Here is a 143,836-nt window from a genome sequence, read left to right as displayed (position 1 = left end):
CAACAGTTTGCAGAAATCACAAAACTATCTAAGGTCAGAGCTGGCTGTAAAAGGAAAGATATAATACATTCATTAAAAATGATTGCTCACTATTAAATAGTTTAGCTTGAATCTCTTCCCTTCATAGCAACCTTTTCAGGGGATGCACAGGCAGAATATTCCCTGAAAAGGCTGCTAGGAAGGAAAAGGCCATAGTCTGTTGTTTCAAAGTTGGTTACCCATTCCCTTCTCTGGGTCTGTTTATTTCCCTTTGTCTGAAGGTTCAGGTGCCACTCACTCCTGCAAGGTGAGTAGGCCCAGTGTGAGCTCGAGTGCTTGCTGTTCAAATCTGTCCTGGATCCCAGCCCAGCACAAATCCAAAGCCTTGGCAGTCACCCAGCGTGTGCCTCGCAGGCTGCTGACTGCACAGGGGACAGAGGATCCATGATTCTGGGCTCGGTGTCACACCAGGTCGCCATTCGCGATGTCTTCGTTTCAGCCATGAGATTTCAGGCTCATCCTGACTTCCTTTCTGGCTGGATTTCTGTTCCGGGGGTGGGAAGCCTAAGGCCCCTTTTCGCTTTGACTACAGCCTGTGGAAACAGCTGGGAACCGTGACTGAAGTTGGGTTGTAACTTTCTTTTCAGTTCAGTGTGCCAAATTGCTTGGAAGCAATGGAATAAGTGGGCGTCTCTATAATAAAACAATGCTTTCCTTATGACAAACTTTTGTGGTTCTTCGCCAAGGCGGGCTCAGCTGTCGTTTGCACATGCTGCTTTAGCCCCCTTTGCCCGCAGTTTTTCTTTCTTTCCCAAATGAACTTAAACAATAGTGCCTGAGGCCTTTGATTCAATCATTCTTAGGACTCCATGTGGTTGTCATAAGCATAGGAGAGATGCCAATAGACTCAGAGGCTACATTCCTTTAATGGAAAATAATATAGAAATCGAAGGAAAAAATTCTATGAAGTAGAAACTGACAGAGATGACTCCAAATATGGTTCTCATGTCCTTCCCGGAGGAGGTGTTCAGCTGTGGGTAACGTGAGGGTTCCTCCAGACATGAGAAGCGCTTTGCCATTCAAAAAAGGGTTTATGTCTTCTGTGATCTCCCCAGGAAGATTTCCTACGCGCTTGCCCGCTCACCAAGCACAAATTTCTGGTGCAAAACCACCCGCACGTTCTTGGTTATCCCCTTCAGTTCTCACCAGTGCCCCAAGGAGGCCCGATGCCAGAGGCTCCTTCCCGCCTAGGGCAGTGATGGCGAACCTATGACACACAAACTCATTTTTTTGGTTGATTTTTCTTTGTTAAATGGCATTTAAATATATAAAATAAATACCAAAAATATAAGCCTTTGTTTTACTCTGGTTGCAAATATCAAAAAATTTCTATATGTGACACGGCACCAGAGTTAAGTTAGGGTTTTTCAAAATGCTGACACGCCGAGCTCAAAAGGTTCGCCATCACTGTCCTAGGGTATGTAGAGGGAATCTTGATAGATAAGAATGGAAAGACAGGCCACAGACTTCAGATTTTATTGGGGGAGACTATCGGGAGCTGTATAGCTTTCAACCAGAAAAAGCGTGGCACAGTCGGCTTTAGGATGGGCAATCTACTGGCACTATGGGCAGTGTGTGACAGAGGTTCCCACTATGTCAACCATGATCAGCATCGCGAAGGGATTTATTGTGATGTCATAAACCTAATAAAGGCCAGCGTCATGTGCAGTACAGGAACCTTCATCACTCTCCACCCAGCCTCTGTGCTGTATGTCATGCAATACGTTGTTATTTTGGCTTCAAACAATTATCTTTTAAAGATATTTAAATAATAAAAAATCTTATGGAATTGCTATTTCTGTTGCTTTTTATTCTTCTATGTAGGTTCAGATTTTTGTTTGCTATAATTTTCTCTTTGCCTGGAGGACTTCCTTTAACATTTTATATACTGTAGGTTGGCTGGTAAAGAATTCTTTCGGCCTTTGTATATCTGAAAGCAACTTCATTTCCCCTTCATTTTCAAAGATTTTTTTTATGAATAAAGAATTGTAGATTGACAGTGTTTATTTCTTTTAGTGCTTTAAAGATATTGACCCAAAGTTTCCTACCTTGCATCATTTTTCGTAAGAAATTTGCTGTCATTCTTATCTTAGTTCCTCTGTTCTCTGGCAGCCTTTAAAGTTTTCTTTTTATCACAGATTCTAAAGCAGTTGATTATGAAGTGCCTTGGTGAAGTTTTCTTCATGCTTCTTGTGCTGGGAATTTGTTGCATTTCTTGGATCTGTGGGTTTATAATTTGCCTCATATTTGGGAAATTTTTGGCCTTATTTCTTCAAATATTTCTTTTGGCACCTCCCACTGCCTCGCTTCCCCTCCACACACTTGGGAAACTATAATTACAGGTATATTTGGGTGCTTTAAGTTGTCACAATTCATCAATGCTCTGTTTATTTAATCCATTTTTTTCCTTGTTTCATTCTTGGATAGTTTCTCTTGCTAAGTCTTGATGTTTACTAATCTTTTCTTTTGCAATGTTGAATGCACCATTAATAATATCCAGTGTGTGTGTGTGTGTGTGTGTGTGTGTGTGAGAGAGAGAGAGAGAGAGAGAGAGAGAGAGAGAGACAGAGAGAGAGTTTTTAAATCTCAGACAAAATAGTTTTCAGCTCTTAAGTGTGATTTGGATCTTAAATCCCTTTCATGTCTCTACTAAACATGTCTGATCTTTAGCATTTGAACACATGAAATGTAATCATAATAACTATTTTAAGATCCTTGTTTAATAATTTCATGATCTGTGCTATTTCTGGGTCAGTTTTGATTGATTTTCTTCTCATTATAGGTTATGTTATCTTGCTTCTTTCCCTCTTGGTAGTTTTTGATTAGATGGCAGACAATGTGAATTTTACGTTGGTGGCTTAGACCTACTAGACATATTCAAAACACTCTTCCCAGCCACAGCAAAATGCACATTCTTCTCAACTGCACGTGCAACATTATCCAGAATAGACCATAACAAGGCCATAAAACAATCCTCAGTACATTTAAAAGGATTGAAATCATACAAAGTTTGTTCTCTAATCACAAGGTCATGAAATTAAAAATCAATAAGAGAAAGAAATTTAGGAAGTTCAGGAATATGTGGAAATTAAGCAATACATTCCTAAATAACAAATGGATCAAAGAAGAAATTTAAAAAGAGGTCAGAAAGCACTTTAAGATGAAAGAAAATAAAAACACAACATGCCAAACCTATGAAATGCAACTAACACAGAACATAGAAGAAAACTGAGAGATGCAAATGACTGTATTTTAAAAGATCCCAAACAAATATCTTGGTTTTTCCACTTTCAGAAACTAGGAAAAGAAGAGAAAATAACCCAAATAAACAATGGGAACAGGATTTGAACAAACATTTCTCCAAAGAACGTTAAAAAAATGACCAATAAACCCATGAAAAAGATGTTCAACATCAGTCAGTAGGGAATGTAAATCATAACACAATGAGAAACCCCCTCACAGCCACCAGAATAACTAAGATAAAAAACACATTCTCTAGAGCCCTCAGGTCTGGAATGAGGAACCTGGGTTAAACTTAGGCATGTTATCTAAATTACAGTTTTTGTTTTGGGTCTCCAGAACACTGAGTCAACAGGGACACGTTAACTGGAGCCCTCTGACCTTGGGATAGTTGTGCTGTCCTTCCCAGGTAAACAATAGTGCTTTCTAAGACTAGTATGACCACTACAAATGGGATTTCACAGTACAATCAATAGGGTATTTAATCGAATGGGATGATTTATATAATTCAGAAAATCAAAATAACTTTTCAATTGTTAAAGAAAGCAAATAAGTACAGAAGCCAAACAGCAGGGTTAGAGTTAAACTACAGTTTCTACCTGAGATGACTGCTACCACACTTCAGAACTACGCTGAATAACCGAGGCCAGTGTGGTCGGGATAGTTAGACCTACACCCAGTGGCCTGTCTGGCATTCTCCCAAGAACCAAAGATGGACTCTCTCACCTGCAGCGTCTCAGAGCATCTCCCAGTCGGCTCTATGACTGACTGAATTTCCATAACAGAATAAGAACGAAGACAGTTAGACTCACTGTCCCCAGGGATAGGAAATGGCAGCTCCCTCCCATTCTCAGCTCAGGGAAGTAATCCAGGTTCCTGTCAAGGAACCGAGGCCCGTGGTTAATGAGAGCCTGGCAGAGCATAGGCTGGAGGACTTGTGTGGCAGGGCATGGGCCCTGGAAGCTGTGAGGGCCTTGCTGCCAGTGGATGCAGGCTCTGCCCAGGGCAGTTCCGGCCCCTCTCGGTGACCTCAGGTCCCGTCAGGCCCTTGCTGCTACTGATGACCACGTGTCAGTGACATGGGTGTGTACAGAACAGGTCAGTGGAGCCCCCTTCAAAGAAGCTAAAGTCGGAGTCATGGAGAGCTCTGGCTCAGTGGTCCCACCTCTGCCACCTCAGTGTCGCCGGACACAGACTGCCGGCTTCTGAGTAGGGAGATGTAGGTCAGGCACCCGCCACCTGGCCATTCACTCACATATTTTCTTCTTTTCCTTCTCTTTCTGTTCCTTCTTCAAATTTTCTTTCATTCCTTCTTGGATCTATAATTATCTTTGCCTTTGTTTCCCTATGTCGGACATTGCCTGCATACCATTTTAAGCTAATCCTTTAATTTAAGTGTTATTCCAGGAATTCCCCCTCCTCCACTTTGCTAGAAAAGACAACAGAAGAAAGTACTGATGGCATCTTCTTAAAAATGATTGTCGCCATAACCGGTTTGGCTCAGTGGATAGAGCATCGGCCTGCGGACTGAAAGGTCCCAGGTTCGATTCCAGTCAAGGGCATGTACCTTGGTTGCGGGCACATCTCCAGTGGGGAGTGTGCAGGAGGCAGCTGATCAATGTTTCTCTCTCATCGATGTTTCTAACTATCTCTCTCCCTTCCTCTCTGTAAAAAATCAATAAAATATATTTTTTAAAAAATGATTGTCTTGAAGCCAAGAATGTGTTTTGGAATCAGAATCAAAGTACATTCTTTCCGTTTCAGGTTCACTGCCTGACTGACGAGCTAGAAACACTTTGGAAGCAGAGCAGCTACCAGCTGCTCCTTGGAAACGGAGCCGCGGTATTCCCGGCACCCAGCCCGGCGCAGTGGCAGCCGTGGTGCCTGCCGGGGGTGATCCTGCTTTCCCTGTCCCACCTGTTCTGACAAAAGGACAGTCCTCCCCCTCCTCGTGAAGTCGCAGGGTCCAGTTCTCTCCAGAGATGCTTTCAGTGGGGACACCCCAGTGATGTCTCCCCACCAGGGGATGTCTCCCCACCAGGGGGTGTCTCCCCACCAGGGGTGTCTCCCCACCAGGGAGTATCTCCCCACCAGGGGTGTCTCCCCACCAGGGGTGTCTCCCCACCAGGGGATGTCTCCCCACCAGGGGTGTCTCCCCACCAGGGGATGTCTCCCCACCAGGGGTGTCTCCCCACCAGGGGATGTCTCCCCACCAGGGGGTGTCTCCCCACCAGGGGGTGTCTCCCCACCAGGGGATGTCTCCCCACCAGGGGTGTCTCCCCACCAGGGGTGTCTCCCCACCAGGGGGTGTCTCCCCACCAGGGGATGTCTCCCCACCAGGGGGTGTCTCCCCACCAGGGGATGTCTCCCCACCAGGGGTGTCTCCCCACCAGGGGATGTCTCCCCACCAGGGGGTGTCTCCCCACCAGGGGATGTCTCCCCACCAGGGGGTGTCTCCCCACCAGGGGATGTCTCCCCACCAGGGGTGTCTCCCCACCAGGGATGTCTCCCCACCAGGGGTGTCTCCCCACCAGGGGATGTCTCCCCACCAGGGGGTGTCTCCCCACCAGGGGATGTCTCCCCACCAGGGGTGTCTCCCCACCAGGGGATGTCTCCCCACCAGGGGGTGTCTCCCCACCAGGGGATGTCTCCCCACCAGGGGGTGTCTCCCCACCAGGGGATGTCTCCCCACCAGGGGGTGTCTCCCCACCAGGGGATGTCTCCCCACCAGGGGGTGTCTCCCCACCAGGGGGTGTCTCCCCACCAGGGAGTGTCTCCCCACCAGGGGTGTCTCCCCACCAGGGGATGTCTCCCCACCAGGGGTATCTCCCCACCAGGGGTGTCTCCCCACCAGGGGATGTCTCCCCACCAGGGAGTGTCTCCCCACCAGGGGTGTCTCCCCACCAGGGGATGTCTCCCCACCAGGGGTGTCTCCCCACCAGGGGTGTCTCCCCACCAGGGGTGTCTCCCCACCAGGGGGTGTCTCCCCACCAGGGGTGTCTCCCCACCAGGGGGGATGTCTCCCGAGAGACTCGGTGCTGGTGGGAAAGATAGCGGTTTGATCAATGAAAGTGAGAGCTCATGGTCCACGCCATTAGGTTGTCTGGCTGGGACCCTGAGAGATGGTGAATTGTTCAGTGTTTTCTAATAACTACCCACGTGATGAAAGTGAAGCTTTGCAATCGAACAGCTTCTCCCAGGATCTGTGGTCCAGATTGCAGCTTGGACCTGTGTCCGGTGTTTGAGGGAACAGGGGCAATGCCGGGGCTCTGCAGGGTGGTGGCCGGCCCACTGCCCCGCGGGAGCAGCAGGCACAGGGCAGCACATGCCCACTGGCTTCTGGGGACATCATGTCCTCCCCCGCGGAGTGTGCTGACTCAGTCCACACTGTGGGGACACTTTCATCCAGGGCGTGTTTGGAAAGAAAATGCAAAGTATGAGCAAAGCCACTGCGAGGCACTTCCCAGGTGGCAGCTGCTGTGCTGGCTGACGGTGCCCATATGGATCCTTTTCTATTTGGGGGTAGCCACCTTCTTCCCAGGTGGGTGCTGTTCCTTCAAGTGCTGGGGTCTCCCTGGGTGAGGTGATAGCATCTCCTTGCGTATCATCCTCCTCGTTCCTCGGTTTTGAAATAAAATTGCTAGATGTGGGAGTGGTCAGGATGCCCCTGAGCTAGTCCTGCACAGGCCCAGGCACGCCCTTTCATCTCCAGCGGCTGGGAGGTAACAAGCAGTCCACAGATCTGAGCATTGCTCCCCAAGCACAAAACCCAGTGATCAGCCCCTCAAAACAACTGCAGTGTGGGGCAGTGGTTTGTGAAAACGGGAGAAGCAGCATTTGTTTGGGCCTCTCAGCTCTGTGGCCTTGGCTGAGGCCTCCTGAGGCTGAGTCAGCAGCGGCACCAGCTCAGGTGAGGGGCCGCCAGCGCCTGGCCTGGAGCCCATTTCCAGAAAGTCTGGTCAGACTAGGCACAGCCCCTGGGTGTCCCAGAGCACAGGGGATGAAAGGGATTGGCATGGACAACTCAGTGAATTCTTACAAAATCAAGTTTTGTGACTATGCTACGATGTGTCTATCCAGTACACGGCTGATGGACGCTGAGGCAGTTTCCAGTTTGGGGCCATGATGTACGGGCTGATATGAATATTCTGTGTTTTGGTGAACATCTCTATACTTTCCTTGGGCCATACCCCAGGAGTGAAGGCCTGGCCTGCAGACTATGCATACGCTCTGGGCTGGGGCGGTGAAGTGGGGGGCTGCAGACGGTTCCCCCGAAGGTTTGTTTAAGCGCACTCCCAGCAAGGAGGTTGGAGAGAGAGAGTTCCAGTTGCTTGAAATCTTTATCAACATTTGGTATTTTCTTTCTTTTCACCATTCTGGCTTTAATTGTATTTTGCTGGTGGCTAATGAAGTTGAACACTTTAAAAAATATTTACTGGCCATTAAACATTCTTTTTTAACTACCTGGTCAACCTTTTGTTCGTATAGTCTTCTTCGAGTTTGTCTTGACTTGCAGGAGCTTTGAGTACATTCTAGGTAAGAACACCTTTTCTGATAGATCTATTGCAAATCACTTTCTTGCTCTGTGGATGGCCTCTCCTGTCTTAGTGGTGTCTTTGGAAGAAAGATCTTGACTTATCAATATTGTTTATTTATAGTTAGAATATTTCTGTTCTGTTTAATAAGCCTTTGCCTACTCTAACGTCATGAAGATTCCTTCTATGTGTTTTTAAAGTCTCTCTTGTTTTACCTCTCACATGTAGATCAGCAGTCCACCTGCTATTGACTTATGTGTATGGTGTAAGGTGGTAGTTCAAGGTCCATATTAATTTTTCTATTTGACTGTCAAAATGATTCATTTACAGAAACAAATACCCTTCTCTGACCTCACTTTAGTATCGTGCTTGGCATAATTCAGGTGTCTGTGCAGTAGGAGTCTCTGGACTATTCGTTCTCTTGTATTGGTCAGTTCATCTACCCAGACTAATACTGTACTGTCCTAAGTACTATAGCATTAAAATAAGACTTGATATCAGTGGGTAAGTCCTCCTGCTTTATTTTCGTCCAGATTGCCATCGATATCCTTTGTATTTTATATTTCCATGTGAATTTTAGAATCACCTGTCAATTCCTATAAAAATACCTAAAGTGATTCCCACTGCCTTTGGCCCTGAACCTTGTCATGAGGTCTCTGATCTGGTTTGTAATCAGGTCTCTGATCTCCCATGTGATGTGTCATATTTCCCTGGGTCATTTCCAGATCTTCTCTGTGTCAGTGACTCTGATGTGCCTAGGTGTGGCTTTCCTTGTGTTTATTCTGTCTTGAGTTGTTGAACTTGTTGAATCAGTAAATTAATATTTTTCACTCTATTTGAGAAGCTGTTCAACATTATTTCTCCGAATAGTTTTCTACTCCTTTCCTCCTCCTCCCTGAGGTTTTAATTACATGTATGTTGGCAACTTGAAATTATCTGAAGTCTCTGAGGCTTTGTTCATTTTCCTATAATTTTTTTCCTCTATGTTCTTCCAATTGTGTAATTTCTGTTAACCTATTTTAAAATCCACCGATTCATTCTTATCCCACCACTAATCTGCTCTAGAGGCCACCTGAAAAGATTGAAAATTTTAGCTATTGTTCTTTTCATCCATGTTTAAACTTGTCATAACTTCTGCTTCCCATATCTTTATTCATCAATAACTTAAAAATCATTTGAAGATATTTTTCTTTATTTCTTTGAACTTATTTACATAGTTGCTTAGATTTCTTGTTATATTGCACCTCTAGAACTACTCTTGAAGAATATATTTGCAGAGTGTAAGATTTTAGTTTTGCAATTATTATCTTTTAACACTTTAAATATATGACTCTGTTGCCTTGTATTTTTCACACTTCCTAAGACAGCTGTAAGTTTTCTTTTGAAGGTTATATGTCCTTTTTGCTCTGGCTGCTTTTATGTTTTTGTTTTTCTTTTTGTTTCTTGGTGGGTCTAATTGTAGTTGTCTTTGGTTTATTCTTTCAAAAATTTTTTATCATCTCCTCTTTCCTCCCCTCCTTCACCACTGCCTACCAGGAGGGCTTCTGGCCAGAGGAACCCAAATTCCTGCAAAGGTTCTACTTTGAAGTATTTTAGTAACAAACTAGTCCATTAGAGCAAATATTATTTTCCCATTAACTTGGGGCTTACTAAGTTCCATGAATGCTGCTTCTCACTTGCTTTCTTTCTTCTAAGATTAGTTACTCATATGTTAGACTTTTAGAGTATGTCTCGCATGTCTCCATGCTCTCCAGTATTCTTTTTTTTTTTTTTAAATCTAGGCATTAATTTAGATATTTTTTTGTTAAATTATCTCCCAATTCGCCAATACTATGCTCTGTGGTGCTTAATCAGTTGTTAGCTCACCAACTGAATTTTTATTTCAATTATCATTGTTTTTAGTTTTACCATCTATTGATTACTTTTCATAGAGTCTCCTTCTTTGTAGGTATTCTTCATCCTTTCAGCTACGTATTAGCTCACCCTTTCACAGTCCTCATCTGCTCGTCAATTTCTCATAACAACGTTTGGCTTGTTGCAATGGCTGCGCTTTTCCTCTTGGTTATCAGCCATGTTTTCCCGCCTCTTCAGTATGTTTTCAGTTTTGTCAGACGCTGTGCACAGAGCTCCAGACGTGCCCAGATGTGTCACTGCTTATCAGCGAGCTCTTTCTCCCGTTCAGCAGGTGAAATGAGGTGCTGGTGGCATCACTTCAAACAGGATTCGCACTTTTGGAAAGACACATGGACGCGGGCCCACCGCTTTGTCATGGCTGAGGCTTTTCTGGGCTTTTCCTGGAGAGGTTTGGGGGTGGCTTCCTTAGTCCTGGAAACTGAGCGACCCAGACGTGCTCTCAGGAGCTCGCCCTGCTGTCCAGGGCTCCGTCCAGACAGGCGTGCGGCCGGCAAACGTCCTGGGGAGAGCGGGCCCGGGCGCCAGGCAGGCCCTCCTGCCGCAGGTTGGCTGTGTGGCTGCTTCAGGCTCCGGGAGACTCACTCCGTACAGGTGGGCAGGAGGCCTCCATGTGAGCATGTGCACAGAGCTCACTCTTGTGTTATTATCCCTGACTGTACCACCTTCCCCATGAACAACTGCCGTCCTGCCTCTGCCCCGCCCTGCATTCGCCAGGCCTCCCGCCCTGGAGGCTGCCTGCCCCCCGCCGGCCTCCCCTGCGCCCGCATCGCCCTGCGCCCGCATCGCGCTCACTGTCAGGGTGCTGCTCAGGGCTGCGGAGCTGGGCTGCTTTCTCTGCCCACGAGGGTCTCTGCCCGGCCAGGTCAGCCCTTAGCTTATAGCAGGATTGGAAAATGTCTTCAGAGAATAGCAGGCCGTGTTCTAATGGCTCTCTTCGCTGAAAAAGTCTTTCCTACTCCTCGCTGTCACAGCTCTGGCTGCATTTATAACTGTCGCATCAGATCCGATGCGGCTTTCATTTAGGTGTGGCCTCCTCAGAAGCAGAAGCTCCCGACAAGCTAATCTCCACTTTTATTTCCCAGCTGATTATATGAACCCATGTTTCTCGGTTTGCCTTATGCCAACTTTTTGTTGGTCTCCCTTATTCATTTCCTCATTAGCTAGTTAAATGGCTTCTGGCCTGTGCCGACAATCACATGGCGATTCTATTTTGCAGACACATGTGGACCGAAGTGCAGAGCAGCATTTGGCCGGCTGCGCCCCTCCAGGGCTTCTGCTCCGGGGGGCTGGCTTCGCTGCAGAGCAGGCTGGATGGAGAGCCGGCGGCCCTGAGGCAACGGAGGGGCTGGGCCCAGAGCCGGGGCTCTTGACTCTCATTTCCAAGATTACGACTTTTTGCAGGCACGGAGGAGAGTATCTTGTTGATAGGAGTTTCCTCAGGATCATGTGAAATGTTGCAATTGTGGGATTTTAGTTCCTGCGGCCAAACTTCCCGAGGTCGTTAAGGGTGGTGAAGGAGGGGAGAAGCAAGTTGATCAAGTGAGAAGAAGAAAAAGAGCAGTCATTTTAAGGGACAGAAAAGAAAATGCTACCGACCTTGCTCATTGAGAAAGCTCGCCAAGCCTTGTAACACCCTGTGAAAAAATAAACACAGCCGAATAAAACAAAGGAAGGCGCCTGTGGGGTCACGCTGGCTGTGTGCCCAGAGCATTGCTCAAGCCGCTCCGGTTTGCCCTGTTACCAAAACAAGCTGACTTCGTCCCGCCGGAGTCTGGAAAGCTCCTCGCTATTGGAGAGTGCATCTAGAAAATAACTGCATGCAGACCACAGTCAGAGGTAAGAATATGTGACCTGGGGAGATGAATGCAGGCCACATGTACGTATGTGAGGAGATGCTGCATTTGTACTGAAAATGATGAGCAGGACATGATATTTACACTTGTTGATCAAACACACACACACACACACACACACACACACACCAGCTATTAAGGCCCAGCAGAGCAGAAAGACATTTTCTAGGAGAATTATTTTACTTTTCAAAGTGACAGCGGTCAGTTCTCTCTCTCTCTCTCTCTCTCTCTCTCTCTCTCTCTCTCTCTCTCACACACACAGAAAAAGCAGACTTTCCCAAGAATTTAAGCTTTACCCTTTACCTCCTCTCCCTCCAGCAGAACCTTTTCTTATTGCTATATCATGAACTGCTCGGTGTTAAGATTTGTTATAAAGCTACAATAATCAATGCAGTGTGTCACAGGTATAAAGATGGACAAGTGGATCAATAAAACACATAGAGAGCCCCCAAACAGAGGTATACACATATGGACAGCGGGTTTCTGACAACTTCAAAAGGCAATTGCCCAGCCAGTGTGGCTCAGTGGTTGAGCATCGACCTATGAACCAAGAGGTCCCCGGTTCAATTCCGGGTCAGGGCTGGATCCCCAGTGGGGGGCATACAAGAGGAAGCAGATCGATGTCTCTCTCTCATCATTGATGTTCCTCTCGCTCTCTCCCTCTCTCCCTAAAATAAATCAATAAAAACTTCTTTTAAAAAAGGCAATGGAGATAGCATGGTATTTACAACAAATGGTCCTGAAATCTTTGGACATCCACATGCAAAATGAAAGCACACACAAAAAAACCCTTTGATCCATATTTCATACCAAAAATGGTCTCAAAATGGATTGTAGAACTAATGCAAAACCTAAAATGATAAAACTTCTGGAAGAAAACATAAGAGATCTTGGGTTAGGCAAAGATATATATGACAAAAGCAAAGTCCATAAAAGAAAATTTTAATAAATTGGGCTTTATCAGAAGACATTTGTAATTCTTATACCTAATAAAGTTATATCCAGAATATGTAAATAACTCTTAAGATGCAATAATAAGAAAACAAACAATCCAATTAAACATGGGCAAGTAACTTAAGTGTTTCATCAATGAAGACAAATGGATGGGAAATAAGCACATGAAAAGATGATCAATATCTTTAGTCCTTAGGGAAATGACCGTTAGAATGACTAAAATTTTAAAAAGTCTAACCAAACCAACTATGGGTAAGAAGTGGAGCAGTGGAGAATGGAACTCAACTACTGCTGGGACAGGAGGGACAATTTGTTTTTTTCTCCAAAAATTCAAAATATACCTACTGTATGATTCAGACATTTCACTCCAAGTATTTACCCGTGAGAAATGAAAGCCTACAAAGGTTTGTACACATGCTCATAGCAGTGTTACTTGTAATAGCCCACACTGGAAACCACCCAAATGTCCATCGCCAATGGAGTGGATGAACAGGGGAATATCCATACATGAATATTCACACTAAAAATGAACCAACTGCGGATCCATACTATAACACAGATGAATCTTAAAATAATTTGGAGTGAAAAAAGAGAGTATACTATATGGCTTCATTCACAGAAAATTCGAGAAATTACACACTTATCAGTAGTAACAGAAAGGCAGGTCAGCCGTGGCCTGGGGAGGGGCAGCAGGCTGGATTACAAAGGGACATGAGAACATGTTAGGGATGATGGATATATTCATTATCTTGATGGTGGTGATAGTCACAGATTTACACATATGTCAAAACCGTAACAAAATTTTCGCTTTGCAGCTGTTTCCCAAGAGCTTAACCGTTTAGCGTCCTCCCCGTGTTCCTTTTTCTTGCCACGTCATGACCCACGTGTTTCCTCTGAGAGTCACAGACATACAGCCCTTCCCTGGCAGAAGTGGTGGTGCCATGTTTTTGGTAGTAATCCTGGGGGAAACACCCGACCCTATTTGTGTTGTGGTAGAAAGAGATGTCTGGGGTGCTGATGAAGAATGCAGAAAGGGGAGCCAAACTATCTATTAGAAATAAAAATGGACTTTTCCGCTACTTCCGTGAGACTGCGGTGGAGTGGAGCGCTCCTTCTCTGACGGCCGTCGGCGGCGCGTCTTGAGGGGAGGCGAGCCTGCGGATCCGCAGATGCCCACCTCACCAAAAACTATTGGACCTTGTTCGGCAGTGACTGCAAGCAGCTTCGAGAAGGAGCCAATGAGGCCCCCAAAACCCTTCACAGAGGCACCTCTGAGCTCATGGTGATGGCTGCAGGCAGAGCCCTGGAGGTCACCCGCACCTCCCGCTGCTGTGTGAGCACAAGAGTGTGCCCTACGTGTTGGTGCGCTCCAAGCCGGCGCCGGGCGGCCTGCGGGTCTCCGGCCTGTCATCGCCCATTCGTCACCATCAAAGAAGGCTCCCAGCTGAAGCAGCAGGTCCAGTCCACTCAGCAGTCCATTGAAAGGCTCTTCGTCTAAACCGGTGGCCTCTGCCACGCTCTCTCTTGCCTCCTCCCCCTCGGCTGTGTGTCATATTGTCTGAGTTACCATGTAGGATTCCAGCTACCTTCTATTGTTACAAAATGTTGTGGTTGGTGTGTTGCTGTCCGAGGGCCGGAGGCAGTCCGCAGCGGCCACCGCTCCTCCAGCCGCCCGGCAATGCCGTCCCATTTAGTAGAGCAGCCCCCGCCCCTGCACAACAACAACGACAACGACTGCGAGGAAGGGGAGTCGCCTGTGCCCCCGCCAGCCGGCCTCAACAGTTCCTGGGGGGAGTTACCCATGAACAGCAGCAATGGTAATGATAATGGCAATGGGAAAAACGGGGGACTGGAGCACGCCCCTTCCTCATCCTCTATCCACAATGGAGACGTGGAGAAGATTCTTTCGGCTGCACAGCATGAATCAGGACAGAGCGGTTCAAGAGGCAGTTCTCACTGTGACAGCCCTTCCCCACAAGGAGATGGGCAAGTTATGTCTGATGTGGAAATGCACAGCAGCAGGGGCCATAGCTCAGTCAGAAGAAGAAGCTGTAGGAGGAGAGAGAGAAGCTGATGCTTTTAGAAAAGTGTAGACTGGGTGTCCGACTGGTCCAGCAGGCCTGGAAACATTCCCCGGAAGGAGTTCCACTTCAGGCACCCTGACGTCCTGTTTCTTTAAGCATGAGGAAAAGTGGAGCCATGAAGAAGGGGGCATTTCCCCTGCGGAATCTCTTCAGGTGCTCGTTCCATCTCTCTTCCTTTCTCATGTTTTGGCTTTGGGGCTCGGCATCTATAGTGGAAAGCGACTGAGCACATCTTCTGCCAGCACCTGCTGAAGGCCAGGAGCCCGGGAACGCGGGCGCCCTGTGAAGTGGTGTATTGTCACAGTACTTTATTTGAACTTGAGACCCTTGTAAGCATGACCCAACCTACAGTCCTATTTTTACATATCCAAGCTCCAGTAACTCTCAAATCCAGTATTTTATTCAAACTCTGTTGAGGCATTTTACTGACCTCATTCTCTTGGGGCCAGTAAGACTTTAGAATTTCCTAACAGTGTTTACTGTTGTTTAGAAATTTGAAAGGGCTTCTTTTCCGCAAATGCCACCAGCAGATAATAATTTTGTCAATAATGCTATCGTCTCCTTTTAGTGCCACCAGACTTAGACCAGAATCACTCATGGTATAAATTTTACTCTCTCAAGATGACTACCATCTCGCTCATAAAACGAGGTAAGACTAGCAAATGACGTCAAAGCTTTGTTGTTTTGTTTTTCAAGAAAAAGGCAAGCTTCCTTAATCTTGAATTTATAGTTATTAAAAAAGGAAACAAGAAAAAAAAACATGCAAGACACAAGAAAAAAATACCTTGGGCAATAAAAATTTATTTTAAACCAGCTTCGTCTAAACCTCCTAATGGCACCTTTTAATTTGTAGAATATGGTCTATGGGTGTGAAATAGAATAAGAACTAAAATACATCAGCAGATTTTAATACTAGTAGGTTGTAATGCTGTCTTTTCTATGGTGTAGAATCTTTATTTCTGATAAGGAACGTCTCAGGCCTAGAAATATGAAATTACTTTTGGGATTTGTGTGTGTTTGGGGTATTTTTGTGTTTATTAGCTGCATGTGAATTTTTCATGACTTTCTTTAAATTAAAAAAAAATTTTTTTTCTAAGAAGAGGCTTTGGAATGAGGTCCAGTTTGCGGTGTAAATATCGGCATATTGTTTCAGGAAGATCATGCTCACTCAGAAGCCTTTAAACTCCACAGGTCATTGTTTCCGAGTTATTCCAAGCACTTGTGCAGCCTTGAAAACAGACTTGGTTTGTGGGAACATTTGACACAGTTCTGAGAAGATGCCATTTGTTTTTCTCTGACCTCTCCTTTTTAATGTTTACTGTATAATCTTCCCACGGTGATTCCTGTGATCCTGCAGGCACTGGTCAGCCTCTCTTGTACCCATCTTTTCAGATACATTAAACTCCTCACGTTCCAGAACTCTCAACAACTTCCTTCAATGACATACTTTTTGTGTGTGTTTGTTTCTAAAATGTGAAGCTTTAGGACCAAATTGTTAGAAAGCATCAGGATTACCAATTATTTCAAGTAGATTTATTGGGTTTCAAAACACATAGCATGACTCTGAAGGATACTATTATATGTTTTATATATAAATAATTACTGTTTATGATATAGACATTACTATTGAATATTTAGAGACCATTGTTAATTTTAAAACTAGCAAAATACTCATTAAATAAAGTACATCAGGTTGACTTGAATAAAAACACTTTGACAACCAGGTTTGCCAGTTTGCAGAAACTAACTCTTCTCTCTCACATCAAGTTTTTAAAAATTTGTGTTATAGTGGAAAATAACGTACCGAGTAACAAAAAAAATAAATTCTATCTCCCCCCCCCCCCACCACCACCACCAGGAATATAGCTAGCTATCTTTAAGAAAGAGATGATATATACAAAATAGTTTTCTGAATTATTTTACTTTATGTTTCTTTCTAGCAATGTATGCTAAATAATTTTGGACATCTTTTTATTATACCTTGTTTCTATGTTATTCTTAAACCTGGTAACACTTGATTTGTCTTCTGTAACCTATTCATTTCAAGTATTCATATTTGAATTTCTTTGGGAAGAACAAAAATTTGATGATCCACTGACTTTGAAAAGCCTGAATAAAATCGGAAAAGCTGGTAAAGTTAAGAGAACTAAATAATTAAACTGCTATAATATACAATTTGGTATTATGGGAGGGAAAAGCAAAATTATTCTTAAAATAAGACCAACTTTGTACAGGCACTGCACCGCTCTCTTTTGAAATTCAGTAACAGTTCTATCAGTATGATTGAACTTGGGTATATTAATGATATTTTTTCAACATTGAAAAGAAATTTAGTTTTGCCCTTTTTCTTAAAAATACCAGTGAAATTTTGTCCTGTTTATTACATGGTCACAGTAGAACTTCTATTAGGTGGAATCATGCAGTGTTTATTGGTAGCACTAGCTTACGGGACAGATATTTTCTGCTCCTCCCCAGATTTGTGTTGAACAGAAACAGATTATGTGATTGGAAAGGAGAATCCAACAATTAACAGTTGACATTTTAAGAGTAATGTTTAAAAAGCTTTACACCTGTTTACAATTTGGAGATGAAAAGGCAGGCTTCGTTTTCCTACTATGTGATAAAAACTGGCTTAAAATATTTATAAATAGAGTCAAGAGTAAAACTGTACAAACTTGCACATTGAAAAGTACAAGTTACTTTGATTGCAGTACAAATATTTACTGTTCTAAAAATTGAAGACAGCCAGGCAGATGAAATTTTAAGTGAACCAGTTGTTGAAATTATTGGAATTAACTGAGCCAAAGTGATTCTGCATTCTTCATCTATTTAGTTAGCACTTTGTATCATTATATACCATAAAATAAATAAATAAATAAATAAATAAATAAATATAAAATATTGTAGTAGTAAAAAAAAAAGAAATAAAAATGCCACTTTTTTATAAATTCTGTTTTATCTGATAAAGTTTCACTACAAAAATGGTTTTAAATTTCTTTAAAAATAAAAGATGAGAGGTGGATTGATTATTTTTTTTAATATTTAGATTGCAAAGTACTTGAAGTTTACAAAGAAATAAATGTACTTTGTAAGATATAAGGTTTGAAGTTAGCAAACCTGTGCTGTGAGCCCACCAGGTCCTCTGGGAAGAAGAACATATCAACATCTTAAGGGTTGCTGAGGGCCCCTCTCGCCTTCTTGCTTCCTCCCCAGAGATACTTACTCTCTTGAGTTTAGAATGTGTGTAGTTTTACCATTTGTTTGCATATCAAAGCAATAGATATTGTATATTCTAGTTTCTGTTATTGCCACGAGTTAGATAGAAATATATGTTTACCCTTCCAAATATGTGTGTTTTTGTTATTCTTTCTAATTTAATTGCATTGTGGTAGAAAATGAACGTCTGTAACTAATACAGAACTTTGTTCTAAACTTATGGTCTGCGTTTTAAAAAAATCTGCTTGAGTATTTTTTATGTCTTTGGTGAGGTTTTTTTTTTTTTTGCCCCTTATTGTGTTTTGATTCGCTTTCAAATTTTGAAACATATTCATATCTGCTTTGTAGTCTATATTTGATCATTCAATACCTTAATTACTTTTCTACCAGTCCTGTTTTCTTAGATTTCTTTCCCAGTGCATGCTTAATAACTGATGTCCTTATGTGCTTTAGAGTGTTGATAGTGAAGTCGTGTTTGTTTAGAATCAATGGTGAACATGTTTGAGTGCTTCCCTCAAGCTCACGTCTCCCTCAGTCTGCGGCCTCAGTCTGCTCTGCCCAGGCTTGTGACTTCCCCAACACCCACGCCTGCGGAGGTGCCAGGAGCTGTGCGTGAGCACGGCAGACTGCTTCCTCAGTCTGAACCCAGACCCAAGGGGGCGATAACATTTCTCTCTGCTATTTGCCCCTGGGGAGTTCTTTTTCTCTTCACAATTCTAGAAGGTTTTAATCCTTCCTGAGTTCTACCATTATGTGTGCTGCTTTTAATCTCACACTTGGTCCTGTGTGGCTTAGCTCTATCCTCAGTCCATTAGCAGATGGGTTCCCAAGTCCATCTGTTGGAAAGACCTGGTTATTGGCTTTGAATATAAATCATGAAATACATCAATGTTTGCATATATATGTATATAATTTCAACCTTCCATCATATTAAATGTTAATGATGACTGGACAAATAGTCTTTTTCTTTCTATTCCTCAGATGCCCAGCCCAGGGCTCCAGAGCTGGAAAGAGAATCCCCCATAACTTCGGGCTGTAAAAACCAGCAGGGATTGTGGCTCAGTGACACGGAAGCTGCTGGAGTCCCAGGCAGTTACTGCTAAAGGCCAGCACATGAACTTACATGGTCCCGCTCCTGAGCTCCAGTGTTGGGTGGCAACTGGGTGGCAGCAGGGACATACAGGGAGGTACTGGAGTGTCTGGAATTGGGGCAGGAACTCAGGGGTGCTTTCTTCCAGACAGAGGTGCTCCCAGAGGTCATTGTTCCTGTGCTGGGACCTCCCCAGTCACAGAGCTCACTCGCAGCCATATCTAAATTTCCATTAGCCTGGCTGACACTGTTTGCTCTGCCCTGGTGATTCCCTGAGACCCCGTCCCATCCAATTTGCAGTCCCACCCAAGCTGTTTGCAGTGGCTTTCCCATATGAATGGCCTATCCTGGCTCAGGCTTCAGACGTTCGTAAAATCTCTCAAACAAGCTGCAGCTGGAGTCAGCATGCCCCAAACCTATCAATAAGAGGCCCAAGACCTGGCACTAGCTACCAGCCTGCCTTGCTTCACCGCTTGGCCTCACCTGGGCACTTCCAAGTCCAATTCAAGTAGCAGTCATCTGCAGATCTCTCCATAGCTCCTGCTAGGTGGCCCCAGGCAGTGGCTGACTTTGCACTTCCTGGGAGGCCCTAGAGCCAGTGCATCTGATGAACAGCTTCAGACCATAGCACATCCACAAGTAACACACTCAAGGGACAGACTCAGTGAGCTCCAAAGCCGCACTGAAGCAAGTCCTGCTCCATAAGGGTGTCTCCTGCACAGCAGCTCTTCCACTGTAGTCACAGCTGGTCCTCACAGCCAATTGGCCTGGAGGTCAATTCCTCCCAGTGACACCAATAGCAATCAAGGCTCAACTACAACAAGTCTGTGCACACAGCCCACACAGGGGCGCACCTAAAGCTCCCAGTTCAGGTGACTGGGGAGGCTGAGTCACTGGGCCCTACAGGACACCCACCACACAAGGCCACTCTACCAATTCCAGGAGACATAGCAGCTCTACCTAATACATAGAAACAACACAAGGAGGCAGCCAAAATGCGGAGACAAAAAAACATGTCACAAATGAAAGAACAGAAAAAATCTCCAGAAAAAAGAAGTAAATGAAACAAAAGCACACAAACTTCTAGATATAGAGGGCAAAACAATGGTTATAAGGTTATTCAGGGACATTCATGAGAGCTTCAAGGGACTTAGTGAGACTTTCAAGAATCTTAGTGAGAATTTCAGACATGAAACAGAACCAGTCATAAATTAAGCATACACTGACTAAAATAAAGAATAATTTACAGGGACTCAACAGTAGAGTAGAGGATTCTGAGCATCAAACCAACGATTTGGAATACGAGGAAGCAAAAAACACCCAATCAGAAGACCAAAAAGAATCCCAAAATATGAAGATAGTGTGTAAGGAACCTCTGGGAAAACTTCAATTGTACCAACATTCTCATCATGGGGTGCCAGAAGAAGAGAGAGAGCAAGATATTAAAAACCTATTTGAAGGAATAATGACAGAAAACTCCCTTTACCTGGTGGAAGAAATAGACTCGCAAGTCCAAGAACAAGAGGAATCCAAAGGGTCCCACACCAAGACACATAATAATTAACATGCCAAGGGTTAAAGACAAAGACAGAATCTTAAAAGCAGCAATAGAAAAGCAGTTAGTTACTTATAGGGGAGCACCCATACAACTGTGAGCTGATTTCTCAACAGAAACTTTGCAGGCCAGAAGGGAGTGGCAAGAAATATTCAAAGTGATGAGTAGTAAGGACCTACAACCAAGATTACTCTACTCAGCAAAGCTATCACTTAGAATTGAAGGTCAGATAAAGAGCTTCACAGACAAGAAAAAGCTAAAGGAGTTCACCACTACCAAACCAGTATTATATGAAATGTTAAAGGATATCTATATATATAAAAGTCCAGAGACCTTTACGGTGAACAATTAGAATGACCAAAATGACAGGTCATCCAGTTGCTAAGATGTGCACTGACCATCAGGGGGCTCAACGCAGGAGCTGCTCCCTGGTGGTCAGTGTGCTTCCACAAGGGGAGTGCTGCTCAGCCAGAAGCTGGGCTCATGGCTGGCGACCACAGCTGTGGCGGTGGGAGCCTCTCCCAACTCTGCAGAAGCACTACCAAACGACAGCAGTGATGAGCATGAGCAATGCGGCGCCCAGCCCCGGTTGGGGTTCCTCCCTGGCCACCTGCCACTTGACACACTGCTACATTCCCCGAGGGGTCCCGGATTGCTAGAGGGCACAGGCCAGGCTGAGGGATGCCACCCTCCCCATGCATGAATTTTGTGCACTGGGCCTCTAGTTCTTTAATAAGATAGAAGAAGAAGAAAAAGAAGAAGAAGAAGAAGAAGAAGAAGAAGAAGAAGAAGAAGAAGAAGAAGAAGAAGAAGGAGAAGAAGAAGGAGAAGTTGAAGAAGAAGAAGTTGAAGAAGAAGAAGAAAATGGCAATAAATACATATCTATTAACAATTAAATTTAAACAAAATAATGAACAAAATAAACCAATGAATAAAATAGAATCAGAGGCATGGAAACATAGAACAGACTGACGAATCTCAGAGGGACGGCAAGGGGGAGGGGGCAGAGATCAATCAAAGATCTTATATGCATATATGAATTACCTATGGACACAGACAATAGGGTGGTGAAGGCCTGGGGTTGGGTGGAAATGGACAAGTAATATATCTTCTTACCTTATTAAAATCAGTGACTTCCTTATTTATTGGAAGAACAGCAAAGTGCACCCAAAGTTCACAGAATGTACAGCCAGGTGCTGAAATGGCGTAAATGAGAAAGGTGTTGAAGTTTGTAGATCTTAATTCTAGTCTTAATCCAGCTCGTATGGCTCGGTGGTTGAGCGTTGACCTATGAACCAGGAGGTCACAGTTGGATTCCTGATGAGGGCACATGCCAGGATTGTGGGCTCCATCCCTAGTAGGGGGCGTGCAGGAGGCAGCCGATCAATGATTCTCTCTCACCATTGATGTTTCTCGCTCTCCCTCCCTCTCTTCCTCTCCGAAATCAATTTTTAAAATCTTAAAACAAATTCTACTCTTGGAATTGTCCAAACTGTCTATTTCAAAATGTTAATAATGAGAAAATGTGCTGCCTAGCACATTGACTTTTCATGAGAGTAAAACAAGACAAAAGAACCCACAAACTGAACACAAAATAAAGGGCCACTGCCCACCTGTCCCTGCACAGAGGGGCCGCTGGAGAGCCGCATGGCAGCCACCTGGCCAGCCGGCCTCTCCTGGGACAGACAGGCGGGCCTCCATGGACTCCTGGGCTGTGGCTGGGCCTGTGACACTGCCCTTGGAGCGCCTCCCCCGCGAGGTCACAGCCGAGGTCAGGCCCCCTCCCCCCCATGTCCAGGTTCTGAGTGCCACCCCCGTATCCAGGTTCTGGATGCCCCCCATGTCCAGGTTCTGAGTGCCCCACCCCGTGTCCAGGTTCTGGATGCCCCCAATGTCCAGGTTCCGAGTACGCCCCCCCGTGTCCAGGTTCTGGATGCCCCCCGTGTCCAGGTTCTGAGTGCCCCCCCCCCGTGTCCAGGTTCTGAGTGCCCCCCATGTCCAGGTTCTGAGTGCCCCCGTGTCCAGGTTCTGAGTGCCCCCCGTGTCCAGGTTCTGGATGTCCCCCATGTCCAGGCTCTGAGTGCCCCCTCTTGTGCCCAGCTCTGAGTGCCCCCTCCGTGCCCAGTTCTGAGCGGCACTGTGAGGCACTGGAGCCTGTGTCAGTGGGAACGGGACCCCAAGTGCGGACCCAGGTGGGCCATAGAGAGGAACAGCAGCAGTCATGTCAGCACCATCTCTCTGGGCAGGTCGGGCTGCTGGAGGGGCACAGGGACAGGTGCTGGGCACGTGAAGAGGCGGGGTCTGAGCTGGGAGAACAGAACCCAGGGTCCTGGGCTCAGGTCTGTGGGCGTTGCTGTAGGAAAGACTGCCAGGTCTGCAGGGGCAGGGAGGCCCTGAGGCCCACACTCCGGTGGGTGCGGGAGCAGGCTAGGCACGTGGCGAGCCTTGCCCAGTCCTCCGCAAGGTCCTCTGCAGAGCGGAGAGCGCGGCCTGCGCAGGGCGGGCAGGGAACGCGCTGTTCCTAAGGGCTGGCCGCTCCAAGGTCCTGGTGGCCTGCCTGCTGCGCGCTTCCTCTTGCAGTTCCCCAGGGTCACTGCTCAGGGCTAGAGCGCTCTTCGTCCTTTCAGCCTTTCAGCCTGCGGGCAGGTGGCACCTGACAAGCTGTGTGGCGTCACCCTCCTGCTGCACCTCCAGCGCTTTCTCTAGAAAGGAAAGCGATCAGCCGCTCAGTCCAGGGCTAACTTCAAAATGCACGTTTGCCAAGACCGGTTTGCTCAGTGGATAGAGCGTCGGCCTGCGGACTGAATGGTCCCAGGTTCGATTCCAGTCAAGGGCATGTACCTTGGTTGCGGGCACATCCCCAGTGGGAGGTGTGCAGGAGGCAGCTGGTTGATGTTTCTCTCTCATTGATGTTTCTGACTCTATCTCTCTCCCTTCCGCTCTGTAAAAAATCAATAAAAAAATATTTTTTAAAAAAATGCATGTTTGTGTTTCATAACCAGCGTCAGCTTGGGCTCCGCGGAGGAGCGTCCTGCAGGCCGCCCTTCCCAATGCCCGGGGTTGGGCCGCGGACGGTCATATGCCCTGCTCTAGGTTTGGTTGTCTTCCTCCTCCTCCCTGCTCACCTGTAATTGATGACTACTTAGGAGGCACAAATGGAATCTGATGGAACTGCTAATGTGCTGTTAGTTGAAACAACATTGGAAGATTTCTTGGAGTTATGTGCCTGGGAGTCATATTAAAAGACCACCTCTGATTATGGATGTTTTATTCTATGAAAGATTAGCCTACACCATGAAGGAATATATTTTATCACTATCTACTACCTATAAACCATAAATGGTTATGTGGCCTTTTGGTAAATTGGGAGGTTTAATGGAAGGGTGTTGTAATAAAGTCTTTATAATATGCTGCTTGTTGCTGATGTTAGAAATAAGATTTATTTTATTAATTTCCATCCAGCTTCTCCAACTTAGAGGGGCATGGTCTGGCCAGGGTTTGGCTGAAGACACTGCATTATTCTGAGCAAACAACTTTAAATGGGTGCATGTAAAGTAAGAAGGTATCGTCTTAGCAGGACTTGTCCTGCTCCCTTCAATGGGCTGCGAAATGGAACCTTAAAAGCAGGAGCCTGTTTTCTCAGAGACTTCGCAAATGCGACAGCTGTAGCTGTCAGGAAGGCCTGTCCTCTCCCAGGCAAGGGCGCTGCCCTGCGTTCTGATGCCTATCAATACTGTTGTTGTGGGAAAGAATAAGAAAATGGGACAGAATCTGGCAGATTCAAGAAAGGAAATAAGAAAACAAAATGAAGTTTATCATTAAGTAAACCGAAAACTCCTTGGTCTTACACAAAATGCTGGTTTGCGCTGTGGCTTTGAGGGTGGGAGGTTATAGTCAGAGAGGATGTTTGACAGATAGCTAGTGATAGGTGTTTGGGGATCTCAGATTCGCCCTCAGGTGACTGGGGCCAACGCGTGGGTCAGAGGCTGCATGTGTTCGCTGTGAATGGGGGATCGGCTGGGCACGGGAGGAGGGAGCTGCCAGGAGCAGAGCACACTTCTCGGGATGGGTGTGACCTCCTGAGGGTGTGACAGGACTCTAGGAGATGCTGAAGGGCTTTCTGGAAACAGCCCGCAATCGTTAGCTTTTTAACCACAAACCTCGGCACCTGTTTTTTAGCGCACTCAGGGGAAACAGTGGCAGGCGTGGCCAAGGGCTTGCTGAGACCCACTTCTAAAACACGCCCTTAACAATGCACACGAACAGCACATGCCCACTGTCCAAAGGAAAACTAAAGAGAATGCGTATGGATAAGCTGAAACGATGAAAACACCCCTATCCTTGTACAGCATGGTGGTCTGACATGTATACAATCGGCAAATGTTAACGTAAAACATTCAAACCCGTGAAGAATTTTTGTGAGTTTATTTGAGCCAAATTGTTGACAATTGCTGGGGATCAGACTCTCCATGGATTGGGATAATGCTCTGGAGCAGGGGTCCTCAAACTACGGCCCGCGGGCCACACGCAAATACAAATATTGTATTTGTTCCCGTTTTGTTTTTTTACTTCAAAATAAGATATGTGCAGTGTGCATAGGAATTTGTTCATAGTTTTTTTTTAAACTATAGTCCGGCCTCCAACGGTCTGAGGGACGGTGAACTGGCCCCCTGTTTAAAAAGTTTGAGGACCCCTGCTCTGGAGAATGGCGGTTTTCACCTATTTTTATACATTGCAATCCAAGGAGGGCCGTAGGTGGGTGACGTGAATTCCATTGGTGGTAGATTAGAGGGAAGGCAGAAAGCAAGGTGGGGGCGGGGAACCTCTGGGATTGGATAAGGAGTAAAATGATAGACACATGCTTCTTTCACTTAGGTGGGTGCAGGATAGTTAACAGTCAGCAATTAACATGATAAAAACAACAATGAAGGAATTTGTGGTTCTCAGGGCATTTGGTTGTGCCCTGAGGGGCCTGGAAAAAGGGAAGTTACAAGTTACCCTGACATTTCAAGGGTATGTTATCATAGAGGCAAAAAGACAATAGTCTCAGTTAAGGTAAAGGTTGATCTTGTCAGGGAAGATACTGGCCTAGGAGGTGACTACCCACCATAACTGCTTTTAGTTAAAGTTTAATTTCAGACCATCCTTTGTGGTGACTTTAGGTCTTAGAGTTTGCAAGACCGCCACACAGGCCTCCCCTGAGCTGGTCAGCTTAGTGTGTGGCCCTTTTGTCCAGACAAAGTAATCCGTGTGTAAGTCTAGTGGCATTGGGCACCTGAAACTATCCTATATCATAAAGAGGTGATATGCAAATTAACTCTCACGCCCTCACAAGATGGCTGCCTACGACCAGGTCAGCAGGGAGATTAGTGAGGGACGACCAAACGACTGAACAGCAGGCTGTGTGGGGCGACCAGGCTAGCAGGGGGGCCAAGAGGGGTGACCAGGAAGGCGGGGGGGGGGGGCAGTTGGGGTGGCCAAGCCGGGGGGGGGGCAGTAAGAGGTAACCAGGCCAGCAGGCAGGGGGCACTTAGGGACGACCAGACTGGCAGGGGGGGTGCAGTTAGGGGCAACCAGGTTGTCAGGGGGGGCAGTTGGAGGTGATTAGGCTGGCGGGGGGGGAGGCAGTGAGGGGCAACTAGCCCAGCAGGAGGGCAGTAAGGGGTGACCAGGCCAGCAGGGGGGATTGGGCCTAAACTGGCAGTTAGACATCCCCTGTGGGGTCCCAGATTGGAGAGGGTGCAGGCTGGGCTGAGAGGACCACCCCTCCCACCCCCCATGCACAAATTTCATGCACCGGGCCTCTAGTTATAAAATAACAGGGAATGTCATCTGTAAATGAAACATTTTTCAAAATGCAAAACCCTTCCTTTGAGACCGACTCTGCCTCCATTTTGGTGAGTCCTGTTTTCTCTCTGAGCCCTTTGGCATTTGAGAAAACCTGCTGGGCACCTGTTGGCTGTAGCCCACACTCCTGTCAGCAATGGTGCCAGCATCTTACCATGCCAGCAGGCTTCTTCCTACAAAAGCTTTTAACTCCCATTCCAGGGAGTCGCTCACTCTGGTCCGTGTTTCGTTGTTTTCTATTAGTGGCGTTGCCAAGACTGACCACGTGGTAGGGAGACTACATCGCTCAGATTATTTCCTTGGGACCAGTTCCCAGAGGTGGGACCGTGGGGTCAAAGAGCACCGGCATTTTGAAGCTCTTGATACTGGCTACTAAGTTAATTTAGGAAAATGCTATTCATTTATACCCCCCAGCCCTGTATGAATATCGTTTCCCTAGCTTCACCAACACTGGGTTGTAATATTAAAAGAGTCCTAACCTGACCCCTGGCAAGGCTACGTTGCTGCCTTAGTTTGTTCTAAGGAAACCATTGCAAAACCTCTGGCTTCTTGTTCTGCCCCTTTGGGCTGTTTCTCATCTTTCTGGCTGCTCGTTAGCAAAGCAAGCGTCTCTTACAGTAACTTATGCCAACCTAGTTTCTCAGCGCTTTGACCTCATTTGTGTCGCTGAGTGTGAGGGAATCAGATGCTTTTGATCTGTCTTTTTACCATTTGAACAGCTTGGGGCAAACCTCAGTCTGTGTGGCTTTATCTCCTTTTTATCTTTAAAACTTGCTTTCCACCTCACCACAGGGTCACATGATTGAACTGGGAGCAGAAAGGGACAAGGTAGAGGGAAGTTCTTCCAGTAGAAAGAAAGCAAACACCATTCCTGTGGTTGTTATGTGAAGCTTATTATGTCTTACCTTATAGAGGACTAGCCGCCCAGCGCACAAAATTAGTGCAGGGGAGCGGGGGGCCCCTCAGCCCAGCCTGCAGCCTCTCACAATCCTGGACCCCTCGGGGGATGTCTGACTGGATCAGGCCTAAACCAGCAGTTGGACATACCTCTCACAATCTGGGATCGCTGGCTCCTAACCACTTGCCTGCCTTCCTGATCACCCCTAATTGTTTGCCTGCCTGCCTGATTGCCCCTAACTGTTCACCTGCCTGCCTGATTGCCCTTAACTGCTTGCCTGCCTGCCTGATCACCCCTAACCACTCACCTGCCTGCCTGATTGCCCCTAATCCCTCTGCCTGCCTGTCTTCCTGATCACCCCTAACTGTTCACCTGCCTGCCTGGTTGCCCCTAATCACTCTGCCTGCCTGCCTGCCTGATTGCCCCTAACTGCTTGCCTGCCCACCTGATTGCCCCTTACTGCCTCTGCCTCGACCCCCACCACCATGGTTTCATCCAGAAGGACATCCAGAATGACATCTGGAAGGTCGTTTGGCTGTCTGGTCTAATTAGTGTATTACGCTTTTATTATCATAGACTAGACGCCCAGTGCACAAAAATTTGTGCACTCGGGGGGGGGGGGGGTCCCTCAGCCCAGCTTGTGCCCTCTCGCAGTCTGGGACCCCTCGGGAGATAAAGACCTGCTGGCTTAGGCCTGCTTCTGGGTGGCAGAGGTCAGGCCCAATCCCTAGGTGCAGCCCTGGTCGGGCTCAGAGCAGGGCCGATTGGGGAGTAGGGGCACGGCCCCCTGTCATGCACAGAGCAGGGCAGATTGGGAGGTTGCGATGTCACCCTCAGTCATGCTCAGGGTAGGGCCGATTGGGGGGGGTTGGGGCACCGCCCCCTGTCACACTCAAGGCAGGGTCGATGGGGAGGTTGCAGTGCCACCCCCCGTCACACAGAGAGCAGGGCCCGTGGTGGGGGTTGGGGCGCCGTACCCTGTCACACACAGAGCAGGGTCCAATCAGGGGGTTGGGGCACTGCACCCTGTCACACACAGAGCCGCAGGGCGATCAGGGGGTTGGGGAGCTCCCCCCTATCAGGAACAGAGCAGGGCTGATCAGGGGGTTGGGGTGCCTTCCCCTGTCATGAACAGAGCAGGACGGATAGGGAGGTTGTGGCCCCTCCCCCTGTCACACACAGAGCTGCAGGGCGATCGGGGGGTTTGGGTGCTGCCCCCTGTCACGCTGATCCTGGTGCTGGGAGGCCTCGCGGCTCCACTGATCCTGGTGCTGGGACGCATATTACCCTTTTACTATGTAGGATAGAGGCCTGGTGCATGGGTGGGGGCCAGCTGGTTTGCCCTGAAGGGTGTCCTGGATCAGGGTGGGGGTCCCCACTGGGGTGCCTGGCCAGCCTGGATGAGGGGATGATGGCTGTTTGCAGCTGGTCACACACCCTTCAGGGTGGGGGTCCCCACTGGGGTGCCTGGCCAGTCTGGGTGAGGGGCTCAGGGCTGTTTTCAGGCTGGCAGGTGACTGAAGCTCCCAACTGCTCCTTTTTTTCTTTTCTTTTTTTTTTTATTCTGGGCCAGCTTTAGCTCTGGCTCCAGCTCTGAGGCCTCTGCTGCTGAAAGAAGGTATCTGGTTTGTTTGGGTTCTATAATTGAAACACTGTATCAACTCCAGCTCTGAGATCCTGGCGGACTGAAAGCAGGTTTCTGGGGTTTTATTTAGCTTCTATATTTGTAACTATGTTTCAAACTGCAAGCTCAGAGGCTGGCAAGGCAGGCGGGGAACGTTGGTTTCCTCCGTCACTGAAGCAAGCAAGCCTCATGTTAGTTTCAAGCTGCCTGGCTGCTGGCCGCCATCTTGGCTGGCAGTTAATTTGCATATCTCGCTGATTAGCCAATGGGAAGGGTAGCGGACGTACGCTAATTACCATGTTTCTCTTTTATTAGATAGGATGGTTTCTGGAGAGCTAAATGTCTTCCATTTCTAGACTCAGAAGCGGGGAGTGTGCATGCTGCCATGGTTTTTGGCTTTAATCCAGTGGCAGCTCATGGGGTGTCCTGGCGGGAGAGCATGGGGTGACCCTGTGGGAGTGTGGGGTGTCCCAGCAGGATGTGCTTTAGATTAAACATGGTTTGCATCGGGTTTCTTTTTATCTCAGTGCACACAAGACAGATGCATTGTCCCGTCCTCCGCTCTGCTCTGACCACAGGAGAGCTCCTCAGAGGCGGGGAGGGCTTTCCCTTCTTTCTCTGTAGGGCCTGGCTTGGGGCCAACACCCGTGGGCTCCAGAAATGTTTCCCGAGGGGGCCAATGGAAGGGCTCTGAGAACATTTTACCTAACTCCACGGGGACAGCAGCATCCAAAAGGGAGCGCAGGTTTAAAAGGTTGCTTTTCTGGGGATACAGGGACTATTTTGTTAGTTTAGTTTATTTGGGTTGCTTTCCTTTTCTACTGAGTGAACCTCTAAAAGTCTTAATAAATATTAGGCAAATGAATGCAATGCTGGGGGAGCCAGGAGAACACCTCGGCTCTTGTGAGTGCAGTCTTCAGGTGGCAGGTGCCAGTCTTTGGGTGTAGGGTGCCTGTCTCTGGGTGTTGGGTGCCTGTCTCTGGGTGTTGGGTGTCAGTCTCTGGGTGTTGGGTGCCTGTCTCTGGGTGTTGGGGGCCAGTCTCTGGGTGTTGGGTGTCAGTCTCTGGGTGTTGGGGGCCAGTCTCTGGGTGTTGGGTGCCTGTCTCTGGGTGTTGGGTGCCAGTCTCTGGGTGTTGGATGTCAGTCTCTGGGTGTTGGGGGCCTGTCTCTGGGTGTTGGGTGCCAGTCTTTGGGTGTTGGGTGCCTGTCTCTGGGTGTTGGGTGCCTGTCTCTGGGTGTTGGGTGCCAGTCTCTGGGTGTTGGGTGCCTGTCTCTGGGTGTTGGGTGTCAGTCTCTTGATGTTGGGTGCCAGTCTCTGGGTGTTGGATGTCAGTCTCTGGGTGTTGGGGGCCTGTCTCTGGGTGTTGGGTGCCAGTCTTTGGGTGTTGGGTGCCTGTCTCTGGGTGTTGGGTGCCTGTCTCTGGGTGTTGGGTGCCAGTCTCTGGGTGTTGGGTGTCAGTCTCTGGGTGTTGGGTGCCTGTCTCTGGGTGTTGGATGTCAGTCTCTGGGTGTTGGGTGCCTGTCTCTGGGTGTTGGATGTCAGTCTCTGGGTGTTGGGTGCCTGTCTCTGGGTGTTGGATGTCAGTCTCTGGGTGTTGGGTGCCAGTCTCTGGGTGTTGGATGTCAGTCTCTGGGTGTTGGGTGCCTGTCTCTGGGTGTTGGATGTCAGTCTCTGGGTGTTGGGTGCCTGTCTCTGGGTGTTGGGTGCCTGTCTCTGGGTGTTGGGTGTCAGTCTCTTGATGTTGGGGGCCAGTCTCTGGGTGTTGGGTGTCTGTCTCTGGGTGTTGGGTGCCAGTCTCTGGGTGTTGGGTGTCAGTCTCTGGGTGTTGGGTGCCTGTCTCTGGGTGTTGGGTGTCAGTCTCTGGGTGTTGGGTGCCAGTCTCTGGGTGTTGGATGTCAGTCTCTGGGTGTTGGGTGCCTGTCTCTGGGTGTTGGGTGCCAGTCTCTGGGTGTTGGGTGCCTGTCTCTGGGTGTTGGGTGCCAGTCTCTGGGTGTTGGGTGTCAGTCTCTGGGTGTTGGGTGCCTGTCTCTGGGTGTTGGGTGCCTGTCTCTGGGTGTTGGGTGTCAGTCTCTGGGTGTTGGGGGCCTGTCTCTGGGTGTTGGGTGCCAGTCTCTGAGACTTGGTGAGAGTGTGAAGAGCTCAGCTGCGAGCACAGCCTCCCCTCTGGCCTCAGCTCAGTGCGTGGATGAGGAGTGAGGACCAGGCTGGGTCCAGCAGTGGTTTGAACCTGGCCTCTCCCTGCCACGTGGGAGCTGCTCTCAGTGCCAGTCATCGGCATTGCTACCTGATTGTGCAGGTAAGTCAGTGAGGCGCTGAGTGGACTGGCCTACGCCACCCAGTGGTGAGTGCCCGCTGGGCTTCGGAGCAGGCGGTCTCCCTGGGGCCAGGCACGGTGGTGAGGTGGGGCCCGGGACCTCAGAGGCGGCAGCACGCGGTGTGGGGACGACGGGTGTTTGTGCTGCTCGCCCGGGTCCATGGGCTCCATGTGCTCCATCCCCACCAAGGAACATGCGTTGTCCTGGGTTCTGTGCATCCCTTATTTCTAACCTTTCTCACAAACTTGCAAGACTGGCATCCTTATTCCGGGTTTAGGGTCAAACAAACGGGGACTCTGAGGGGCTGGATCAGGGGCCTAAGGAGGCAGCTAGGTTTGAAGGGCCCTCCGTTCACCTCCGGTCCGCTTCGCCTCCCAGCCCTGCACCCAGAGGTGCGGGTGTCCCCGCGTGCTGCTTCCGGGGGTGCTGAGCCTGCACTCTCAGCCACGTCGCCCGGTCCTTGGGGTGGAGGGAGGTCCCTAGCCCGCCTCCCTGCTTCTATGTGGGCCGGGGCTTAGAGCTGATTTCCTGGCCGCTGCCCCCTGGCAGGCCACCCCTCCCGTGTCACCCCGCACAGGGAGTGTCTGCAGTAGGGGGCACCGTTAGCTTCCCATGAGCACCTGGCTCTGCACCAGGGAAGTCCTGAGGGTGCCCGGCGGGCGGAGTGCGAGGGCGCTGGCCGGGTGGGCCTGCCCCCTCTCCCCTGGCCGCTTCTCTATCCTCCCGCGGCCTAGTTGCTCCAGTTATAAAACGGAGATAAGAGTAACAGTTAAAATGGTATTTTACTTATTTTTCTCATCAACTTTTCAGTAAGATTTTGCGATTAAAAGTTTTTAAGTAAATAACACACGGCTTATTGACCTTTGAACTGATGTCTCTCAATTTGAAAGGCTGTTCCGTGGCGTCTCTCTCTTCCTTTCCCCAGCACCGACCCTCTGCCTTCCCACAGGCAGCCACCGTTGTGCTTCCTGCCCCGCTTCCACACTGTTAGCCAGGCTCCAGGGAAACGGGGCGGGGGCGCGTGCACCGGGTGGGGAGGGAGTTTGCAGGGGTGCGGGCGCGTGCGTATGGAGAGGAGAAGCCCACCCCGACCGCTGCGTGGACCCAGGAGAGCTGACGCACGGGCCGGGAGCCGGAGAGCCAACGGGACGTGGCAGTGCCGGTCCGCGGCCTGGACCGGCCCAGGAGGGCAGCAATGTCTCAGCTCAGAGGGCAGGCGGGGTCACCTTCCTCTGCCTGTTCGCCCCTCCGGCCTCAGCCGCTTGGCCGGTGCCCACGCACAGCGGGGAGGCCGGCGGCTCACCCTCCGACCCGAGGCCGGTCCCCCAGAAGCTCCGAGACACACCAGAAGCGCGGCCAAGCAGCCCTCTGCCCCGGCCGGCTGGCAGGCGACATGCCAGCGAGCCCCGCGGGCCGAGGCCCCTCTGCAGCCCTGCCCTGCCTGTGCCCCCGGAGCGGCGTTTCTGGGCGCATGCTCCTGCTGCAGCCGAAGTTCCCGTCACTTGCAGAAGTGCCAGCATTTGCCGGCTAAATTCCTGGCCGGGAATCGCCGCGTCAGAGGCGGTGTGTGCTGGTGACGTGATTTTATTTCAGAATTGTCCGCCCACCGCCCACCCGGTTCGCCCCTTGACCCCTGCCCCGGGGATGTGTGCGAGGACGCTCCCTGGGGTGCCGGCCCCCCGGGGCGCCCACGCTGGTTCTCCTTAAACCGCGGTGGTCCTACAGGGGAGGAAGTTATCTCGGTGTGTCTTTGATCACATGACTGAGGATTTTTATTAACTTGTTTATAGCAGGTTCAGGTTCCCAGCAAAGCTGGGGGGACGCGGAGAGAGCTCTGGTGCTCCTCCTGGCCCCGCACAGCGGCCCCACGGCGCCCGGGCTGCCTCCCGAGCGCACCCCTGCCTTCCGCCGCGGGCCGGCCTGACTGGTCGCTGCTGCCCAGAGCCCGCAGCCTGCGCTAGGCTCTTGGTGCAGTTCGTTCTGTGGGTTGGGGCCAATGGACACTAGCAATGACATGTGTCCACCATTAGCGTCATACAGAGCAGTTTCCCGGCCCGAAGAGTCCCCGCTCCCCTGCTCATCCCTCCTCACCCAGCTCCTGGCGGCCGACCTTTGTGCTGTCTACAGGCTTATCTTCCCGGGTATCATGGAGCTGGCCTCACACGGCCTGCAGCCTGTTCGGGCGGACCTAGTTTACGGTCCTTGGTCATGCATTGAAGCTTTCTTCCCTGTTTCTCATGCTTGATGGCTCATTGCTTGTTGGCACCGAATAAGATGCTACTGCTGGGCTGTCCCATGGGTTACTGTGCACCCCCTGCAGGAAAGACACCTCGGTTGCCTCCAAGTTTCGGAAATTATGAATAAAACTGCTATAAATATCCACCACGTGCGGGCTTTGTGTGGATGTAAGTTTTCAACTCCTTTGTGAAAACACCAGGGTGCGGTGGCTAATGGGGAAGAGGTGAGGGGCTGAGGGGGGAGAGGTGAGGGGCTGAGGGGGGAGAGGTGCGGGACTGAGGGGGGAGAGGTGCGGGGCTGAGGGGGGTGAGGTGTGGGGCTGAGGGGGGAGAGGTGCGGGGCTGAGGGGGGTGAGGTGCAGGGCTGAGGGGGGAGAGGTTCGGGGCTGAGGGGAGTGAGGTGAGGGGCTGAGAGGGGAGAGGTGAGGGGCTGAGGGGGGTGAGGTGCGGGGCTGAGGGGGGTGAGGTGCGGGGCTGAGGGGGGAGAGGTGCGGGGCTGAGGGAGGTGAGGACAGGGGGTGAGGTTAGGGGGTGAGGACTGGGGGTGAAGGCGGGGGGTGAGGACAGGGGGTGAGGGCGGGAGGTGAGGGCGGGGGGTGAGGGCAGGGGGTGAGGACAGGGGGTGAGGACAGGGGGTGAGGGCAGGGGGTGAGGACAGGGGCCGAGGGCGGGGGGTGAGGGCAGGGGGTGAGGACAGGGGGTGAGGGCAGGGGGTGAGGACAGGGGCCGAGGGCAGGGGTGGTACTGCAGGGCGGAAGGGGGCCTGGACCTGCGGGCTGTGGTGGGAGGAGGGCCTGGGGAGCCGGGAGACCTGGAGGCCCGGTCCTGTGGGCACTGGGCTCACGGCAAGGACTTCGCGTTTTCTCCTAAGTGCCAGGTCCTTCCGTCACGGCCGGGAAACAGCCCGAGTGTGTGTCTGGCTTCCGCGGCCCCGAGTGTCCACAGGGCCGGGCGCAGCTCCACGCACACGCGGGCATGACGGCGTGTCTGCGGCGGGAGTGCAGCGGGGCGGCCCCAGGCACGCACTCTCTTGCCCAGCCCTGACCTCCTGTGGCTGACAAGTGACCCCCACTTGGCCTGAATGTGGCTGCTGTGGCCAAGGAGACACCCTCCGCCCAGCAGCAGGGCTGCGGGAGAGGCGTTCTCACCGTCAGGGCGTGGCTACCCACAGGACCGACCATCTGGACCCCGGGGCTGGGGTCCAGGCTGGGATGTAGGGACATCGGGGCAGGAAGTGGGAAGGCAGGGAGGTCAGGGAGCCCCGGGAGCCAGCCTCTCAGTCCGGGGACAGAGGGCAGGTGGGTTGTCCCTGCTCGCCACCACCCCTGCCCCCCAACACATGGGTCACGAGGTTCCAAAGGAAAATGTTGACACGGAACATCCTGAGACAATGAGAAAGCATTCTGGGACTCCCAGCTTTGCGGCTTTTGGTTTCCCACACTGGCGTCTGTCCGTCCGTGGAGACCAGCTTCAGAGAGGAAGCGCAGTGAGGGCTCCAGCAAGGCCAAGGCGGGAGCCTCGGATCCGGCCGGGAGCACGAGCGAGGCCGTGGCGGAACCAGGCGACGGCAGGTGTGTCTTTGTGGGAGTTTGCCTCCTTTTTGGTCTTCGAGGGGCAAGTATTGGAAGCGAACGTGCTTATAAGTTCTGCTCGTTCTCCTAAACAGGCTGAACCCGGACAGGGAGGCCTTCTGCCCAGCTTGGCTGTGTTGCCTTAGTGACTGTGGCCGCTCCGTCGTTTATGCCAACAACATACTCCAACATGAGCCACAGACCCACACACTCCCAAGCCCGAGGTGGTCCCCCGCAGATGCAGGTGGCTCCCCCATGTGTGTCCAGAGTTGGAGGTAGGACTTGACTGGAACCCCCTGGGGTTCCCGACCTCCCAGGGCATCTTTCCTTAGACCACCACTCCGTTCGCTGGCCCCGTGGCCTCCTCGCTTGCCCACCAAGGAGCAGCCGCCCCGCCTGGAGGCCCCGCCCGTCCCAGCTCCTCCCGCCGTGCTTGCTGCTCCCGACATGCCTGTTCCTCACCCAGGTTTTCTGACTTTCAAATTGTCCCGGAGGAAACGGAGCCCAGAGCTAGCAGCTCTCTCTTAAGAGGCAGCGAGTGAGTAAGAGCCAGGCTTTGGAGGCGGGTGGCGGGACCCCCGACTCCACACCCGCGGGGCTGCAGCTTGTGGGCAGGCCTCCCTGGGGCGCAGCTGGCGGCGCCTGTGCCCGTCCCCATGGCAGCGCAGACCGCGCCCACTCCCTGGGGCAGCACCGCATCGTTCAGAGTGGCCGGCAGCGTCAGCGCAAGCGTGTCAGACTTGCGCCCGCGGGCCCAGGCACCCACAATGAGTATTTTTGTGGCCCAGCCAATATAACGGATGTAAGAAATGTTTTAATAAAAATGTCATAACTTAATTTTTACAATATCCTATTATACATAATTATTAATAACGAACTACACCGTTCGCTAATGGCTGATGACTACAATCGTGTTGCATTCATTTCTCTTCTGTGCCTCTCGTGCAGGCGCACCATTTCTCTCCACTAATACCAGCAGCGAATATTTTAGCAGCTGATGGCCACATCATTAGTCTTGGGCTGACTTGTTTGGTGTGCACGACAGGAAATATTTCACTTTCAGAGAACAAGAAAAATAGGTTTACTTGTGTTATACTTGTTAATTTGTGCAGTTATTCAGTGTCTGGTAAGTGAATGTTCTATTATTTTATGTTAATGATGACTCATTTATTTCAGCCCTTTGTATTCAGCATGTCTCTCTCGAAATAAACCTACGTTTCTAGGAAAATTGAAGCTTTTGTTTTTTGTGGCCTACATAAACTTCAACCTTGTTTATTTGGCCGATGTTAGCCTTTGAGTTTGACATGCTTGTGTGAGCTGGTTTATTTGTTTTTTATCTTTACTGGAGGATATGTTTATTGACTTTTTAGAAAGAGTGGAAGGAAGGGAGGGAGAAAAGGAGAGAAAGAGAGAAACATCAATGTGAGAGAGAAACATTGATCGGTTGCCTCCCGACCAGGGACTGAACCCGAAAGCTAGGTATGGGCCCTGATGGTAATCAAACTCACATCCTTTTGATGAGTGGGATGATGCTCTAACCAATGGAGCAACTGTCCAGGACTGTAAGATAGTTTTTTAAAAATGTATTATGTGTGAGGGTAACTTTCCGGCCTCTGAAATGGCCAGGAGGTAGCATTTAAGCTAAAATCAATACAAGTGAAATATCTTCTATAGATATGGAACCCTAATATGCAATAGACCAAATGGTATAACAACCGAACACTGGTCACTATGATGTGTGCTGACCAGCAGGGGATGTACAGGTGATCAGGGGCACCAGACCAAGGCAGGACGCTGGCCGCTGTCATCAGGACGAGCCTCTGGTGGTTACTGAAAAATCTTTGTGCCTGTGAGCTGTGGTCCCGCCCGGCACTCATACCTGTTGCTGGCACTGGCCCTGTCATACCCACTGCTGGTGCCTGCACTGGCCCATGATCACTTGGCGTCTTCAGCAGGTGCGAATGGCGGCTGCTGCTGCCCCTGATCACCCCTCAGGGCTTCTCCACCCCCCGCCCCCCGCTCCTGAGGAGCAAGGGGCCGGCAGCCACCTCTCACACCCACTGCCAGCGCCAGGCCCCACATGCACCTGCAGCTGCCACCAGAACTTTCACCCGCTGACGGCACGGAGCAATTGCGGCTGGCGCCAGCAGCAGGTGCAAGTGGGGCTAGCACTGTCAGTGCATGGGAGGGGCAGTGGTGGCAGTGGGAGCAGGGCTGCTGGCAGAAAGGGCACTGGGGGCTGTGGTGGCAGGGGCCGGGCAGGGGCACAGAGGATGAGCCGAGACCCACCCCATGCCCACAGTTCCTTTCAAGGTGCACGAATTCATGCACTGGGCCCGTAGTGTATAATAATAAAGTATAAATTCAAGTATAATAGGGACTTGATAGATATTTCTCTGGAATGACTAAATGGACCTTGCCTGAAGTAGGTAGGAGAGACCTGGTTTCACAAAGAGTATCACCTGTCCATTAAAGAATAATCTATACTTCAAAAATATAAGAGATAGCCCTGGCTGGTTTGAATCAGCATCAGCCTGAGGACTGAAGGGTCCTGGGCTTGATTCTAGTCAAGGGCACATGCCTGGGTTGTGGGCTCGATCCCCATTAGGGGGCATGCAGAAGGCAGCCAATCAATGATTCTCTCTCATCATTGATGTTTCTCTCTCTCTCTCTCTCTCTCTCTCTCTCTCTCCCTTCCTCTCTAAAATCAATAAAAAAAGAAGTCACTAAGAAATATATGAGAGATAAGTGCTGGCAAAGGTGTTGAGAAAAGAAAACGCTTGTCATTATGGGTGAGAATGAAAACTGGCCCAGCATCCATGGAAAGTAGGAAGGTTCCTCAAAAAATTAAGAGGACTACCATGTGGTCCAGCAACCCCACTGCTGGGCATTTGTCTGAAGGAGGTGAAAATGGGATCTCAAAGAGAGATTTTCACCCCAAGTTCATGGCAGCACATTCACAATAGCCAAGGTATGGACCAGCCCAGTGTCTGTTAGTGAATCTACACTAATAAAAGAGAAAGATGCAAATCAACCATACCTCATGACACCCACCAGCCAATCAGGAGTGGGTATGCAAATTAACACAACAAAGATGGTGGGTTAATTTGCATACACAGGCGCTGAGCTGCTAGGGGCAGGGTGGGACGCAGGTGTTCTGCACTGCCCCAGCCCCTCTGGGCCTCTGGGCCGTGTGGGAAGGCAGAAAGGCAGCTCCGGCTGAAGAGAAGGCAGTGCCGGCAGCCAAGGGAAGGAAGACCCATTCTTGCACGAATCTTTGTACATCGGGCCTCTAGTGAATTGATAAAGATTTTATATACTTATATATATGCACACAAACACACACATATGTAATTTAGTCATGAGGAAGATGAGCAGCATGGTGACTATAGTTAGTAATACTGAATCATATACTGGATGTTGCAAAGAGAGTGGGTCTTAAGTGTCCTCACCGCAGAACTTAAGTGGTGATCATGTGACGGGGTGAGGCATTTACCCTGCTATCACACTGCGACATATACACGCAACATGTCACATAGCACACCTTAAGCTCCGCACTGCTACCCGTCAAGTGTGTTTTAAATAAAGCTGTAAACAAGACAAACAAAAAGAGGATAATCTGTAAAACTACTAGCAAAGATTCACAGGGCTTCTTTCCTAGAGAGAAGCTGTAGGAGTTACAGTCGGTGGTGAGGGAGGTGGGCTTAGACGTGCTGACTTTAAAATGTCATGCGAACTTTCCATGACTACCTCTTTGAATAAATCTTCCCCGGGCTTAAGCGTTTCTCCAGACTGATTCAGCGGAGATGGAGCTGACTCAGAGGGAGAGGGGAGGTTACATTTTACTTTCATAATCACGTGGGAAATTACCAGGATGAATCATCGCGCTTGAATACTTACCATCAGCCTCAAATCCTGAGATGTATTTAGCCAAGAGGTCAGGGTTCCAGCCACCTGTTTCCTGGCTGAAAGGGTAGAGAAACTTTGCACGGTGATGTGACAGCACAGGAACCAGTTCCTGGCAAGTGAGAAGTGCCGTCCGGACGGGGAGCCAATGCCTTTTCCCGGCAAAACTGTGGCGTGTGGCAGGCCCTGGGCGGCACGCCTCCCCTCCGGCCCCCCTCGCTGTCTGCCAAGTCAGCGTAGGAAAGGGACGCTGCACTCAGGTCCACACAGATCTCAGCTACAAACATAGGGATGCACTTAGTCACGCACAAACAGAGCGCCCTGCTGCCTATGCCCCCAGTGAAAGCGCTGTCAATGCTGGCTGTATATTGGAATCACCGAGGGGCCTTACAAACACTGATTTCCCCGGCCCCACCCCCACTTTGGATGGGATTGGCCTGGGACAGAGCCTGGGTGCAGGGATGTTAATACAATCCCCCTGCAGCGACCCTGGGCAGCTGGTATCATGGGTGGCGGGGAGCACTGACCGGGAAGTGGACAGCCGTAAATTCAGTGATTACCACGGAAACTAGAAGCTACCAGAGAGGCGTCCTGTGTGCCTGCCACACCCCGCCTGCTGTGACCCGGGGCCATTTCCCAGAAACCCTGGCCTCTGTCATCCATCACAGGCTGACTCCTCAGTGAGGTTTGATTTCCTAAGGCTCCGTGGGCGTGAACACGTTGGACTCTGGAGCAGCGAGGGTTTGGGGGCACTGGCCGTGCACAGCAAATCTGAGTTGTTAACATAAAAACATTCAAACCTGTAAAGAATTTTTGTGAGTTTATTTGAGCCAAACTGTCGACAATTGCCGGGGAGCAGAATCTCCAGGGATTGGGGCAATGCTCCGGAGAATGGCGGTTTTCACCTATTTTTATACATTGCAATCCAAGGAGGGGCTGTAGGTGGGTGACATGAATTCCCCTGGTGATGGATTAGGGAGGCGGGAGAAAGCAAAGTGGGGGCGGGGGAACCTCTGGGATTGGATAAAAAGTCAAATGATAGACACATGCTTCTTTCACTTAGGTGGGTGCAGGACAGGTAACAGGACAACAACAACCATGAAGGAATCTGTGGTCTCTGTCCTGGTGCCCAGGGCATTTGGTTGGGCCCTGAGGGGTCTGGAAACAGGGAAGTTACAAGTTACCCCCACCTTTCATAAGGATGTTATCCTAGATGCAAAAGGACAATAGTCTCAGTGAAGGTAAAGGTTGACCTTGTCAGTGAAGATACCAGCCTAGGAGGTGACTACCCACCATCACTGCTTTAGTTAAAGTTTAATTTCAGACCATCCTTTGTGGTGACTTTAGGTCTCTGAGTTTGCAAGACCGCCACACAGGCCTCCCCTGAGCTGTCAGGTGAGCATGTGGCCCCTTTCAATCGCCTATTGTTGACCAAAGGAAGCCTTACTAATACCATAAACAGGTGATTAACCCATATTTTGTATGTTTATGTATTAAATATACACTGTATTCTTACAATAAAGTAAGCTAGCAAATAGAACATCAACACTAATAAAAGAGAAAAGTGGTAATTGGCGTACGACGACACCCTTTTCATTGGCTAATCAGGGCTATATGCAAATTAACTGCCAACTAAGATTGGCAGTTAACTGCCAACAAGATGGCGGTTAATTTGCATATGTAGGCACAATGCAGGGAGGCAAAAGGGAAAGCAGGAAGAAGCCCCCTGCCACTGACAGTGATTGGAAACCCAGGGGGGAGCTAAGAGCTGGGGGGCAGGGCAAAGGCGGCCCTGGGGCCGCCTTTGCCCTGCCCCCAAGCCATGATCAGAGAATCAGGTGCCTTTTCCGCCCTGGCCAGTGATAGCAGGAAGTAGGGGTGGAGCCAGCGATGGGAGCTGGGCATGGTCGAAGCTGGCAGTCCTAGGAGCTAGGGATCCCTTGCCTGGGCCTAAAGCGAAGCCCACGATCGTGGGGCCGCTGCAGCTGTGGGTCCCCGCTGCCCGGGCTGGACGCCTCAGCCAGAGGCGTTATGCAGGGGCAGGGGAGGAGCCCTCGCCATTGAGGCACCCCCCTGCTGCCACTGCAGGTCCCCGCTGCCCGGGCCGGACGCCTAGACCAGAGGCGTCAGGCCTGGGCAAGGGGCCGATCCTGCGATTGGAGGGTGATGGGGGTCAACACCTGAGGGCTCCCAGTATGTGAGAGGGGGCAGGCTGGGCTGAGGGACACTCCCCCACACACACACCCAGTGCACGAATTTCATGCACCGGGCCCCTAGTGTTAGTAAGAAAATCGTAATAAAGAGAAAATATATTTATTGAAAGCAATCTGAGTGTAAGTGGGCCTGCTCGGTTCTGACCTTGCTGTGGTGCGGGCGTGACCACTGCCATTCCTTTGGCACAGACTTAAGCATCGCCCTGCCCGGGGAGAGGACAGCCAGACAACGCAGGCGCCACCCTCCGGAGGCAGGGACGCCAGTGGCCGAGGGAGACGCTGGCGGGGGTGGGGGGAGAGACCCTAGAACACATGTGGAGGAGTGATGGGGACCTAGAGGCCTGGAAGAGTGAGGAGGAGGAGGCAGCCGAGCTGGAGGAGGAAGGACAGCCCTCTGGGTGGAGGGAAGAGGCTGTGAGGAGGCCTGGTCAGGGGAACTGGTGTCACTGGAGCCAGGAAGCACCAGGCCCGGGGGAGGGGGGGGTGCCCGCACAGGCAGGGCTGAGGGAGAGCAAGGAGGGCTTGGAACCTGAGACCCAGTGAGCGACTCTGTGGCAGCAGCAGGCCCCCTGCCTGGCTGGTCTGCACCGAGGCTGCGGCCAGGGCAGGGGCAGGCTCACCTGCCCTCTTACCCAGCTGGTCTGTGCTGCTCAGAGAGAAGCGGGGCCTGGCCATCCGGTCCGCAGCGTGGGAGAGAGGCCTGGGGACACCCCGTCCGCTCCCTCACCAGGCGGCGTGCTGCCTCTGAGGTGGTTGGGACTGTTCCCTAGGGCTGCCTCCTCATCGCTCTGCTTGCTGTAACCCTGCCCTGGAAGGGCAGGCAGGTCTCAGGTCTCAAGACCACACTGTTCTCTGCCTAGAAGGACTGAGAAATGCAGCCCACAAAGCAGTTAATTATAAAAGATTAGCAAAGGTCACACAGGAAAGACATGCAATCTGGCAGTCTTGCCCTCTCACCTCGCTCGGGCCATGAGAAAATACACCGGTCTTCACCCAAGGAGCCCAGAAGGGACAATCATTCATAACTTTCAGATCCCCTCCCAGTCTGCCCGGACATAGACGTCACAAAAGTTAGAGGACGATCCTCAAACCCCATGAGACCTTTAAACATGGCCTTTACGGTCCTTAATAATAGAGAGCAGGAGACCCAAATCCAAAAACAAAGACAAGACCAGGCCAGGCTGAGGCCCAGAGGAGCCTTCCAGCTCCGCGCCACGGCCTCATGAACCCGAACCAAGTGCTGGTCCTCCAGCCAAGAGTGAGTCAGGGCTAAGCCTCCTCCGGGCCCTGCTTCAGATGCAACAAGGAAGACACTGAGCCAAGTCCTGCCCAAACCCGAGACCCCCGCCGGCGCCCTGCCCAAGGTGCGGGAGGGAAGGCCACTGGAACTCAGGTTGCAGTCTGGCCCCTCCGGGTCGGACCTCAGCACGGCCGCCCTCTGGATCGGGTTTGGGGCTCCCAGACCTCCTGGGACTGGCCACTGAAGACTGAAGCGCCCAGGCCCTGACAGGGCCCCACAGACTCACACCACCAGGGCAGAGCCTCGGGGAACGCTTGTGGTGGCAGGTAAGCCGATCTCCTTTTTAACGGACACTGGGGCCACTCATTCTGCCCTCCCCGAATTCCCTGGGACCCTGTCCCCTCCTCAGTCTCTATTATGGGGTTGGCAGATTAGTCTCACAGCCATGAGCCACCTCACCTCTACACTGCATCTTACTAAATAACCCCTTATCCACTCTTCCTGCCCGACTGGAACAGTGCAGACATCCCTCCTAAAGCCCAGCTGTCCCAAAGAGTGGGACCAGTGCTTACAGGTTTGTTCACTGATACGGCCATTGGAACTGAAGCTAAACTTGAGATCTGGTTCTGCATTTTGTGGACCAGAATCCCCTACTCCCCTGGCCTGCCGTGGGTACCACAGGCTGTTCAGAGGGTCGCCGAACACCATTCGAGTTGATCGTCGCTTGATCGCTGGACACCTGGTCGTGGCTCATCGCTTTGATCCCTGCACTGCACCGGTGGCTCTCATCTCTGGAAGTTTATCTTCGCCCGTCGCCTTCAGTCTGGGCGCAGTCCCCTCCCTTCGCTCCACTCTGTGCCAGAAGACAGAGGAGCGCAGGACCTTGGATCCATCGAGCTGTGCGCAGGGATCTCCCACGCCACCGCTGCCCCAAACCTGAGATTTCGTTTCCTGACCTGACTTGCCAGCCAGAGACGGGTGGGCACCCGCTGCTGCCGCGAGAAAGCCACATTTTGAGATCCTGATAAACCTGTGCCCACAGCACCGGGAGTTTTGTGAGTCACAGTGTGCTGTGCGCTGATAAGCTTTGTGCCCACTGCAATGATAAAAGGAGAATAAATTGCTGTGTGACTTGCCACTGTAACTATTTGTGGGGCGTAATTCCTAATACTAGTAGCCCTGCGTATGAATCTGCGCCAGTAGGTCGCTGCCGCCCTCCTGTAGCTCTCTGCCCACTACCCTGCCCCCTCCTGTAGCTCCCCGGCCTCATAGCTTGCTGCCCTGCCCCCTCCCGTAGCTCTCTGCCGCCCACTTGTAGCCAGCAGGTTTCTGCTGCCCTCCTGTAGCTCCCCGCTCCCCCTCCTCCCTCCCCTCATAGCTTGCTGCCCTGCCCTCCCAGCTGCTGGTACCTCGCTGGCCCACCCTCCTGCTGATCTGTGATCTGGTCATGACTCACTTGGTCATGACTCACTTGGTCATTATGCCTCAGGGCTTAATGGCTAATGAGCATATTCCTCTCTAATTACATAGAACGATAAGGTCAGATGAAATTGCCTGCCTCGGTCCTACCAGCTCAAAGCACTCTTTCTGCTGGTAACTACTTTAAATGTCCGAGTACCTGCACGTTTAAAGTTTATCTCAAGGGATGCCTCGGATAAACGCCCCTTCCTTCTGGGACACACACTCTTAAGATGCCAGGAGGTCGGCTGCAGCCTTAAAAACAATGCATAGCCTTTTTATCGTTTAATTGGAATGCTAACTTGTGGTTACAAAAAGAGGAGATGTATGTGGGTTACATGAAACCCATTGGTGATGGATCAGGGAGGCGGGTGGGTACAGGCCAGTTAACAGCAACAGTTCACACAAGAACAGAACAACGAGGAGACGTGAGGCCTCCCCACTGGGTGCTCTGAGTGGGAAGGAAATTGCTTTGCTATTGCAAAGGCCCCTTCTCAGGTCTCAGGCTTGTTATCCTTGATGCACAGACAGGACAGCTCCTTCTTCCTCAGGGAAAGCGCTGCCTGAGGACTCCCTGCAACTGCTCTCCTTACAAAGTTTCGGTTTCACACCATCCTGTGTGGTTGCCTCCGTCTCTGAGCGGCAGGCCGCCCCTGAGCTGTCAGGTCTAGTGTGTGGCCCCTTTGGTCCCTCGGAGACTAGAGAGAGACCCGTTTCCTGATCTGAGATCACTTTGTCTTTGGAGTCTGCTTTTAAAGTATCTCAATTTCATTAAGTGCTTTGCGCTGTCAGACACGTTAGAGGATAAAAAAAAGGTCTTTGTCTCCAAACCCTGGGGTTCCTTTTCCTCCCGTTGTGAAATCACGGCAGCAGGCTTTGCAGCTTGGCCCTAGTCTTTCCTTTATCAGCAATCTTAACATTCTCCTAGATAAAATTTGCATAGCTATAGTTTCTCATTTCTGCTTCTTACTGCTGTCAGGTGAATTCGTCATCCATTGCAATGTGTCTGACCCAATTTGAAAGAATCTAATGATGAACAGGTAAGGAAAATATTTTAAAAAGATCCTGTGCCCTGGCTGGTGGTTCTGTTGGTTAGAGCACTGTCTCATGTGCCAAGAGGCGGGGATCCGACATGGGATTTTTGGGTGGGAACAGGCGGCGTTCCCCTGGGCAGGATGGTGCCCCGGATTCGTCGGAGTCGAAGAACGAATCCACGGACGGAAGATGGTACAGCAAAGGTGGAGATTTATTGAAGAACAAGCACAGACTCCCTCCTGGGGGAGGGGAAAGTCCCACCGACTTCCTGTTTCCACGGTTTATAGCCTGCAGTTCCCCCCCACTCCCCCCACCCCCGCTTCGCTTTCTCCCGCCTCCTTAACCCATCACCAATGGATTTCATGTCACCCACCGATGTCCCTCCTTTGACTGCAATGTATAAATACAGAAGTAACCCGCCATTCTCCGGAGCATTATCTCCATTTGTTAACGTTCTGCTTCCTGGCATATGTCCACAGTTTGGCTCAAATAAACTCACAACAATTCTTGGCAGGTTTCGGTGGTTTTCTTTACGTTAACACCTTGCTGGCCATGGTCTGCCCCTCTAGTCAAGTATCCTTTTCCCAGGCAAGACTGATAGGCAAGCACTTTCCCTGTGGTCACCCCGACTTCGCTGTGCATGCGCCTTGTGACGTCACTGAGTGACGGCTCTGCCTTCCCAGGTCCCATCCGCTGCCAGCGAGTCTCCTCACTGCCCTCCGGGGCTGTCTGGGAGTCCTGGTCCTTCCCCAGCGCGCTCCCTCCTGTTGGTTAGGTGACTCACCTTCCAAAGAGGACCAGAGGCAGCTTGTTGCTGGTTTAAACATTTGTCCACGTCCGTATGGCCCCTGGGGAGGTGTAAGAGGGGTTTCTCGGAAAGGGCATTTGTGGGGGGCACAGAACATTTCCTCTGGAGCCCGTGTGGGAGTTCCCTCCTTCACGAAGACCTCAGAGAAGTGCGGGCCCTTCGTTCCCCATCAAAACCAGCCACTGGCACGGCACAGCGAGGCCTGTCAAGCAGAAGGGAGGAAACGATGTGCCTTTAATTTGCTTAAAATGAGCACAGGGACCTGCCAGGAGCACAGAAAACACTTACCCAAGGGTCACAGAAACCCGTTCCGTCATGACCTCGCATGCGGCACAGCCACTCCCTGAGCTTCCCAAAGGTGCCCCTCCTCGCAGGGCTTCCTAGGAACAGCTCACCCTGGAGCCCAAAATGTGGGCGTCTGAGCCCGAGCTCTTGTCTCTCGAAGCGTGAAGCCGCGGACAAAAACAGGTAGTGGAGCGGAAGTTTGTTGAGAGCATCCATACATGAAAGTCAGTCCACGTGTGGAGGCCACGCGGGCACAGGCCACGCGGGCACAGGCGATGTGCTCCCCGCAGGAAGGTCGCATGTGTTGCGCGCTGCGCCCGGACAAGGGAAGGGGCCGCGCTTTTGGTACACGCTGCCTCCCTGCCTGGGGATCGGTGATCTGCACGCTGTCTGCCTCAGCAATAGCATACCCTCCTTCCCACCCCAGTGCGGGTGCTCGGTAGCTCCCCCTCGCTGGGGTCCTGGGTTCACTTCCTCCTCCCACAGTCCCGCCCCAGCTACCTAACTTTTTCTGTCTCAATACTATCACTAAAAGGTGGAATATTTGCCATGGAAACCAAATTGCACATCCTTTGATCTGCTACAACTTACAAAATAAATTCTGTACAGTCAGGTTATTGTTTTAAATTTAACTTCATCAAATTAACTAGACCTGAAACCTCAATTACACCGTTTCAAACGGCAATTGTAGGCCTGGTCAGCTGCTCAGTGGTTAGAGCACTGTCCAGGGGCGCCCAGCTTTCAGGTTCCATCCAGGGTCAGGACAAGTACAAGAAGCAACTAATGAATAATGAATTCATGATTAACTAGAACACCAAATGGGTCTCTCTCTCTCTCTCTCTCTCTCTCTCTCTCTCTCTCTCTCCCCCTTCCTCCTTTCCTCCCTCCCTCCCTCTCCGAGAATCAATAAAAAAACAATAGTAAATTTGATAAAAAAGGCAATTGTAAGGCTCGCTTGAGCACCGGGCGTTGAGAAAGACGGGTGCTCCTCTGGTGCTGAGGCGCCCTCCTGATCACAGAGGGTTTAGTTGTAACTCATTCTCCTTAGGGTTTCTGGCCAGTGATGGGGGCTGTGAAAGCATTTACAATACAAAAAAAAAAAAAAAAAAAAAAAAAGAGAGAGAGATAGCTGCAGAGAGAGCGTTTATTTTTATTTTCCTGGAAGGGAAAGGGCCAGTGCATTGCTAATCCATGCGAGGACAAAGAACCAGAAACTGCTCTTTTAAAGCCGGGGACCCTGAGAAGGGAGGGACTTGGGGCTGCTGCTGCTGCGAGGTGACACTGAGCCGACATCAGAGGCACTGCCTGTCAGTTCTTCAGGAGACTGTCTGGGAGGTGTCCTGTTCAGGGATCCTAGGGAGGTGTCTTATCAGTGTTTTCCCGTCTGTAAAACATGCCCAGAGCAGAAGTTATGAAGCGTCCCAAAGAGGCTTGTTTGAAGGGGAGGGGGAAAGGGAGCTTTCCTGCGGGAAAGGGATTACCCCAGGGATGTAAACCAGCAGGGAGGAGGGGCCTGTGTGTGAGAATGCAGCCTTGAGCGTAGCTTATCTTGTCCCGCAGTTTGAACAGAGGGTTTGTTGGAACCAGAGGAGGCAACAATCTTCGGGTTTAATTACCAGGTGCTTCTCATAGATTGTGGAAGGCCACCGCAGAGAAAAGGAACGGCCATTGTTTTCCATCCTAATGGTTCTCATGGTCATCAACCCCCAGTCGGAGCTCTGTACTGGCCCCTTTGGAAACTCAGGGCAAAGGTGTCACCTTGAAATGTCTCGATTGGAAAGCTGTGGTCTCAGAGCGTCCTCCCCCTCAGGACCACGGGCGCTCAAATCTAATGCCCAGACCAACCCCGTCTGCCATGGGGCCTCAGAGGTTAAGTCCTCAGCAGAGGCTTTGGCTGTTGTGAGTGTGCACCTTGTGTGTGTGGAGGTCCTGTTTGTGTTGTATGAGTGAGTGTGTTTTTTGTGTGTATATTGTTGTTGTATGATGTGTGCTGTTGTATGTGTTGTGTGACTGTTTTGCATGTGTACTGTGTTGTTTGTTGTGTGTGTATATTTTTATGTCGCTATTTTGTGAGTGTTTTGTGAATGTTTCATGTGTGTGTGACTGTGTGTTCTGTATGTGTTCTGCAAGTACTACCATATATTTTACTAGGTGCTTGATAAATATTTGTTAAATAAAGAAAAAAAACGTAATTGCTGCCCCCGAAGCTCACTGAATGAGCTCACAGGTTGCACTGTCAGTGCCTGTGGGCACAACAGGCTTTGTGCTCACGTTTCTGTTCTGTTGTGCTCCACGGAGGGAGGCGATGCTGCATAAAATAAGCCGGGCGCGGGGGGGGGGGGGGGGGGGGGACGGACATTGTGAAACAGCCCACTTTGCTTTCAAGCTCAGTCTTCTTGAAGCACATACTTTCTCTTCAGGTCCAGCTGCTGACACACGGCACAAAGCCCTTCTGATTCCGTTTCCCTGATTGTCTGCAGAGATCTTATCTGATTAGTTGCCAAGTTCCCGGGACACTGCCTGGGATATAGTATATGCTCAGAAAATACTTATTGGCTGAATGGATGTGAGAATAAATGAGCTCCAGCATGTTTGGTTTAAGCTGAAGTTTTTAGTCAAATATAGATATTATCTTGGCCACAGTTTACTTTAGATCTCTGTCACTCTTGGTGAATAGTCTTTCAGGGTTTCTCTCTTGCTGCTCTCTGTTCCCTCCCTAAGGTTGATCTGGTGTTCTGCCCTGCCCTGCCCTGCGGGGATCACCTGCCGTGCTGGGGCTTGGTGAGACGTCTCCTCCTGCTTGGCCAATGGTGGTGGCCCCTCTTGGGTCCTTGTTGCATCCTCTCTACTGTGTGTCTGTTGTGGTGTGACAGGTCTCAGCTGGGGTGTGGGACAGCCAGGACCAGTCCAGCAACTCTCGGCAGCTTCTGCCAGTCTGCTGGAGGCCGCTCCCTGGGCCCCAAGATTCTGCTGTGCCCACCTCTCAGGGGAGGTGTAATCTCCCAGGCAACCCTGGGAGGGGCCGCCCCCCCGGCCCGCAGGCCCCCCCCCACCTCCCCCAGGCCTGCCCAGAAGCTGAGCTCCCCCACTTCGCCACCCCCCCTTCCTCCTTCCTGCTTCCTCCTTTCCTTCTTACTGTGGCTCTTCCTACGCCCTCAGGATGTCTCCCCGCCCAGCCCCGGTGTGCGAGGGACCCACTGCCCTGGCCCAGCCTGCTGCTCTTCGCCTCCAGGTCCAGCCTTGCTCCCTCAGTCCTTAGACATAAAGTTCAGTTTCCTGAGTCCCAATGAGTCCCTATCTCTCTGAGCCGGCCCGGGTGTCCCCGTGCCGGCAGGTCCTCTTGCAGCAGATGGCAGATCGCAGTCCGCAGCAGCACTTTTTCTTTTCTTTCTTTCTTTCTTTCTTTCTTTCTTTCTTTCTTTCTTTCTTTCTTTCTTTCTTTCTTTCTTTCTTTCTTTCTTTCTTTCTTTCTTTTCTTTTCTTTTCTTTTTTTTTTTTGCAGCATTTATTCTATTTTATTTTTTTTAAATTTTGTTTTATTGCTTAAAGTTTTACAAAGCATATTACATATGTCTCCTCCCCTCCCTTGACATTCCCCCGGCCTCCCCTACCCCACAGTGTCTTGTGTCCATTGGTTATGCTTATATGCATGCATACAAGTCCTTCGGTTGATCTCTTACCCCCCTCCTGCTCCCCCACCCTCCCCGGCCTTCCCGCTGCAGTTTGACAGTCTGTTCAAGGCAACAGCACTTTTTCTTTCCTGTTGTACATAGAGCATTTACAGCCAGGCCTCCCTTCTCCGACATCGTCCAACTCCAACAATTTGGTTCTCCACAAGTTGTTCATGGAAAAATGTCTCTGTTTTCCAAGGAAACTTCAGTTCTGGACCTGACAACCCTTTCATGCTGATATAGCAACATGATAAAAAGGCTCTCAGGTTTCAAACAAAGAGAGAATGTGAGGCAGTTAGCGATGCTGTGAATATTGCCTGTTTTTTTTGTTTGTTTGTTTTTTTGTTTGGTTTTTGCTAATGTTGCTGGTGAAATGGATGATTAGCACAATTTTAAAACATAAAGAGGCATCAAGAGGGCTACTGAGGCTAAGGGTGTGAAAGAAGCCATGACCAGAGGCAGTCGAAGAGGTAGGAAAACTGGCTGATTTGGGTGAAGGAAAAGCAGTTCGCCCGCGGCAGCATTTCCAGGCAGTGACATGAAAGACACCCCTGGGACCAGTGCTGAAGGGGGTGGTTTGATCAATGTAAGAAAAGACGTGTTTGTTTATAGGTTAAACAGTGCGTTAGACATGTACCGTATATAAGAAAGGTTAAAACGGACTCATTTAGGGCCCTGGCACGCATTAATTCCATTTACATTACTTCTAACGGGAAAAATGATTAAGTTTTGGAACAAATCACTTCTCGAACAGCCTTCTGCAGCGAATTAAGTCAGAGAGGCGAGGCTCCACGGTAACGCCATGAACGTGAACTCTGTTGGAAGCTCTGTGGCCATGGGCTTTGATTCTGTTCTGAAGTTAAGGGCAGCGATGCCTCCTTTGTCCCCTCCACCACCCTTTCCTGGGAATGTAGTTCCTCCTTCAAAGGGGTGAGGCTGCCGGGCAAGGCTGACCTGGAAAGAGGTACATTGGTCTCATATGTTCACAATCCATCTTTCCCAGCACAGATGAACCCTTCGAACCAATAGAAATGGGGTTGAACCATCTTAATGTAGTAGGCTGGCTTTCAAGCTCTACCCTGGAACACAGCGAAAGAAAACACGTGCCGTCTCAGAGGCCAGGCCTGCCGTGGAGCAGGACACGGTCGCGGCCAACGGGGAGTGTTCCCGCCGCAGGGTGTCACAGCACCCGCCAGGGCCGCGTGGGTGCTGTCAGAGCCGGACTCGCCCTCCCGTTTGAGGGAACACGTGTGGTGATGTCTTGTATTCCCAAGTGGGTCGTTTCTGGAGAAGAAAATGTTGTCAGTAGTAATAGTAGCATGTCCCTTTGCCAGTGTTTATTTTAAGTAAAAAGCCAGATGTCCATTCCACACGCTGTCTCAGAAGAACATTGTAAGTGTCAGGCGCTGGGAGCCCTGGATCCCCCCGCACATGAAGAGCGCCAGGCCCCAGAGACAAGTGAATTCCCAGGCGAGGGGCATCTGGCAGGACACTTAAAACTGTTATGCTTAGGTTAGAGTTCCCTGTGTCCGTCTCTGTCTCTGCCGGTGACTGACTCTCTCTCTCTCTCTCTCTCTCTCTCTCTCTCTCTCTCTCACACACACACACACACACACACACAAATACACAATAATGAATGGGTGAACAGGAAATCTTGCAATAACAACCAAATCTAAGAAAAAGATTCTCTTTTAGAGCAGGAGACACCTAGTTAGAGGTTGGAGATTCCAGGCAATAGGAGTTGGCCATTACAAGAACCACGGGTTAGTTTGAATGTGCAACTTCGATCCAGAGAAGAGACCTCATAGTCAGCATTCTGTAGGGCCTCATGCAGCGCTGGGCGAGGATGCCGCGGCCCCAGCCAGGAGGCTGTCTCTCAGAGTCTTCTCGCCACTTTTTGCTTTTTCTCTTTTTCTACAAACTGGCTTTCTTGGCTTTTCTGGTTTGTATGAAGGAAAAAAAGACACCTTGCATCTCTCAAAAGGAGTTCAAAGCAGAACAGTGCCTTCTTTGTTTTGACTCATTGATAACACAGAAATCAGCTCTGTGCGTTTCAGGCTCGATGCGCAGCCAGCCAGGTCTGGGGTATCTTCCAGGCCCACACCTATGAGATGGGTGGGGGAGGGGCATGCCAGCAGATTGGTTTGCTTCCCTGAGAAATGCAAGCATGCGATACACTGAGAAATGCCAACCCAAAGACACCTATATAAACAGAGAAAGAGTGACCGTGGCGTTGAGTTAAATATTCCAGTATATCCAGTCTATTTCCTTAAGGTAACATTGCATTCTAATCTAAGGTGTGTTGTGCAAAAGGATGATATAATACAATGCCAGTTTCATCAATCAAAGCCACTTAACCACAGATATACCAATGCCATGTTATCTTATTACATGTAAAGTTGTGCTTATATCTTACTGGGAAAGCCTTATGAAGGAGGAGAAGGCTTTGAGAAGCAAGTTGAGTTTTCTTACAAATACATTTAGCTTTTTTGGAATCAAGTACTCTCAGAATTCTATGCTTCAAACAAATCTGAGTAAATCAAAGCAAAATTTACCATTAATGGGCTAGGGCAGTGGTTGGCAAACTGCGGCTCGCGAGCCACATGCTGCTCTTTGGCCCCTTGAGTGTGGCTCTTCCACAAAATACCGACTTCTGCGCATGGGCCACGAAGTTTCAATCGCACTGTACGTGGGCACCTGCATGTGGTATTTTGTGGAAGAGCCACAATCAAGGGGCCAAAGAGCTGCATGTGGCTCTTGAGCCGCAGTTTGCCAATCACTGGGCTAGGGGAATCATTCTGAATTATATTAATACTTTTCAAATATGGAATAATAAAATATTGCAGTTCAAAATAATGTCTACTGATACATTTCCATGAAAATATAGAAATATGGTTAGGGGATCTCATATAGGCCTTTCTTGGTTGATGGAGATTGAGAAATGAGACTTGGAAGAGACTGTAGAGGGAGATGGAGAATAGGAAGGAGAGGAAAAGGGGGGAGATGGAAAGGGGAAGAGGGAGAGGAGATCATCCGAGCAAAGCCCCCAGATGCTGCCCCACCACTGAGATAGAAGACGCACAGACAGGGTGGCGGGCGATGGGGCAGAGTGGCCGCCTCCTCGGCCTGGAGGCTGATGAGGAGGAGGATCTCCTGGGGTGCCTCTTTGGCTACTACACACACACACACACACACACACACACACACACAAATGGGTCTAGAACTCACTGCTCACTTAGCATGTGCTGGTTTCTCTTTGCACAGCCACGTGGGGAACCACAGTAGAGGATCTACTCTGGCAACTTCCTTCATCATCTCTGCCTGAAGACTATTTCTTAGCGGGGATTTAGCCTGGTACTATGTCTCCTTCTCCCTTTGGTCATTTCTCTTGGTAGCCTTATTATTGTTTCTCGGACTGAGAGCTCTTGAGGAAGTGAAGGGAAGCATTTCTGACATGAATGAAGGGCAGTCACAAAGGTGAGTTCAGATTTAAGTAGCATTTAGCAGCCAAAGTGCACACTACAGCACAGGTGAGGAGTGGGAGTAGGACATTGGAAAGGGAGAAGGACAATATGTTAAGACCTTCCAGCTCCACTGTGCAAGCTATTGCTCAGAGACGTCAGCCAACATTGTTGAGCCAAGCCCTTCTTTAAAAAAAATTAATCAATTAATTAATTTTGTAGTTCCACTTTATTTTTAAATTATATTTTATTTTTATTGTTGACATTATTAAGATGTCCCCCATTTTCTTCCCCCTTGCCCCACTCCACCCAGACCCTGCCCTCACAACATTGTTGTCTGTGTCCACAAACTGTGTCTGAAGACTGGAATAGGCCAAGGACAAACGAGTAGACAAGGACAAGTCAAAGAAAATAGTGTCTTTATCTTGAAGCAGTAGCTTTTTTTTTTTTTTTTTTTTTTTTTTTTAAGGGAGAGTAGAAGAAAGAGGGAAAGACAGAAACATCGATATGAGAGAAACACATCAATTGGTTGTCTCCTGCACAAGCCCTGACCAGGGGCCAGGCTGGGGAGGAGCCTGCAACTAAGGTACATGCCCTTGACCAAAATCAAACCCGGGACCCTTTGGTCGGCAGGCCGACACTCTATCCACTGAGCCAAACCTGCTAGGGCAGTAGCTTTGCTTGAGGGATGAATTAAAATATTTAGGTTAATGGTTCTTAATTTCATCATACCTACTACTCTTTTTTGTTATTGTCAATTCTCACCTTGAGGATATTTTTTCCATTGCTTTTTCAGAGGGGAAGGAAGGGAGAGACAGAGAGAGAGAGAGGGAAAGGGAAAGGTAGAGAGAGAGAGAGAGAGAGAGAGAGAGAGAGAGAGAGAGAGAGACATCGATGGATGCCTTCTGTATGTGCCTCACCGGGTACACGCTCTTGATGGGAAACAAAACCCCTTCCACACGTGGGCTGACATCTAATCATTGGGAACACTGGCCAGGGTGACACTGTTTTTCTTAAATATTCTATAACACGCTCTTTACTATCCTATAATGAAACTCACTGATCACAGACGTACCTATACAGGACATGAAACATTTAGCACGATGGTGTTATAGTAACCATTGTGCGAGGGGGAGGGACAATCCTCTATCATCAGTCCTCTATGTACTCAGTGGGCACAGCTGGCCTGGAAGAGACAGAGGAGTTGTCGGTGCAGGACGCTCGGAGCTCTGAGTGAGGAGGCTGTGCGGGTGATGGGAGCAGTGGGCTCTCTGGAGATTCAGATATCATGAAGGCATTGCCTTCGGTGAGGTGATTTTCTCACCTTTTCTAAAGCTCTGCTATACAGTATATGTATATATGAGGTTCTACTTCCCCTCAGTGTTCACGGTGGCTGCATTTCTGGAAAATTCAAACACACTGAAACTGTACAAAAAGGATTGGGGGATCTGTGAGGAGCAGGGGGCTCCGGTGGAGCTCTGCCCCATTCCGGCCTGGTGGGCTGTCTGAAGGTTCTGCAGGATGGGGGGGCGGGTTCTTATGCAGCGCGGTCCTGAGTACCACAGGGCTTCTAGAAGCCTTAGCTTCTGTCTGCTAAGCAAGTGGCTCTCAGACAGGCACCCGGAGGCACTGCCACCTGTCCTGAGACCCCCACTCCACACCCCGCCCCTCCCCCGGGACCCCTGCCGCTCGTGCATGGACTGGAGGAGCCCTTAGGGCAGCAGTTCTCAACCTGTGGGCCGCGACCCCTTTGGGGGTCGAACGACCCTTTCACAGGGCTCGCCTAAGACCATCTGAAAACACATATATAATTACATATTGTTTTTGTGATGAATCACTATGCTTTCATTATGTTCAATTTGTAACAATGACATTGGGGGTCACCGCAACACGAGGAGCTGTATTAAAGGGTCGCGGCATTAGGAAGGTTGAGAACCATTGCCTTTGGGCTCTGTGTCTTGCTGGGTACCCAGTGTTTGTGTAAGGAGCATTGGCAGCTCCTTAAACACGCAGGTTCCCTGGTACTGTCGAGTCTGCCCAGGAGACAGGGCTTTAGAAGGTCCGGGAGAGCCTGAAGCGCAGCAGGTGTGAGCCCACTGGGCCAGCCGTTCCTCTATGGGATTCACCAGGTAGCGTTTCCGGAACGGGCCGGTGGCTGTTCAGCCTGGGTGTGAAGGAGGGTGAGGTCCCGGCGTCAGTGCCCTTCCCACCCCTTTAGCACAGAGGCCAGCCCTGGGGGGCTGCTGCTCTGAGCCCCCGTGCGGGCCCTGCCTCTGGGTCGGGTGGGGCAGCCTCGGAGACCGCTGGTTGGCGACTAGACCTCTGCTCTCCCCTTGTCTTCTTCGCACGCTCAGGCCCCCACGTTTTCAAGCACAAGAAACACTTTCTCCAGGTCCCACCTTCTGATGTCCCGTCCGCTGTGTCAGCTTCCCGCCACCTTCAGGAGGACCCAGGACAGCAAAGTTGCCCTGAAACTGACGGCCCGCGGGCGTGCACGGACAGGCTGTGGGGAGACACACGGACGCTGCTGTGAAAAGAGCTGGGACAAGGAAGATAAACTCTTCTTAAACGGAAAGGATGAAACACCTGAAATCAAGTACCAGGACTTTCACTGTGTAGAGTCAAGTGTGTCATTCATTCATTTGTTCGCTCGTTTGCTCATTCAGTGCATAATTTAAATGCACTCAGCACTCTGGGGCTTTCTTCCCGACAGTGATATACAGCACGGGATAAAACAGACCCAGGCCTTCCCTCCTGGCCTCACATTCCAGTAGGGACAGAGGTTAATAAACAAAATCACAAAGTAGTACCGGAAGTTGGTGGTGACGTGCTGTGGAGCACCAATGAGGGCTTCAGATGGGAGGGCGTGTGCACGTGCGTGGGAGTGCACGTGTGCGTGTACAGGCTGAGATCTAAGGACTGGCGATGCCCAGGTGGCCAGCGGGGAGAAGCCTTGGGGGCAGGGCCTGAAGTCGGCAGCGCAGGGGCGGGAAGAGATGCCGCAGCTGTCAGGACAGGAAGTGACTCCAGCTTGGACCAAACGTTTCGGCAGTGAGAGCCGGCCGCCGCCACTCGCCTGGTAATGATTAAAGTCGGCGTTTACGCAGGAAGGTTGAGAAACTGCTGGTTGCAAACTGACCTTTTGTTCCCTTCGAGTCCCTCCTTCCCGCGGACTATTGAGGTTTCAGTTCCTGATGGACTCAGGACTGCATGAGCCGCCCGATCCCGGACCACGGTAGGCCCTCCCATTCCCCCCGGTTCCTGTGGACTTGAGTGTTTGTGCAGAAACCCCCGGCTTCTCTGTGGTTTGGCTGTGTTTTCGAATGAGGAATTGATCAGTGGTGGTGACGAGTGTGACTCTCTTAGCCAGAAATACCGACCACTCTTTACCAGAAACACTGTTCCCAAATGACATCACACGACGAGTGTGTGCCTCATAAAGCTCCTGTCACACTTGCTTATTTGCATAATATGCTGCAGTTACAAACACTGTCAGTGCATTGACTGTGATTTTCTCAATGACTCGCCAGTGCCCTGGGCAGGAATTCTTATACCCATTTCCTAGGTTCAGAAAGCTCGAGTAAGTTGCCCAAGTAAAACAAACAGGTGGCGGATAATGATCATCTCTGCCACTCACTACGTCGGACAATGCTTAAATGTGTTAACATATTAACTTATTCAGTCCTCACAGCAACCCATAAAGCAAGGACTATTATGACATTATTTTATCATCAAGGAGACGAAGGCATAGAGAGCTAGGTGGCTGCTCAGCACCCCAGCAGATACTGGTGGGTGGAGGGGCATGGCCTGCAGCTGCTCCTGCCTGTTTCAGGGGGCTCTTCCTTGGCAGACAACAACACCCACCCTGCAAGGCACAGTGTGCGTGGACAGGCAGGCAGCCTCAGAGCGAGGGAGTCCCTTGGAGAGCAGCCTCGGAGCGAGGGAGTTGCTGGGAGAGCAGCCTCAGAGCGAGGGAGTCCCTTGGAGAGCAGCCTCGGAGAGAGGGAGTTGCTAGGAGAGCAGCGGAGCGAGGCAAGCTCCTCAGGTTCTGGCCTGTCTGCCTGTCCATGAAACAGCAGGTAGTGATACCGCTGTCCTATGGGAGCACGGAACTCATGTCCTATTAAGACTCTGACTCATTGGCAGACACTAGTAGGAGCCCAGCATTTATGTGCTTCCTCCTACGTGAATGAGCAGTCAGCAGGCCAGGCGGGAGAGCAGCTGACAATGTTTTGGTGAAATAAGTGGGAAGCGCATGGTGGTTCTCACAGCCTCTGAGGAAGCCGGGAGGGGTAGGGCCTTGCCATCCAAAAGCAGCTCAGACTTGGCACCATGTAGGCTGATAGCTGGGGGAGGGGGGCTGGGGGGGCGGCCTCACATCAAAGCTGGAAGCTGGTACTGGGCGAAGAGCTAGGTGGGGTCATTGACTCTCCCATCAGCTTCCCCACGGCTCTCTCCCTGCACCTCCCAGGGGTGCACAGGCTGCCATGCTGGCTGGAGAGCAGTGGCTCCGATTTGCACTCAGGACCCTCACACTCTTTTTTTTTTTTTTTAATATATTTTTATTGATTTTTTACAGAGAGGAAGGGAGAGGGATAGAGAGTCAGAAACATCAATGAGAGAGAAGCATCGATCAGCTGCCTCCTGCACATCCCCCACTGGGGATGTGCCTGCAACCAAGGTATGTGCCCCTGACTGGAATCGAACCTGGGACTCTTCAGTCCCCAGGCCGACGCTCTATCCAGTGAGCCAAACCGGCTAGGGCCCCTCACACTCTTAAAGCTGGTGAGAGCGCTACAGAGATTTGTTTCTATGGTTTGCTCTACTGACATTCATTGTGTCAGAAAAAAAACACAAATTTAAAAATGAATTTTTATTGATAATTTAAAATAAAAATAAGTTCATTACCTTTAACATAAATAAGATTCCTTTTATAAAATACTAGAGGCCCGGTGCACAAAAATTTGTGCACTTGGGAGGGTCCCTCAGCCCGGTCTGTTCCCTCTCGCAGTCTGGGACCCCTAGGGGAATGACCACCTGCTGGCTTAGGCCTGCTCCCCAGGGGATTGGGCCTAAGCTGGCAGTCAGACATCCCTCTGGCAACCCGGGAGCCCTCGGGGGATGTCCACTTGCCAGTGGGGAGCAGGCCTAGCTGCAGTCGGACATCCTTAGCGCTGCTGAGGAGGCAGGAGAGGCTCCCACCACCACCGCTGTACTGGGAGCCATCAGCCTGGCTTGTGGCTGAGCAGAGCTCCCCCTGTGAGAGCGCACTGACCACCAGGGGGTAGCTCCTACATTGAGCGTCTGCCCCCTGGTTGTCAGTGTGTGTCATAATGACCAGTGATTCCCAGTCTTTCTGCTGTTAGGGTCAGTTTGCATATTACCCTTTTACTATATAGGATAGAGGCCTGGTGCATGGGTTGGGCTGGCTGGTTTGCCCTGAAGGGTGTCCCGGATCAGGGTGGGGTCCCCGCTGGGGTGCCTGGCCAGCCTGGGTGAGGGGCTGAGGGCTGTTTTCAGGCTGGCCACATCCCATTCAGGGTGAGGGGTCCTGCTGGGGTGCCTGGCCAGCCTGGGTGAGGGGTTGATGTCTGTTTGTAGGCTGGCCACAGCCCCCAGCCACCTAAGCTCCCAGTGGAGGCTGGCTGGAAGCAGGTATCTAGGATTTATTTAGCTTCTATGATTGAAACATTGTTGCCTTTTGCAGAGGCCACAGCCAGCGAGAGCAGGCAGGAAGCTTGGCTTCCTCCATGGCCGGGGCAACCAAGCCTTCTGCTTGCTCCAGCTCTGTGGCTGCCGGCCGCCATCTTGGCTGGGTTAATTTGCATATAGTTGCTCTGATTGGCTTGTGGGCATGGCTTTGGTGTAGCGAAGGTATGGTCAATTAACATCTTTTTCTTTTATTAGTGTAGTCGAGGAGCCCAGCATGCTATTCGAAATCATGCGGTGCCGCCCACTCCCTCTCTGGCCCTTGGAGCAGCCACGGCCGCTGCTGATCAGGCCCTCCCCCAGTGCAGGCACGTTGAGGCCCCTGCCATCCTGCCTTTGATGCTGCGTGCGTAGCCTCCTATCCAGTCAACGCACTATGGTGTCCCGGTTAATTAGCATATATAGATGTATTTTGAAAACAAAAAGTTTAGACAAGTGCATTGTTTCACATTGAATGGAAAGCTCTTTCCCACTTGTCTCCGGAAGGTGGGGCAGCACAGGTCCACCTCCGTGGCCAGCCTTTGAGGGGTGCCCCACGAGCTCCAGAACTCTCTGTAGGGAATGTGTGTGGACAAGGCACACACTGTCTGAATTATTGTTAAAGTAGTTTTTTTTTTTTAAAAAAAATATTTTTATTGATTTCAGCCAGGAAAGGAGAGGGAAAGAGGAAAACATCAAAGATGAGAGAGAATCATCAATCGGCTGCCTCCTGCATGCCCCCGACTGGGGATTGAGCCCCCACCCAGGCACGTGCCCTTGACCAGAATTGAACGCGGGACCCTTCAGTCCACAGGCTGATGCTCTATCCACTGAGCCAAACCAGCGAGGGCGTTAAAGTAGTTTTGACTTGTGGATTCTTGAAAGGTCTCAGGGACTTTTGGGAGACACTCATGCAGAATATCACTTCCTCTTTCACATTTTTTAAGTTCTTAGAATTTCCTCTCAACTTTTCCTTCCTCCTGGCTGCACTCAACCAATGATCGCAATGGCTAGTGGTCCTTCCAAGGGCTTGGCTTGGCAAACCTGGAGACGGAGGGCGTGCTCTCTGGCCTTCATACAGCTTCCTCTCCCTCCTTCCCTGCCTTCCCTTCCTCCTCCCTCTCCTCCTCACCCCTTCCTTCTTGCCTGGGCTTCCCTCCGGACTTTGTGACACACCTGGGAGTCTTCCCCTCAGGCTGGGTCTCACAGAGGGCCTTGGCTCTAGGACAGTGGCCTGGCTTTTACCTGACAACATTCACAGTTCACTTCCTTGAAATTCTTGATCGTGGTTAACAATGATTAATTCTGGGTTAGGTTTTATAAATATTTCAAAAACTTTCCCAAGCAAAATAAAAATAAAAATTTTTGAGAGGTGTAAAAGTGTTAGGCATGCTCAGAGCCAACTTCGGAACCATAGCAGAATTCTGCCTCCGGCTGAGGTTGAGCGATAGGGCCTGGGTTGGCCTTGTGGTAACCACACAGTTTTGTATGAAGTACGTGAAACTCCAGTGTTTCAGACGTTGGAAATCAGCCAATGGGCAGGAGCCAAACGGGATGTGCCCTCCCATTGCTCCTGCTTGCCGGCTGGGAGTGTCCAGCCACGAAAGCATGTCCAGCCATTTCCACAGGGCAGGGGGCCCCGGCACAGTTCAGATCCTCCTGAATCAAGGGGACAGGGCTGAGCCAAGGGAGATCACAGCGGCTCCAGGTTCCAGGGAGGGGAGGGGAGGAAGGAGCGGAGGACTAGAGAGGACTTCAGATGGGAAGGGTTGCCTTTTAGATTCAGTGCATGTATGTGAAGAAACTACTGAGGCCAGAAAAGAACTGCCCTAACGTTAGATAGGACAGTGGACAGCACAGCAGGCCAGGAATTATTCTGTCCCTCCTGCCAGATGAGAAAGCCTCCAATTCACAGGCCCTCAGAGGAAGACGAAGAGGATCGTGCCTCAGCCGTCAGACAAAGTGAACCCCAGGGTGTAGGCTGCTGGGCCTTGCCTAACAAGTCATAAAAGAAGACTCAAGGAATCAAAGCATTTCTAAAACATGGCCCTGGCTGGTGTTGCTCAGGGGTTAGAGTGTAGGCCTTCGCATTAAAGGGTTGTGGGTTGAATTCCTGGTCAAGGGCACCTACCTCGGTTGCAGGCTTGATCCTCTGGCCCTGGTCTGGTATGTCCAGGAGGCAACCAATCTATGTGTCTCTCTCACTTTTATTTATTTATTTATTATTCATTTTTTAATTTTAATGCCCTTGACCAGAATCCAACCCAGGACCCTTCAGTTTGCAGGCTGATGCTCTATCCCAGTGATGGCGAACCTTTTGAACTCAGGGTGTCAGCATTTTGAAAAACCCTAACTTAACTCTGGTGCCATGTCACATATAGAATTTTTTTGATATTTGCAACCATAGTAAAACAAAGACTTATATTTTTGATATTTATTTTATATATTTAAATGCCATTTAACAAAGAAAAATCAACCAAAAAAATGAGTTCGCATCTCACCTCTGACACGTGTGTCATAGGTTCACCATCACTGCTCTATCCACTAGCCAAACCAGCTAGGGCTGTCTCTCTCACACTGATGTTTCTCTCTCCCTCCCTCCTTCCCTCCTTCTACTCCTAAAAATCAATGGAAAAAAATATCCTTGGGTGAAGATGAACAACAAAAACAACAAAAATTACCATGTATGCCGAGAGTAGGAAAATGAGAAAAATCAATCAAAATCAACTAAACACACACACATGTTAAAATTAACATGTGAGGACATTAGAATAGTCATTATAATTGTGTGCTATATGTTCAAAGAGCTGTGTAGAAAAATGAAAGATCCCAAAACAAAAAAGACCCATTTCTAACTTTTAGAGATGAAAACTACAATATTTGAGATAAAAAATATACTGGATGAGATTAACAATAGTTTAGACATTGCAAAAGGATAGATGAATGAATTTAGAGACCGAGCAATAAAAACTAGCCAAATGAAACACAGAGGAGGGAAAACAAGCAAATGCTCAAACAAAGCACCCGTGAACTGCAGGACAGCTTCAAGCAGACAAGTACACGTGTAATCCAAGTCCCCAAAGGGAAGGAAGGGAAAGTGACAGAACCAAGGTTAGAAATTAATGGCCCAAACTTTTTCCAATTGGATGAAAATTGTAAATCCACAGATCCAGGAAATTCAATGACCCCTAAGAAACACACGAAAAATTATGTTTTATCAAAATTATGAAACCATGTGTCATAATAAATTACTTAAAGTGATAAAAAGAAAAAAAATCTTAAAAGCAGCCAGAGGGAAAACATCCCGCGGAGGAGCCTGGGTAGAAGACGGGCACTTTCCTGTGGAAGCAGAGCAGTTAGAAGACTTTGGGGCCTTACTTCTAAGGTCCTGAAGAAAAAAACCTGTCAACCTAGAAATCTATACTCAGTAAAAAGTATCCTTAAAAAATATGGCAAAACTAAACTGTTTCAAACATAAAAAACTGAATTCCTCCCCTGCAGACTCCACTACAGAAATATTAAACAAAACCCTTTGGCAGAAGGAAAAAAAATATCTCTGGATATATCCAGAAGAATAAAAAGCACTGGAAATGGCAATAAAAATATTATTTAAATTTCTTTAAAAGAAAATTAACTCTCTAACTAGAACTCATAATAGCATAGTGTTAGGTTGATAACATGTAAAAGTGAAATGAGTGACAAAACACAGCACACAGGCCCGCGGGAGAAATGGAAGCGCAGTGCTGTAAGGTCCGGGCATGGGGACTGATGTGTCACCATGGAGAAGCGTTCAGCACCGAATGCCTAACTTAAAAGGCAGAAAAGTGCCAAATCAGTGCTACAGTCTCCACGTTCAGTAACTAAAAAAGAAGAAGAAATTACACCCAAGGCAAACAGAGGATAAGAGAAAATAAAGAGTAAAGCAGAATGCAATTAAATAGAAAACAGAAACACAATAGAAATACTCAGTGACACCAAATGCTGCTTCTTTGAGAAGATCAATAAAACGGACAAATATCTGGCAAGAATGATTAAGAATTTCAGGAATTAAGTGATATCACTGTACTACCCTACAAATATTAAAAGAATAATAACAGATTATTGAGAAAAATTATGCAAAAAACATTGAAACTGAGGTGAAATGGACAATTTTTTTTGCTTATGTAATTACTAGAGGCCTGGTGCACGAATTCATGCACCAGTGGGGTCCCTCAGCCTGGCCTGTGGGATCGGGCTGAAACCAGCTCTCCAACATCCCCTGAGGGGTCCTGGATTGTGAGAGGGCGCAGGCCAGGCCGAGGGACCCCACCGGTACACCATCAGGGCCAGGGAAGGTCGTGGGAGGTTGGCCAGCTGGGGAGGGACCATGGGAGGACTCCAGGGCATGTTGGCCCATCTCGTTCAGTCCTGATTAGCTGGACTCCAGCAGCAAGCTAACCTATCAGTCGGAGCATCTACCCCCTGGTGGTCAGTGCACATCATAGTGAGCAGTTGAGCGGCCTTAGCATATTATTAGTATCTTACGCTTTGATTGGTTGAATGGCTGACTGGTTGACCAGACACTTAGCATATTAGGCTTTTGTTATATAGTATCTTTTTCTTTTCCAATACCATTTATCCTCCCTTGCCCTCTTCCACCTCTCCTTCCCCCTCCCCGCTGCAGTCACCACATGTCCATGAGTTTTTTCTCTTTTTTTTCCTTTTTTGCTCAATCCCTCCATCCTTCAACACTCTCCCTCACCAGAGCTGTCAGCCTGCTCTCTATCTGTGAGTCAGTCTCTATTTTTTGTGTTAGTTCAGTCTGTTCATTAAATTCCACATATGAGTGAAATCACACCTGTTAACACCTTCTCTCATGAGGAATCTTGGTCTGTAGTCTTTTGGCTTGCTAGCCTCATGGAGTTGGGAAGACCGCATGAGCTGGAAAGTATTTACTCTTCTTCAATTTTCTGGAAGACTTTGTGCAGAATTAATATCACTTCTTCCTAAAGTGTTCTGTGGAATTCATCAAGGAAGTTATTTGGGGCTGAAGTTTCCTTTGCAAGAAGATTTTCAACTACAAACTCAACTTCTTTAATAGATAGAGGGCTCTTCAAGTTACCATTTCTTCTTGAGTTAGGTGTCTTCTTTCAGACAATTTGTCTACAGTAAACACTTTCCAACTCCTGAGTTCTTTCCAACTCCATGGGCTAGCATTGCCCAGATATCAAAACCAAACAGGAGCCCAGCCAGCGTGGCTCCGTGGTTGAGCATTGACCTATGAACCAGGCTGTCATGGTTCCATTCCTGGTCAGGGCACATGCCTGGGTTGCAGGGTTGATCCCCAGTAGAAGGCAGCAGATCAATGATTCTCACTCATCAGTGATATTTCTATTCCCCTCTCCCTCTCTCTTCCTCTCTCTGGAGTAATAATAATAAAAATAAAAATAAAACACACACAGAAACCCCAACAGGACGGTGACAAGAAGAGAAGACCGCAGACCAAGGTTCCTCACGAGGGAGGTGCTGGCGTGTGACTCGGCTGAGTAAGGAGAGGCGGCGCCTGACAACAGGGCTGGAGGGGAGGAAAGGGGAGCTGGGAAGGTGCTATCTGCTCAGGTGGACATTTCAAACAAGCAAAATGTCTACTTTGGATAAAAACATTTTATCCAAAAATATGGGTTCGGTGGAGGGTGAGCTGTCCCAGACTTTAGAGCAACCATGCCCTGCGGTGGAGATAGTCACTGTGGTGCCCCCAGTGGGCATAGCGAGTGCAGCTCAGGAACTGGATCTTTAATGGTATTTAATTACGCATGATTTAAATACTTCGTGTTTCTAGAAGCTACATGGATCGGATAACATATCTAGAGGAATATGCCTTCAGAGAGCCCATGCGTGTCTCCCTGAGGGGACTGTCTGTGCTTCCTGTCCAAGTCTGGTCTTTGATGCCATTATTGGGGGACTGAGATCTCAGCCTTCTGCTCTTCCTCTGAGGACAACACCAGCTGTGCTCTAGACCAGTGGTCGGCAAACTGCGGCTCGCGAGCCACATGCGACTCTTTGGCCCCTTGAGTGTGGCTCTTCCACAAAATACCACGTGTGGGCGCATGTGGCTCGTGAGCCGCAGTTTGCTGACCACTGCTCTAGACGGTGCACCGAGCTCATCAGCAGATCTAACTGTCCTGGAGTAGAACATGTCAACACACACATCCAGGCTCTTGTTCAGTGATTTACTTATGGAGACGCAAGGAGCGAAGAAGAAATCGCTGGCACTCTGGCCTCTTCTCCCAACCCTTGAACCCAAGGCTGAGAACGGTCCCAGTTCCCACCCTCCCCCAGGGCAGCCATGGATAAATTATTGTTGGACAGCAGTTCACTTGCTGCTGAGTTGTTGCCAAATTGTTCTGAGAAAGAGGAGAGCAAGGAGTAGTTAAGTGGTAACATCATCTTTGGACATCAGGTGAATGAATCACCAAACATGACGTCCCGAGTCCAAGCAGGCCTTTCCTCTGCTTCTGTGGCCAGGAGTGCCTCTCCTCACTCTTCCAACCACCCCTGCGGGGGAGGCCTGTCTTCCTGGGTGCACTAGTTCTCGGAAAATCCTCGAATAACAACTCTAGAAACAATCATTCTTGCAGTTAGTATTTGCTGAAAAGAACAAGGTTATAGTTACATTTTTATTCAAAAAAATGTTTGTCTAAAATTTCTAAGCGTGTTTGAAGCTAAATCTATTTGGCCATCTCCTAGCTCTCCTTTTTCCTTTGTTTGCTGGTGAGACAGTCCAGAAAGTCCCTGTGAGTAAGCAGTGTGTTGAGGTGAGGCAGAGAAGGCCTCTTGTCTGGCTTCACGCTGTCCCAGCAGCTCTCACCTGCTTCACAGGGCTGCGTGGTTGGGGTCTTGCATAGGCATGGAGCCCACGGAGCACAGAGCATGCTGGTGGAGAAAGCCACACAGCCCTGCCTGAGAGAGGGAGAGCGCTGAGCTGCTCAGAACTGAGACGTTGCAGGATGGAAAGTAGTGAAGGATGAGGTTTGAAACCGGTCCCGTGGAGGCCAGCGGATGGAAAATGTGTGAAAGGAGCAGAAAACAAGGCTGCGAAGGAAGTCCATGTAGGCCAGTGGTTTCTAGTCTATCGCAGGGACGCTGTGGTTCTGTGAGCAGTGGCTGGCAGTTCCATAAATTACAAAAATAGCTGTAGCCAGACTCGCAGAGGCCCTGTGGGCAAAGAGGTCATTTTCTTTATTTGCTACAATTAAAGTCAACTCAGCTCATGCACCTTCATTTCCATCTGCTGCCAGGAAAACCATCTTCCAATTCAGGTGCTTAAGCTCCACGATTACTTCACTCCTTGGGGTAGCAGCACATCATTCAAAATTCCTCCCTCTCCAGCCGCCTTTTGTCTCCGGAGGGTCACTGGTGCTCTCCGGGGGGCACAGGCCACACAGGGCACACAGGGCACACAGGCCACACAGGGCACACAGGCCACACAGGGCACACAGGGCACACAGGACACACAGGGCACACAGGCCACAAAGGCCACACAGGGCACACAGGGCACACAGGGCCGCACAGGGCACACAGGCCACACAGGCCACACAGGCTGCACAGGGCACACTGGCCACACAGGGCCGCACAGGGCACACAGGGCACACAGGCCACACAGGCTGCACAGGGCACACAGGCCACAAAGGCCACACAGGGCACACAGGGCACACAGGACACACAGGGCACACAGGCCACACAGGCCACACAGGCTGCACAGGGCACACCGGCCACACAGGGCCGCACAGGGCACACAGGGCACACAGGACACATAGGCCCCGCAGGCCACCGTTATGTCTATTTCTCAGATCCCTGGTCAGGCTGCTCAGGTCACGGTGACATGTCGTGGGCATTGCTAGTTTTCCTCCTCAAAGTCGGCTGTGCTCTGAGCAGCTTGACAGGTAAGAGAGACTGGCCACCTCAGGGAGCAGGCTGCTCTGCAGGGAGGGGCCCGGGATGGCACACCGGCCCGTCTTCCCAACGGTGCATCCTGGGGGGAGGGCAGCGAGGAAGACGCGCTCCGCCAGGCGTCCCCAGGCTTCAGAGGTGCTTTCTGCTCCCCCATGTTCTTGTCAGACGCCTCTGCCTGTCGCCCTGTGGGGTGTGTTTGTCACTGAAGCACGCACTCGCATGCAGAGCACCGGTGTGGTGCTCAGTGGAGCAGAGAGTGAGGTAGGAGGGACAGCCGCTCCGCAGGGGGTGAGCAAGAGGGCTGGGCCCGGAGGTGCCAAGGAAAGGGGACAGGGAGGGGTGGTGGTGGAGAAGGGAAAGCCATCTGCACACTGAGGGAGGGGAGGAAGCCCAGCGCCGCCAGAGGAGAGTGGTTATAGGTGAGAAGGGAAGGTCTTCAAACCCGTTCCCACTCGCTTGTGTGAGAGCCCACCTGGGTCTGTGTGCTATCAGGGAACTTGGGGTAGGAGTGGGTGGGAGGTGCTAGAATGTAAAGGAAAAGGAAAGGAAAGTATAACTTCACTTCCACATCATTGCACAAGTCAATTTTTCTCTCTACTTGCAAACAACCTTCACTACACAAGTGGTGGGACCCATCCGTGCTCCCCAGCATGTGGCGCCTGGCCCGGGGCTGCAGCGTGGGGCCGGCGCCCATTGTGGACTGGGTGCTGAGGGAGCGCAGGTGGAGGCTGGGGGAGGGCTCTGCTGGGGGCTGTGAGAACAGCTGCCCACAGCCTGGCAGCGTAGTGGAACCGCCCGGGAGTTTCTCAATGTGCCTCAGCCCCCGGATTCAGATATGGCTGATCTGGGTGTCCGAAGTCAGGTCTCCCCGGGCTCCCAATGTGTAGACAGGTTGCGAGAACCAGCATCCTAAAGAGAGGGAACTTCTGACGAATTCTCATAGTATTATGTCACCTGTTCCCCTGAGAAAGAGGACGCATGCAAGCTCTGGAACCAGATAAAACAAATGGGGAATTGTAATAGGCCACAAGGCATATTAGGCTCCGGATTACTGCTGCCTGCTCCTTTATGCAGGTGATGGGGCTATGGAGGGATGGGGCAGGGAGACAGCCCGGAGGGTCGCAGGCAAGGCTGCTGAGCTGTGGCAGGAAGGAAGCAATCATTTACTCTGTGCCTCCTGGGAAGAGGGCCCAGGAACCGTCAAGGCAGGCCGGGCTGCAGCTGCTTGCTGGCGCTGGCCTGGCAGCAGGGAGTGGAGGGGAGAGCAGGCCGTGCTCCTGGCTGTTGGCCTGGGCCTGGGGCAGGGCGCCCTCCCTCCCCACCTGCGTGGGGTTTGAGGTGTGCTCCCAGCCTTTCATTGCATCTCTCTGAGTGAGAGCTCATTTGCAAAATCAGTCCCTGGACAAGTGGGTTTTAAGCTTAACAGAATAGTCCATCTGGCCAAGAAGCCCAGCCTCAAGACTGTGGCGCCCATAGGGGGCTGTGCCATCGGCCCCATGACAATCAACAGTCATCAGGGCTCCAGAGTCAGATCTGCTGTGCGCTGTTTGCAGTCATTGCTCATGGGATCTCTCGCGTCACTCTGTGAGGTGGGAGCTGTTATGATCCCTTTTCATGGAACAGGAAACCGGGGTGTAAAGAAATTAGCGACTTGTCGGAGTTCACAGTCAGCCAGACAGGGCTGGGGCCAGCAGCGTCGGCCTCCGCGAGCTCAGGCCCGGGGCCTGGCTGGCGGGCAGCCCAATCCCGAGGTCAAGGTGAGGAGTCCCCGCGCACTTAGGGCGGTACCACCGGCCGCCCCGCAGCCTCCCGGCGTCCTGGCGCCCGAGGGCCGCGGGGGGCGGGCGGGGGCGGCGGCGGCCGGAACCGGGGTGACGCTGGGGCGCCCGGCCAGCTCCCTCGCGTCCATCCCCGGGCCTCGCAGTCTCCGCCCTCCGCCCGCCCCCGCGCCGCGGGCTGGAGCCGGAGCCGCGCCCGCAGCCTCGCCGTCCGGTCCCCGCGCAGGGCGGGCGCTGCTCGCGCAGCCGACGGCTGGGAACGCGGCGGCACAGGAGGGATCGTGCCCCGGAGGAGGGCGCCGCCGACGTGCGGGAATGTGACTGCCCTGCGCCGCCCCGAGCGCCCTCGCTCGGCTCCCGGGGAGCCCGGCGGGCGGGCCGCCACCCGCAGGTCCCGCGGGGCCGCCCAGGTAGGAGAGGCTGGGGCGGGCGGGCGGCCCGGTGGGGCGGCGCGAGGCGGACACCTGCGCGAGTCCTCAGCGCGCAGCAGGCTCCTTTCTCAGCCACCCTGGTCTCGGCGAGTGGCGGGCGGGCGGGGGCGGTTCATCCGTGGGGTGCCTGCTTGTTTCTGTTCCTGTTCGGAGCAGGATAAGGTTGTCGGATCCCTTGAAGGCGTGCCTTGCCGGTGTCTGCACAGCTCTTCTAGGTGTGTGCGCAGGTGGCGTGTGTGTGTGTGTGTGTGTGTGTGTGTGTGTGTGTACGTTGCTTCCAGGCCTTGTAATCCGGCCAAGTTCAACTGGTTTAGGAGTGTCCCTCGTAGGGGTAGGGGTTCAGGAGTTTAGCTCCTAAGGGTGTAGGCTCAGAAGGTCCGGCTCCCAGACAGGACAGGGATGAAGGCCCTGCGCACAGGGGACGGGCCACTGTGGAGCCTCCTGGTCAAGGGTGACCCTGGGGGACTCCAAGAGGGCACTCCTTCCAACAGGCGTGCCCAACACCTTACCGTGTGCGCGGCCCTTTCCGCTGATGCTCGCACCCTCCCCCAGTCCGAGGGGTGCTGTCACCCGCCTCTCACATCAGAGCAAGCAGCTTGGCCACGTGCTGCCTGCGGAGCCAGAGTCCGAGCCCCAGCCGTCGCCCTGGGCTCCAAGCCCCAGCCTTCTCCAAGGCATGAAGGCGCCAGGTCCCTCCCACCCGGGAGGGAGGAATGTTGCTGAGCCGGTGCGAATTCCAGTTCCTGCCCCGCTGTCCGAGTGCTTCCAGGGGGCAGGGGTGCTGGTCTGATGGCACCTCCCGGTGGCTGTAGCTCCAGCGCTTAGACGCGGAGTGAGGAGCAAGGGCCATGATGCGCGGGAAAGGTCAGCTGGGCTCAAGCACCGCGCCTCGGGGGATGCCTGGCGCCAGGCGGGGTCGGCTTCTGGAAGGCGGACGTCAGGACTACGCTCCTTGCCTGTGAGGAACTCGGAGAGGCAGGCTGCTGGGAGCTTGGGCACCCTTTTTCCGCTCTACGTTACTATGCAGCTGTGGGGATTTTTTCCTCCCTTGACTCCTTTAATTTCTTATTTATTTAATATCCTATTCATGATTTCACTTAATATTCTATATGCATGGCCTATACTATGGTGTGCACTACACAAAGGGGGGCTTTGGGATGAGGATCTGGTGGGAGGAGGTGCGGACCCCTGGCTTATGTCGTCTCATTGGCTAGCTGACACCTGCCCCTGTGGAGCAGCCCCTGTCCTCCGCTCTTGAGGGGCCTCCCTGTGACCTCAGAAAGGGTAATTGACCTGGATTCTCACATGACCAAACCCCTCGTTTCTAACAGGCCCTGCTGAGCCTGGTGTGGCATGCTGTGCGCTAGGCTTTCTTTATGGCTTTGTGCAAGTAGCATCTTTTGAGTCATTCCTTTCCTCTTGGTCAAACATTTCTGATAGTACCTATATTCACTTATTTACCTAACAAGTGCTTACTGACTATCTGCCATGTGCCAGGTGCTGCTTGAAGTGCTGAGAGCAGGCGGCTCAAGTAGATGGAAACCGTGCCCTCTGATGGCCACTGTGCGCCTCCAGCTCGAGGAGGACACTGGGGGGCCTAGCTACAGACACGGAGAAGAGTGCTATGAAATGTGCCCCTGTGGGCAGGATGGGGCCCGCTGGCTGCTCACAGCCGGACGCTGCTCCGCTCCTGCAGTGGAGACGGGAGGGCGGTGGGCAGGGACACGGTGCCTGGGGTCCCTAAAGAATGGCAGGGAGTTGAGCTAGACTTTGAGGCTTGGACCAGGCAGAGGGGATGCAGCAGGGGGAGGTGGGTGCACGCCTGGGGGCAGGTGCAGGTGCTGTGGAGAGAATGTCCTCGGGGGCATGTCAGTGAAACTACATAGCCTTGGGGGTAGGGAGATGCAGAGATTATGATAAGGATACTCGCTACATGACAGACGTGCCACTTTCAAGGACTCGACTCACTGGCAGGGCCAGCCCTCATTCCATCGGCTGCTGTCCTCAGGCATCGGTTCGTCTTCCTCTTTCCAGGCTTATGTGGCCTGGCTGGGTCTGCACAGCTGGCTCTCGGGGCCCAGAAGTGTGGCTGCAGGTTCCTGGCCGAGGCACCTGGGAACAGAGGGCCCTGGCACCAGAGATCCCACCATGTGTCGAAGGGCCTGGAGTTCCTCCACCCCTGGTTGCCACACACCTTCGGATTCTGCACCATCTCTTCTTTTCATGCATGTGGCAGAATAATGGAGGCAGTTATTTTGTTCCTACCTGTTCTGGAAAGGGCATATAAGATGCCCTAAGTTAAAAATAGGATACAATAGAAACTAGAGCAGAGACAACATGGAGCCGAGTGTAGAAATGAATCAGTCGTCCCCCACCCACGGCCTTACCTCCACGGTTTCAGTTACCCACGATCAACCGCAGTCTGGAAATATTAAATGAAAAGTTCCAGAAATAAGTTGTGAATTGTGCGCTGCTCTGAGAAGTGTGATGAAATCACGTACCATCCCACTCATCCTGCGGGGACGTGAATCACGTCTTAGCCCAGCGTCTCCTCGCTGTGGACACTCCCGTTCGTCCGTCATTTCGCAGTGTCTCAGTGCATGGGCTCAGGTCACCCTATTTACCTTAATGATGCCCGAAGTACAAGAGTGTGGTGCTGGCAATCAGATATGCCAAAGGGGAGCCCTACAGTGCTCCCCTCAAGGGAGAAGGTGCGTATATATAGAAAAACACTTAATCAATAGAGGGTTTGCTGCTGTCCCAGGCTTCAGGCATCCACTGGGGTCTTGGAAGGTACCCCCGTGGGTAAGGGAGAACTACTGTGAAATGTGAACCTCACTGTACTGTATATATATATATATATATATATATATATATATATATATATATATATGTATGTATGTATATATATAAATATATATATTTTTTATATATTTATATATAAATATAAAGTTGCCACATGGGGCTGCATATGTGGAGGTGAGCCTGGTGTCTCCACCTGGCCTGCACCTTGGCACTCAGATTTACCAGGACTGGACCTGGAGAAACAGCTCTGCATGCTCAGGGGCATGCCCGTGACTCTAGCCCCCAGGTGAGTCTAGCATGGTGCCCGGGCTGGTAGCACTGATGCCCGTGTGCAGGCAGTGGAGAAGGCGCCTGACGGGCATGGTTGTCCGTGATTTCCAGCGGGAAGAGAAGTGCTGGGAAGTGAGAGCATTCCTGGCGCGGAGAGGAGCAGGACATTCCCCAGGGCCCCGCCGACGATCGAGTTTGAGGCTGTCGCTGTGGTGACTCCCAGTGAAGTGGAGTTTGGTGACGCATCTCAGTGGATCAGGCGCTGGGTTCAGCGGGTGGGGTCGCGGCACCTGGGCTCCGCACACCTGGCTTTCCAGACTGGGACTCACGGAGCCCTGCAGTGCCGCCGGGCTGCCTGCTGAGACCCAGATGAGTGCCATCACCTGGTTCTCAGCCCAATACCCCTTTAATGCCAGTGTTTAAAACTCCTGAAGTAGTATAACAGAACTTACCTACAGCATAGCTTCCAAATAATCAACATAGGAGCGAGATGTAAAGGTAACCCGTATTAAAATTGTATAATTTGGTGTGTGGATGTTTGGGCGGAGCCAGCTGGAACCCCATGCGACCAGCCAGTGCCTCTGTGGACTGACCGGCTGGCCCAGAGCAGCCGCCACTGCATCTGAGCGGACCAGTCCTGAGACCCAGGGCCACGGAGTGATGGGCGACTCTCGGTCAGGTCTCACTGGTAGTCAAAGGCCAGCCTCTCAGTGCTCACAGCGGCTGCACTGCTGGGGAATTGAGTGCGTACGACACGCGTGCCAACAATGCATGTATGTTTTACGTTAGTGTGGGAAGGCGTCAGGTGCTGGGCTCAGAAATGAAAAGTGACACTTTCCGTCGGCACGAATGGCTGTGTGGTGCCTGGCAGCCATGCAGGCTGCGGGGCAAGTCTTTCTTGGGCAGAACTGCCTTCCCTTGCTCTGGAAATCTGGCACCCCGGCTCCCGGCGCTGCGGCATTATTGTGAGCACCTGAACCCGGGGCGCTTCCCGCCAGCTCCACGCACTCCCCCGGGGCACGCCGCCCTGAGAACCACTGCTGGGCTGGGACGCGGGAGGGAGTGCAGCAGCGTGCACCTGCCCGGGAAGCAGGGCACTGGGTGCGAGCCCCAGGCGCACCCATGCGAACTGTCCAAGGAGCTGGAAAATGCCGATACAAACTAGAACGCTGCGGCCGTGTGCAGGGGCGACACTGAGGGACACAAGGGGACTTTACGGGTGGAAGTGGTTTATATCCTGAAAGGATATTGCTGGTGTATGCAGTTGTCCCAGTTAGTGGCATTGCACACTTAAGATGTGTTGTGTGTTTACTATATGCATATTTTACCTCGATAACAAACCCACAGAAATGAAAGCAATGACATTGTTTTGGAGAAAGCCTGGTCCTCTGAGACTCTGCCTGTAGACCCCTGCCCCGCCTGATGGAGGCCGTGCTCGGGGATGGCCACGGTCAGCTTTGTGACAAGTCCACAGCAGGACTGTCCCCGCCTTTTCCGGCCGGGCCTGGAGCTGCGCTGGAGGCTGGGAGAAGCTGGAGGGCAGGCAGAGCATCTGCAAAGGGCGGAGACGCGAGACCAGGACCGTCTCGCCTCGGGTCCGGTTCCTGTTGTCCAGCAGCCCGAGGAGGTTTGAAGGGGCAGCATGGGGAGCTGTTGAACTCCCTCCCAGGGCCAGGAGGCTGGGCGAGCCCACTCCTGTCTGCAGCCTCCTGTGCTTGCTTTCCCCTGTGCCCTTCACACCCCTGGGAAGCGCCAGTGTGGTGGGCGGGCCTCGTCATGGCTGCACACTTACATCTCCTGGCAACCCCCAAAAGCTCCGGCCGTCTCTGCTTTATCTTCACATCCTTGAGCACAGGGTCCTGGGATGATTAAAGAGTGTCCTTGGCCTCATTTGTCCGGGTAAATAAATCGCATAAATCTACGGGGAGCCGGGCTTTGGCCCCACCTGTTGATCAGAGGACTGCAAGCTTTTGGTGTTTCTTGGGATTTCCGGGTTTTGGAGCTGTGCGTGTTTCTGTGTTGTGTGCTTACAATATGCATAGTTTACCTTGATAATAAGCCCAGTGGTGGGTAGTTTTGCTCGCTCATAGCTCTCGGGGGAACGTTTGTGAGAGCTGTGACGGCCGCACAGCTGTTGATTAGGGTGTCTGTGTGTGGAGGAGTGTATATCACTCATATGTGCTAGTGGGAACAGACGTGTCACAGCTGGAGACTCCTCTGAGGTCACTGCCATGTTCTCCTTCATCCTGGAGCCTCCATAGTGGTGAGGGGAGGCGCTCTGCCTGGCTGGCCCCATGGGAGGGAGTCTGTGGGACCCAACGCTTCCGTTCCTCTTGTCCGGAGGAGAGAGAGGACTGTGGATGTTAATAAGGGCAGTGCCTCTCAGACGTTCCCGCCAAAGGACTCTTCCTGGGAAATGAAGAGCAGCCCTCAGCTGTGCGGTCAGAGCCTCACTTTCAGAGCTGTTGCTTTGCTGCCTCGTGTTTTATCTCCTGAAGATTTTTCTTCCCACTTCATGATATAGCCAGATTACATAAAATGTAAAAAGGATGTCCCCCCGCCCCCTGAAATTATTCGGGGAAGATCAGCAGCTCAGGAAGAGAGAGGCCCCGGTGCCTGGCCACCTGCAATGCCTCCTTGGGGTAACTACAGGGTTCTCAAGTGTTTTCTTTAGTCGTGCGGTTCTTTGGCTTTTTAAAAAATTTAAATTCTCTATTGTTTACAGTATTACGTGAGTCTCCTTTTTCCCCCATTGACCTCTCTCTGGCCACCCCCCCCCCCAGCACAAGCCCTCACCGCCCCCCCATTATCTGTGTCCATTGGTTATGCTCATATGCATGCATACAGGCCCTTTGGTTGATCTCTTACCCCCTCAACCCCTGTCTTCCCTCATAGATTGTACAGTCTGTTCCATGTTTTTATAGCTCTGGTTCTATTTTTGTTCATCAGTTCATGTTGTTCATTATATTCCACAAGTGAGTGAGAACATGTGATATTTATCTTTCTCTGGCTTATTTCACTTAGCATAATGCTCTCCAGGTCCATCCATGCTGTTGCAAATGGTAAGAATTCCTTCTTTTTTGCCGCAGCATAGTATTCCATTGTGTATGTATCACAGATTTTTAATCCACTCATCTGCTGATGGGCACTTAGATGTTTCCAAATCTTAGCTATTGTAAATTGTGCTGCTATGAAGATAGGGGTGCATATATCCTTTCTAATTGGTGTTTCTGTTTTCTTGGGATATATTCCTAGAAGTGGTATTACTGGGTCAAATGGAAGTTCCATTTTTAATTTTTTGAGGAAACACCATACTGTTCTCCACAGTGACTGCACCAGTCTGCATTCCCACCAGCAGTACAAGAGGGTTCCTTTTTCACCACATCCTCTCCAGCATTTGTCATTTGTTGATTTGTTGATGATAGCCATTCTGACAGGTGTGAGATGGTACCTCATTGTTATGTTGATTTCCATTTCTCGGGTGACTAGTGACTTTGAGCATGTTTTTATGTTTTTTTTGCCTGCTGTATGTCCTCTTTTGAAAAGTCTCTATTTAGGTCCTTTGCCCATTTTTTATTGGATTATCTTCCTTTTGTTGAGTTGTATGAGTTCCCTGTGAATTTTGGAGATTAAACCCTTATTAGAGAGAACATTGGCAAATATGTTCTCCCATGCAGTGGGCTTTCTTGTTGTTTCATGGATGGTTTCTTTTGCTGTGCAGAAGCTTTTTATTTTGATGTAGTTCCATTTGTTTATTTTCTCCTTAGTTTCCATTGCCCTAGGAGCTGTATTGCTAAAGACATTGCTACGACATACGTCTGATATTTTGCTGCCTATGGTTTCTTCTAAGCTTTTTATGGTTTCCTGTCTTATGTTTAAGTCCTTTATCCATTTTGAGTATATTTTTGTGTATGGTGTAAGTTGGTGGTCTAGTTTCATTTTCTTGCAAGTATCTGTCCAATTTTCCAGCACCATTTATTGAAGAGACTGTCTTGACTCCATTGTATGCTCTTGCCTCCTTTGTCAAATATTAATTGAGCATAATGGCTTAGGTCGATTGTTTATGTGATATATCACGATTTCTGGGTTCTCTGTTCTGTTCCATTGGTCTATATGTCTGCTCTTCTACCCGTTCCAGGCAGTTTTGAGAACAGTGGCTTTGTAATATAGCTTGATATCTGGTATTGTGATCCCTCCAACGTCGTTCTTCTTTCTCAGGATTGCTGTAGCTATTCAGGGTCTTTTTTTTTTTTTTACTCCAGATGAATTTTTGGAGAGTTTGTTCTAGGTCTTTGAAATATGCCATTGGTATTGTAATGGGGGATTGCATTAAATCTATAAATTGCTTTAGCAATTAATGATGTTGATTCTACCAACCCATGAACACAATATATTCTTCCTGTATGTCTTTTTTCAGTGTCCTGTAGTTTTCCGAGTACAGATCTTTTACCTCCTCGGTTAAATTTATTCCTAGATATCGTACTTTTTTTTGTTGCAGTTGTAAATGGGATTTTTTTTTTTTTTTTTTTTTTTTTTAGTTTCTCTTTCTGTGAGTTCATTATTGGTGTATAAAAAGGCCATAGATTTCTGAGTGTTAATTTGGTATCCTGCTACATTGCCAAATTCATTTATTAAGTCTAGTAGTTTTTTTTATGGAGTCTCTAGGGTTTTTGATGTACAATATCATGTCATCTGTGAATAATGACAATTTTACTTCTTCTTTTCCAATTTGAATGCCTTTTATTTCTTCTTCTTGTCTTATTGCTATGGCTAGCACTTCCAGTACTATATCGAACAGGAGTGCTGAAAGTGGGCATCCCTGTCTTGTTCCTGTTCTTAGGGGAAATGGTTTTAGTTTTTGCCCATTGAGTATGATGTTGGCTGTAGTTTTGTCATACAAGGCTTTTATTATGTTGAGGTATGATCCCTCTATTCCCAGTTTGCTGGGAGTTTTTATCAGAAAAGGATGTTGGATTTTGTCAAATGCCTTTGCTGCATCAATTGATATGATTATGTGATTTTTGTCTCTCAATTTGTTTATGTGATATATCATGTTTATTGACTTGCAGATATTGTACCAGCCTTGCATCCCTGGAATAAATCCCACTTGGTCATGGTGTATAATTTTTCTAATGTAATGCTGGATCCGGTTTGCAAGAATTTTGTTGAAGATTTTAGCATCTATGTTCATCAGGGATATTGGCCTTAATTATCTTTCTTTATAGTGTCTTTATCTGGTTTTGGGATTAGGGTGATGCTGGCTTCATAGAAAGAGCTTGGAAGTGTTCCTTCCTCTTGAATTTTTTGGAATAGTCTGAGAAGGATTGGTTTTAGTTCTTTGAATGTTCGGTAAAACTCCCCTGTGAAGTCATCCGGTCTGGGGCTTTTGTTTGCTGGAAGCTTTTTGATTACTGTTTCAATTTCATCAATAGTTATCGGCCTATTCAGGTTTTTTGAATCTTCTTGCTTGAGTTTTGGAAGCTTGTATTTTTCTAGGAATGTGTCCATTTTGTCAAGGTTGTCCAGTTTGTTGGAATGGAGTTGTTTGTAGTATTTTTTAAAATCCTTTTATGTCTGTGGGGTCGGTTGTTACTTCCCCTCTTTCATTTCTGATTTTGTTTATTTGGGTCCTCTCTCTTTGCTTCTTGGTGAGCCTGGCTAGAGGTTCATCAATCTTGTTTATCCTTTCAAAGAACCAGCTCTTGGTTTCACTGATCTTTTGTATTATTATTATTTTTCTTTTGGTCTCTATGTCATTTACTTCTACTTTGATATTTATTATTTCCTTCCTTCTGGTTACTCTGGGCTTTTCTTGTTGCTCTCTCTCTAATTCTTTCAGTTACAAGGTTAGATAATTTATTACCATTTTTTCTTGTTTTTTGAGGTAGGCCTGTAGAGCCATGAACTTCCCTCTCAGGACTGCTTTCACTGTGTCACATACATTTTGAATTGTTGTGTTTTCATTGTCATTTGTTTCCAGGATGCTTTTTATTTCTTCTTTGATCTCTTTGGTAACCCAATCATTGTTTAATAACATGCTATTTAGCCTCCAAGTGTTTGATTTTTTTTCATTGTAGTTGAGTTCTAACTTTATGCCATTGTGGCCTGAGAAATAATGCTTGGTATATTTCTTTCTTCTCGAATTTGAAGAGACTTTGCCTGTGGCCTAATATGTGGTCTGTTTTTGAAAATGTCCCATGTACACTTGAGAAGAATGTATATTGTGTAGCTTTGGGGTGAAATGTTCTGAAGATGTCACTTAAGTCCATCTGATCTAGTGAGTCATTTAGGATTGCTATTTCTTTGCTGATTTTTTGTTTAGAGGATTTATCCAGTGGTGTCAATGGGGTATTAAAGTCCCCTACTATGATTCTATTACTGTCTATCTCTCTCTGATATCTTCCAGAAGTTTTTTTTTTATGTATTTGGGTGCTCCTGTATTGGGTGCTTATATATTTACCAGAGTTAGGTCCTCTTGTTGAATTGCTCTTTTAGTGTTGTGAAGTGGCCTACCTTATCTCTTGTTATGGCCTTTACTTTGCGGTCCTTTGCCAGATATAAGTATTACTTCCCAAGCTGTTTTCTCATTTCCATTTGCCTGAAAGATTTTTCCCCATCCCTTCACTGTCAGTCTGTGTGAACCCTTTGTTCTGAGGTGAGTCTCTTGTAGACAGCAAATATATGGTCATGTTTTCTTATCCATTCAGCTACCCTATGTCTTTTTATTGGAGAGTTTAATCCATTTATCTTTAATGTCATTATGGATAAGTACTTGTTTGTCACCATTTTTATTCTTTATGCCTGTATTCTTTCTTCCCTTTCTATTTCTCCTTTTTACAGCAGCCCCTTTAGCATTTCTTGCATTGCTAGCTTGGTAGTGATAAACTCCCTTAGCCTTTTTTTGTCAGTGAAGCTCCTGATTTCACCTTCAATTTTGAATGGTAGCCTTGCTTAGTATTCTTAGATTCAGTCCTTTGCTTTGCATCACTTTGTATATTTCATTTTATTTGCATCTGGCCTGATGTGTTTCTGTTGAGAAATCAGTTGATAGTCTGATGGGAGATCCATTGTAGGTAACTTTCTGTCTCTCTCTGGCAGCCTTTAAGGTTCTTACTTTGTCGTTGATGTTTGCCAATTTAATTATGATGTGTCTTGGTGTCAGTCTTTTTGTGTTCATCTTGTTTGGTATTGTATGTGCTTTTTGGATTTGTGTGTTTTTTTTTTCTTCCCAACATCAGGGAAGTTTTCTGTCATTATTTTTTCAAACAGGTTTTCTATTCCTTGCTCCACTTCCTCTCATTCTGGTACGCTTATTATACAGATGCTGTTTCTTTTTGTGTTGTCCCAAATCTTCCTTAGGCTGCCCTCCTGCTTTTTAAGTTTTCTTTCTACTTGCTTCTGTGTTTGTGTATTTTTTCTTACCTTGCCTTCTGATTCACTGATGTGGTCCTCAACCTCTTCTCATGCACTGTTTAAGCCTTCCATTCTGCTCTTATTGCAGCTATGTCATTCTTCATTTCCTCTTGATTCCTTTTAATATTGGTGACATTCTCATTTAGCTCCTTGTAATTCTCATTGAGTTGTGTGTATTTGTCATCCAGGGGTTTGAGCATCCTTATAACAATTACTCTGAATTCTTTCTCTGACAAGTTACTTGCCTCAATTTCATTTAACTCTCTTTCTGGTGATTTCTCTTTTTCTTTCCTTTAGGGATTGTTTTTTGTCTCCCCATTTTTTGCTGTAATGTTTTATTTGTTTCTGTGTCTTAGATCCAACTGCTTTGCTACCCAGGTTCTTTTGGGGGTGGTGCTATGTAGTTGGTGATTATTGGGACCCACTGGTGCAGTCTCTCAGATCTCCTGGGCTTGGTGATCTAGCGGAGCCCCCTACCTGAGCTATTTGGGTTCTCTTGATATAGTTGGGTCTTGAATGTTAGTTTCTTATTCGTGGATGAAGTCTCATCATGGATTGGCAATGTGCCTCACCCTCAGCTTCATTGTGTGAGCAGTTGTGGATGTGATCATGGTTCTGGCTCTTGTGGAAAGGGTTGTCTGAGGTCTCACTGGTGTGTGCTCCCTGTGAGTTCTCGGAGCCCATGGCCTGGGAGGAAGGAGTCTTGGGGCCTGAGGCTCAGGAACTGTGACTTTGGCCAGTGTTGTGTGACTCTTGCTGGGGTAGTGTCACTCTGCAACTCACTATGAGGGTCCTGGAGACTGTGAGGGTGGGGGGCAGCTGTCCCGTAGTTTGCAGTTGAGGCACTGGGACTCTGGCCAAAGTAATTTCCCTCTCTGAATCACGAGGGGGTTCAGGAGCCAGCAGCTGGGGATGTGGGAATCTTGGAGTCTCTGGCTGAAACAACATGACCTCATCCGGAGGCAACTCCTCAGTAACTCACCAAGGTGTCCAGAGGTAGGCAGCTGGGAGGGGGATGTCATGGTTTCCACTGAGGGAGTCGTGCACCCTTGGTTGGAGAGGCACACGCCCAGTGGTAGCTCATAGAGGGGTCCAGGAGCCCTCTGCTGGGGCTGTGTGCTCGTGGGGCCTGCATGCTGGAGTGGCGCGGTCATGGTGTGCAGTCATGGTATCCAGACGCCAGCCTGGGGAGGGAGAAGTCCCAGTTTCTGCTTTGGGAGCTTTGCTCCCTTGGTTGGATACATGCGCCCAGTGGGGGCTTACAGAGACACCCAGGAGCTGTCTTCTGGGGTGGTGGGCTCAGGGGGCCTGCGTGCTGGAGCAGCACTACTGTGGGGACTGGATGCTGGCAGCTGGGGTCGCACCTTGCAGTGGTTCAGAGAGGCTCAGGAGCTGCCTGCCGGGGCAGTGGACTCAGGAGGTCTGCACTCTGGATTGGTATGACTGCAGTGTCCAGAGGTCAGCAGCCAAGGAGAAGGAATTGCGAGGTGCTGCTAGGGCTTTGTGCCCTTGGTTGGTTATGAGCACCACCGCAATGGCTCACAGAGGCACCCAGGAGTTGCCTCCCAGGGGTCAGGTAGGAGGGTGGGGGCCTCACCCCAGGGGTCAGATAGGAGAGTGGGGGGCCTCACCCCAGGAGTCAGGTAGGAGAGTGGGGGGCCTCACCCAGGGGTCAGGTAGGAGGTGGGGGCCTCACCCAGGGGTCAGGTAGGAGGTGGGGGCCTCACCCCAGGGGTCAGGTAGGAGCAGGGAGGCCAGGGGCTCTGGAGCTGTCCAATGCAATGGGGATGAGGGCCCTTTGTGCGGAGGGACCAAGCTTGTGGCGGCCTGGGCAGCGGCCTGGGCAGTGGTCCCAGAGCACAGGAGGCAGTGGGCAATGCTAGGAGCAGTGGCTGGAGGCGGAGGAGGCAGATCGGCCATTTCTTACAAAGGAGACGGGCCAGTGCCCTGGGGACCGGGTGCCCTGGGGACCGGGTGCCCTGGGGACCGGGGGCCGGCTCCTCTGGGAAGGCTCCTGGGCCTTCTTCCCCGCTCGCCCTGGCGTCAGCGCAGGCCTTTCCGGACGCGGGACAGCGCCCCGGTGGGAAGTGAGCGGAGGACGCGGCGCCTTCTCTGACCTCTGACTTCATGGTGCCTAGAGCCCTGTCCGTGCACCGCTGAACCTCTGGGCCTGGCGGCTGTGCTGTGTCTGTCTCAGAAGTGAGTGAGGAGCAAGGTGTCCGTTCATTCTGTAGGCGGAGTGTTAGGTGCTGCTCCCTGGTGGGTAGTCAGGGCCGCAGGCTGAGCCTGAGGAAGTGATCCGGACTTGACCCCAGACCCCCAGGTGCTCACCGTCACCATCACCGTCACCGAGTGGGAGGTTTTCAAATGACGATTTGCAGTGCAGGTGGGTCCCTGCCAGGTGGGGAGGTGGGGCTGAGGGGGCCTCTCCCAGGGGCCAGGGTGGTTTGTGTTGGCCTCAGTGCGCTCCTCCGAGCTTAGAGTCACAGTGCACTCTCCACGCCTCGGCTGGGGGCCCCAGTGGTGGCTGCCTTTCTGCGCCCCTGTGGGAAGTACCAGGTGTGCGTTTAATGAGAAAGTGCTCTTACAGGCGACTTGCCCTCTGCATCCTCTCACGTATCCCGCCCGCGGCCTAAAACCTTTCAGTAACTTTCTGGCCGCCTATGAAGTGTAGTCCCAGAGCCTCAGTAACATCCTCCGTTTGGGGCATGTTCACCCGACCTGACCTTCGGCTTATGTCCAAACACCATCTCCTTCAACACCCCCCAGCCCCCGCCCCCAGTGCCTCTCCCAGAGGCCTCCAGGCGGAGGGAGGCCTGCCTCCCCCATGCCCTGGGCATTTCCGTGCCCAAGGCCATTCCCCATGATGTGTCATTCTCTGTAAACGTGCCCAGTCCCTGCTGGCAGACGAGCTCCTTGAGCCTGGCCCTGGGCATTATGTCTATTTTGCTTAGAGCAAGCACGAGGCGGGACAGTGGTGGGCATGCAATAAGCTGGTCAAGTTTGGCAATGAGTGAACAAGAACATGAATGAACATTGAGGGCACATCACCACAGCCTCTGTGTCCCCAGAGCATGAGGCACTTTCCCACGGACAATTTTCTCAGCCCTAAATGAGGACAGCTCGTGTGATCCTCACGGCAAACATCCATGAATACCGTGTCTTCATCCCTGTGTGGCACATGGGAGAGGCTGGGCGTGTGGCCACGCCGTGACTGTCTGGAGAAGAAGGTCTGCTTTCACCCTGGACTGTTTCTGCCTCAGCCCAGCACTCCGGCGGGCACACAGAGCACAGTGTGAGGCCTGGGCGCGGCCCACCGACGGCCTGGAGGTGGGGAGTAGGTCTGGCTTGGCTTCGCACCTGGAATTTCTGTCGCTTTGGGTGCCACGGGGTTTATGCTGATTTTTATTGGGAGCGTGTTTTAGTCTTGGGTGCGTTTTTCCCATTTCCCCTCCCATTGCCCCTAGTCTCTTTGGTCATGTGACACTAACCCGTTCCTATAGCCTGGAGCGACACCCGCCCGCTGGCCTTGGGTTCTGGGACTGAGCCCCCTGCGGGGCGGCACCCGCCCCCGCCTGCTTTTTCCCAGAGCAGGTGTGGGCGGCTGAGTAAGCCCGGACCCTGCGCTGGGTTCCGAGTTTTACAGGCTCTAGGAACAGGAAAGGGTCTGAGGTTGTCGGACTTGTCGCCCACCTCGAGTACCTGAGGCACTGGGGCCAGAGGGTCATGGCCGAGGCCAGGCGCCTGCGCAGCCGGCCGCTGGCTTTGGGCTTGCAGCTGCCACATGCTCTGTGCTCAAAGCTCATTTGAAACGTGTCTGAAATGTGCTGAGTGGACGCAGCTGGGCCTTCCCTTGCTCCCGCTGCGCACAGCCAGGCGCTCGTGCTGCTCAGTAGGTTTACCGCGCCTTCGTTTTGTTTTTGGTAAACTAACGTGAGTAATTGATTGGCCTGGACCTGGGAACCATTTGAAACCTTGATTTCCTTCTCGGGCAGAGGGGAAACACACCTCCGTACAGCACGGGGAGCGGTGGCCAGGCTGTGAGGCGCAGCACCTCCGACCTTGTTTTATAATCGGGCATAGCTTAAAGGCAACATGATAATACTGTGAATGCAATTTTAGGCTAAGCTGGGAGAAGGCCAAGTTATTTCGAATAGAAGTTAGAGTAGGACATGTTAGGAACGCAGTCTTACTGCTCCAGGAAAGTTTCCAGGCTTGCGCCAGGCATAGGGATCCTTTTCCTCCATTTATTTAAAAAACACAGAGTAACATTTTCATTCCTGTTAACACCACTTCTTAATAGAACATTTTCTGGGTACTATTCAGATGGTTGCATGTCATTAGAGTCTGAACGAGTGATGTCTTGGGTAAAATATTTTGTGTTTGCAATTAACTTAGAGCTACAGATAAGAGCACAGGCCAGTGCAATCTCCTGTGTAAACCAAAGGGCAGAGTTTTCAAAGCATGGTCTGCTCTGGACACGCTGCTGAAGTGGCGGGAGAGTAACCGCACCTTTTATTCACTTTTCTTTGATTCCATGAGGACTCATTAAGGCTTCTGAGTTCCACACCCAGTGCCGGGGGCTGGGGGTGCCCTCACGGTGGGGGGTGCAGGGCAGTAAGGGGGCTGGGGGTGCCCTCACGGTGGGGGGTGCAGGACAGTGCCGGGGGCTGGGGGTGCCCTCACGGTGGGGGGTGCAGGACAGTGCCGGGGGCTGGGGGGTGCCCTCATGGTGAGGGGTGCAGGGCAGTGCCGGGGGCTGGGGGTGCCCTCACGGTGGGGGGTGCAGGACAGTGCCGGGGGCTGGGGGTGCCCTCACGGTGGGGGGTGCAGGGCAGTGCTGGGGGCTGGGGGTGCAGTGTGTCTGCCCTTAGATGGGGGGTGCAGGGTGCAAGGGTGTCCTCACAGTGGGGAGTGCAGGGCAGTGCTGCACCTGTCACGGTGGGGGGCAGGTGTGGCAGAGAGCTTGGTTTGGGGCCTGTTGAGGTTGAGGTCCTCGGGGCCCTCAAACAGATCTGTGCGCAGGTCCCTTGGGGTCTGAGGCTGGAACTTGCCGCACATGCAGGTGCCCTCAGGAGCGGGTGATGGCTGTGTGACCTCATCTCGGGAGCAGGAACTCGGGAAGGAAAAGGCTCTGCTGAGCGTCGGCTTCCCCCGGGCTTGAGAAGCTGGGGAAGGCGGCAGGAGCGCCTCTCTCCCTGTCCGCGTTCACTGGCCGTGTGTTGGTGACGTTGCTTTTGTAGGTAAGGCGGTGGTGGTGTCCCCTTGCAGCGTGCAGCCGGTGCCGAAGGCGACAGCGCCCCTGCCGTGTGTGTGGACAAAGTGTCATATAATTAAGCTGCATCCTGGGACCTCGCTTCATATGTGATCTCATCGCTGGCTAGGTTGGTCGGCCATCTACGTCACACCAGGGCGGGGGCCGTGCAGGTTTTGCTTTTGTTTTTCACTTTGTGATACAGTGAATACATGCTCATTATAGGAATTTTAGATAGAAAGCTACAGAGAAGGGAAAACCACCCGACGGCAGGAACAACCCAGTTTTAATATGTTGTTACGTTTTTTAGTCTTTATTGGTGCATTTTCATACAGCTATGTAATTTTATACAAATACTTTAATGTCTTACCTTGTAAGGTGAAAGTGTGAGCTTTGAGTGGATCTGGAAGTTTAGGGAGACTTTTGCAAGTGGGTCCTACTAATGGGGTACAGTCCAGATACGGAACAAATCTACACAAGTAGCCGCAAGCTGGTTTTGTCAGATAGAAGTATTACTACTCCAACTTTTCCCCCTTTCCATTTGTATGAATCATCTCTTTCCATCCCTTTACTTTTGGTCTGTGTGTACCTTTCCTTCTGAGGTGTGTCTCTTGAAGACAGCATATACATGAGCCTTGTTTTCTTACCCACTCAGCTAGCCTCTGCCGTTTAATTAGGACATCTAGGCCATTTACATTCAGTGATCATGGTTAGGCACATATTTGTTGCCATTTTCTTTTTAACTATCTTCTATTGTGCCCCCTACCCCCTTTTTCTTCTGCAAGCCCTTTAAATTTTTGCATAACAAACTCCTTTAGCTTTTTGTTATCTGGGAATTGCTGTCTTTCTCCTTCAATTTTAAACGGTAGCCTTGGTTGTAGGTCCTTGTTTTTCATCGTTTTGAATATTTCATGCCGCTCCCTCTGGCCTGACATGTTTCTGTGGTCGAGTCAGCGGGCAGTCTGTGGCGCTCCCTTGAGAGTAAGCGACTGCCTTCTCTCGCTGCTTTCAAGATTCTCTCCTGGTTTTTAGCCTCTGCCATTTTAATGATGCTGTGCTTGGGGTGGGCCTCCTTGGTTCATTTTGTTCTGACTCTGCGCTTCCAGGACTTGTAAGCCATTTTCCTCCACCAGATTAGGGGATTTTTTGCTCATTATTTCTTCAGATGGGCTCTCGATCCCTTGTTCTTTCTTTCCTCCTCCTGGAACCTCTCTGATGTGAATACTGTTATGCTTCATGTCCCAAAGTTCCCTTAAGCTATCCTTCTTTTTCAAACATCTTTTTCCTTTCTGTGATTGTCTTTTTTTCTATCTCGTCTTCCAAATCATTGATTCAATCCTCTGCTTCCCCCAGCCTACTTTTTATTCCTTTCAGTGGGTTCTTGTTGTCAGACATGGCATTCCTCAGTCCTGACTGGTTCCCTTTCCTGGTTTCTATGTTCTTCTTGATGCGGTTACAGTTCTCAGTAAGTGCCTTGAGAGTCCTTATAACCGTTACTGTGAACTCTGTCTCTGATAGAGCGCTTGCTTACATCCATTTAGCTCTTTTTCTGGAGGTTCCTTCTGTTCTTTCATTTGGGGCCTCTTTCTTTGTCTCCCCATTTTGGCTGCTTCATTGTGTTTGTTTCTATGTATTAAATATATCTGCTATGACTCTCAGTCTTCATAGGTTGGCCTTAGGTAGTAGGTGTCCTGTGGGACCCAGTGGTGCAGTCTCCTTGTTCTCGGAGCTGGATGCACTAGGAATGTTATGTGGGTTATATGCAGTTGAGTCTTGATTGCTGTTGGCCTGTTCATGCATGGGATTAGGCTGTCTAATTATGACGCTCAACTTCCAACCATGGTATGTGAGTTGCTGTACAGATGCTGACCAATAATACTAATAATATAAAAAGGAATAAAGAGAATACGAAAAGAAGAAAGAATAAAAAGGATAAGGAAAAATTATAAGAAAAGAAAAAACAATAAGAAAAAATCAAATAAAGAAATAGAAAGGAAAAAGAAAAAAATCGGAAAAGAAAAAAGTGGCATTCACCTCACCAGGTTTAGTGCCTGCTCGATCTGCTGTTTGTGGAGTTTGTTGAATCTGCTCCAGTGCTGCCTGAGCTGGACGCTTCGTGTGTTGCTTTTGGTCATTTTGGGAAGGACTGTGGTGCAGGCCAGTGTCAGACGCTGCCGGTGCCTGGTCCACAGTTATGGCTGCCTCTGCTGGGCTTGGCTGCACACAGGAAGGACCAAGCTGTGCTCCAAGGCCGGCTGTTACTAGTACTGGGCCCTGGGGCAGATCGGCACATGTACCAAGGCACCCCGCAATCCGCCTCTGCCTTCCTTGTCTGCTGGCTGCCTGTTAGGCTCATTCACTGAAAAAGCCTCTGGCGGTGGGGCTAGTGGACCTTCGAGAGGGGAGGTGCCATTCACACTTCAGGGAAGGTGGTGGGTATGTCCCATCCCAGAGCCAGGTGACTGAGTCTGTCCCGGATTTTGCCTTGAGCTCAGCAGGGCGGATGCTCTAGTACTCAGGACCGAGCCCAAAGATGGGTCTGCCAGGAGCTGGAGAGTGTGTCTGTGGGGCCTCCTGTGATGGGGAAGTACCAGGCTGGTTCACAGGAAAAGTGGGCATATGGCCTCACCTCAAACCCAGTCACTGACACCCAAAGTCTGCCCGGACTTCTACTCCCTGCCCTAGGCTGTGGCTCCTTGCAGGGTGGGGTGCGAGGGACTCCCGGGGTGGGTAATTGCTTTCCCCCAGGCTGATGCTCTTGGAGGGGATTGCCCTGCCCCAGAAAGGTGGCTGCTGCAGTATCCGAGAATGACTGGGTACAGGTGTCCTGGCAGCTGTCCTCCCACATCTTTCCCTAGAGCCACAAACCCCAGACTCTCCTCAGGCGACTCCAGCCAGCACCACCCTCTCTACTTAAAGTTTGCTCTTGAAGAGGGAGCCGGTGTCTCCAGCAGACTCGCCTCTCCTTGGTGGACAGAAACCCCGCTGCTTTCACAGCTGGATGCTATGTGGGCACCTCTTTCCAGCTCTGGTGCTCTGGTGCTCTGTGCTGGGGAGTCTGGCCTGGGGTTAGGCCCCACACTTCCCAGGAGAAAGCCCCTGTAGCTAAGTGATCTCTCCAGCACCTCAGCTGCATCCGTGGGAGTGGGGCCAGTCCCTCTTGCATCTCCACCCTTCCTACCAGTCTCAGTGCACCTTCTGCTGCAATCCTTGATTAATAGCATAAGACTCCTCTTCAGCTAGTTCTCAGTTGGTTATTCAGGGTGATTGTTCCCCAATTTATTTGTATTTCCAGTTTGGTTTAGGGAGGAGGTGAGTTCAAGATTCACCTGCTCTACTGCCATCTTGAAAGTCTCTGGAATAGTAACATTTCTAATTTTTGTTTTTCTTTCATTACTGTTTCTCTAGGAGAACATGAAAGTGTTACTCAGGCTTGTTTGTTTCATAGCTCTACTGATTTCTTCTCTGGAAGCTGGTAAGTTAAGCATTTCCATTTGTTATTATCTGCTAAGAGAATCTATTATTTAGGATACATGAAGTACCTTATCTAACAGAGTCATTTTTCTTAAAAAATCTTTTCTGTTGAATCCCAATACACAGAGCCTGCTGGTCACAGAACTGTAGTGATGAGTATTCTTTTCAGCATCTTCTCATTTTCTTGTTTACATATTTGGAAACAGACCCAGTGAGGTTAAGAGCCCAAGGCCATGTTTCTAGTTTCAGAGCAAGTCTAGAGTTATGCCTAAGAATAAACTGTGTCTAGTCCAGGCCTCTTCCCACTGTATTGCTGATCAAAGAGTATAACACAGGAAAGCCTGGCTTTCATCAGGAAGAGGCGTTAAATGTAGTCTTAATGGACCCTCAGCTGAAAACCATCAAGAGACAGTTCCTTCTTTTCTCGGTTCATTCATTTTCACTCTGTCCCTCTTCCTCCCTTTACTACAAATGCATTAGCCCCTTCCCTGTGCTAGGCGCTAGGTGCTGAGGATACAGAAGTGAATGATCAAGACAGAAAATCTGACTGCAGATGGTTTATATTCCAGTAGGTTTAGAAAAGTAAACATTTATTATGTCATTTGTGGTAAGTGTAGAGAGAAAAACAACAGGAAAGGAAGATATAAAGTTTGGGCCTGGCGGATATGGCTCAGTGGGTAAGCATTGACCTGTGAACCAGAAGGTCATGGTTCGATTTCCAGTCAGGGCACATGACCGGGTTGCAGGCTTGATCCCCAGTGTGGGGCATGCAGGAGGGAGCTGGTCAGTGATTCTCTCTCATCATTGATGTTTGTATCTCTCCCTCTCCCTTCCTCTTTTAAATCAATAAAAATATATTTAAAAAATAAAGTTTTAGGAATGTGCAGGTGGCAGAAAGTTAAATTTTATGATAGTGTGGCCAGAGAACACTTACTGAGAAGTTGACTTTTAAGTCAACCCTGAAGTTGGGGATGGGGAAACATTCCAGGCAGATGTGCTAAGACCCTAAGGAACTGGCATGTTCCAGGAACTAAATACCATTGTGGCTGGAACCTGCTGGGGTCCAGCCCCAGCGGTCCAGGGGTTCCCAAAGGTGAGGATGGCGTTGGCGAAGAATGAAGGACACAGAGACAGCGTTCAGATGATCAGCATAGTTAGGTTCTTTTTTATTGTCTTGTTACAACTGTATTTATACTATTTGATTCTATAAGCATGCCTCTATAGTTACATCATGGTATGTTTTGGGTCCTCCTTTGACCTTCTACAGTTTCTTGTTTTATGTTTATAGTTTCTTATCTGACCTTTCCTAAAAATCTTATCTCTATCTAGCTCTTGATTTTAATCTTATCTACTGTCTATTTTTCTACATTCTATTATAAAGGTTAGTCTCTGTGTTCCATTATAAGGGCTAGTTTGCTATTTCTATTCCAAGGTCACTAATCTACTGCTCTACTGTTAAGCTATAAGGAAATAACTGAAGGGTATTTTCCTATTTTATGGCCTAAGTAAAGGTTATGTCCTTATAGCCTTGCTGGTGGTCTTCCTTGGGACTGCCTTGTGTCGGCGGGTTTTAGGGGTATAGGCTTTGGTACTTTCTCTGGTGGGTAGACCCCTGGGGATGTGGGCCTAGCAAGTCCTAAATTTATTGCTAACAGTCTAAGTTCCTCATAAGTAGTACAAGATATTTCTGTAACACTAGGGGGTTTTATTTATTCCCTTCCCTAGTCCCATTAATCCCTAACTCTAGGGAAACATTCCCACCTGGAGAAACAACCTTTCTTGGGAAGGTGGTCCTGGTTAGAACACATAGTGCTAAGAAGGGGAGCAAACATATTAAGAACAGTATGCCATATACGCTAGGTCCCTTGGAACAAATGCTGTGTAGATGTTTCTTCCCTGCAGCGACTGTGTCAAGCAGCAAGGATGGAACAGCTTCCAGCATCTCCCCCATTCTTATTTTTTAAAATGTAGCGCATGTAAATCAGCAGCCATCTTTCGGGTTGCATTAAGACTCAGAAGAAGACTGGGAAAAGACAAATAATTATTAAAATTATGAATAAAAATTGGCCTGCGCTTAAAAGCATGGGGGTAATGTTTTGTTTAGAGATGTATCCTTGTAAACTGCTAAAAAAGGAAGATGCAACTTGGGAAGGATCAAGTAGTGAGCTCGATTAGCTTATGTCATGAATCTGCTGATGTAACTTTTGTAGATCTAGGCTTAAATTACTGTTATTCCAAATTCCTAATATATGATGTTGAATTTTGTCCCAAGTTATTGCTGACTGATTAACTTCTAAAGGAGTAATGCAGATCCATTTGTAATCTAGATGACATCTTAATGATAGACAAACTTTAAGTGTAACAATTTCATTTCCAACATGTATAAGGGCTTTTTCAAGAGCATTAACCTTGGCTTCTAATTTTTTGTCTATTATTTCTTGGGTAGCTAGAGCGAGAGAAATATTCTTTGCTAATTGATCTAGATGCTGAGCTGTATGGACTTCCTGTACTAAGGCTGTGGTTACAGTAGCAAGTGATCCTATAATTGTAATGAGTGCAGTTATGCCTAAGACTAATTCTGCTACAAATCTTTTTGAGCGTGTTAAAGCATTGGTAATTATTCTAATATCTTGTAACCCAGAATCATCATACCATGGCGTATGCAATTGTACAGGTAACATTAGATAAGGTCGCTTTACAATAAAAATTGTCTGAATAGATAAGCTAGAATCAATACATGTGGTTAAAATACATTTGTGACAGGAAACAGTGAAAGTGGTTTCATTTGTTGTCACACCTAGGTTACTGTGAGAATCTTTTAGTAGAAAGACATATGGGGATGATAGACAAGCTCTAATATGATAAGTTTCTTTGCCATAAGGCGGGGGCTGGGTTCTATCAAGAGTTATAGGCACTGTGGCGGCAATTGCTCTCCACAAGTGATGGTGAGTATAAGAATGATTATTAACTATAGAAGTTAAGACTGCTGGGACCATCCATTAGAATGCCGATGAGTGACAGGTCTTCTGGGGTGAGAAAAGCTTCCTGCCAGTGAAAGTTAGCGGAAGCTTTAAGATAGTCCCTGTAGTTCTTAGTGGGGTTAGGTACAGGCCAGTCAAAAATCTGTTGTTTGCTTTGATATAAAGGAAAAGGAATAGGTTCTGGATATCTACAATACCACCAAGGAGGGAATGGCCATGGGCCCTCCTCAGTGTCCTTTGATTGTGAAGATGTTCTACAAAGCCTTGGATTTTTCACTTGGGATAAAGTCCCTGCTCCATAAGAGGTGGGTCCTGCACCCAGGAGATTGACGGGTGAGAGCCCACATATTCCATCGATTAGGTTTTCCTGTGGGGGAGTCAGTAACAGGGTATTTTTGTGAGGTTCCTAAACAGCCTGGAATGTGATATTATTAGTGATGTCAAAACATATAGGTGGACCCACAGCAAAGGTGAAGTTGTTATTAATTCTTTGCTAGATGAATTCATCTGATTCTCCTCCTTTTTATTTTAATAATTGCATCTTAATAATATGATTGGCTTACTTCAAAATAGCTTGAGAATCATAAGTGATATTAGTTTTATGATAAATTTGATATTGCTGACAAAAATAATGAAAACAGAATTAGCGTACATGGACCCATTGTCTGTTTTTAGCTCTAAGGGAGGTCCTAGTACCGTGAAGGCAATAATTAACTATGTGCTAGGCACCCTTCCCTGTTACTTTTCCTTAATAAATCTTGATAAGTGAGAGCTGCTTGAAGGGTTTGAGTCCTTTTTTTTTTTAATGATTTTTATTTTATTATTATTTTTTAAATATATTTTATTGGATTTTTTTACAGAGAGGAAGGGAGAGAGATAGAGAGTTAGAAACCTCGATGAGAGAGAAACATCGATCAGCTGCCTTCTGCACACCTCCCACTGGGGATGTGCCCACAACCCAGGTACATGCCCTTGACCGGAATCGAACCCAGGACCTTTCAGTCCACAGGCCGACACTCTATCCACTGAGCCAAACCGGTTTCAGCGGGTTTGAGTCCTTTTAAGACTCTTCATTCCACATCTGCAGACTAGAAGTAAACATATGAGAAAAAGAATGAGGCAAACAATAGTGGTTATGCTGAGAGGTAAATGCAAGGATATCCAGTGAAAGGGGTTAAATTCTTTCAAGTCCTCTTTAAATTGTTGCCAGGCTTTCAAAGAATTAGTTTGTAAGTTTGCCTCGGACAACTGTACAATATGCTGTTGTAATTCTAAAATATCGAGGGTTGTGTTACCTAGACCCCAAGCACCAAGAAGATGATTTTGTATTGATTCCCAAGGGTGCAGGGTACTATTATAGGGAACAGGCGTAACACAAATCTGGGAAAATTATAATGACGCTGTAAAGATATTTTTTGCTCTAGGCCATGGATTTTATCACCCATCCACAGGACTGTAGACTTAAATGCTGACTGGTTGTCATTTTCATTTTCAAACTGGTTGTCAATTCTTTTTTGTATAGGCAAGGTCTTAGATACATTTTCCTTGACCTGTTGTACGAAATGAGAGGTCTGAACAGTCTGTACCATAGATGAAGCAGCAATGCCCACAGAAGTAAGTAACATTACCAGGGCAAAGATTCCTGCAATTAACATTCCAAGAAATCTTTTTTGTCTTTTTAAGATTTTTACTAGATCACACAATAGTTGGTAGGTTTGATGAGATTCCCAGGCTCAGTTAAGTTAGTGGGAACCCAAGCAAAAGCTGGTTGTTTTAAAATCATGAGGGACTTCTTTTGAAATGAAGAATTAATACAATGGGATAATGTGCAAACTGTGCATGACACCTCAGACAGATGGCTTGTGACATTAAGGCGTATCTGAATGGGGCCTGATAGGAGCACAAACGGATCAAACACACAGGCAGTAGCAAACACTGTCTTATTGAGAGTCCTCGTAAAGCAGAAATGGAACTATTGGAGCTATAATTGAAACTCTACCATTCTATAGGTGCAAGTGCAGCAGCTAATTTCCACTGCGTACTTTGTAGAGGCCAGTTGTCATGTTGTAATTGAGGCCCAACAAATCCTCCTCCATGCCATGAGATGGGGTGATTTTCTTCAGCATAGAGATAGGATGCATTCCCTTCCCATTTAGGGGTGCGGTTGTTACTATACAGAGACCCATAAGGGCTCCAGTCTATAAAGAAAAAATTGTTATTAAGTTTGCTGGTGGTAGGATAATTACTATAACAGTCTTGCCAATTAACTTCTTCCTCAGTGGGATCCCATTCATAAGACCTTTTACATAATGGCTTAGTTGGCGGGGGTGGGGATGTGCCTTAGCACACTTACATTTTCTGCACCTTTCCCCGGAGCAAGTGGAGATAATAGATGTATGTGAGCCTTTTCTTCCCCGTTCTTTGGGGTCCAGGCTGGCCAAAAACCTCTCTTTAATTTTACACGCAAGGGAGCAGTGGCTTGATTTAGGGTCATACAAAAGGGAAGCGGGGCGGCAACAGCTGTGTAATTATGCTTTGCCCGTAGGCTTCCTTGCCCCATCTGCCGTCCTCCGGGATGACCAAGGGTTTTGGTATCATTAGGAACTATGTTAGGTGGAGTATCAGCCCACGTAAGAGGTCCTACCCACGGTGGGTCAGGAACATAAGTCCAGAATACCTCCCCATTTGCCCTGGTAGCATTACCGTACAGCTGATTACTGCTAACATGGCAAGAAGGGTGTTCTCAGGTGTTCCTGGGCTCCTGGTCACTCTGGGCTCCTTGCTGTCCACCTCGTCCTCTTCCCACTTCTTATCTTCAGTGGGCTGCTTGGGATCATTCCTATCTGTGGGCCGGGCAGTTGATTGTCTGCAGCTGTACGGTGTGGCTCCAGGTGCAGACTCCTCATTAAGTTGGCCAGTTTCTCTCTTGGGTCCACATTGCAGTTTATTTTATTTTTTTTGCAAGAATCAACATGAGCTTCAAGAAATTTTCTGGAAATATATAAACATATCCTCGACCAAATGTTAAGAGGGAATTCCCTATAAATTAGATTTGAGATCCTTTAATTTTAACTAGACCGTTTTCCTTTTGGCCCACTTTGACACCAGTGCACTTTCACAGGTGTCCTGCTATAGGCATTATAAATGAAAATCAATTATAAAGTAACAATTTAAAAATACTTCAGGCTTAATGTAATATTCTTACAGGAAACATTCTATTATTCCTCTATATTGTATTAAAAATAATATGAAGAGCCTTTTGAAAAAATTTATTTAATGCAGTCTTGATGACTCTAGATTTAATTTCTTGTATAGAGATATGACTGCTTTGGTTTGATTAAATGCTAAATAATTATCACTATAAGATGAACCATCAATAAAAATTTTTAATATTTCAGGAACAGTTTCCTGTATAGTACAATTAAGTTTTCTTGGCTATTCATTCATTTCAGTTAGCCAATTTAATTAATTTGAAAGAAAGTTCATTATTTAACTTTACTTGTCCACTAATTGGATTATTGCTATCAGTCCCTTTAAGTATTTTGACATAAGCTATTTAACTTTTGTTTAGGGAGGGAAAATATAAATCATTAACCTTTAATTGTCCTTAGTTTAAGGAAGGCAGGGTTTTCTAGATTTAAGAGACTAGAAAAATTGTGGGTCTGTGCATACACTTAATAAGTTTTAATGACATTGAAGGCATATTATTTTAAATAAAAACATTGTTATTAATAAATCAATTTTTTCTTTTATTTGGCAGAATTTCCTTATGCAATCAAGTATATTGTATTGGTCTAATTTAGTTTATTTCTTTTTTGGGAGAAGAATTAAATCCTTTTGTACAATCTCAGGGCCTTTTGAGATGCACAAAATGTCCTTCAATTATATTCTTGAAAAACTGTCAAACATGTATCCAATTTAAAAATTATCAACACTTAAAAACACTTCTTAACATCAAAGTATTTAGTCTTGACCATGGAATCAATTACTTTTAATTTGGTCATTGAATTTTTCATGCTATACCATGACTGTCAGGAAAACTGCTGGGAGAAAACACATTCATTGCTTTTTAAGAAATAGCGCTAAGAAGGGGAACAAACATATTAAGAACAGTATGCCATATACGCCAGGTCCCTTGGAACATATGCTATGCAGATGTTTCTGTGTCAAGCAGCAAGGATGGAATGGCTTCTGGCAGGAACCAAGTGAGAAATGAGGGAGATGATAAGGGATGAGGTCATTTGGTTAATAATATATGTCATCTGAAGATATACTAACTAAGATGATGTTTGAAGTTGTTTATTTGATTTAGAAACTTAAAAGTCATAGGTGACATTAATAAGAACAATTTTGGTGGATGGGTGGGTCAAACTCCAGATAAATAGAAGTGTATATCTAGCTGAGACATTATTTTGTTCATTTTATTATTATTACTAGAGGCCCGGTGCATGAAATTCATGCATGGGTAGGATCCCTAGGCCTGGTCAGATATACGGGCTGATCTGTGGGGCCACCGGTGGTGTGATCGGGGCCTCTGCTCCCACCCACCTTGGTGGCCCTGGTGCCGCTCACTTGCTGGCCCCGCCCCCCCTGCCACCAGTCAGGGTCTGTGGGTTGGGGGCAGTGCGAGTCATCGCAACCAGTCATTTGGCCGGTTGTTCACCATTCGGTCGATTTTGCATATTAGGGTTTTATATAGATAGATTACTATTGCCTTTGCTACTGTTATTCCCATTATCTAAATACTTAGAGTCCTCACTCTGCACAGGTTCTATGTTAAGTGACTAGCCCCTTTTATTTCAATTCTATGTTTCTCTTAGCAGCTTGTGTTAATAACTGACATATAATAAACCACACATGTTTAAAGTATACAATTTGGTGTGTTGACATACATATCCACTCTTGAAATCATCACAATCAAGATAATGAATATATATTCATTGCTTTCTGAAGTTTCCTGTGATCTGTGTTTCCTGTAGTGTACAGCTATGTAAGTCTCTGCTTGGTCATCTAATGATTGGTCAGAAATTTCCTTAGACTACTTGACCCAACAAGCCTTCTACCCTTTGCGGAGGGGCCATGTATGTGTTGAGGTATGCCTTCAACACTTAGGCTGCTCACAACTCTTAGTCTTCACTTCCTGCTGTGCATGACTTTAAGGTGCCTTCTCTGGTCTTCCCTGGGCATGTACACAGCCCTGCATACATAGGCACTTTTCTGGATTATACAGGAATATATTAGAGCTTTTCAAATCTCTTTATGGTCATTTAGTTCCCCAGATTTTCTTTTTCCTTTTGGCCAGACTCTTGTTTGTCTCAACAGGTATCATGGCTGCAGGCAGCTACAGAATCAAACATTTGCCACTGATTGATTTTTTAAACAAACACTCTTGGGATAGCACTCCTTGTGGAGCTCTGAGTCAGGGAAATAACAACACCACTCTGTGAGTGTGACTTTTCCACAGAGCTGCCAATTGGGTCAAATTGTGGCAATGCGCAGGAATGGTACTTTTTGAGGGGCTCCAAACCTGGCTCACTCTTGCAAGCTGCTGGCTTTCATAGCTATTGTGTTTGTAAGGCTGCTGGTTTTCGAGTGTATAGTGGAGCTGGAAAGAGAGGTGGATGAGAGTAGTTTAAATTACAAAGCTACAAATCTCGCTGTTCTGAGATTCAGCTGCCACTGTTTTTTTGTTTGTTTGTTTTGTTTTATTTTAAAATAAATGTTCTCATTATTGTATCCCTTTGATTTCAAAAATTTTCCAGGCTTTTTGTTATTTTTATGGAAGAGTGAATTTATGGAGACCCTCATTTTTGCCATTCTAGAAATCCTGCCTCAAAAGATCAGATTTTGCGTGTTTTGTTTTTTTAATAAGGATATCCAATTTATTGAAAAGGCTATCTTTTCTCCACTCAATTTCCTTTGTGCCTTTGTAAAAAAATCAGTTGAATATGTTTGTGTAATTTATTTCTGAGGTTTCTGTTCAGTGCCCTATTCATCTTTATGTCAATACTACAGTCTTAATTCATATGGTTTTATAATAAACTAGAGGCCCGGTGCACAAAAAATTGTGCACTTGGTGGGGCAGTGCGGGGGTGTCCCTCAGCCTGGCCTGCGCCCAGTCACAGTCCAGGACCCCTTGGGGGATGTCCACCTGTCGACTTAGGCCCACTCTCCAGGGGATTAGGCCTAACCTTGCAGTCAGACATCCTTCTGGCAGCCAGGGAGCCCTTGGGGGATGTCCAACTAAAGGCTTAGGCCCCCAAGGGATCAGGTCTAAACCATTAGTTGGACATTCTTAGTGCTACCACGGAGGTGGGAGAGGCTCCTGCCACCACCACTGCACTGGCCAGCCATGAGCCAGCTTCTGGCTGAGTGGCACTCCCTATATGGGTCTTCTGGGGCCCACCTTGCCTTGCCTATTTTTTTTTCTAAGACATTTCACTTTATTTAAAAGAAGCCAATATACAGGATATAAAGGGTACGATATTTACAACAGTACAGTAAACAGGTTGGTTTCCCGGTAGGATCAGTAGTCTTTCAGTAAGTATAAACCCCCCTTCCCCTTGATGCTCGACCCAGCTGGCAGACAAACATCAACAGTGGGTGGGATGGGACTGCAGGATAGAAAGTCTCCCTGAAGGGATTAAAAATCACGTAGATGCTAAAATGTCCACGAAGGGGTCTTGGGGGTGAAGGGTGCCTCTGCCTCATTCCTTTGAGGGCTTGGCAGCAGGAATGCTGAGGGATTTGCCCCAAACTAACACACGGCCCACCCTGAGCCTGTAAATCTTTCACCCATGGAATATTCCCTTCCTGAGAGAAGCAGCCCTAATCCCTCAGCCAGGGCCTGGAGGAGCAGTCCAGGCCGTGGGCACAGCCAGGACTGTGGACATTTCATGGCCTTTCCACTCCCACTCCAGCTGCCTAACAACTCTGCACTGCTCCCCTCGCCTACCTCCCCGTCACCCCATCAGGACACCGGGCACAGGAGGGGACACTGGTTTTCCCGTGCCCATTGGGAACTGGCTGTTTCTGTTTTCTGGAGAAAAAGGTTCCTGTGGGTCGGGTAAGGTCTCTGCTTGGCAGGAAGTTCTGAAACAGAGCCACTGACCACACCCCCCTCCTCTGGGCATGGAGCAGCTCCGGCCCTCAGAGCTCATCTCTCCAGCAGAACTGAAGGGAAGACCGTGTGTACCCCTCTGTCCCTCACCCTTCACATGCCCAGAACCATCAGTGTCACACTTCCTAATTCCTATCACTGTATTTCATTAGTTTCATACTGTTTTACTAACCATGAATCTAAACAGATTGGCTCAAAAAGAGAGCCTTCTATTTTTAAGGTATTTAGTGATGTACCTGGAGCTTTGCATGGACGAACTAAGCACATGACCCTTTCTTGTACATCAGAACCTGCACACACATGTAAAAACAGGACCCGTTTTGACAGATGTGAAACCACCGTTTATGTGTAATAAATAATTACACAATCTAAAAAAAAAAAAAAAAAAGACCCAGCTTCTGCATGTTCTGGGTCCCTCCCTGCCTCTCGGCCGGGGATGAGATTGGGTCCCCCTCAGCCAGGCAGGACGGCTTCCCCGTTCTGGGTCCCTCCTTGCCTCGCGTAGTCACCGATCACCAGCTGGGGGGTGGGCCTTTACCCCGGTTCTTGGATCCAGGGCAGGGGGCAAGGCAAAGGCAGAATGGAAAAAGCACTGTTCTTCCATGCTTCCCCTTTCACCTCCCATCATTGAGCCTACATATGCAAATTAACCACCATCTTTGTTGGCAGTTAATTTGTATATCGCCCTGATTAGCCAATGGGAAGCGTAGCGGAGGTACGGTTAATTGCCCTTTTTGTCTTTTATTAGGTAGGATGTTGAATTAAGTCAGTGTAAATCAACTTTGTTCTTTTTAAAATCCAAGTTATTTTGACTAATTATATATAAATTTTAGAATCAGCTTGTTAATTAGTACAAAAAGTCCTGCTCAGATATTAATGGGGATTAAGTTGAATATAACCCAATTTGGGGACAACTAACATCTTAAAGATATTGAGTGTTCTGATCCATGATAATTTATTTAGATCTTGTTTAGTTTATTTAAGCACTGTTTTAGATTTTTCATTGGATAGCTTTGATGCATCTTTCGTCAGATTTATCCTTAATATTCTATTTATATATTTTACTGTCATTAGAAAAGGTATTTTTACAAATTCAGTTTTTAATTGTCCTTAGCTAGTATTTGAAAACCCATTCAATCTGTTGAGTGTTTCCTTCCACGACCCGCGTGGAGTAGGGTTCGGTACCTGAAAGAGGAGCCGCACAACAAATGAGAGAAAAAGACACGAGAAAATTTTGCAATATTGGAGGTCCAGGCAGGCAAGTCCAACTCAAGGAGAGAGACTTCCACCCATGCTCAGGCTGCTCCAATCTTTTATTGATCTGGAGTAGCCCTTAGGGTAAGGAAGTTTCAATGACACACAGATCAGCAGACAATTTCCAGGAATAGACAAAGTATCTGATTAACTCATCAATAGATTTCCGGGTGTAGGCAGAGTAACTGGTTAGCTCATCAATAGATTTCCGGGTGTATCTGATTAACAATAATTAACAAGGATCTACATAAGTATCTAAGGAATTAAGGGAACAAAGGTGGGGATGCTTCAACTATTAATTACCTAAATTAGCTGAGTGGTTCCTGGATTAACTGGGTGGTGCACAGCCCTGACCTTTGCTAGGACTTTCAAGCCCTGACCTTTACTAAGACTTTCAAGGGCTACTAGCTTTTGGGGGGTCTCTGTCTAAACTCAGCTAGTGAAGACAATGAATGGACTCCGGCACAATCTTGCATACTCATATTACATTATAATTTACTAATCCTCTCAGCGGTTCTCAACCTGTGGGTCACGACCCTTTTGGTGGTCGAACGACCCTTTCATAGGGGTCGCCTAAGACCATCCTGCATATCAGATATTTACATTATGATTCATAACAGTAGCAACATTACAGTTATGAAGTAGCAACGAAAATAATTTCATGGTTGGGTCACAACATGAGGAACTGTATTTAAAGGGCCAGAAGGTTGAGAACCACTGGTCTAGATCATTTGTAGATTTCTATAGTATATTCCACATAGATGATCATGTTGTCTGCAAATAATGCTATTTCACTTTACCCTTCAATCTGGGTGCCATCTATTTTTTTCTTGACTTAATGTACTAATTAGATCTTCCAGTAAACCAGCGGTTCTCAACCTGTGGGTCACGACCCTTTTGGGGGTCGAACGACCCTTTCGCAGGGGTCACCTAAGTCTATCGAAAAACACATATATAATTACATATTGTTTTTGCGATTAATCACTATGCTTTAATTATGTTCAATTTGTAACAATGAAATTGGGTGTCACCACAACATGAGGAACTGCATTAAAGGGTCGCGGCATTAGGAAGGTTGAGAACCACTGCTAAACTATTGAATAGAAGTGATTAGAGTGGTTATCCTGACCTCACTCCTAATCTTGCTGTGTATAAAAGCTGTAGGTTTTTCATAGCTGAGAGTTCACCTCTATTCCTAGTTTGCTCATGTAGGATTTTGTCATGGTTTTTTCTTTTTTTTTTTCTGGGTCTATTGAGATGATTATATAGATTTTCTTTTAAACTCTGTTGATATATGGAATTTTATTGATTGATTTTTTTGAATGTGAATCCAACTTTGCATTTCTATGATGTTATATACATCACAATATATTATCCTTTTTTAATATATTGTAAGATTTAGTTTGATAAACTGTTTTAAAGAAATTTTGCATCTATGTTTATGATGATTGGCTTATGTTTTCTCTTTTTTTTGTAATGTCTTTGTCAGGTTTTAGTATTAAAGTAATGTTGACCTCATAGAGTGAATAGGGACATGTTACTGACTCTTCAATTTTTTGCAAGAGTTTCCCTAAAATTTCTTCCATAAATATTCCAGTGACGCTATCTAGGCCCCAAATTTTCTTTGTTGTAAGGTTTTAGCTGCAAATTCATTTTCTTTAAAGGGCCAGATACTAATAGCCCTTAGTATCTGTAGGGCTATTGAGGTTATTTATTTCTTTTTGAGGGAGCTTTTATAGTCTGTGCCTTTTAAGGAATTTTCTTGTTTCACATAAATTATTGAATTTATTAGCATACATTTGTTCTTAATATTTCCTTATTACTCCTTTGAGAGATAACACCTTTCTTTTTTCCTGGTCATTCTGGATGGAGATTTTATCAATCATATTTTTTGAAAGAATAAGCTTTTAGTATCTGATTTTTCTCTGTTATTTTTCATTTTCCATTTCATTGATTTTTTGTTGTTGTTGTTAATCCTCCCCTGAGGATATTTTTTCCATTGATTTTTAGAGAGAGTAGAAGGGAGGAAGGGATTGGGGGGGGGTACAGAGGGAGAGAGAGACAGAGAGGAGGGAGGAAGGGAGGGAAGGGGGAGAGAGAGAGAGAGAGAGAGAGAGAGAGAGAGAGAGAAACATCAATGTGAGAGAGACACATCCATTGGTTGCCTCCCGCACATACCCCAACCAGGGCCAGGGATCAACCTGCAGCCCAGGTACATGTCCTTGACGGGGAATCGAATCTGTGACCTTTTGGTGCACAGGTCAACCCTCTAACCCCGAAGCCACACAGCCAGGGCTCACTGATTATCTGTTGGATTCATGTTATTTTTTTAATCTTCTGCTTACATTGGGTGCATTTTTTTCTAATTTATTGAGTGGAAACTGAAGTCATCAGTTTGATATCTTTTTCCTTCTATAGGCATTTAGTGCTGTCAGTTTTCCTCTACCCACTGCTTTCATTGAATATCATCAATTTTGACATGTATTTCCCTTATCATTCAATCAAAATACCTTCTACTCTTTTTATTTCTTCTTTGACTCATGGTTATTTAGAAGTGTGTTTTTTTAGTTTTATTTTATTATTTTACAAATAATATTTTTTTATGATTGCATTCTGCACACTCTGGAAGTTATGTTCAAATCTGCTGATACTTTATAGAACTGATAAATTAGGGCAGTATGGCTTCCCAGCTAACGCTGCATTTCATATTCATTTATAATGTCTTGTCAAACATATTGGGAATTCCTAGATAGCTTTTGGTTTTTGGTTTCTAATTGAATCCTATTATCACCAGAATATATACTTTATCTAATTTGAATCCCTTTAAATACATCAATTATTTGGTGGTGAACAAGAATATTGTATATGTTGATAAAGTTGTTGTGTTAAAAATGTGTATTCTGCTATTGTTGAGTAGGATTTTTTTTAAATATCAATTACACCGAAATTTTTGTTCAAATCTTTTATATCATTACTGATTTATCTAATTGTTCTACTTGTTCTATCAATTATTGTTTGAATAGGGTATTGGAATCTCTGACTATAATTGTGGGTTTTTCTATTTCTCCTTGCAGTCTAACATTTAAAAAAATATATATTTTATTGATTTCAGAGAGGAACGGAGGAGAGAGACATAGAAACATCCATGATGAGAGAGAATCATTGATTGGCTGCCTCCTACACGCCCCATACTGGGGAGCATGCCCACAACCTGGGCATGTGCGCTTGACTGAAATTGAACCCGGGACCCTTCAGTTCACAGGCCGACACTATCCACTGAGCCAAACCAGCTAGGACGCAGTCTAATATTTTTGCTTCAAGTATTTTGAAGCATTGTTAGTAGCTTAGGAAACATTTAGGATTACTATGTACTTCTTGATGAATGACTTCTTTATCATAATGAAATGACCCTTTTTATCCCTGTTAATAATCTTTACTGTAAAATCTAGTTTGGTTGTTATCAATGTAACAACCATGTAAACTTTCTTTTGATTAGTGTTAACCTGGTGTGGGCCCCTACCATTTTTTTTTACTTGAAATGTATTTGTATCTTTCTGTTCAAAGTGTGTGTAAGCATGATGGCGTGTGTGTATGCATGTATGTGTGTACGTCTGTGCTAGGCAGCATACAGTTGGATTCTTCTCACCTTATCTAATCTGACCACCTCTGCCTTTCAATTTGGATGTTTAGACCATTAATATTTTAAAATATCATTATTAATGCATTTGGATTTAATTTCAGGATCATATTTTAGTTTCTATTTGTCCCATTAATTCTTTGTTATTTTTTCTTTTTTTGCTGGCTTTTGGATTGATTGAGAATTTTCATGATTCATTTTATCTCCTGTGTTGGCTTATACTAAGTAACTGTTTTTGTTTTAAGTAGGTGCTATTGGAGCCCTGGCCAGTGTGGCTCAGTTGGTTGGAGCATTAGCCCGTGCACCAGAAGGTGGCGGGTTCATTCCCAGTCCGAGCACATTCCCAGGTTATGGGTTCGATCCTTGGTCAGGGTGCAGGAGGCAACTGTTTGATGTTTCACATCTATGTCTCTCTTCCTCTCTCTCTCTCTCTCTCTCTCTCTCTCTCTCTCTCTCTCTCTCTCTCTCCCCCCCCCACCCTGTCTCCCCTCTTCCTCTCCCTGAAATTAATAATAAAAAAATAAGTGCTCTCAGGCTTCTGGTATCCATCTTTAATTATTACTGTTTACCTTTAAGTAATGCTATGCCATTTCACACAGAGTATAAGAAACGTAAGGCAGTAGACTTCCATTCTAGAACTTAGCCCCATTGTTCCCAGGCCTTTTACAGCTTTGTCCTGAATAATAAAGATGCAATATGCAAATGGTCATTACTCCGTGAAGTGTAATGACCGACCACATAGAACCAGATCACGGACCAGCAGGAGGGTGGGCAGTGAGCTACAAGCAGGAGGTGGAGAGCTACAGGAGGGGGCAGGGCAGCAAGCTATGGGGCGGGGCGGGGGAAGGGGGACCTACAGGAGAGCGGGGCAGCGGCCAGAGAGCTACTGGAGGGTGGCAGCGAGCTACTGGCAAGCTACTGGCCCACAGATTCATGTGCAAGGCTACTAATATGTTATAAACCTTACTATACACTATCGGTTTTGCTTTAAACATGCAGCTATTTTAAAGGAGATCTAAAGAGTAAGAAAAATCCTATATAATAAAGAGCTAATATGCTAATGGTCAGGGCGCCCTCACATGTAACAACCCATCAGCAGGAGGCGGTGTGTGCCTGTGCTGCGTGGTGGTTGCTCCAGAGATGGGGCGGAAGCTGGGCGGCTCCCGGAGGAGGCAGGACCAGCCCGAGGTGGCTCGCAGGACTGAGGGCGGGCCTTGAAGCAGCCAGAGAAGGCCAGAGGGGTCGGGGGCGGGGCCAGGCACACTTGAGCTCTGGGTGGAGAGGTTAGGGTGTCAAAGTGGGGCGTGGGCAGGCAGGGCTGCGTGATTTCATGCACCGTGTCACTAGTTATTTTATAATTACCCATGTAGTAAGCATTTCTGGTGTATTTATTCCATTGTGTAGATTCATTTATATCCAATATTATTTTCTTTATCTCCAAAGGACTTCTTATATTTTCCTGATAGTGTAGGTCTGGTGATGAATTTTTACAGCTTTTATAAATACACAGAAAAGTTTTATTTTGTCTTTATTTTTGAAAAATATTTTCACTGAGTATTACTTCTAGGTTGACTTTTTATCTTTCAGTATTTATCTTTATGCCACTTTCTTCTGGCTTGTATTTTTTCTGGCAAGAAGGCTGCATTACTTTTTCTTTGTTTGGTGGAGTTTTCTTCATGCTGCTTTTGCCTGGGTTTCATTGTGATATTAGAGTCTGTGAGCTCCTCGTTTTCATTAAATCTTGAAAGATTTCAACCTGTGTGACTTCAAATACTCTTCTGTTTCACGCACCTTTCCTCTACCTCAGGGATTCCTATGTCATGTACTGAAGTTGTCCAGCAGCTAAACACTGCCCTGTTAATGTTGTTCTTTTCTCTTTCTCTGTGTTTAATTTTGAATAGTTTCTAATGCTGTGTCTTAAAAGTCACTAAGCTTTTCTTCTGCAATGTCAAATCTGCCATTAATCACATCTAGCGTGTTTAAGTCAACATTGTAGTTTTTATTTCTAGAAATTTGATTTAAGTTTTTTAAAAACAACTCTCACGTCTCTTCTCAACAGGTTTGATCTAGTATCTCAAACAAGCGAAACACAATAGTAATAATTATTTTAATTTTCTATTTATTCTATCACCTCTGTCATTTCTGGGTCAGTAGTGATTATTTTCTCTGCGTTATTGGTTATATTATCCTGCTTCTCTGCATGCTTAGTAATTTTTTAAATAGATGCTAGACATTGTTATTTCCACCATTCTGGTTGCTGGATATTTTTGTATTATGAAAAATGTTCTTGAGTTTGCTCTATCATAGGTTTATTATTGTCATTTCAGGTCTTGCTTTCAAACTTTATTAGTTATGATCAGAAAAAGTTTTATTCTAGGCCTGATTTTCCCCATCTACTGAGTCAAAACCCTTCTGGATATTTTACCCGATGCCCCATGATTATGGAGGTTTTCCATTCCAGCTGTAAACAGCAACTATTTCCAGAACTGTGTGTGGGTTAGGTATTATTTACTCTAATCCTTTTGGCAATTCTCACTCTGACCTTGGGGGTGGTTTTTCTTATATAACTTAAACTAATCAATACTCAGCTGAAAATTTGAGGGAGACTCTGTAGGTCAGCAAAGTGCTCGCTCACTTCCTCTCGCGCTCGCTCTGTGTGCAGGGCGGGCCTGTTGGGGCTCTGCCCTGCACACGTTTGGTTTCCTTGGATCCCAGCTCCATTTCCTCACTCAGAGATCAGGAGGCTTTGCCTAGCTTTCCTCCTTGCAGCGCCACGGTCCTGGTCTCGCTAGGCAGCCATTTGGGAAGATTCTAGGGCTTCCCTCCTTTGACTCCCACCTTTCTGATATTTCTGTTTTTATGTTCAATGTCTTGAACATTATTGTTTCATAAACATTGCCCCTTTTTCAGTTGTTCGGGTAGGAGGGTAAACCCACTCCTATCTTGTACTGAGGCATCTCTCTCGCCTGCTGCATTTTCACCCATTTTCAGATGACTCAAGAGGGGATGAGAGGTTACATAACTTGCTCAAGGGCACTCAGGTAGTAAGTAATACAACTGAATTTGGATATAAATATTTCAGACTTCAAAGATAACGGTGTTAATCATAAGGCTGGTAAATATTTAATATGAATTAATGTATTGAGTAACTGATACATTTATATGTAGATATTATATTAAGAGACATTGACAGATTTCATATAGAATTTCCTTTTCCTTTCTCCCTTTTAAAGGTAAATGTGAGGAACGTAAAGGACCAATAATTTTAGTTTCTTCTGCTTATGAAATTGCTGTTCGTCCATGTCCTCTTAACCCAAATGAAAACAAAGGCACTATAAATTGGTATAAAAATGACAGCAACACATCTATACCTATGGAAAGAGGCTCCCGGATCCATCAGTACAAAGATAGGCTTTGGTTTGTCCCAGCTAAGGTCGAGGATTCAGGAAATTACTATTGCACAGTGAGGTAAGGAAGAAGTTACTTTGATACAGACATGTGTTCTGTGTACCTACAATAGTTAAGACAGAAATGTCCTTTAATAATGATTGATTCACCTATTTTGATTTATTTTAGAAATTCAACTTACTGCCTCAAGATTGAAGTAACTGCAAAGTTTGTACAACATGAACCTGACTTGTGTTACAGTGCACAAGCTATATTCGAACAGAAACTAATTATTGCAGGAAATGGACAACTTGTGTGTCCTTATTTGGATTATTTTAAGGATGAAAACAATGAGTTACCCAAGATAGAGTGGGATAAGGTAATGTCTTAATATATATATATTTTTAAATCTTTATTGTTGAAAGTATTACATGGGCCCTCCTTCCCCCCATTAACTTCTTCCAGCCACTCCTGTCCCCGCCCCCCGCCCCAGGCCCTCACCACCCCATGCATATATACATACAAGTTCATTGGTTGATCTCTTCCCACCCACCCTCCCTGCCTTCTCTCTGAGGTTCAACAGTTTGTTCATGCTTCTATGTCTCACGTAATGTTATATTAAATATAATATTTTACTTTTCCAGCAAATAAAATAGTTTTCTTTCACAGACAATATGTTGAATCTGCAAAGTACATTTTCATTTGGCATATCATTTACTTTTGAGTAGTGAAACTTAATAGGACATTTGAAAAAAGTTGTAAGACTGCATATATTTAATTTGCAGCCTTACTAAAAGCTTACTTTCTGTTATTTTTCTTAAGAAGATATCGTTGAAGAAGAGTATAGTAAGAATAAAAGAAGTTTAAAGATAAGGCAGTATAAATTTAGGGTTTTTAAGAGATAACTATTTATTTTTTAAAAAGTATTCTTTTTTTATTTATTTGTTAATCCTCACCCAAGGATACATTTAAAAATATATATTTTTTATTGATTTCAGAGAGGAAGGGAGAGGAAGAGAGAGATAGAAACATTAATGATGAGAGAGAAACATTGATTGGTTGCCTCCTGCACGCCCCACACTGGGCATCAAGCCTGCAACCCGGGCATGTGCCCTGACCAGGAGTCGAATGGTTACCTCTTGGTTTATAGGTCGACGCTCAACCACTGAGCCATGCCGGCTGGGCACCCAAGGATATTTTTTTCTATAGATTTTTATAGAGAGTGGAAGGTGGGAGGGTGAGAGAGATAAACATCAATGTGAGAAAGACACATCCCTTGTTGCCTCCCCCACACACCCCAGCTGGGGCCAAGGATCGAACCTGCGACCCAGGTACATGTCCTTGACTGGGAGTCAAACGTGCAGCTCTTTGGTACATGGGCCCATGCTCTAACGAGTGAGTGACACAGGCCAGGGCACAAAATTTATTCTGTTGTGTTTTATTAAAATATCAAGTGGTCCATGCCCTAGCTGGTTTGGCTCACTGGATAAAGCGTCAGCCTGCCGACTGAGAGGTCCCGGGTTCGATTCCAGTCAAGGGCATGTACCTTGGTTGCAGGCACATCCCCGGTGGGGGGTGTGCAGGAGGCAGCTGATCGATGCTTCTCTCTCATCGATGTTTCTAACTCTCTATCCATCTCCTTTCCTCTCTGTAAAAAATCAATAAAATATTTTTAAAAAGTGGTCCTTAAATAACTTAATAGTTTCTTTCTATTATTTTAATCCTCACTGGAGGATATGTTTTTATTGATTTGAGAGAGAGAAACATTAATAGGTTGACTCCTGCACACACCCCAATCGGGAATTCAACCCACAACCTGGGGATGAGCCCTGGCCAAGGATTGAACCGCGACCTTTCGGTGACCGGGAGGATGTGCCAAACTACTGAGGCACAGCGCCCAGGGCAGTAGTTTCTGTAACTGCCTTGGAAGAGACTGGCTCGCACTCCATGGAAACTATCAGTTTGCTACCTTTGATCTACCGAGCTTGTTAGGGCTTCCTTGGGGAATCATGCTGTGCAGGGGAAGAAACACAAAGTCAATAATATCTGTGAAGAAAGGAAGTACAGCATTACAGACAAACTATATAGTGTGAGCATTCTTTCCTCCACTGTGTTTTTCTTTATTTCCAAATAAATTTGTTTTCAAAGTGCAAGGTTCATAGGTGTAAGCATTTAATATCCTAGGAGTATCATTATGACTTTTGCCACAAAAATCACATTAAAATTTGTTATACAAGGAATCTTTCTTTTCATATATGTGTGTGTGTGTGTAAGTACATATTTGTATATATATGTATAAATATATATAAAATATAATGTCCATACTGCATATGTATAAAACATTTGCTGATATGGAAAAGTGGAATGTTTCCTCCTGGCAGACTGGAGAAAGTTATTAATTGGTTTTCAATACTTTCTTCCTGTTGCTCTATCTAGGACTGCAAACCTCTACTTCTTGACGATGCAAACTTCATTGGAGAATCAAATAAACTCATCATCATGAATGTGACCGAAGCGCATAAAGGGAACTACACTTGCCGTGCATCCTACACGCTCCTGGGAAAGCAGTATCACATCAGCCGGGTGATCAAGCTTTTAACTCTTGGTGAGTCACGGCTCTGTCCTAAGACTTCCCACCCGGGAAGGCCCAGGGATCAGGATTCTACTATCATCTGCATGTCCACGGAGGAGCTGAAGCCATGAGAAGCTGGATGACTTGCCAAAAGTCACCTGGTTTTAACTTTTGTTGCTAAATACTATGTAAATGGCTTCCCTCCTGCTTCAGACAAAGTGCTAATTAAATAGACGATATGAGTCGGGTTTCCAACTGACCAAGGGGGCTCATTCTTTGGGATGGCTGATGACGGTTCTTTCTGAGAGCTCCATAAATCGTATATGATAACGGTCACTCGCGGGGGTTTGACAGTTAAAGGGGTCTCTACTGCGAATCGTGCTGGGAATCATGCACAGGAGGGCGTGTCCCAGGGCAGGGACCCAGAACCGGACCGCCTGACTTACAGCGGAGCTTTCTTACTTGCATCATACTTTATTTTTTCAAAGTTTATTATTTTGTTGAATCAGAATTAATTCCTACTAGTATCAGTGAATCATAGTTTTCAACAGTCACAATCATCTTGAGCTTTGAGCAGCCTCCCTCTGGTCGTTGTGTAGGTCTGGTTTGTTCTTCCTGACTTGTAGCAACCAGACCAGCAGACATATTCTTTTTTTTTTTTTTTTTATTGCTTAAAGTATTACAAAGGGTATTACATATAGCAGACATATTCTTCCTCTCCCTTTCTGATCCCTTGTGTAGACATAATGTACTTAATCAGGGGTGAGGTCATTTTTAAATATTCTTCTAAAGGAAGATTCAAAACTATTTATTGAGCATCTACTACGTGCCAGGAACTGTTCTAGATGTACATGTATTAGCAAACCAAAGAGACAGGATCCTGCTTTATGGAGCTGGCATTTAAGTTCATAGTTTCTCAGGGTTGGCCACAGGTTACCCCTTGAAGCCAATCTTTTTGTAAATAACAGATTAATTTCTGGAGCTACTTACTATTTTTATCCTGTTTTAATAAATTATGCCAAATTGCTTGGCATTCTACTCCTGGGTCATTAGTAAAGGTCCTGTGTATAAGCAGGTCCAGCATCGAAGGCCCTCTGGGGAGTGATGCTCTACCAGGGGAGCACCAGCCCCCTCCTCGTCCTGATTGGCTCTAGGGGAGCCATTGTCTGCAGCCGGGGCCTGTGCTGCCTGTGGATTTGTGTAGCCCGAGCTGCTGGGCTCAGAGGGCGCAGGCTTTGGAGTGGGTTGTCATGATTTGGCTGTGGCCTCCGTGCTGGCTCCCTTTTTCACTTCTTGCCTCTGTCCCCTGCCATAAATGCTTCCGACATTTGAGGGAATATCTGCTGGACGCCATGTATAGTTTGGTGTACTTGCCAAGTGTTGATATCATTTGTGACTCTGATCTGTGCGAGACTGAGAGAGAGCCTGTGGATGTTTATTTCAGAGGAGAAGAGGCCCCAGAGCCCTGAGATTGTGAGTCCGGTGAACAAGACGATGGAAGTGGTCCCGGGTGAGTAGCCTCTGGTCAGGACAGGCTGCGGTAATTATTCTGAGTTCGAGGTGAAGATAAATTGTGCCTTTACTGCACAGAGCCTAAGCTGTTCACTGGACATGCCTGTAATTAGAGAGAAAGTGGCTCAGGTTGCATATTAAATGTTCCTTTGGATTTCTTGCCTCTTACGGCACACATCGAACCACACCTGGTTGGGCTGTCCCTGCTTTCCTGCGGAGACTGATTACGCACAAGAACCCCAGCCAGAGGCCAGCCTCAGCAGGCCGAGGGTGAGAAGTGTGACTCCCGGCGCACAGGGCGCCTCTGGTGCTTTTAGGCAGGAGAGCTAGACTGTAGGCAAAAGGATGTCGTTCTAGAAAAACACTGTCACAAGTTAGTTAACTTCTACATTGTTTATTCCAAGAATGAAATCTTATAAGCATCCACCCCAGCCCCATACAGCGCAATAGCCGCGAGCCGCCTGTAGTTATGCATATGTAAATTTAAATTAAATTAATTTAGTTCAATTGAATATTAGTTTCTCAGTCAAGAGCTTAGTAGCCACATGTGACCAGTGACTTCAGGGTTAACACAAATAGAGCACATTTTCACCATCACTGACCGTTCCATGAGAAACCGCTGGTCTAAGCGTAAAGGCAGGTTTTGGTACCAGAGGATCAAAAATCACGTTAGTGTACAAAATTCTCGTCTGTAATAGTAACTGCAAGAAGACAAGGATTAGAAGGTAGAGTTGTGACCTGTGGGTTCTGTTAGTTTGTTACTCATGATGTATGGTAATATAAAGAAATTCTTAGATATAAGCTAACAAACATGTGTAACTCAGAATTATATATGGGCCTGTAGAATTGAGAGCAGCATTTCCCAATCCTTTCTCATGACTGTGCCCCTTTGGGAGCCTAAAAGACATTTCCCTTCAGCCCTGCTCCTCTCTCAGGACGTACATCACAGATTCTGTCTGTCTGTCTGTCGATGTACTGTGGCCCTTTGAGGGCCACAAACCCTTGCAACAGCTAAGACTTCCTTGGCCCCTTGAACGGATAAAACAATTAAAGTATGACATGCCCCAAATAAAAGGTACATGATATTTTCCTGATTTGGTGGTAGAGGGGGTTTTTAGAAAGAAATAGTGAAAACAGATAAACAGTTATAAATTTGACCAAACAAAAAATAATATCTTTACCAAAGGATTTCCATAAGAATGAAATGAAAGCAAGCAACACCGAGGGTTTTTGAGTTGTCGTGTGTGATGAGTTACCACAATGATGCCAGGAAATAATGGGCAGGGATAACCAGCAGTCCTTAAAGACAAATCAGCTTATTAAAAACATGTCAGTTCGCCATTAATTCAAGAACGCAGGCGAAATGTGAATGGAATGATTTTCCTCTCTGAGTCGGCACTGACTCGTGGGGGCGCCTGGGGTCAACGCACAGCGCTCATGCCGGGCGAGTGGGAAGTGCAGTCCTGTGTGGGCGAGAGGGGCTGGCTTTTAAAATGTACCTCCTTTAACTGGATTCTGCTTCTGGATTTTCACTCGGAGTGCTGTTTTGGAAAATGTACAATATTGGTGTACAAGAATGCTCATGGAATAGTAATCATAATAATGAAAAATTAGGAACAGATTGTGTTTAGCACTGGGAAAATGATCATCATATTCTGTCTGATTGGGGAATGCTGAGCCAGCCACGAAGGGGCCTATTTTGGAAGGCTAATCGCGTGAGCCAACGTTCCCAACCCAATAATAATTACAAATAGTAGATAATAACATCCATTTAAATAATTGCATGTGTACACAGAGAAGATAAGGAATAAGATACCATATGTTACTAATAGTGATTATCTATAGGTGGTAAGTGTAAGGGTGATTTTTCTTTTTCTTTTTCTTTTTTTCTTTTTTTTTTTTTTAAATATATTTTATTGATTTTTTACAGAGAGGAAGGGAGAGAGATAGAGAGTTAGAAACATCGATGAGAGAGAAACATTGATCAGCTGCCTCCTGCACATCTCCCACTGGGGATGTGCCCGCAACCCAAGTACATGCCCTTGACCGGAATCGAACCTGGGACCCTTCAGTCCGCAGGCCGACGCTCTATCCACTGAGCCAAACCGGTTTTGGCTGATTTTTCTTTTTCTTTGTGCTTTCCTATAATTTAAGATTCTTATTCAGTAGCCACTTGTTAATATAGATAAATGGATCACTTGAAAATTAATTAATGTTAGGCTTTAAAATGCATTGCTTCGCAGGATCCCAGCTGCAGTTGGTATGCAACGTCACTGGCCCTGTAACTAACTTTGTCTACTGGAAGTGGAACGGGTCGCTGATTGATGATGACGACCCGGTGCTGGCGGAAGACTACATACAGTAAGCATGCTGAGCGCCAACCACAGCAGAGACATTTTGGTGTTAAATTGCACGTCATACTTTATACAGTCTTGATGGTTTCCAGTGGTCGGCAAACTCATTAGTCAACAGAGCCAAATATCAACTGTACAACGATTGAAATTTCTTTTGAGAGCCAAATTCTTTAAACTTAAACTATATAGGTAGGTACACTGTCATTAACTTAAGTAGGGTACTCCTAAGGCTTAGGAAGAGCCACACTCAAGGGGCCAAAGAGCCGCATGTGGCTCACGAGCCAAGCCGCAGTTTGACGACCACTGGAATAGCAAAAGTTACTTGGTGGTTGATTGGTTCTTAACCCTTTGCCACCCATATTGAGTTTCGTTAAGCTAAACAGGATTTACAAGAGCTTGTACATTTAAGATAAAAATGCATGTCATCGTGGTGCAAATTCAGGACAACTTGGAAGGCTTTCTGTTAAATTAGTTACATATGTTGCAACATTCCGGTGAAGCAATCTTCATGTTATTCCACTCTTTAAGTAACCTAAAAAGGCATAAAATGGGCCAAGAATCACGCCTTCCGCTGCTCAAGTCCTCAGGGCTCCTGGAACCTCTCTAGGGATAAACTCCTGACTCCTAGCCTCACCTTCAAACCCTGTGCCGTCTGCCTACTCTACTCTTGTTCCATATATTCCTTCCTGTGCCCCATGGAGACCAAAATGCATATGTTCATATTTTTCTTCTTGGAAGCTGGTGATTTTTATTCAGTTTCTCTCCTACTGCGTCTTTTACTGGTAATGGACGTAGGTCCATAACATCTCGATCAATGTTGCTAACAGCCTGATTGTTATACCTGTGCGTAGGCTGGTGGTTGTTTCTGCCTTCATTTATGCAACAAATAAAGAGAAAGACCATGCATGTGGCTTACTTGTTGTTAATGCAGTTAACTTAAAACAACTTATTCTCTCTCTCTCTCTCTTTTGAACAGAGTGGAAAATCCTGCATCCAAAAACAGGAACACGGTCATCCTAATACTCAATATTTCAGAAGTGAAAAGTAAATTTTATCTGTATCCATTTACCTGTGTAGCCAGGAATAAATATGGAATAAATGCAGCATATATCCAATTAATACACCCAGGTAAACAGTAAAACTGTTTATTGGAAATGTGCTTTTATTTTACCATGGTAAGATCCTGTGACCTTGAGGTTTGCAAGGCCATTCCCTCTGCCCAGAATGCTCTGGGATTCCTGTTAACCTGGATAACAGCTCCCCTTTCTCACTTCTCCGCTGAGCCGCTTCTTCTGCCAGGGAGCCTTTCTGTACTGTTCTCTGCCGGACGGAAGTGGGGCGGGCCTCTGCTGCGTGCTTCCATAGCACTCTAGTCCCTGCCCGCCACGGAAGTTGTCATACGTAGTTTTCTTTATTTGACTGTAATTCCTGTGGTGCTGCAGACCATTTACCTTCCTAACTATCCTATTTCCAAAACTAGTAGCAACTTAAGTCTGGTCGCAGTAGGTATCTAATGAATATTTTTAGGTGAATGATGGATGTGCAGGGGAAATTTAAATGTTGTTTTTTAAAAAATATATTTTTATTGATTTCAGAGAGGAAGAGAGAGATAGAAACATCAATGATGAGAGAGAATCATTGATCGGCTGCATCCTCCATGCCCCCTACTGGGGATCAAGCCCATAACCCAGGCATGTGCCCTTGACCAGAATCAAACATGGACCCTTCAGTCCATAGGCCAATGCTCTATCCACTGAGCCAAACCAGCAAGGACTGCAGGGGAAGTTGAAATATCCACTTTCCAGAGAGAGTGTCAGAAGTTATTGATTTTCATGAGTTGTATAATCTTAAGACACAGTATTGAGAGTATTTGTGAAATATTTTAAGATTATTTGTAGTTAAAATAGGGTATTTATGAATGTGTACATGGAAGAAAATCTGAACAAACTATTAGACTTAATAAATGAATTTAGCAAGAAAACTAGTCTATATATATATGTAGTATTTCTATGTATGTCTATAAATACCAACAAACCAATAGAATTACATTTAGAAGTATCATTTACAGTAGCATCAAGAATTATCAAAGACATAGAATAAGCTAGCAAAAGCTGTTCAAGACCTCTGTAATACAAACTAAAAACAACAACAATATTATTGAGTAAATTGCAGAAGACCTCAATAATGGAGGGATATACAATGTTCATGGATTGAGAGACTCAATATTATAAAGATGTTAGTTGTCCCCAAGTGAATTTATAGATTAAAAACCATCCCACTCAAAATCTCAGCACTGTTTGTGCAAGTATGGGTGTGTGTGTGTGTGTGTGTGTGTGTGTGTGTGTTATGGGCAGGCTTATTCTAAAAGTCATATGGAAATGTAAAGAGTCAAGAACAGTCAAGATGGTCTTAAATAAAAATGACAAGTTTATAAGATTTATACTATAGATACCATGATCTTGTATGAAGCTACAGTTGTGAAGATTGTAAACATAACTTATCAATTGAGCCAATTAGCTATTGGTCTAGAAAATGGTATATCTTGATTTCTACTTTATACCCAAGTCAATTGCAGATGGGTCAAAGATCTAAATTGAAAAAGTAAAATAAGAGAGCTTTTAGGTCCTCTTTTCTTTTCTTTTTAAAAAATATGTTTCTATTGTTTCTTTGTGTTTTTTGTTTTGTTTTGTTTTTTTGTTTTTGTTTTGTTTTTAGAGAGAGGAAGGAAGAGGGAGAGTGAGCTAGAAACAACAATGAGAGAGAACCTTGACTGGCTGCTTCCTGTATGCACCCCTCACCGAGGCTGCAACCTAGCATGTGCCCTGACCGGGAATTGAACTGATGGCCTCTTGGTGCATGAGTTGATGCTCAACCACTGAGCACATTGTCTGGACAGGTTCTCTTTCTCGATGCCTACTTACCTCTGACATTTATTTTTTATTTTATTTTTAAAAAATCTTTATTGCTGGGAGTATTACAGATACCCCCCTCCCAACCCCCCATTACCACTTTCCAGCGAGCTCCCACCCCACTCCAGGCCTTCACTACTCTTTTGTCTGTGTCCATAGGTACTGTATATATGCATATAAGATCTTTGGTTAATCTCTTTCTGTCCCCCCTTCCCTTCCCTGAGATTCATTCATCAGTCTATTCCATGTTTCCATGCCTCTGGTTCTATTTTATCCATCAATCTATTTTGTTGATTAGATTTCTTGTTCATGTATTTTGATTTTTAGATTTAATTGTTGATACATATGTATTTATTGACATTTTATTGTTCCTATTTTTCTTCTTTCCTCCTCCTGCTTCCTCTTCCTCTTCCTCTTCCTCTTCTTCTTAAAGAATGCCCTTCAGCATTTCATGTAATACTGGTTTGGTGGTGATGAACTCCTTTAGCTTTTTCTTGTCTGTGAAGCTCTTTATCTGACCTCCAATTCTAAATAAGATCTTTGCTGGGTAGACTAATCTTGGTTGTAGGTCCTTACTACTCATCACTTTGAATATTTCTTGCCACTCCCTTCTGGCCTGCAAAGTTTCTGTTGAGAAATCAGCTGATAGTCATATGGGTACTCCTCTGTAGGTAACTAACTGCTTTTCTCTTGCTGCTTTTAAGATTTTTCTCTTTGTCTTTAACTCTTAGTATTTTAATTATGATGTGTCTTGGTGTGGGCCTCTTTGGGATTCTCTTTTTTGGGACTCTGTGCTTCTTGGACTTACAAGTCTGTTTCTTTCACCAGGTAGGGAAGTTTTCTGTCATTATTTCTTCAAATAGGTTTTAATATCTTTGTCTCTCTCTGGCACCCCATAATGTGAATGGTGATACTCTTAAAATTGTCCCAGAGGCTCCTTGCACTATCTTCATATTTTTTGGATTCTATTTTCTTTTTGCTGTTCAGATTGGTTGTTTTTTGCCACCTCATATTCCAAATCATTGATTAGATTATCGGAATCATCTATTCTGCTGTTAAATCCCTATAAATTATTATTTATTTTAGTTAGTGTATGTTTAATTTCTTTTTTTCATGTTGAAAATATTTATTTATAAAAAATACAATGGGATAAGTTTATGCTGAGAAATTTAGCAATAAATACAGCTGAAAACACAGCAAGTCTACACCAATACACTGGCACAATGGGAAGGGCACACGCACCACCCAGACCCACATGTCTGCGGGTCCAAAGGACTTGAGAAACACCACTTGGAAAAGGTCTCGTTCTCTCAGGTGAGAGAATGAGGACACATATAATCACCAATGCACTCAGATCATTAGCAAGCAATACTGTAGAAACTTCAATCTGTGAACGTCTAAAATCCTGCACCTTCAGTTTAGTTGGCAGACACCACCTTCAGCTTAATTTCTGACTGGTCCTTTTTTATGTCTTTGATGTTCTCACTAAGGTTCTTGAAATTCTCACTAAGTTCCTTGAAAGTTTCACTAAGTCCCTTGAAGTTGTCATTAAGATCCTTGAACAACCTTATAATCATTGTTTTGAATTCTGTATTTAGTAGTTTACATGCTTTCATTTCATTTACTTCTTTTTCTGGAGATTTCTTCTGTTCTTTCATTTGTGACATGTTTTTTTGTCTCTGCATTCTGACTGCTCCCCTGTGTGTGTTTCTATGTATCAGGTAGAGCTGCTATGTCTCCTGGAATTGATAGAGTGGCCTTGTTTAGTAGGTGTCCTGTAGGGCCCAGTGACTCAGCCTCCCCAGTCACCTGAGCTAGGCACTCTAGGTGCACCCCTGTGTGGGCTATGTGCACAATCTTGTTGTAGTTGAGCCTTGATTGCTATTGGTGTTGCTGGGAGGAGTTGACCTCCAGGCCAATTGGCTGTGGAGACCAGCTGTGACTGTAGTGGAAGAGCTGCTGTGCAGGAGACACCCTTATGGAGCAGGACTTGCTTTAGTGGGGCTTTGGTGTTCACTGAGTCTGCCCCTTGAATGTGTCACTGTGGATGTGTAGAGTTGTAATCTAATTTGGTCTGGAGCTGTCAACCACTGCCTGGGGCCATTGGGCAGGAGCTGCAGAGAGATCTGCAGATGGCTGCTACTTGGAAATGCCCAGGCAAGGTCAAGCTATGAAGCAAGGCAGTCTTAGGTTTCTTATTGATCGATTTGGGGCACACTGATGTCAGATGCTGCTTGTTTAAGAGATTTTAAGAAAGTCTGAAGCCTGAGCCAGGATTGGCCGTTCCTATAGAAAAGCCACTGCAAACAGTTTGGATGGCACTGCAAATTGGATGGGGCGGGATCTTGGAAATCACCAGGGCAGACTGAACAGAGTGAGCCAGGCTGATGGAAATCAGATATGGCTGCCAGTCAGTTTTGCAAGGGGGAGGTCCCAGCATAGGAACAATGACCTCTGTGAGCCCTCCTGTCTGGAAGAAAACGGCCCCTGAATTCTTGCCCTGAGGCCAGACAATCCAATTCCTCCCTGAATGTCCCAGGTTCCTTTCAAGCTGCAGCTCCAGTGCTGGAGCTCAGAGAAATCAAGTCCGAGTAAGTTCGTGCTCTGGCCCTTTAAGAAGAACATGTGGGTCTCCAGCTGCCTATGAGTCACTCAGCCACAATTCCCACTGGTTTTACAACCTGAAATTACAGGGACATCTCTTCCCAGCTCGGTAACCCTGGGCTGGGGGGCTGGTGTGGGGGTGGGACTCTTACTCCTCCTGGGAGGCCTCCACAGAGATGACCTCCCTCCTGATTAAAACCACACCACACATAGGTGTTGGACCAACCCATTCCATGTCTCCACCCCTCCTACCACCTCAGTGTACTTTCTTATTTACTTCTCTCATTATAGGATTTCTATTCATCCAGATTTCATGGTTGTTCTGTATTTTAGTTGTAATTTTAATGTTATTATCTGAGGTGGTGAGGACCAGCATTTACCTACACCACCATCTTGGTTCTCCTCCTGACCCCTGACATTTGCAAGTCCCTTTCTTGTTTGTTCTTCTCTACCCCCTTCTCCTTACCTTTCCTTCACTTTCCTCCTCTGCCCCCCACTCTGTAATCAATCATTGGATGACTAATTAGCCAGTGAAGCCTGGAGAATATCCAAGTATTAAACATTCTGTGTGGCATCCCTCACCCTTCTCTTTCCCCCTAGCCTTCACCTTTCCTACCTGACTCTTCTACCTCTAGGAACTTTTGCTGGCTTTTGAGTAACTTAGACTCTTTTTACTATATTGTGCTCTATCCTATGGTCTTTGTTATTTTTCTGTGAGATTGTATATTATACTACTTAGGTGGAAATTTAGTACAATGCACTGTAGTTTTTCTACATGGTATCCATTCTAGATGTCTTTGTACGTTAATACCCATTGTTAAGTGGTAATGAATGGATTAATACTATCTGAAATTTGGGATTACAGGCCAGTCCCAAATATGGTTTCTCTGGGATGATGATGTTTAATTTGTTGTGCTCAAATGTTTAATTCTTTTGGTTCTAATAAATCCTTTTGGTTTCCTCTCTTTTCTGCTCTAGTCCCCAGTTTCCAGAAGCACCTGATTGGTATATTCGTCATGTTAACAGTAGTGATTACCAGCTCTGTTTTCATCTATAAAATCTTCAAGGTTGACATTGTGCTTTGGTACAGGGATTCTTGCTATGATTTTCTCCCGAAAAAAGGTACAATTTTTATTTTCTTGTTGAAGAGAGGGGATAGTTAAGAGATATAGAAGATAACTAAGAGAGTTTTTACTTAAATTTTAAAATGAAATTTAACATCTATAAAAATAGTAGTTATTCTTATATATAATTACAGTTTCATAACTGAGCAGACTGACATTGTTTTCCAAGTTACTGCTTTAGGCTCATAGTGGTGGGGTCAATGGTATTGAGAGCGTCTTCATAAACCCGGTCACTCAGGACCCACTCTGTGCTGGGCAGAACACAGATCACCCAAGATTGCTATCAAATCATGCTCTGTGCTGGGCAGAACACAGATCACCCAAGATTGCTATCAAATCAAAGAAAGGACTCAATTTTCATGCATGCACTCTCTCTTTTGTTTAAATCTTGCAAAAAATGAAGCTGCAATAATACATAGAAAGGAGAATGGTAGAATTGGGTGTTGTGGCGTGGGGAGGGAGACGAGAACTGGAGGTCATTCCCATGCAGAGAGGTGGAGGGCGCTGCATGTGGGTGGCCGTCAGTGACATAAGAACAGCTTTACAGTAAACTCAACAAAGAGACACTTGTCAGGGTACAGGATTTGAAAAAGGTGTGCTGTGTTTTGTATTGAAATTTCATTCATACCATCATATGAAATAGTAATTCATTCGGAAGTGCATGTTTGCTATATCGACTTTACCAAACCTCTTATTTTTCCTTGTGGTTCTAAAATATCACATTTCCCCTTTAGATTCAGACGGAAAGACCTATGATGCATACATACTGTATCCAAAGACCCCTGGGGAAGGGTCCACCTCTAATTCAGATATTTTTGTGTTTAAAATCTTACCTGAGGTCTTAGAAAAACAGTGTGGATACAAGCTGTTCATTTATGGAAGGGATGACTACGCTGGGGAAGGTATGAACGTAAAGGGAGAAGTAAAAATCTCGTTTTGAAACTAAGTTATCTATTAAATTAACCGGGTTAATTAAATTGGGTTTCATCTTTCTAGATGACTAGCATAGGTAACATATTTGGCAATTTTAAGACCCTCTTCAGTGGTGCATAATGATGATTTGCACATTATTTAATGCGAAATATTTACTTTTCTCATATTTTGTTGAAACAACAGTTAACTAAGTTGTACTTCGTTTTGGAAAACGTAATTGCTAGTTAGATCTGAAAATTGCTTTACAGCCGATACAGTAAAATAAAAGAGGAGTAGGTCAACTGGTTTACCAACCAGATTTTAAATTCCTGCTGAAAGTGCTCTGAGTCCTAAGAGAAGGCTCAGCTTCTGGGGCCAGTGTTTAGAGCTGGTCTCTAAGTGGGACCCTCCTTTAACCCTAGGTGAGGCAGGCGTTAGGGGACACGGGGTTTGGCTCTGGAAAGAACGATTGTAAACAGAAGTTGCGCTTACTCTGCCATGCTTTGTGTTTCTCAGACATTGTTGAGGTCACAAATGAAAACATAAAGAAGAGCAGAAGGCTGATTATTATTTTGGTCCGGGAAACGTCGGGATTCAGCTGGCTGGGGAGTTCGTCTGAAGAGCACATCGTGCTGTACAACGCCCTCGTTCAGGATGGGGTCAAAGTCGTCCTGCTGGAGCTGGAGAAGATCCAGGACTATGAGAAAATGCCCGAGTCCATCCAGTTCCTCAGGCGGAAGCAGGGGGCCATCCGCTGGTCAGGGGACTGGACGGCGGAGAGGTCACAGTCTGCAAAGACAAGGTTCTGGAAGAAGGTCCGCTACCACATGCCTGCTCAGCAGCCCCAAGGCCCGACTCCAGGGCGAGACTGCGAGGGGAGGGCCCCGTGCCTCTCGGGGAGCGGGTGATGCCGTCCTGTGGCGCTGGGGTGGGCTGGCCTCGCTGGTGTACAGGTGCAGAGTGCACTTGCATGACCCTTCCTTCACCCAGGCCACCTGGAGTCGGATGGGTAAGGGCAGGACGGAGACAATGGCAGCAGCAGCCGGGGCAACTCAAAGCAGAGGGGCGGAAAGGCCTTCCAAAGGCCGCCGCTGTCCTCTGGGCGTGTGAGCTGCCGAAAAGGCCCGGGAGAGCCAACAGCTGGAAAGAACATTCAGGAAATGCATTTGTGGAGTCACTCGCAGTTCCAGGGGCTGTGCCCCGACGGGACTGCAAGGCCCCTTGAGCGGCCGGGGCGTGGGAAGACATTGGAGAACTGGCCACTGGCCTTGCATTTTTCACACACATCTGCAGCCAGCAGCCGTTTCCAAAGACTGAATTTCATTGTTTAGACCTTTAAAACTGCCATTTCAACAAAAAAAGAGATTCTCCAGGAGTTCAAGGTTTTAAAATAACCTTAGCTTTCCACTGGGGAGAGGTCAAAAGCAAGAGTAGCAGAGAAGGGATCCCCTCCTGCTGCCCCCGGGATGGCCACGCTGTCCCACCTTGTTCTTCTGCATTTCACTTGGCTCTTTACTTTGGAAGGACAACTTCCAAGTCACTTCCTCCTCCACTGGGTCACGCACACCACCCACAGATGAACCACCTTCCTGACCACCGCTCTCCTCTCAGCCGCAGCGCCGGCGCTCCTGGCTCAGGAGCAAAGCCGGGCTACCGTTAGCATTCCACTGCGGGGCTGTGCTGCCCACTGGGGGCTCCGGGCTGGTTTGCGCGGTGCTCCCTGCAGAGTGCCCACCGACCGCCTGGTCACTGTTTGCAGACGCCTGGACTTTATAAAGCCGGCAGCTGCCGAAGGCAGCCACTCAGCGCGGGGCTGGCCGGGCTGCTTCCAGGGCGGCGGCCGAGGGTGTGACCTCGGCCACACCTGCCCTGCCCCCTGCCTTTTGTGGGAAGAAATGGTAGTTTCCAGGATGGTACACAGCTCATTCTTGTAAATGTTGGAATTCACAAAAGTCACGGTAGATTTTTACGGAAAAGTTTCTGCCTCCATATGTCCTTCCCCTAAAGTAACTGCATGTTGGTAAGTAAAAACGAGAGACGTTGTGTTTGCGTTTTTCTGGTGTAGAAGAGCACGTTAACACTTGATAGTTGTCCCAGCACAGTTCAGAGGAACGCGGACACTGCACAGCCACCGCCGTGAGCCCCCTCCTGAGGTCACAGGGACATGGTAGGTCACATGGACACGGCAGACCTTTTGTTTTTGTGTTTTTAATATTTAATATCATAAGTGAACACAGACTTTCCTTTGGTATTTTTTCCCTCAAAAGTAATCAGAACTGGACAGAAGTGGATTCGCTGCCGCCTCCTCCCACCTATTTCTCTTGGATTCAGTCTGGCACTTGTGGGCACAGCGTGGCTTTGGAGCTGCTGTTTTTAAAGAAAGCGCTTTCTTTTCACCTGGGAGACCCGGCCAGCAGTTTGGGGGTGCCAGGGAGGACTGTCCTCTCCCCAAAGGCCGAGCAGCTGCTGCACATCGTGCTGAGAGGTTCAGTCGGTCAGCTGTAGAAATTCGCGCACGTGAGTCCCAGGAAGGCCGCTCTGACCCTGAGAACTAGCCAGGAACGGGGTGAGGGCAGACAGCCAGGAATGGCCAGCGGCTGGCACCTGGGGCTAGGGGCAAGAATCCCGGCCACGCCCGGAGGAGGGCGGAGGGCCCCAGAGGAAGGCGTACCCCGAGTTCCCTGGAAACTATTTCCCCAAACACCTCTTTTAAGCTTGTCCTTTCAGGGCTCCTCGGCAATTGGATTTCACTGCGTTTCTGATGATACAGTTTTCCAGCCTGAATGCTTACGACGGGTTTGCACGTGCACTAAAGTGTTGCATTTCAAGCTGCTGCCACTGGCTTAGCTGGGTTTCTGTTCCATTCTCCCGACTCTCTTATTTGCAGTTGCAGGTACAGAGCCGGCGTGAAAGGGCACTTGTGATAATTATATCCGTAACGGTCAATGATGAGGAGCTTTTTACAGACTCGTGTGTATAAGTCAGCAGCAGATACCACATATTTTTGTAGTAAAAACACCAATTCATGTACAGCATGTATCATTGATTAGTGGGCTGTACTTGTTTTCTAATAAAATTGTCAAAACCTGGTGTCGAGGGTTCTCATGGCCAGGCCCGATGTGGGGCGAGGGCGCCTTCAGCCGGGGAGGGTCAGGGCCTGGGGGCCCACAGTGAGCCCCGACTCCCGCCAGGGGCCTCAGCCGTGCTCCCTCTGCTTGCTTCTATGTGGAGTACAATGCATGTTTTAGGGTTATGAACCCTGTACCCGTCCAGCAAGGCCAGACAACACTGTATAGACCTGCACATTTTACAAAGGTTTCTTTTCATTTTCTTCATGACCAGGAGGTAACTACAATTGGCAAACGTGGTGTCAAACTGCAAGCTCCAATAGGCACAGATTCTAGTGATCAGGCCCTTCCCTTCCAGCACCTGCAGCCTTCCGCCCAGAGCAGGTCCGCCCAGGGCTGGTCAGCTAGAGCAGGTCCGCCCAGAGCAGGTCCGCCCAGGGCTGGTCAGCTAGAGCGCTCTGGGGTCACCGTCAGCCCGACTCCCCCTCCACACAGTGTGATCCTCCCTCACCCGCTCCCCCTCCACACGGTGTGATCCTCCCTCACCCGCCTCCCCCTCCACATGGTGTGATCCTCCCTCACCCGCCTCCCCCTCCACACAGTGTGATCCTCCCTCACCCGCTCCCCCTCCACACGGTGTGATCCTCCCTCACCCCACTCCCCCTCCACATGGTGTGATCCTCCCTCACCCGCCTCCCCCTCCACATGGTGTAAGCCTCCCTCACCCCACTCCCCCTCCACACGGTGTGAGCCTCCCTCACCCCGCTCCCCCTCCACACGGTGTGATCCTCCCTCACCCCGCTCCCCCTCCACATGCTGTGATCCTCCCTCACCCCGCTCCCCCTCCACACGGTGTGAGCCTCCCTCACCCCGCTCCCCCTCCACATGGTGTGAGCCTCCCTCACCCGCTCCCCCTCCACATGCTGTGATCCTCCCTCACCCCGCTCCCCCTCCACATGCTGTGATCCTCCCTCACCCCGCTCCCCCTCCACATGCTGTGATCCTCCCTCACCCCGCTCCCCCTCCACATGCTGTGATCCTCCCTCACCCCGCTCCCCCTCCACATGCTGTGATCCTCCCTCACCCCGCTCCCCCTCCACATGGTGTAAGCCTCCCTCACCCCGCTCCCCCTCCACATGGTGTGATCCTCCCTCACCCCGCTCCCCCTCCACATGCTGTGATCCTCCCTCACCCCGCTCCCCCTCCACATGCTGTGATCCTCCCTCACCCCGCTCCCCCTCCACATGGTGTGATCCTCCCTCACCCCGCTCCCCCTCCACATGGTGTAAGCCTCCCTCACCCCGCTCCCCCTCCACATGCTGTGATCCTCCCTCACCCCGCTCCCCCTCCACATGCTGTGAGCCTCCCTCACCCCGCTCCCCCTCCACATGCTGTGAGCCTCCCTCACCATGCTCCCCCTCCACATGCTGTGAGCCTCCCTCACCCCGCTCCCCCTCCACACGGTGTGATCCTTCCTCACCCCGCTCCCCCTCCACATGCTGTGAGCCTCCCTCACCCCCGCCTCCACCGTTCACTTGGTATCAACACTTGGACAATTTGAGCCTCGGTGTCCTCACCTATAAAGTGGACATAATGCCTAATTCATAGCATTGTGTAAGGATTAAAAGGATGAAATAGGTTATGACGCACACAGGGCCTAGCAAACAGAAAATGGTAGCTTTGCTAGAAGCAGCTCTATGCATAAAGTTTGCTATCTCAAGTCATAGTAGAATCTGCAGAAAGAATGGGTACAGAGGAGTTAAAACTGGGGGTGACCATTGATGCCATGAGAGGAAGCAAAGCCGTTGTGGAACTAAGGACAATGGAGAAGACAGCCACTGACGCTGGGTGGTGAGGGCGCTGGGAGCTCGGGTCCCGCAGCCCAGGAGGTGGTCACTGGCCACTCATGGCTGGAACTGACACTCACACTGACTCTCTGCCAGCCCCCAGCTCTAAAGGATGTTTGATGGTCTAAATAAAAAAAAAAGATTTGATACATTCCTAAAAGATTTTTGAATAAAAATTAAAAATATCCAATATAATAAAAGCTTAATATGCTAAGTGTCCAGTCGTCTGTTCAACCAATCAAAGCGTAACATGCTAATTATATGCTAAGGCCACTCAACTGCTCGCTATGACATGCACTGACCACCAGGCTGCAGACAGTTGACTGGTCTACCAGTCACTCTGATGTGCACTGACCACCAGGGGGCAGACACTCCAACCGGTAGGTTAGCTTGCTGCTGGGGTCCAGCCGATCGGGCCAGACACACCCTGGAGCCCTCCCGCAATCCCTCCTAACTGGCCAACCTCCCGTGTCCCTCCCTGGCCCCAATCATGCACCGGTTGGGGTCCCTCAGCCTGGCCTGCACCCTCCTCAGGGAATGTCAGAGAGCTGGTTTCCGCCTGATCCTGCATGCCAGGCCGAGGGACCCCACTGGTGCATGAATTCATGCACTGGGCCTCTAGTAAGAACATAAATGCCGGGGTCCAACCCCAGCAGGTCCAGGGGTCCCCAAAGGTGTGGACGGAGTCAGCAAAGAAGGAATGACACGGAGACAGCGTTCAGTTGATCAGCAGCCTAGCCAGGATCTCTAGCCCGGATCTCCAGCCAAGTTCTGGTCTGGATCTCCAGAGAGGTTCTGCTTCAGATCTCCAGCCAGGTTCAGTCACCAGGTTCTAGTCAGGTTCTCTTGACATGTTCTATAGTCAGGTTCAGTCCAGGATCTATTGCCATGTTCTCTCCAGTGAAGTTCTTCTGTCTCCAGGCTCCATGTAGGTTCTGTCTTCTGAATTCTGTCTGTTGTTGTGTTGTTGCATCTGTATTTATACCAGTTGATTCCAATCCTATCAATCTCTATTACAAAGGTTAGGGCGTTTCTTATCTCCATTCCAGGGAGTAAAGATTATGTAGCTTAAGCATGATTGTTTGTAGTTAAAGTGATTAATTACCCGCCTGGCACTTAGTTGAGGGGTTTTATTCCCTCCCTAACTTCAGGGGAAAATCCCTACCTGGGGATTCAACCTTTCTCAGAGAGGTGACCTTGGTTAAAACACAGCGCCAAGAAGGTGAGCAAACATATTAAGAACCGTATGCCATATATGCCAGGTCCCTTGAAACAGCAAGGATGGACCGGCTCCCGGCACATAAACATGTTAGAATCAGCTCTTCAGAAAGCTTGCTTATGAACAATTTCTCATGGAAGAATTCAGAGAGTTTTCCAAGATAGTTTTGGTTATTTTACAAGCTAATGTATTCTTTTAACAAACAGTAAAGTCAATACTAACAGCCATCTAAAAGTCTTATTTTTGTTGTGAGGACTTTTATTCCTCTTTTTACCAGATAACTATTCCTTAGAATAGCTTTCATGTTCTTTTTGTCTTTGGAATAATTTCTCCAACTGGTGGGAGGAGACCTGAGTATAATACATTCCTTCACTGTCACAGTTTTGAAACTGGAGCAATGCACTTGGCTATTTTGAGCCTCAGTTTTCTGATCTGTAAAATGGGACTTCCAGTGTTTCACGGTTTTATATGTGACAAAGCCCCTGACCAGTAACTTAGGTGGAATCTCAAAACAAAATATATTTTCTTAATTTTAGCTCTTGGTCAGTACAGATAAAAGAAAAATTTATTTATCCAAAATGTGTCTTTTTTCAAATTCTAGGGTTTAGGATGTGGAGGGAGAGCAGGTTGTATAATCTTGGTGTAAGCTTTTTAAAATGATGATAGCTTTTACTTAATACAATTTTAGTGAGTTATTCCTGTCTTGATATTTTGACATAGTGGGTTCCCCAAATGTTAATTGAAGTATAATCATTATACAATTATAAGATCAGAGATTTCCTCAAGCTCATTTGTCAGAAGGAAATCTTTTCCCTTTGGGGGCAAGAATCTGTGCGTGTGGCAGTTGGCTTGTGTGGAGCCCACAGAGGGGGTAGCAGGCGGGGCAGAGAATGATCTGGGCCTTTGAAAGGTCTGGAGTGGGCTGGGGTCGCACACCTATGACATGAAGCCATAAAGTATCCAAAGAGATTTTATTCCTGACACCTGGGTGCAGGGGGGCTGAGACCGAGAAAGGCGTCAGTGAAGCGAGCAGGGAGAGAGAGGTTTTTATTAATCTTTGCTGGCTGCAAGCTGCTCTGCTGACATAAGGGTCTGGTCCAGTGATGGTGAACCTTTTGAGCTCGGCGTGCCAGCATTTTGAAAAACCCTAAGTTAACTCTGGTGCTGTGTCACATACAGAAATTTTTTGATATTTGCAACCATAGTAAAACAAAGATTTACATTTTTGATATTTATTTTATATATTTAAATGCCATTTAACAAAGAAAAGTCAACCAAAAAAATGAGTTCGCGTGTCACCTCTGACACGCGTGTCATAGGTTCGCCATCACTGGTCTAGTCCATCCTTGGCTCCTCCCATGCCAGGTGTCTTCTGGTTACCTGAGCTGTGCTGTGCTCAAGGCTGCAAGCTTCCTGCAAGATACCTGCTGAGCACAGTAAGTCTTTCTCTGCCCCGTTTTAGTCTCTTTAACCCTTTCAGCCTTGAAGGGGGAAAGTTGTTTCTTTTTACTGAAAATGCACAGATAAACATGACAGCAAAAGGAAGCTGTAATTTATAGAAAATTTATGCCTGAAGAAATGTGCATGGGAATCCAGGTGGGAAGGAACTATTTTTGGCATAATAACATGTATTTTACAGCCAACATATGAAGGTGTGTGTGTGTGGGGGGGAGATTTAGGGAGAGCAAGAGTCACAGGAAATGGGTGACATTGTTTCGAATGAACACGGAGCTCACACGCTCAGGCTTCTCCTGAGGAAGGCGCGGCTGACTGGCCTTCCAAAGTCCCGGGCAATCCCTGGGCTCCGAGCCCAGTGCTGAGGATGCGCAGGGCACCTGGACTGGGACAGACCGGCAGGACCTGCCGACTCCTCGCACCCGCCCAGCCGCTTCCAGATCCCTTCCCTCAAGGCGGAAAGTCAGGAGCCTGTGGTCCTTGGAACTCGCCTGGAGGTGACCCAGAGGCACCGGCTAGGCTCCCGGGTCCATGCATTTCCCCCGTGACCCCTGAGAGGAGCCCGCAGCTGCTAGGGGGACACACGGCCGGCTTAACCGCCTGTGGGAATCCCACTCTGCCCTCGCCCCAGTACGTCAGTCTGGCCACACCCTTCTCTCCTCAGCCTCCTGCCCTGCCTCTCGCTGCTTCTGAGGCTGAGCCCCGCTGCCCCTCGTGCTCCTGCCGTGGGCAGTGGCCGTGGGCAGTGCCTGGACAGTGGCCGTGGGCAGTGGCCGTGGGAAGTGCCTGGACAGTGGCTGTGGGCAGTGGCCATGGGCAGTGCCTGGGCTGTGACCGTGGGCAGTGCCTGGGCAGTGGCCATGGGCAGTGGCCATGGGCAGTGGCCGTGGGCAGTGCCTGGGGTGTGGCCGTGGGCTGTGGCCGTGGGCAGTGCCTGGGCAGTGGCCGTGGGCAGTGCCTGGGGTGTGGCCGTGGGCTGTGGCCATGGGCTGTGGCCGTGGGCAGTGCCTGGGCAGTGGCTGTGGGCAGTGCCCGGGCAGTGGCCATGGACGGTGCTCGGGGACGGTGCTGGACAATGCCGTCTGTCGGACACGGCCCCCCCTTGCATGACATTCCACAAGCCTGCCTCCCGCACTGTCCTGACGGCTTCTGAATTCTCACTGAGCCCTAATTCTGCCCTCAAATTCCAAAATGTAGGGGCAGTGTTTTCGCTCTCAGGTTACCTTTGGTCGTTTAAAAAGTGCCTCCCAGGTGCCTAGGGCTACACTAGACACTGAAAACAACAAAGTGAGAACAACTGCAATGCAGCTGGAGCCGTGCCGAGAGGAAGCTGCTCCGGAAACAGGCTCCTCTGTGGGAGCAGGCCAGGCCGCGGGCTGCAGCACACACACCCTCTGCCACTTGGAATCCGTGCCTGGGAGGAGGTGGAGGCGCTTGGCTGGGCGAACATTAGGAATAAAATCCATGGAAGGGGCCCTGTTTGCAGGGTAAACAGGAGGGAGTGAAAGGTTAGAGAGGGGCTGTAGGAAGCTGGTATGTCATCCCTCTGCGATTTGATTGTATTAGAAACATTTCCTTAAGTAAACTGAAAAAAACCTTTTTGTATTATGGAAACAATATTAGTTGGAGAGAATGTAGAAATTTCTGAAAACTATAAGGAAGAAAAAGGTCACTCAACCTCACAATCTAAAGATAAGTACTAACACTTTATTGAATTCCTATAAATATAACTATTAATATTATTCGAAATATGATCTCTGAGCCATCACTAAGCCTATCAAAATGGATGGTCCATAATTTAGCTTGTCTGCTTTGGTTGGACATATCCCCAGTGTGTGTGTGTAACATACAAGTCATGATGTTTGCTCTCAGAGGTCGGGTGAAGTGGTCACCCTTGGCCCAGGCTTGTCCCCTGCCTGGTGATCTGCGTGGCACCAAGTCCTAGAAGCAGTGGGCAGAGGCAGTGGACCTTGGCAGGCTCTTGACTGTGTTCTGTAACACTCATTTTTTAATCTTTGCCAATTTAATAGAGAAAAATGTATCCTGCGTGATAAATTTTTTGCAAGTTAAAGCATGTGGTTGAAAGTTTCAATTAACATCAACAGTTCCTGGGCCCCCATGGCCCCTAAATGGATGACAACCTTCAGCTAGTTAGTGAGAGGCCTGAGAATCGAGCCGTGAGTTTTGCTTCCAGGAGAAGGATCTTCTTAAACAACCACTGTCACCAGATGACCTTGACGAGGGGTCGGTGTAAGTCCAGCGATAAGGGAAGTGCCAGCACAGGGGCAGGAGGCGTGGCTTAGCGGCAGTGAAGTGACCAGTTTTAGGATATTATGTGCAGTGATCCTGGGAGGAATGAATGAGCAAGGTGGGGCAAAACAAGCCCAAACCAGTGACACAAACCCACGAACACAAATCTAAGGAGCTGCGAGCTCCGATGAGCACCATGCTTGAGAGGCCAGAGGCCAGCCCACAGCCGAGGGGCCTTGGCCTGGACAGGAGTCATTGCAGGGACGTCAGCAGCACTGGGCGCGAGGCACTGAGGAGCCCAGGTGCTTCTGGACCCAAAGGTACAGGACACGGGCCTCCTGGCGGTGCGTGCTCCTCCCACAGGGAGGGACTCGTTTGCTCAGAGGTCGCCGAATGGAACGGCTGCCTGGAGAAATGAGTTCCTTCAAGCCTCAGCTGAATAGCCTTGGCAGGGCCATGAAGAGACCTACACACCGGATGTGAGATTAAACTGGGTGTCTTGTAGCAGGGATGACTCTAAAGGGGTCTGTGCCTGAGCAGATCACCAGTGCTGGGAGCGTGGGGTGCCGTCACAGCTGTGTGTATGTGTGTGCATGTGTGTGTGTGTGCGTGTGTGAACATACAAGTCATGGCGTTGTGAGGGCTGTAAGTGGTGACCACTGCACCATGCAGGGCCCGTGCACGGGAGGGCGTTCACTGTCCCCACATGGTAGTTGCACCTTAGGCTTGATTCCATCCTGTGATTTTGTGATTCTCCCAGTTTTATTTAAGATTAAAAAAGAACAGGGAGACATCCAAATGGATCCCAAACAGGCCTCCACTGTCATAGGATTCGACTCTTCCCCGTCTCCTCTAGGAGCCTCTGAGCTGCATCCATGTTTCTCGCCTTGCCACCCCAACCCTCAAAAACAATGCTTTACACAGCATTGAGAGTGAATTTCCTTTGCCTTTTTATTGAAGTACTAGAGGTCTGATGCACGAAAATTTGTGCAAGAGTAGGCCTTCCTTCCCCCAGCTGCTGGCACTCCAGACCCAGGCTTCCCTCCTCTGGCCGTCCTCCAGCACCTGGAACCCGGGTTGGCTTCTCTCGGGCCACCCACAGGCACCCGGGACCCAGGCTGGCTTCGCTCTGGCCCCAATGTGGTCAGGTAGGACGCCAGGAAGACATCTGGTCTAATTAGCATATTACCCTTTTATTATTATAGATAACCTATATTTAGAAAAAAGCACATAAGAGAACAGCTGCATAGAATTTCACAGGATGTATGCAAGCTGCCAGCACCCATATTAAGAAGGGAAGGTGGCTCTAGCCCAGGGGTGGGCAAACTTTTTGACTCGAGGGCCACAATGGGTTCTTAAACTGGACCGGAGGGCCGGAACAAAAGCATGGATGGAGTGTTTGTGTGAACTAATATAAATTCAAAGTAAACATCATTACATAAAAGGGTACAGTCATTTTTTTTTTTTTTTTAGTTTTATTCATTTCAAACGGGCCGGATCCGGCCTGCGGGCCGTAGTTTGCCCACGGCTGCTCTAGCCAGTTTGGCTCAGTGGCCCACGGACTGGAGAGTCCTGGGTTCAATTCTGGTCAAGGGCATGTGCAGGAGGCAACCAATCGATGCATCTCACATGGATGTTTCTCTCTCTGTGTCTCCTCCTTCCTTCCACTCTCTCTAAAAATCAATGGGAAAATATCCTCAGGTGATGATTAACAAAGAAAAAAGAGGAAGAAGGAGAAGGAGAAGGAGAAGGAGAAGGAGAAGGAGAAGGAGAAGGAGAAGGAGAAGGAGAAGGGGAAGGGGAAGGGGAAGGGGAAGGGGAAGGGGAAGGAGGAGGAGAAGGAGGAGGAGGAGGAGGAGGAGGAGGAGAAGGAGGAGGAGAAGGAGGAGGAGGAGGAGGAGGAGGGGGAGGAGGAGGAGGAGGAGGAGGGGGAGGAGAAGGAGGAGGAGGAGAAGGAGGAGGAGGAGGAGGAGGAGGAGGAGGAGGAGGAGGAGGAGGAGGAGGAGGAGGAGGAGGGGGAGGAGGAGGAGGAGGGGGAGGAGGAGGAGGAGGGGGAGGAGGAGGAGGAGGAGGGGGAGGAGGAGGAGGAGATGACCAGCATCGAGCATCCCTGTCCTGTCTCCCTGTCCTGTCTCCCTGTCCTGTCTCCCTGTCCTGTCTCCCTGTCCTGTCTCCCTGTCCTGTCTCCCTGTCCTGTCTCCCTGTCCTGTCTCCCTGTCCTGTGCCTTTCAAGCTGCTCAGCGCCCTTGCCCCAAGGGAAGCCGCCACCCTGACTCTCAGCAGCGTACGTTCATTTGAGCTGATTTTGAATTTCGTGTAAATGGAACCACGTCTTGTGAACTTTTTAAAAAACCTATTTTCTTTTGCTCAACACTCTGCCTGTGATATTCATCATATTATAATTGTCTATATTGTACATAGTTCTCATGGCTCCATAATATTCCACTGTGTGATCTAGCACACCTGTTTTATCTATCCTAATGTGTTTTTTGTTATTGTTGTTGTGAATCCTCACCCGAGGATATTTTTCCCATTGATTTCTAGAGAGAGTGGAAGGGAAGGAGGGAGGGGGGAGAGAGAGAAATAGGAGAGAGAAAGAAAGAGAGAAACATTGATGTGAGAGAGACACATTACCCCAACCTGGGCTGGGGATCAAACCTGCAACCAAGCTATGTGCCCTTGACCCGGAATGGAACCCATGACTCTTTGGTGCACGGGCCAACCCATTAATTGCTGAGCCACATCAGCCAAGGCATATTCTATTGTGTTTTTTAAATTTGACTTTAAATAATTGTATATTTTTCAACTGTAGTTGACATACAATATTACATTAGTTTCAGGTGTATAACTCAGTGATTAGACATTATATAACATACTCAGTGATCACTATGATAAATCTTGTGCTCATCCAACACCATGCACAGTGATTACAATGTTTTTTACTATATTCCTAGGCTGTCCTTTACATCCTATGACTATTCTGTAACAACCAATTTGTACTCTTAATCCCTTCACTTTTTTCATCCATCCTTCCCCACCCCCTTCCAATGTGGAAAAAGTAAAAATGTTCTCAGTATCTAAGAGTCTGTTTCTGTTCTTCTAGTTTGTGTCTTTTATTTTTCAGATTCCACATATAAGTGAAATCATAAGGCATTTGGTTTCCTCTGTCTGGCTCATTTCACTCAGCGCAGTACCCTCTAGGCCAGGGGTGGGCAAACTTTTTGACTCGAGGGCCACAATGGGTTCTTAAACTGGACCGGAGGGCCGGAACAAAAGCATGGATGGAGTGTTTGTGTGAACTAATATAAATTCAAAGTAAACATCATTACATAAAAGGGTATGGTCTTTTTTTTTTTTTTTTTTTTTAGTTTTATTCATTTCAAATGGGCCGGATCTAGGCCCACCCGTGCAGGTGCAGATGGCAAGTTCTCATTCTGTTTTATGGCTGAGTCACACTCCATTGCACCGCCTGTCTTTTCCATTTATTTATACATGGACACTTAGGTGGCTTCCATATCTTGGCTATTGGAAACAATGCTGCAGGGAACATATGGACGTCAATGACTTTTCTATTTAGTATTTTGGGTGCATTTGGATAAACACCCGTAAGTGGAAATATTGGGCCCTTCTCTGTCTCTTGTGATATAGCCTTTGTTTTAAGTCTATTTTGTTTGGTATAAGTATTGCTACCCCAGCTTTTTGTTTGTTTGTATCCAATTTCATGAAATAGATAAAATTTTTAAAAAATTTATCTTTATTGTTAAAAGTATTACAGATGGCCCCTAATGTTCCCCTCCATTGACCCCCCTCTTCCCCACACCCACCCCTGCCAGGCCTTCATCAACTATTGTCTGTGTCCATGGGCTGTGCATATGTGCACACACGTTCTTTGGTTAATCTCTCCCACCACCCCCACCCTTGGCTTCCTTCTGAGATTCATCCATCTGTTCCATGCTTCTATGTCTCTGGACATATTTTGTTCAGCAGTTTATTTGTTTATTAGAGTCTGCATACGAGTGAGATCATATACTTGCCTTTCTCTGACTGGCTTATTTCCCTTAGTATGACACTCTCCAGGTCTCTCCCTGCTGTCCCAAAGGATAGGAGATCTTTATTTTTTTACAGCCGCATAGTATCCCATGGTGTAAATGTACCACAGCTTCTTTACCCACCCATCTTCTGATGGGCACTTGGGCTGTTTCCAGATCTTAGCTATTGTAAATAATGTTGCTATGAACATAGGGGTGCATACATTCTTTCTGATTAGTGTTTGGATTTCCTAGGATATATTCCTAGAAGTGGGACCACTGGGTCAAAGGACAGTTCCATATTTAATTTTTTGAGGAAACCACATACTGTTTTCTATAGTGGCTGTGCCAGTCTGCATTCCCACCATCAGTGTACTGGGGTTCCATTTTCTCCACATCTTTGCCAATGCTTGTCATTTATTGATTTATTGATGATATCCATTCTGACATGTTTGAGGTGAGACCTCATTGTCTTTTTGATTTGCATCTCTCTGATGATCAGTGACTTTGAGCATGTTTTTATATGTCTCTTGGCCATCTGTATGTCCACTTTGGAGATGTGTCCATTTAGATACTTTGGTAATTTTTTAATTGGATTGTTTGTCTTCCTTTTCTTAAATTGTATGCATTCCTTATATATTTTTGAAATTAACCCTTTATCAGATATATTATTGGCAAATATATTCTCTCATGCAGTGGTCTCCCTTTTCATTTTGTTGATGGTTTCATTTGCTGTGTAGAAGCTTTTTATTTTGATGCAGTCCCATTTGTTTATTTTCTCCTTAGTTTCCTTTGCCCTAGGAGATGTATCCGTAAACATATTGCTACAAGAGATGTCTGAGATTTTGCTGCCTATGGTTTCTTCTAAGATTTTTATGGTTTCACTACTTATATTTAAGTCTTTTATCCATTTTTAGTTTATTCTTGTGTAAGGTATAAGTTCGTGGTCTAGTTTCATTTTTTTGCACGTATCTGTCCAATTTTCCCAACACCATTTATTGAAGAGACCATCTTGACTCCATTGTATGCTCTTATCTCCTTTGTCAAATATTAATTGAGCATAATGGCTTGGGTCGATTTCTGGGTTCTCTGTTCTGTTCCACTGACCTATATGCCTGTTCTTGTGCCAGTTCCAGGCAGTTTTGAGAACAGTGCCTTTGTAATATAGCTTGATATCTGGTATTGTGATCCCTCCAACTTTGTTCTTCTTTCTCAGGATCGCTGCAGCTATTTGGGGCCTCTTTTGGTTCCATATACTATTTGGAGAGTTTGTTCTAGGTCTTTGAAGTATGCTGTTGGTATTTTAATGGGGATTGCATTGAATCTTATAGATACCTTTGGGTAGTATGGACATTTTAATGATGTTGAGTCTACCAATCCATGAATATGGCATATTCTTCTACTTGTTTATATCTTCCTCTATTTCTTTTTTCAATATCCTATAGTTTTCCTTGGTTAAGTTTATTCCTAAGTATCTTATTTTTTGTTATTGCAGTGGTAAATGGGCTTGCTTTTTAGTTTCTCTTTCTGAGAGTTATTGGTGTATAAAAATGCCATACATCTCTGGGTGTTAAGTTTATATTCTGCTACGTTGCCTAATCATTTATTAAATCTAATAGCTTTTTGATGGAGTCTTTAGGATTTTCTATGTACAATATCATGTCAGTGAATAATGAGAGTTTTACTTCCTCCTTTCTAACTTGGATGTCTTTTAATTCTCCTTTTTATCTGATCGCTATGGCTAGGACTTCCAGTACTATGTTGAGTAAGAGTGGTGAAAATGGGCATTACTGTCTTGTTTCTGTCTTAGAGAACATGGTTTTAGATTTTGCCCTTTGAGTATGATGTTGGCTGTACATTTCTCATATATGGCTGTCTTATGTTGAGGTATGATCCCTCTATTCCCACTTTGCTGAGAGATTTTATCAAAAACAGGCATTGTATTTTGTTGAATGCTTTATATGCGCCTATTGATATGATCATGTGATTTTTTGCCTTTCACTTTGTTTATGTGATGTATCACATTTATTGATTTGCCACCCTTGCATCACTGAAATAAATCCCAGTTGGTCATGGTGTATGATCTTTTTAATATGTTGTTGCATCTGATTTGCTAATATTTTATTGAGGATTTTAGCATCTATGTTCATCAGGGACATTGGCCTGTATTTTTCTTTCTTTGTAGTATGTTTATCTGGTTTTGGAATTACAATAATGCTGGCCTCAATAAAAGGAGCTTGGAAGTGTTCCTTCCTCTTGGATTTTTTTTTGAATAGTTTGAAGAGTATATGTGTTAGTTCTTTGAATTTTTGGTAAAAACCCCCTGTGAAGCCATCCAGACCTGAGGTTTTGTTTGCTGGGAGTTTTTTGATTACTGCTTTTATTTCCTCAGTTGTTATTGGCCTATTAAGGTTTTCTGATTCTCACTGATTCAGTATTTTTCTAGGAATGTGCCCATTTCATCCACATTGTTCAGCTTCTTAACATATAGTTGTTCAGAGTATTTTCTTATAATCCGTTGTATTTCTGTTGTATCCGTTGTTATTTCTCTGCTTTTGTTTTTGATTTTACTTATTTGGGTCCTCGCCCTTTGTTTCTTGATGCGTCTGGCTAATGGGTTCATCAATCTTGTTTATTTTTTCAAAGAACCAGCTCTTGGATTTATTTATTTGTTTGTTTGTTTTAGACCCTATATCATTTAGTTCTCCTCTAATCTTTATTATTTCCTTCCTTCTACTTACTCTGGGTTTTCTTGTTCTCTTTCTAATTCTCTAAGTTGTAGGTTTAAATAATTTATTGTTGATTTTTCTTATTTTTTGAGGTAGTCCTGAACTTTCCTCTCACAACTGCTTTTGCTGCGTTCCAGAGATTTTGGGTTGTTGTGTGTTTGTTTTCATTTATTTCCAGGAAGTTTTGGATTTCTTTCTTGATCTCATTGGTAACCCATTCATTATTTAATAACATACTATTTAGCCTCCATGTGTTTGAGTGTTTTTACTGTAGTTGATTTCTAATTTCATTCCACTGTGATCTGAGAAGAGGCTTGATATGATTTCAATCTTCTTGAACTTGTAGAGACTTGTTTTGCATCCTAACGTGTGGTCTATCTTTGAGAATGACCCATGTGCACTTGAGAAGAATATATATTCTGCAGCTTTGGGATGAAATGTTCTATAAATGTCAATTAAATCCATCTGATCCAGTATGTCATTCAGAGTCTCTATTTTCTTGTTAATTTTTTGTCTAGAAGATCTATCCAGTGAAGTCAGCATGTTGTTAAAGTGCCCTACTATGACTGTATTGCTGTCAATCTCTCCCTTTAAATCCTCCAGAAGTTTTTAAAATATAGTTAGGGGCTCCTATATTGGGTGCATATATGTTTACCAGGGTTATATCCTCTTGTTGGATCAATCCCTTTAGTATTATGTAGTGACCTTTGTTGTCTCTTGTGATGGCCTTCATTTTGAAGTGTTTTATGTCAGATATGAGTATTGCTAACTCCAGCTTTTTTTTTTTTCTCATTTCCATTTGCATGGAAATTTTTTTCCCATCCTTTCATTCTCATCCTGTGTGAGATTTTTGTTCTGAGGCAGGTCTCTTGTAGACAGCATATAGTTGGGTCATGTTTTCTTATCTATTCAGCTACCCTATGTGTTTTATTATAGCATTTAATCCATTTACATTTAAGATTATTATTAATAGGTACTTATTTATTGCCATTTTAATTCTGTATGCCTACATCTCTCTCTCTATGTCTTATTCTCATTACAGCAGTCTCTAGCATTTTTCCAGTGCTGATTTGGTGGTGATAAACTCTTTTAGCCCTATTTTTTTTGTCTGGGAAGCTCTTTATTTCACCATCTATTTTGAATGATAGCCATGCTGAATAGAGTAATCTTGGTTTCAGATCCTTGCTGTCCATTACCTTGAGAACTTCATGCCATTTCCTTCTGGCCTATGGAGTCTGATGAGAAATCATCTGACAGCCTTATGGGACCTCCTTTGTAGGCAACAAATTGCTTTTCTCTTGCTGCCTTTAAGATTCTCTCTTTGTCTTTAATTTTTGGCATTTTAATTATGATGTGTCTGGGCATGGGCCTGTTTGGGTTCTTCTTGCTGGGGACTCTCTGTGCCTCCTGTACTTGTCTGACTTTTTATACCAGCAGGTTGGGGAAGGTGTCTGCCATTATTTCTTCAAACATGTTCTCTATCTCTTGCTTACTGTTTTCTTCTTCTGGTACACCTGTTATGCAAATATTGTCATGTTTCATATTGTTCCTCAGCTCCCTTAACCTATTAACTGCCACCATCCCCACACACCACAATATTTTGATTTTAATTTAAAAAATCATCTGACTCTGGAGTGAATAAAGGATGTCATCTTTTTCTTCTTGCAAGGTGCTTGGTTTGATTATTTCTTCATCTGATGCCATTCATGAGGATTGAACTTTATTTGCACAATATAATATATTAGAGGCCTAGTGTACGAAATTTGTGCACTCTGGGAGGGAGGGACCCTCAGCCTGGCCTGTGCCCTCTTACAGTCCAGGAGCCCCACGATCAATCGCCCCACAGAGGGAGCCCACCCACCCACTGCAGCCCACCAGTGGTAGCCTGGGCCTTCCCCTGCAGGGCGATCATGGGGCGATGGCCGAGCCCCAACCAATCGCATCACACCTGCCTTAGCTGGCCTGATGCCAGTAGGTGTCATAGCATGGTCATCTGGACGGTTGTTCTGCTGTTCAGTTGTTCAATCGATTTGCATATTATGCTTTTATTATTAGAGACTAGAAGCCCGTTGCACAAAGCTTCATGCAATAGGCCTTCCTTCCCCTGGCTGCCGGCACTGGTTTTCCTCCGGCACCCAGGGCTCAGGCCTTTGGTCCGGCCGCAGCGGAAAAGTCAAGCCTCTTCAGTCTTCAGTCTTCAGTCTTCATTCCCGCCAGAGCCTTCAGTCTTCACTCAGTGTCTGCGTATGCAAATTAGCTGCCATCTTTGTTGGGTTAATTTGCATACTCACTCTGATTGGCTGGTGGGCATAGCGGAGTGACATCAATTTGCATGTTTCTCTTTTATTAGTGTAGATTACAACGACAAATTCAATAATAAAATAATGATAATTTTCAATTCCATGGAAATATCAACAAAAGTGAACGCAAAATAAAAATAAACCATTGACACGAAAAGCCCCCCAAACACTAAATTTTGTTGATGTTCCAAAGATGAAATCTGTAAAAAAAATAATGAAGAATGCACACCATGTTTACCATTTTAGGCATGAAATTCATGGCAACAAAAAAATCTCAAGTGTCACAATGAACAACAAAAAAATCTCAAGTGTCGCAGTGTTTATCTCTCATGCATCTGAGTGGCAGGCCTGTATATCGATATTGGAATTTCTTCCATATGTGCTGGAATATTTACGAATTTAAGTTACCATAATTTTCCTTACAAATCCAGAGATGTCACTAACAAATCTGATTTTAAAACTGGGTGACCAGAGTTGATGTGCGAGATTTGCGGCTATAGACGCATGTGGCGTGTGGGGAAGGTCCGCTGCTTTTGTCTATAGATGCTTATGGCGTACAATGGGTTAACTGCCCTCCTGTTTTTTTTTTCTTTTTTGTTCTCTGATTGAGTAATTTTTTTCTAGAAGACCCTGTCTTCTAATTCATTGATTAGATTCTCCGCTTCCCTTAATCTGCTGTGCATTCCTTCCAATGTGTTCTTTATTTGTGCTATGTCATTCTTTATTTCCAACTGTTCTTTTTTCACAGTTACTATATCTTTTCTCATGCTGTTGAGCAACTTTGCCATCATTATACTCAACTCTATATCTGATAAATTTCTTATCTCTATTTCGTTTATTTCTTCTTCTGGAGAATTCTCTTGTTCTTCCATTTGGGTTATTTTTGTCTCCCCATTTTGAATGCCTGTTTGGGTCTGTGTCTATGTATTAAGTCCATATCTTATGACTCCCAATCTCTTTTGCAGGACAATGTCAGATGCTGCTTCTGATTGACCCTGGGTCCTGTTTGGAACTATCAGCAAACCACAGCTGCGGCTCCTTCTGCTGGGGCTGAGTACCTTGGAAAGGACCAAGTTGTGCACCAGGCTCTGTGTTTCTTAGCCCCGGGCCCAGAAGGAGATCAGACAAAGACTCAAAGCCTCCAGAGGTCCGCCTCTGCCTGCAGTCTGATTGTTATTCTCAGCGTCTTAATTCGGCTCCCGTTATCGACCACAGGGTGGGGCTATCGGTCTTCCAACAGGGTGGGATAACTGCCTTTCCTCCAGCAAAAGCCACCTGGATAAGAAAGGTCTGCCTGAGAAAGATCTCCTCCAAAGGGTGAAGGAATGACTCAGCACAGGAAACTGGGTGGCTGCCCTCTGAGCTTCACCCCAGAGACCCCAACCCTGAACTCTCCTCACACAGCTTTAGTCCACTCTGCTCCCCCTTTGTTGGAGCCCAAGGTGAGTAGCTGCACACCAAATTTTTGCATTGGCCCCTTAAAAGGGTGCCTGCATTTCCAGCATCTCTGGCTGGCAGACAGCAACCCTGCTGCTTTTCACAGCCAGGTGTTCTGTGGGCTTCTTTTTCAGTTCTCAGTGGGAACCCCCACAGCTGAGATAGCCCTCGGGACCTCCGGCTGCTGTCGGTGGGAGCCCGGCCAGCCCTTTCACCCTCTGCATGTCCTACCCGTGTCTGTGCGGTCTTCACTCTCCACCCTTGATTCCCAGCTTCTCTCCAGCTAATCAACAGTTGATTTTTCAGGGTGATTTTTCTGTATTTTGGTTGTATTTCCAGTTTAGTCCTGGGAGAGTGTTAGTGTGGCTTACACTTACTCTGCTGCCATTTTTTCCCTTTATTGATTAAGGTGTTACATATGTGTCCTTATTCCCCCATTGCTCCCCATTCCCCCACCTCCCCACTCTGCTGCCATTTTTTAAAATACATTTTATTCATTTTTTACAGAGAGGAAGGGAGAGGGATAGAAATATCGATGAGAGAGAGGCATCGATCAGCTGCCTCCTGCACACCCCCTACTGGGGATGTGCCTGCAACCAAGGCACATGCCCTTGACCGGAATCGAACCTGGGACTCGTCAGTCCCCAGGCCGACGCTCTATCCAGTGAGCCAAACCGGGTAGGGCCTCTGCTGCCATTTTTAATCTCTCCCTAGTATTCTTTCATTTTAAAAAAGTGTTAGTTCTATTTCCCCTTCCACACGAATGAATTATAGATTTCTATCTGTGAGCTCACAAATTACGTCTTTCGTATGATCTGCTTCATCTCATTTATTGAGTTCTTCAGCTTCAAAATTTCTGCTTAGTTCTTCTGGAGTTTTAATATCTCTGTTAAAGCACTCATCTTCATTGACTTCATTCCTGAGCTCACTGAGCTGCCTTTCTCAGTTTTCCTGTGTCCTGTTGAGTTTCTTTATTACTGCTATTTTGAATTCTCTATTGTTTATATCACAATCTTCCATAGCTTTGAGTGGTTTCTGGAGAATTGGCATTGCTTTCTGCAATACTGTGTCCTCCCCTCTGTTTGAAGTGTGTTGAAGCATCTGAAGTAGTGAACTCTTTTCTTATTTAGGTACCATTTTGTTTTTAATGATTTAGCAGATTGATAAAGGTCTTTTTATTTGTTTCCCAGTAGATGGTGCTATAGTGCAACTTTTAGTTTTCTCTTACTTGTGTCTCTGAGTTCCCTGGCTGCCTGGGTGACCAAGGTGATGGGAATCCCAGATGTGTCTGGGTTGTCTGGGATTTGGGGCACCACCAGCATAATGAGAGGGGGATGGGACAGTTGTGTGTGTGTGTGTGTGTGTGTGTGTGTGTGTGTGTAGGAGCTGCGTTTACAACCCTGCCATGTTGCTACCCTGGTGTCTATGGCCACTGCTGCCAGGCTCTCTGGTGATGTGAGCACCACTGCAATCAAAGAAGGCCACTGGGTTCTTGTGTGCCGACACTACTCTGCCTGCTGACCCTTTGCTCGGCTGTGGTGTGGGTGCTGTACACCAACTCCTTTGCTATCACGTTTGCTGAGGCTGAGTCTAAGCCAAAAGAACTGGGGATACAGGCTTCATCTTTGTCCTTCCGCCTCTCCTGCCCCCACTACGTGTGCCCAAACACCTGCCTTAAAGGTATTGATGTGAGGATCTTTCAGGTGGTTCGATGTCCTGAGCAGAAGGGCCTTTGTTGGGTTAGAAATGCCCAACTAGTTGTAGAGGGAAAGGGAGATACAGAAGGGGTCTGACTTCCCCAGGATGGTACTGATGTCATTTTACCTATTCTATTGTTGATGGCAACTTGGTAAATTCTAGTTTTTTTTGTTTGTTTGTTTGTTTTTTGGTGTTTTTTTTTTTTTTTTTAGTTTTATTTCCCTTTTCTTTTTTTTTTTTGATTAGTTAAATCTTTATTGCTCAGATTATTACATTTGTTCCTCTTTTTCCCCCCATAACTCCCTTCCACCCAGTTCCACCCCACCCTCCTCCCTCACTCCCCACCTACTGTCTTCATCCACAGGTGCACCATTTTTGTCCAGTCTCTTCCCGCATCCCCCTTACCCCTTTGCCCTCCAAGAATAGCCAGTCCACTCCCTTTCTATGCCCCTGATTCTATTATAATCACCAGTTCATTCTGTTCATCAGATCATTCACTTGATTTTCAGATTCACTTGTTGATAGATGTGTATTTGTTGTTCATAATTTGTATCTTTACCTTTTTCTTCTTCTTCCTCTTCTTAAAGGATACCTTTCAGCATTTCATATAATACTGGTCTGGTGGTGATGAACTCCTTTAGCTTTTACTTATCTCTGAAGCTCTTTATCTGACCTTCAATTCTGAATGATAGCTTTGCTGGATAAAGTAATCTTGGTTATAGGTTCTTGGCATTCATCACTTTGAATATTTCTTGCCACTCCCATCTGGCCTGCAAAGTTTCTGTTGAGAAATCAGCTGACAGTCGTATGGCTACTCCCTTGTAGGTAACTGACTGTTTTTCTCTTGCTGCTTTAAGATTCTCTCTTTGTCTTTTGCTCTTGGCATTTTAATTATGATGTGTCTTGGTGTGGTCCTCTTTGGATTCCTTTTGTTTGGGGTTCTCTGCATTTCCTGGACTTGTAAGTCTATTTCTTTCACCAGGTAGGGGAAGTTTTCTATCATTATTTCTTCAAATAGGTTTTCAATATCTTGCTCTCTCTCTTCTTCTGGAAACCCTATAATTGGGATATTGGTACGCTTGAAGCTGTCCCAGAGGCTCCTTACACTATCTTCATATTTTTGGATTCTTTTTTCATTTTGCTTTTCTGGTTGGGTGTTTTTTGCTTCTTCGTATTTCAAATCGTTGACTTGATTCTTGCGATCCTCTAGTCTGCTGTTGGGAGTCTGTATAGTATTCTTTATTTCAATCAGTGTATGCTTAATTTCTAGTTGGTCCTTTATCACAACCTTGAGGGTCTCATTAGATTTCTTGTAGGTCTCATTAAGTTTATTGGCAGTTTCTA

At 47.5% G+C, this 143,836-nt stretch overlaps 1 protein-coding gene and 1 pseudogene across 1 annotated transcript; both read left to right on the top strand.

Annotated features, from left to right (window-relative positions):
• The first annotated feature begins 14,117 nt into the window (after nucleotides 1-14,117).
• Nucleotides 14,118-16,445, top strand: LOC132212978 (BCL2/adenovirus E1B 19 kDa protein-interacting protein 3-like; annotated as a pseudogene).
• A 52,280-nt stretch (nucleotides 16,446-68,725) lies between these two features.
• On the top strand, nucleotides 68,726-123,551 carry IL1R1 (interleukin 1 receptor type 1). Its single transcript, XM_059658866.1, is given in 12 exon segments — nucleotides 68,726-68,858; nucleotides 88,030-88,096; nucleotides 106,321-106,555; nucleotides 106,664-106,853; nucleotides 108,911-109,079; nucleotides 110,491-110,556; nucleotides 112,802-112,919; nucleotides 113,889-114,040; nucleotides 119,404-119,547; nucleotides 120,284-120,451; nucleotides 120,978-121,302; nucleotides 121,304-123,551. Coding segments are annotated over 11 exon segments (1,896 nt in total). The 5' UTR covers nucleotides 68,726-68,858; nucleotides 88,030-88,035; the 3' UTR covers nucleotides 121,572-123,551.
• The last annotated feature ends 20,285 nt before the right edge of the window (nucleotides 123,552-143,836 follow it).

The sequence above is a fragment of the Myotis daubentonii genome, chromosome 12, assembly GCF_963259705.1.
Source record: "Myotis daubentonii chromosome 12, mMyoDau2.1, whole genome shotgun sequence".
Classification (NCBI taxonomy): Eukaryota; Metazoa; Chordata; class Mammalia; order Chiroptera; family Vespertilionidae; genus Myotis; species Myotis daubentonii.
This window is presented reverse-complemented; position numbering and strand designations above follow the sequence as displayed.